The following is a 139,541-nucleotide window of genomic DNA, read 5'->3' as shown; positions in this document are numbered from 1 at the left end:
GGAGGAGGAGGAGGAGGAGGAGGAGGAGGAGATTTTATGTTTAAAAGAAGCTTCAAAACTTCAAAACCATTCTCACAATTGTCCACTAGTAAACAGTCACAAACTAAACCACTACTACTGGTTCCCAGTCCACAGGGAATAAAGCAACCTCTGGTCTCTACACTAAACTACTGTAATACAGGATAATACTCACTTGTCCAGTCTTCTTCAAGGCAGAAAACAAAATGGAAGGCCACCAAGATTAACGCGTGGAAGGATATTAGTGCAATATACATCTGGAAACAAACAAACAACAAAATCATTAATTAGAAAAGACAGTCTTGAGTGTGATTTAACTTAAATGGCTTGTGCAGCTGTATTATTGATCTGCAAACGTTTCTTACATCCACTTAAACATGTAAAATAAATGATTTTTTTCATTTTGTAAATCAATAGGCGCAAAAAAAAAAAAAAAAACTGCTTACAGCTCGTAAATGCACTGGAAAGCAGTGTTGCCAAACTAGCCATTAGCCACCGCTCTAAAGAGTCTTTGTTGAGTTCTTGACTCAGATGAGGACAACAACGATGACCCAGAGGAACTGAACACCAACCAAAGAATCAGACAAAACTTTGTGTAATAGAGCAAAATACTGACGCTGCTCTCTCGCCGATCTTTTCTGTTGAGATGCTCATAGTAAATGGACCTATTGGTCCTCAAAGTGCTTTACAGTCAGAGACACATCTACCCATTCGCTCACACAAGCACTCACAGATTCACACACCAGTGCCACGCACTGGGAGCAACTGGGGGTTCAGTGTCTTGCTCAAGGACACTTCGGCATGTGGCACATTCCGGGGATCGAACCGCTAACCCTCTCTACCCGCTCTACCTTCTGAGCCACAGCCGCCTCATGCATTGTGTGTGCTGCTGTGGTGGGTTGCTTGAGTGTTCAACTCAGTGGGTCTATATTTAAAGAATTCCCACACCCTTAAACTTGTTACCTACTCAGTGAGAAGCAAGAAAAAAGTTAGCTCTGGCCAGGTCATTTATACTTCATGAGATACTCAAGTGCCAAACTCTGGGGAAGTCCTCATAGGGCCCGCCCACTCCGGTATACCTCACACGTGCTAAGCATTGTGGGAGATGCGGGAGATGGACGACTAGAGGCACTTATCTTATTATTTTCGGATTTCGGCCCTTGTCCGTCGGATCACGCCGTTTTATTCAACATGCACCCACACACAGTATGCCCATCTCTACCCAGGAGAGATTAGCGGTCACACAGCGAATATTAACATCTGGGAGCTCACAGAATTGGCTGCTAGCATTTCCGCTTTTCCACATTAACCACGCCCACTTCAAGTTGCCGGATACCACACGAGAAAAAAGTTCTGCCTGGTCGATGTGTCAAGAACAAGCTGCGAGAACTCCCAAAACGAAGGCTGAGAACAAACTTCTCGCTTCTTGTGGAGTATGTAATCAGCACCCACATGTGTTGACGCCTCATTGCAGCCCTTATTATATATTGAAGTTAAGAGCCAAGTGTAGATATGATCATGAGACTGACAGATGGTCTCACTGTGATCTTTTTAAGGTGGACTCACTGTGAAGAGCACAAAGTACTTCTGGTTGTTCTCTCCGACACAGTTGTTCACCCAGGGACAGTGGTGGTCCATCTTTTTGATGCAGCGTTTGCAGACACTGTGAGGAAACAGACACATAATGAAGATTACAGGAAAAGTGTAAAGGCAGCTAAGCAATGCACACCAATATAACAGAGCGTATATTGTATATTCAACCACTGCCAGAGTAAATCGCAACACACAGTGGTAAAATGATGCACACCAGCTCCTAGCAGCATGATTCATTGAGCTCTGACAGATGTGAAAGACTGCTCTCAGTCATAGCAGCGGCAGGTGGAAGTTATTTATCTGACAGACACCTCGTAATTTATCAAATGACAAAGCATGGAGTCACAATCCACCCCTGTGCTTTTCTTCTGAGGGAAATCTATTTTGAAAAAAGAAAAAAGCAGCCACTCTGTTTGTAAAACATTGATCTTACGAGTCACTGGAGATAGCCGTGTCACTGCGTTGTATTATCTGAATGAGTCATGATATTCAGCAAAAAGAAAAAAAAATAAATCATCTGTTTCATTCGAGCTGACACCCATCGGTGCCTGTGAGACAAAGTGAGTCACTTGCTTGACAATTCAATTACTCTGGTGTGTTTTTGCACTTTTCACGTCTGGAGATCCCAGTGAAACCACCGAGCAGCCACAGAGGGAACTCCTTATTATCAAGCTGCAGAGTCTGCAGGGAAATGCTGTTTTTAAAAAAAGCACAAAAAACACACACCAGGGGAGGCAGGAGAGCCGGTGCAAGAACAAACACAGGAGTTCCCAGCGGGAGAGTCGCTTCAGGACTCTCCTCTGTAAGGAGCAGACTGCAGCGTATTAAAATGTGTGGAGTCTGCACTCTCACTTTCCTACATTATGCACTTTCACAGAGTGCTGTACCTGCAGTGGTGAGCTCTGTCGGGCTTGATGCTGCAGCACTTGGGACATTTGTACACCACCTGTCCCGGTTTGAGCTGCAGACTCTCGATGAATTCTTTGGTTGCGTTCCCTTTCGGCACGGCTCCCTGGGAGAGATAGGGGAAAAAAAAGAAGAAAAAAGCTGATGAGGAATTAAGCTGCACCTTCTGTCACTGCAGATGCTTTACACTGTTTTCTTTTTCATTCATTTGGCTGTGGGAGACGTTATAAACAAAAATACCTTGCTGCAATGCATCATTGGGCTTGATCAGACAAAAAAAAGCATAATAAAACCTAAACTAAACTAATAACAGAGTCAGGATTAATGTGCTGCCATCAAAAATGTATGATACTGGAATGGCTCCAATGGATTTTGCTTAATGTCCCACAGTATTTCAATGGAGTGTGAGACAACTAAGCCAATTACTGAAAGTATTAAAGGGGAACTACTGTTTTTTTTACAACATGGACCTTATTTCTAGCATAAAATGCGATCGTTTACTCACCAATATAACTTTTGGGTAATTTACACTTGTTCAGGAGATAATTAGATCTGCGTATATCCATATAGTGGGAGTGACTGGGGCACCGAAACGCAGTCTCTAAATAACGCATTATCTGCCGCGAAATTCGTTAATTTCAGCAATATTTTGTTATGATACGCTAGTGCTATTCCCCATTGAGTCCGGAGTTACCCGGAGTTACCTCTTCTGACCTGCATTATGTCATCTCTGAGCGGCACCAGCCATGTTGCAAAAAGCCAGCAGTAGCAAATTACAGGTAAACAAGCCGACCGTCGCGGGTGCGTGCGGCTCTCAGAGATGAAATCATCCAGGTCAGAAGACATCATGTCTGTAGATTGACCTACAGACCCCAGATGATGATAACAGCTAACTCCGGACTCAACAGGGAATAGCACTAGCGTACGATAACAAAATATTGGTGAAATGAACGGGTTTCGCAGGAGATAATGTGTTATTTTGACGCTGCGTTTCGGTGCCCCAGTCACTCCCACTATATGGATATACGCTGATCTAAATATCTCCCGAACGACTGCAAATTACACAAAAGTTTTATGGGTGAGTAAACGATCGTATTTTATGGCAGAAAAAAGGTCCAGGTTGTAAAAAAAACAGTAGTTCCCCTTTAAACTAATTACTTCATTGCAATCAAACGCACCAACACATTCATGTAAAAACCACTCTACTTACACCAAGCTTTACAAGCTAAATGTTTCTGAAGTACTATGACTGACAATATTACCAAATTGTATATTAATGTTAACTCCTAGTGGTCTGGTCATCTCCAAGGTGAATCTAAAGCTTTGTTTACACGTGTGCATCGATTCTAAGCAGGGCTATGTTTAGTGTGGAGCATAGTGTTATTAGTAGGCGACTGAGTCAAGCTCAGCTCACAAGCCCGGGTACATCAGTTGATAATTAATCTGTAAACCAACACACATCAGCTGACAGCTAAGATGAAGCATCCATCAGCAAATCTCATTCCAGGCACCTGATTAAAGTTTATTTAGCCAGTGTACAAGGCAGCTCCGCCCCAGCTCCTCCCTTTATGCTTTGTCTGTATTAATCAGTGTCATTTATGTGTCACCGGAGTCCACTTCGTTTTTTATCTTTGTGTTGACAGGTTCTGAGCCAGGGAGGTTCAAAAACAATGTTTCTTTAACTAATTATACTGGTGAGTTACCATCGGTCCCTAATTAAAAATGGCAGACGGTGGAGGTGTGAATTCTTTGTTGGGTTTACTTCTTATTTTGAGAAAATGGGGACTGAAACTGGGCGTCTAATGTTGGAGTTGGAGCTGATAAATGCTGAACAACAGTTACTTTTTACTGAAACTGCTGCAAAAAGAGAAAGGATGAGTCGACGGTGCAGTGGAGGTTTTTCTGTGTTTGTCCTGCCGCTTGGAGCGTGAACAAGAAAATGCTTTTAGGACCAAGAAGCAGCCGTTACCGTCGGCGCTGTCTCAACATGTAGTTCGTCTCCAGGGGGAAGTGCACAGGAGGCTACGGCGTTGATTTGATGCAGAAGTGTAAATTAAGCTTAATGGGTCATTGTTTTAATTTTTAACAATGTGTTGTAGCTTATAAGAACTTCATGCAATGGTCTGGAACTACACTCGTCAAAGAAATGCATTTAAGTCAAAAGTAATGAGACCATACAAGAGAATACCTACAGGAACACAAATAAGTTCTCAGAAATCTGTGCAACAAACAGTTTGTGCAAAGATGTGTCACAGCCTATGCACCATTACTATAAAGTCTGACTGACCGGGTCTGTGCACATCGCCTTGGCGTGAGAGGCGAGGGCGAGGAAGGCAAGGCCGTTGAAGATCACGCCGTTGAAGAGGCTGTAGAACACGTTCCTGGCGGGCAGCAGCATGACAAACACCACCACGAACTCGGCGTAGAAGACCAGGAACCAGGTGATGATGCCGCACACGATGCCGCAGCTGTCGCGGATGAACCACATGGTGTCGGAGCCGGTGCGGGGCGGAGGAGGGGCGCAGTGCTCGGGCCTCAGGTAGCCAGCTTGCCGCTCGATGTCCCTGGTGCGGTTCGCCGGGCTCTTCATCCTACAGCGGCCGTGGCTCCAACCGCATACTGCGAGGGGAGACGAGGGGCAGATGGAGACAGTGGCGGGGGGCAGAGAGATGGGAAGGAAATGAAAGAGGGAAAGGAATTAGAGAATTAGGCGAAGGATCTGAAGCATGTGTCAGTTATTTTCACCTTGCGGCTCACTTCCCCCATTCGTTGTCAAGTCCATAAAATGTGAAAATAGTGAAAGAATCCTCAAAAATTTCTTGATTGACTGATTTATTTCGTCTCTGTCTGCTTTGACAGAGTGCAGTCCCACAACAATTAAGAGTAGGTGTAAACACACCATCAGAAGTAACTACATGATCCTCAAGGAATATAAAGAAAGACAGAAGCTAATAAGACACAATGAATCAGCAAATAAGGTTCGGATGAATACTCAGGAGGAAGCATTAACTGGAGGAGGAACGAACACTGACTGGTTGGATCCCATAAGACCAAACAACCCATCCAGATTCCTCTCGCAGCAAAGAGAAGAAGAGACATTAATTCACTATGTAGCTTCAAAAAGGTGAAACAAAATTCAACAAAGCAGCCCACACAATTGTCCCGAACTGCACTGGGATTGAGCGTTTCCACCTCTGTCTGGAGACGAGGCTCATGAATAAGCAATCGAGCAGATCTGAGTGTGTGTAGATAAAATGATGATGTGACTTCAAAGGGGCCAAAATGTCAGAAACCCCCCCAAAAAAAAGGGGTCTGAGTATTATGTGCAGATAAAACAGACTGGAATAAAATCAGCTCATTCCTGGAGGATGGCTAGACCTGGGCACCCTTCTCTTGACTGAAACCTAAAACACAGTCATGAGGGCTCGTCTGAGCGGCAGCCGGATCTGACTTTTACTTTACTGTATGTCTGTATTAATTAGGGCTTGGCCATGCGACGTTATAAAACTAATCGGCGCCGTAAACTTATGTCATCGGATGCATCAGACTACACACCCAGCCAGCGTGCTAAGTATGCTGCATTCACTGGGAACTCCGAATCTCTGACTATGAAAGAAATCAAAGAAATGTTAACACAACTGGGAGACATAAGCCGTTATAGCCCTTATAAAAAATGAATTAAAGTACAGTGTGAACGTGAACCCTGCCGCGCAGCTTCTTGGCCTTTTTCTTGTCATCATCAACACAGCGGGAGTTGGGAGCAGTGGGAGGCCATGTTGGAGATCGGCTGAGTCCACCTTCACTGGACATCAGGGATTACTGCAGGATTTGTCTTTTTCTCTCGTCCGTACAGTGTTCAGGTGCTCTTTATGTCCCCATTTGTACTTCTGTTTACATATATTCTTATATATTTCTGTTATTTTTTTTATATTAGTGTTTGATGTATGCAAGAAAAGGTGATTTTAAGACCAATTAAAGGTGCCTACAAATAAATAAATACGGACTTTCAAATTAGCTCCTCCTCCATTAGTCACAATAGTACATTAAAATGATGCTTATGCATAAATAAGACAAAATAAGACGATCCTTAATTTATCCAACTGTGGGATAAATGACATGTAAATAATTAAATGCTTAGAGTGGATCTTAATCTATTTTTTTCATGTAGAAAAAGACACATGAATATAAAACATAACATTTTCCATATGTTTTCATGTAGTTTTTGATGTTTTATATCACATATTTGTTTCCTGTTTGATATATTTCTCCCCTGGACTGCTGTACTTTTAATTGTGATCACATTATTATTTTCCACTTTAAATGTTTCTCACTAAAGGCTGTTGGGATGGTTATTTGCACAGACAGAGGTTGTGTTTGCTGTGCAGCCTTACTCTGCAGTTTGTATGACGAGTGAAGGAGGGTACCGACTTTACCCACATGACTGTCTACCAGTACATAACTGAGTCATCAGGTGGGAGTTCAAGTCAAACTAGTTTTGGAGAGGATGAGGGTGGAGGTGGAGGGGGGGGATTGCTTGGTAAAATACTGGTATTGTGAATCTAAACTGTTCACTCCATTAGCAACAACAGCCCTGAAACCAGCGTTTACTGATAAATGCAGATAAAAACCCCAGACAATAAAAAAGACAAGAAAGGCCTGGAGTGAAACTAACTGCTGCACCACACTTCATTAAGTCAATGGCTTCTTTTTAGAGCGACTCTTTCGATTTTTCTCAGTGAATGGCTGTCTTTTTTTTCCCTTTTTTCTACAATGAAACCCACTATCTGACTTGATTGTACTAGAGACACAGAACGCCTTCTCTAACCGAGTCGACCAAATGAAAAAGCGATCACGGTGAAGAGTTTCTAGCTTCGCAGCGTTGTAAGATTACAGCCGTGAGCTCAGTCTAAATGCATGCAGCACGTTCAATCAATGATTTATGGGTATGTTCAATACCCTGCTGCTAGAACCCATTTGAGAAGTGAGTGAGCGATGGCGGCAACGGATGGCATGCTGCATGAGCGCTGGACAGATCGGATCTGACCTCCTGTTGAGATAAACGGTTAGGAAAATGCTGTGGTCTCACCATAGCGCTTATCTCATCTGATAACTCGGAAAGCAAAGGGTTGTGGGTTCAAAGCTGAACTCGTCAGTTCGTGTAATCCTCTTCTACAGGATATTCAAGAAATGACTGTGTCACTTGAGCGCCGAGGGGAAAACATGACTGACATGGTTTGGAGGCCTACCAGATAGTTTAAAATGAGAGTGAAACTTCTAAACAGGTAGAAGAGTGTACTGTGTAACCAGACCACCGGGGAGTTAAACCAACAACCTGTGTCCAAACCTCCAGCATGGAAACTTGGCATTCACTGTTTTTACGGCCTGATGATTTGATCTAGTGGTAGATGAAGGAAATATATGAGCTGAATCAGTTTAATTAGCTGAATTATGACTGAATATTAGTAATATCAGTTAACCTAATAATGATTTTCTCTATAAAGAATTCAGTCGATTAAACTTTTAACTATTTAATATCTAAGATAGGTTCAGGCTACATGGGGCATCCCATTCGAAACAACCTCACAAAAAGTGCTATGTGGGTCTTTACCTTGCTATATGCCTTTCTTTCTAATCATTTCATTTCTAAGGTGATACAATTGCACAAAACATTTAATAAAAATAAGGTGAAAGCGGATTTTTTGCTATTCTGGGGTTCAATTTGAGCTCAAAATGGCAATGAAACTAAAGTAGAGACTGGTTTTAATGTTTATTTCATGCTATTTAGAGGCAAATCCTGTATATTCAGATTTTTTTATACAGATATCCTGAAGTGAATTCATATATCTTGAATTACATATGCATTAAGTAGGGTTCAGATGTAAAATATCAGTTTTATTAAAGATATATAGGTTCCCACTACTTCTAAGTTTGATTTATCAGCAACTAACAACCATTTTTATTGTTTTAACAGTTTAAACTGTAAAAAATACTTGTACAATTCTCCAAAGCCTATGTTTATATCCTAAAAAAGTCTTGATATCTCCAGTCTAATATCTAAAATCAGAGGTTAATGAACTTTGGGATCACAAAAGACAAAGTAAACTGGAAAATATAGACATATGAGAAGACTAGAATGGCTCAAATTGATTTATTATTATATCAAGACAGCAGCTAATTCATTTTATGTCCAGGTTATTAATCGATTACTTGTTACAGCTCTAGTTGATTCAGTTTAGAGCCAGAATAACTTGATCTGTGTCTGTGCACAAGTATCCAGGACTCAGTTTTAAGGAGCCTGGTTTGCAGCAACCCTTCTTAAAGATGTGTCAGTGTGATGACCAGCAGTTATTATGACAATAAGTGGCTGTAATGCATTAACTTTAGTAAAGTGTTGAAGCCATGGAGCCGACCAGGAAGTTGACTCAGGCAGCTGGAGCAGAGCAGGATGTTTGTAGCCGACAGCTGGAAACACTTTAAATGTTCATAACCACTTATAAATTAAATAAGAGTCAACCGTCCACTGGTTTAGACAACCTACCTCGCCCTCTCTCGTCCTTGTCAAGCAAAGTTTCTTGAAGTCCTCTTGTAGTTTTGAGCCTAGGGGAGTTCAAACACAGGGAACTGGGAGCTCCTGTATCGCCCCGCCGCTGGCTCGGTTAGCTCAATCCCGGCTACACGGCACTGATATCCGGATAGCCGCTCTCGAAGGCTCCGCTTTCACTTCGGTTCCGACGAGGTGTTAATTCGCTTAATAAGAGGCTAGCTAGAGCCGGAGGGTGGGGGGCCGAGTCTTGACACGGGCCGCTGTCTAACTGGTACGGTGGCTGCTACTCAGTCAGATCCAGAAAGGTCTGCAGGCAGCGGGACAACACAACGCAGATCCAACCAGGAAGTAGGATACCACACTATGTCTGGTGGAGTGTGAAGCCCTGAGTCTGGTCTGTCAGGAACACTGACGCTCAGGCAGATCACTTAAACTGAAGAAAGAGACAAGATACTCTAATATTTTGAGAAAATTGTCTTACTATAGTATTTTTTTTGCTTTCTTTCTAAATCATCTCTTAAGTTTTTTTGTAGTTTTGCTATGAGGTAAAAGCCCTACTAAATATGTTCATGTTTTCATCGCTTGAATAAGGAAATCATATCAAAACTTGTGATTTATTTATTAATTTTTAATTGTACAGTTGTCTTTTTGTTATTCTGGTTGTTAAAAGAGGTATTGGGTATTCTGGTAAGGCTTTTAAAAAAAACTTTTTGGTTATCAGAGAAATAGCTGTCGGAAACACAGTGTGACCTCTACAGTCTGTGGGTGTGACCAGTGTTATTTATTGAATCTCTGATGGCATAACTCATTTATTTTTGCCACTGTCTGTGGTTGTATGTCAAAACAGTTGATTAACTTGTGACCAAGTGGTGTTCAATCATGAGACCAGTGCTTCCTTTCTGTGTGGAGTTTGCATGTTCTTCCTTGTGTCTGCGTGGGTTATCTAAGACAGGGGTTCTTAACCTTTTTGACCGCGGGGCCCAATTTTCCCGGTACAAAGTGGTCCGGGGCCCATTCAAATATTAACACTTTCATTTTTAATTGATCCGTGTCTTGGTTTCATTTGTAACCAATAACTAAATCAAGATAGTGATAGTTTAACAAGCTAAAACCTTGTGAAATAAATGATATGATACACTGTGACCACCTCAAAGACATTTATTTATATCTTGTGTGTAAACCTGCACATACAACAACACTGAACAGTATGGCAATTATGACATATCAAGCTGCTACAAGAACAAATATAAAGGCTCAAGGCTCAATATTTAGATTTAGATGGACTCTAAAATAAAAAACTATGAGAAATTCTGATAAATAAAATTCTGTGGTAATAAATACATTTAAAATAATAAAAGTTTCAAATTAAATAAAATATAAATAAAGTGCAAATTAAAATACTGCCTTATAACCTACTGATGAATTTGACAATTTAGCAGTCTTCATTTTTGCATGCCAGAACTAGTAGTTACTCTTCAAATCTGTGACAAATGAACAATAACAACAGTCACAACTAGGGTTGCCAACCGTCCGGTGAAAAACAGAAACATCCCGTATTTAGAAACTAAAGTACGCGTCCCATTACCGTGAGAATCAAAAATAGTGTGTAAAATGTCAATGGAATGAATGAACAACAGGACGCTTTATATGAACATTTACGGTAAACTTATCCCAGGCCGTCTCCTGCTCTGTGACCAATGAGCTGACAGCAGGAGTCCCTCTCATCTCATTGGTCGAGGTAGCCTACTGTCGCTTACTAAGAATTTACTGAAAAAGATGATTTGTTTTCCGTGTGTTCACTCAAATATATGCATTTAATTCAATTCAGGTTCGAGTCAAATAGTTAAAAAAAAAAAAATCGTTTCACACACTAAAAAAAAAATTACCACACCTGGAAGGGTGAAGGATTTGCCGGCCCTGCCAATGAGGTGTCCCTTATTTATTATTCAGGAAGTTGGCAACACTAGTCACAACAGTCCATCCTTCGCTATGGTGAACGCTTTCTTACCCGCTACCTCCATTCACAAAGCCGAACTTAATGAAGTCAGGGTTGCGCACAAAGTTAGCCTTTTAGGAGGGGTTGGCATCACTTTCATCTTCATTTTTTCGTTTAAAACTTCTCCAACACTTAAGGGAAAAGACCGCAGCTGGCTTCTTCTGCTGCTGCTCATTGGAGCGAGTTAAACAACTGGCTGACGCATCACTGCCACCAACAAATGGGAAGCTGCATTGCGGTCCCGCGGCCCAACAATGGGCCGCGGCCCAGTGGTTAAGAATCACTGATCTAAGATGTCTTAGATTGTTTGGTGTGAGTGTGAATGATTGTCTGTCTCTCTGTGTTAGCCCTGCGATAGACTGGAGACCTGTCCAGGGTGTACCCCGCCTCTTGCTCGATGACAGCTGGAATAGGCTCCAGCCCCACCGCAACCCTTCACAGGACAAGCAGTTACAGAAGATGAATTAAATTAATGAAATGGTCACAACTTCCTGAAAATCCAAACTCAGGGCTAATCCCAATATTCTTAATACAATTCAATGCACAGCTGTCGCACCGCTGCAGCATCACACTTAAAGCCAACATACAAAGGACAGAGAATTAGTATAAGATCTGTTAAAAATGAAAGTGAAAAGAACAATATTAACATCAAACAAACCTCCTTTTATACATCAGTATAAGAAACATGCAGATAAAATTGTCGGAAAGTCTTAAAGGCATAAAATGTAGAGGTTTTTTTTTAGAGTTATATGCCGGAAAAAGTTATATTCAGTAAAAATAAAAATATATATAAGTGTGTATTTTTTTGCGGTTTTAGTGTCGTCTCTTGATGACGTAGAATGAGAGCGACGGACGCATGCGAAAAAACGGTACCTTAACATGGCAACAGTCCAGGTTAGCGAGGCAGAGAAAGTCTACATCTTACATGGCATAAGGGTAAGTTTTTAACAGATACTCCATCCAGTGTTTGTTATTCAATTTTGTCTATAAATGTCACGGGAGTCTTTGAGCTTTGAGGCTAAGGTGGCAAGCTAGCTGCGTTCGCACTAGCATCCTGTGTTGACATGTTTTTCCTGGTCATCAGGATGACCTACGAGTGGATGGTAGGGGCTGTGAGGACTACAGACACATGGAGATAGAGACAGACGTGGTGTCCAACACAGACGGATCAGCCAAAGTCACTCTGGTAACTCTGTGCACCTCAGTCGCATCCTGTCAAACACCTCCAGCTGCACCCACACACACTGAATTATTACTTACATCTGAGCCTGCTTAATGTCTACTGGGTCCTTTGTTGTTAAATAATTAGGAGTGACAGACTAACTTTTGCTTTCTGTGCTGTCTGTCCTTAAGGGGCACACAGCAGTTCTAGTTGGGATTAAGGCTGAGATTGGAAAACCGAGGCCCATGGTGCCAAATGAAGGCTACTTGGAGTTCTTTGTTGACTGGTACGTATGGTGTTTATTTACTTATGTGTCAAATAAGGCTTAGCAGGTTTAAGAAAGGAGACTAACTTTATAGGTGTGGCCATAAATGTTATCAAAACAACTTATACGCTTATTGATTGTCTTACTCTTTGTAAGCCTTCACTTTTTCACAGATCTAAACCAAGTGTTTATAATATTTTAATGTGCAAAACATGACATGGTGTTGTATAATCACATCAACTATAGTGATTGTGTTGTTGTAGCTTTTGTTTTTCTATTGGATACCCTGCCACTGGGAGGCGCTGTTGTATTTTCTCCTCTGTATTAGTCTCAAACCATCCCACTAAGTGTGGACTGCATTGGAGTAAATGTTATGATACTACCATACCTCTCACCTCTGTCCCATGAAAGCAAAAAGAAACACATTTCTCTCACCTCACGGGTTTCTCGTATTGCTTTCTCGTTCTGTCCCTAGTTCGGCCAATGCAACCCCGGAGTTTGAAGGCAGAGGAGGCGAGGAGCTGGGGACGGCGCTGAGTAACACCCTCTACAAAGTCTTCAACAACAAACACAGTGTGGATCTGAAGAGCCTCTGCATCAGCGCTGGAGAACACTGCTGGGTGCTCTACGTGGATGTGCTGGTGAGCGGTAGCACCCGATCCTGATTTTCACTCCGTCACTTATTGTTTATGCAAACACATGAATGAATCTGAGGAATTCCCGACCGCAAGTTATTTTCCATTTGAATCGTTTGTTTAACTTCACTTCCCTGTATGATGCAGGGCTTAGATCACCATTTGATTGTTTCCTTTAAGGAACAGTTTAGACAGATAATTAATCGGCAGCACTAAAACTAAATTGGGAACTGGGAATTAACGCAGTGCATTTGATAGACTAAACAACTTATTAATTAATGGATATCCTAATTGACAGATTAATCTACAGTAGTAGTAATTATTTGTGTCCCTATACAGTAAGCGATTGTCCATCTGTTTCACCTTTTTTGCTTTGAGACTGACATTTAGAATTCAGAATAAAATATATGCGTACAACACATTTCTGTTCTAGCTTGTATGATAACTTATCTCTGCGTAGAGCTGTTTAGTTCCTCCTTGTCAGAGCATTTCCACGTGTAATAAATCTCACATTACGGTGCTTCCCCAGCTCCTGCAGTGTGACGGAAACTTGTACGATGCCATTTCAGTCGCCATCAAGGCGGCTCTCTTCAACACAAAGTCAGTATTTGTTTGGCTGTAATGATTGCCTCTCTAAATCCTGGCAGTTCTTTCCTTTGATTGGCTTATTGTTCTCAAACACTGATTTATTCTGTAAAAACTGTGATCTGACAGAATCCCCAGAGTTCATATATCGACTGACGAGGAAGGAGCAAAGGAAATCGAGCTGTCCGACGACCCTTACGACTGTATGAGACTCAACGTAGAAAACGTTCCCTGTATCGTGACCTTGTGCAAGGTGAGCCCACTTGCTGTTGAAGTAAAGACTGTCATCACACAAACAGAGACACATTTAGGCTAACTGCTTTCGGCGCAGGTGGGTCACCGGCACGTGGTGGACGCGACTCTGCAGGAGAAAGCCTGCTCTGTGGCGAGCCTCATCATCTCTGTCACGCACAAGGGCACGGTCACCTGCACGAGGAAGGTGGGCGGCGGCAGCCTGGATCCAGAGAGCATCTTTGAAATGACAGAGGTGAGTCAGGCCCTCCTCCTCAGCCATCTGGCCTCCTCTCACCGCAGCTGAGGAATTAACATACCGTGATTTTATTATTTATTTAACTGTTGCCTTAACTGAAAAGCAGACACATTTGACTTTGACCTAGTTAAAAAAAATAAAAAAGGTTGTTATCTCACCTGGATGAAGCTGCAAACAGTATTTCTTTGTGTACAGGCAGGAAAACGAGTCGGGAAGGCCCTTCACGCTCCGCTTATGAAGCTGCTGCAGCAGGAAGAGAGTCTGGGAAAGAAGAGACAGAAAGTTGGCTTTCTTGGTTGAACTCCTGATTTTACAGTTAGTTTTTACATGTATGCATCATTTTCTAATAAATTGTTTAATTTGTACACTCTGATTGTTTTTGTATTTTTAACTGGGGAGAGTGGGGGGGGTGCTGTCAATACACTCTACAGTCTTCATACGCCGTTAAGTGAGTCAGGTGTAAATATCCTGTACAGAAAAAGTTTTCATCACAATGTAAGATGCTAGTTTAAGCTGCATCTCGATGATTTTAGACATATTTATTTGTATTTACACCCTATAAAAGTCATATAATATGAATTATTGTTAATAGAAATTATACATTTATGCCGAATGCCATATTTTAACTTATAATTTTGTAAAACCTTACATTCTCCTGCTGTTCCCTCACAATCTGTTTTATATTTTAGTAAAGAAACAAATTTAATACTCATATCTCTGTCGACACTTCAGACCCGAAATCAGTCCTCTACTGTCACTGCACTGCACAAATATGGTCAGTCTCTTGAGTTTTGTTTGCCACGTGTCAGCCGAGACAATTGTGTAAAGTGCAAGTCTTAAAGAAAGACCAGATGTGACTCTGGATCGTGTCCACTCTTTCCCTGGTCTGTAGCAGGGTGTGTGCAGAGACGGGGAGAAGGCCGGTCCAAAACAAACTCCTATTTATGGCAGAGGCTCCGAGCGCAGAGTTTCAAACTGAAAAATCTCTGCATGTGTTTTATGTATTTATAATAAATAATAGTGGTGAGATTTTTAATTCAGTGCCTCGTGTTCGCCAAAAAAAAAAAACTGGAAATGTTTTAATTTTTCCAAAGCTAAAGACTTTCAAAACCTATTTTGGCCAACTTTTAGGAAAAATAGTCTAATTTCTTTTGAGCCAAAAAACAAACTGTGACCGCGTTATTTAAGCTTTTATGCAACAGAGGAGTCGGTGTCACCTGGATGAGCTGCAGAGGAGTTATGTCATAGCTGCTTCACACTGCCTCGCCCTGTCTGCTGGTCTCCACCTGTTGGACTGTTATTCCACACAAACAGCAGTTTTGGGAGTCTGTATTTTTCCCCTGTCCAGAGAGAGAAGATGAGAGGGAGGGTGTGAGAGGGAGAGAGAAAGAGAGAGAGAGGAAGCGTGGGAGTGTGAGGGATAAATCAGAACGTCCACGTTGGAGCAGCCTCATTCAACAGGTCTGACCATGGAGTTCAGAGGAGTGTGCGTGCTGCTGGGAGTGCTGCTGCTCGTGAGCTGCTCGCTTCAGCAGCAGACTACAACGAGGAGGAAGCCAGTGAAAAAAGGTAGATGGAGGAAAATATCTGAGTCATCACAACCTGTAGGAAGAAGAACAGATTATGTAAACATCATGGACTTACGTTTCCTTGGAAAAAATACATTGAATCACTTGCTAATTGTGCACTGGGGTTTAAATCACCTTCTTTAAATTGTATGATGTTTGTTTGTTTGGCATCAGATGCAGCAAAGGATTCCGCAATTGAGGATCTACAGAAGCAGATTAATGACATCGTCCAGGAGCTAAACCTTCTGAAAGAACAACAGGCCCTGCAAACAGGTAAACACAACAGGTGTTAAACACCTCAACTTGTCTGCATCTAAAAAGGAAAGGATTCCTCGAAAGATTTCATGAAAAGACCATCTTGTTAGCCGAATTATATCAGTGACTGCAAATGTTTTATTGGAATTTAACACCAAAAGTATCTTGTCAACCAAGGAAACATGATGTCCCTGTCTTAAAGCAGGGCGCTTTCTCAAAATCTACTTTAAGAGCTGTGTTGTATTCCTTCTTGCATGTTCTAAATGAACCCTACATGAACACCAATTCTTTAAAATATGCACAACTTATAGTTTAAAGGCATTGCCATACATTAAAACACAAAAATGCCATTATATGCATACTCAGTACCTGCTAAGGATCAGTATGTATTGGGACACTCGAGCATGTAAAGGAAGGAATCAATTAGGGCCCCAACATCAGCCTTCTGTCCCCTTGTTTAGATCTAATCAACGTCGACTCACTGGATTACAATTCAGGGAACAAAATCTGTATTCAAGAGTCAATACTCAAAATAAGGACAGATGGGATACATGTGTACTCTTTGAAACTGCATGTTTTAATCTGGATCCCACATGGCAAACCCACGTTTGACCTGTAGTCCAGAACACTAAATGCTATCCAGTTGTTCCTGGCAAACAAGAATCCTCTCTACAAACGCAAAGCCTCCTATTTATCATGTTAGTCACGATGAGTGAAGAGCTTGTTTTACAGTTTCCTATCTAACCATGTGCTCCTCCTTCTTTGTCTTCAGTCTGTTTAAAAGGCATAAAGATCCATGGCAAGTGTTTCCTGGCCGAGCCTTTGAGGAAACGTTACCACACTGCCAGCGAGGACTGTAACTCGCTGGGTGGCGTCCTCGGTTCTCCCTCAAGCAGCGACGAGAACGACAAGCTCAGAGACTACATCCGCCAGATAATCGGCCCGGACGCACAGGTCTGGATGGGCATCAACGACATGATGACCGAAGGCAGCTGGGTGGACCAGACCGGCTCCGTCATCACGTACAAAAACTGGGACACGTCCAACTCCCGGTCCCCCCAGCCGGATGGCGGCATGTCCCAGAATTGTGCCGTCATGTCCGGGTCCTCCCGTGGGAAGTGGTTTGATGAGAACTGTCGTGAGGAGAAGCCGTCCGTCTGCCAGTTCAACATCGTCTGATCACATTTATCTCATCACAGACTCTGCGATTGATTATAGCTGCTTTGTGTGTGTGTACTCCTGCTGCAATGCCACTTTGCCTGCTATTCCAAAAGGAGTTTGAGCCAGAGGTTCTCAACTGGTTTTTGCCTAATCTGGAAATCACACTCAGTCCCATGGGAAGATTTTATGTTTTGACAAAAGTGACCTTCTGGTGTGTCATTTGCAGCATTCCTTGTGGTCACGATGCAACCAAGAGGAACAGTTTAGAGTAAATTAGAGTTTTGGAGACAATCAGTCTGCAGTCATTGCATAGGCTTTTCTTCCTGCCTGTATATTGGATAGATTGAAATGCCAACAATCCTGTAATAACGGTGTGTGCAGGTGCTGGCAACGTCCACAAATATAAAAACTTGGGAGTAATTTTCCATTACTTCCACGTCTCTATTACAGCAGCCCCATGACTCACAGGTTGAGAACCACTGGCATAAACTTCACAATTTATGTATCTCAACTACAAGGCTCACATGCAGCTACAATGATGTCTGGTACTCCCATTTGTTTTAAGAATATATCTTCAGTTTACTAACCTTATACTCTCTCATAATGTCTTGCTTGATATAACCTGTAACGTTATCGTCAATAAACTGATTACCCGTTCTTCCATTGTCATTTCTTTAAGGGAACATTGAGGGAAATTTGTTTTTTTTAACTGAAAGTTAGAAAAAAATTCATAACACTCTCTTAGCTCAGCTTAGCTTAGCTTAGCATAACAGAAACAGTGGAATAAAGCTAGCTAAAACCAATCTACTAACACCTCTAAAGCTCACTATTTGAGACATGACACATTATATTTTGTTTATTTAATCAATAAAAGTGTAAAAATATATATAAATATGTATATATAATTACGTAACAAATAATCTATGACCAATAAATTCCTTGAAGATGCTAACAAATAGTGATGCACATATAACTACATAAAATGAAAGTTTATCCTTGTGGTATGGATTTAACAACCACATTAAGTTAAAACATGTGCATTTGTGATCTTTAGAGGTGCCGGTGTGCACATTTTGTTTGGGAAACGCTAGCTGTGTTTCCGATTAAAGCTAAGCTAAGCTAAGCTAAGCTAAGCTAAGCTAAGCAGCTATACAAACACAAGAGAGGAGACAATACTCAAAGTAAGAAATCGACTGACAAGTGTTATCGACTGAAATGTTCAAAATAGTTAAAAGAAATGCAAATTTTATTTAAAAGTGGGACACAATTATGTAAACCTGGCCTCTACAACACACTTCTCCGCGGTAAACACTGGCTGCCGCTCTGAAGTCTGCAGTTCCTCCGCGCTGTTTTTCATGGCTTGAAATCCTGTGGTTGAAATAGTTTTCAGCGTCCAGACTGCAAAAGGCCACTGTTTAAGCGTAAGAGGGGAAATTGAATGTCACAGCTTTAGTGTGTTATGGCAGCCATTACCTCAAGGAGCAAACTGTTTCCTCACCAAAGCCATTTCCTAGGAAAAAAACAACTAAACTGTATATTTACAGGTACAGAAAAAAAGACTAGTAAATAATATAAAAACACTTTAAAATTAAGAACCTGAGGTGCTAGCTCATTTTCTCCATAGTCCCTCCCCTTGAAACTCAATAAAACAAACCAAACTGTTTCTATTTGTCACTTTCTTACTGAGAGTTAGAGGAGAAGATCGATACCTGCTAGCTGCAGCCAGCTAGCTTAACTTAGTTTAGCACAACATGATAAAGACTGAAGAAAATGGGAAAATCTAGCTAGCATGTACCTAACAGCAACTCTGCAGCTCATTAATTATCATGTTTGTTTAACAGATAATAAAATATAGCGCAGACATGATATTTTAAAGTTTCACAGGAGGTTGTGTACCAGACGATTTGACTTCCTGGGCACGACAAGGTTGCAGGAAGTCGAATTAAACACGTTGATTGGAGGTGCATTTAATTAGAGCCACGCTAGCTCATTTCATTTACAGTTTTTTTTATATAAAGCTCAATTGCATAATTAATTAGGTGTTAGCTATAGCTTCATATTTATCAGACGGACATGAGAGTGGTATCAATCTTCTCTTCTGTCCCTTATAAGCAAGAATCCAATTATAGCCTCAGATCCTTCAAGGAAATGGCTCATCACTTCTACTCTTGAAGCCCCGAGTTAGGACAACATACACGCATCACATTAAAAAGTATCACACCTCAGATTCCCTGAGTGTGATCGAGGCACAGAAAGTTCACATCGGTGACGTGGATTCAGTAACAGCAGTCCATCATGTAGACACATTTCTAACACGCTACAAGGACTCCTCTGTTATCGCCGGCTGTGGCTCCAAATCAATACCAGAGAGTCGGATGGTGTTTATGTCCCCCGTGCTCTTGAAAGTGTACAGCTCATTGTCGACCATCCGGCGGTCCTGGAAGCCAAGGCTGTCCTGCCTGTCGATGGGAGTGCGCGGGCGGGACGGGATGAATGTCTCCGAGGGGTCCAAGAACGTCTTGTACTGCTCCATCTCGGGTTCTGGGTCTGGTTCATTGATGACCGGCAGCGCTCCGTCAGTGGGGCCCGTGAAGGTCTGATAGGAGTCCACCTGCATCCCATTATAGAGGTCGTTGTTGCTGTAGGTGCCGGCGTCGTTCAGCAGGTGGCCGTAGACCATCGTCTCATCTATGGAGTCGTAGACGTGGGAGTCGTTGGCAGATCGGGTTTTGGTGAAGTGTCTGTCACCTGGTCGGAAGATATTCCCTTTGCCGATGTAGATGGACGACTCCTTGTTCATCTTATCCTTCTTCCTTTTCCTGTTTAAAAAGATGACAACAAACAATAAGAAAGAGTCGAGACAAGCATCTCCTTATCTTACCGAATCTCATCATGCTGTAATGCGACCATTAAACTTCTATGAAATACTTTTACAATCAATTAAGTGTGCAGATTCCAGCGAAAAACATTTATGAATCTAATCACATTAGATGGAGAAAAGCACCCGATAACAATGAGTCAGTAAACAATGATTCTAACGAAGCTTTTCTAAAAAGTCTCAACTACAACTCCATCCAATTTGAAGCACTACACTCCCACATCTATTTTAAATCACAGCACTGCTAAGACGGCTTCTCCACACTCAGCATCCTTCTCAGAGTGATTACAGCCGGGTCCCAGCACAGGGATCTCCAGGGTGAATTGAGATTTACTGCAGGTGTACTCACTTTGAAATAAAACAAACAGCTGCCAGAACTAGGAGCAAAAGCAAAAGAGCTCCCGCTATCCCAAGCACAATGGCCAAGATGTCTGTGGAGAGAACAGAGGAGTTAAATCTTAGTTTGTTTTTTTAAAGTGTTTCATCTACATGAATGGCTTAAAGAAACGGCTGCTTACTAGACTTCTTCTCGAGAGCAATTGTGGCCACTGCACCAAAGTGTCCTTTCTCTGGTAAGCAGTTGGACAGGTTCAGATAGAAACTGTGCGGCACCAATAAATCCTCCACCTCCTCGTCCTCCCTGCGGCTCATGAGCTCCTCCTCGTACCCCAGCATCCTCACCTTGACGCAGGTGTGTCTGTCTTTGCATTTGGGGTTGCTGACGTTGAACCTGAGGTGCGCCTGGTACTGGCTCGGCAGAGTGACGATCCAGGACACGGTGGAGAACGGCTTCATGCCCTCGGGCCAGTTGGGGCTGGCTAGGAGCGTTGGAGAGGTCGTCGTAGGAATGACTCTGTAAATGATGGTTTCTGAAAAAGGATGGAAACAACGCTGGCTTATAATTTAAAATTTATCCACGGCGCTATAGTGCCCCTGTGTGGAATTTAAAAGTAAAGTGTCAACATGATAACCTCATTCTTACCACTATAATATGCTTGTTATTTTTTTAACCAAATAATAATTATTCCAAACCGCAAAATACTGATTTTACACTCACATCTTCCTCCTGTCCTCTGCATTGTTTTTAGTTTCTGATTTACAACCTAGAATGACTGCAATGACCACAAACAGCCAGAACTGAGCAAGTCTGAACTTGTTGCATTCAGGTGTCAGTGAAGTGAATGAGAAGACTGTAAGAGTACTATAAGTGTTATTTATTTGTTACCTATATTGTATTATGGTCCGTTAAACACAGCGCTGGAGTACTGTCACGTTATAAAATGTGTTAGCAACATTAGCTTTAAGTTGGAGTCACAGACAAATTTGATATTTGCCTCTGAGCAGGTAGAGATCAACAGGTATATAATTTCTGCTTCATCAAAAATTATAGAGACGACAGATGTGAACCACATCAGTAAAGGTTAAGTTGTCGGCCAAAAAAAAAAAAAAACAATGAGCCGAGAGACACTAAAATGCTGTAGCGTTGAGAAGTTGTGCGATGACGTGGTAAATTACACAACATATTCTGATTCAATAAACATTATGCTGCCTCAAGGCTCCTTCAAAGATGGATTGTTGTTTACTGGTTAAGAAAACTGTTGCTGTTTCACTTCAACGGTCTAAAATGTTTCCTCCTCTCTTCTCACAATGGAAAATTTACACGTCCATCCGGATTTCCTGACTCATGAGAGCAGAACAACTCACGCGTTACAATTGACCTTAACGACGGCTCGGTTGCGGCAACTACTGCAAGTCGGGGCAGTTTTATCAGTCACGTCCGTGTTTGAAAGGTAAATGTGTGCAGTGGAAAAATTTGTCAATGTCAAGTGGTTAACATGGACTGCATTGAATACACTGTTGGAGGATTAGCGTGGTATGTTAGGTTATTTATTATTCTGTTGTGTACCCGTTTCATTTGTTACTTGCTGTGATCCCTACCACCAGATTGGGAAACCATTAAGATGTCTCAAATGGCAGTTTTTTTCTATATATGCGATGACATTCATAAATTTTAACCCATTTAATGCAACTGTACCCACACGTCCGCTAAAATTAATTAAAATCGTTGGAAACTGTCCATTAGAACACGTTACTATTCATTAAAACCGTAAAGAAAGAACAGCAGTTTAGAGATTTAATAATCTGTTGTTTAATCAAATTGTAAATTGACTAAATTCTATTATTTTAAGCCAAACCATTCTCTGGAGCCTTTCAATAGCCATTTTTATAAATGAATATTATGCGTCAAGCACTGCATAACTTAATATTACTGATTATTTCATAAACTGTGGTCTGGAGTCATATTAATGTTTTACCTGGGATCTCCTTGCTGACGTTGGTACTGAGGACAGTCCCCTTGATCTTGCTGAAGTCCCGGGCCGTGGCTGTGACAGAGACGTTGGCGTGCACTTGAAGCATCTGGATAGTACCGTTATAGCAGAAATCTCCGACAGAAAACCCATCGCCTTCGGCCACGTGCAGCGACACAGGCTGATTACACTCCTGGCCCGGCAGCGACTGCTGGAAACTCCCCGTGGGCGACATCAGATCCACCGTGGCGTCCTTAGGGATGTTGAGGTGCCAGGTGAAGCTGTGCAGTGGAATCGGCAGACAGGAATCCAGTTTGGGAACAGTGAGGATGTTCGCGGAGCAGGACGCCACATTTTGACACCCTGTTATTCAAAAGACACAAAATTACAGACATACAGTACATAGATATGATTGAAATGGGTTTATTTATCTATTCACTCTGATATTTGTATAGTAAATACTCTAAGTAGCTGAAGCTCATAGATTAGCTTAGCTTAGCGCCAAGAATAGATCCATACAAAAGTTATAAAAACCTTGAATTGTATTTTAACAATAGCATAAGCACTGGACTAATTCTTGGTTGTGCGTGGTGACAATAAGCCCAACTACTGTTGCAACTACTGCTCAAAAAAAGAGATGTAACATGTTATTTGGTGCTCTATTAGCCTTTATGCTAAGCTGTGCTAATTAAACACCCTTCGCAACAAAAAGGATTCCTTGTCTTTAACGAGTAAACTGCGATAGATGTCTGTTCAGTAGCAAGAAAACAAGCAAAACACGAGGCGGCTTACCAATAACTTGGCTGGCAGTCAGGCGGATCTCTTCATGTGGACAGTCAAGGAAGGAGAGACGGGCCGTGGTTCCTGCAGCCACGTTTATCTTCTGTTTAACCTCAGAGTTAATGCTGATCTCGCAGTACTCGTCAGAACCCACCTTCTCGATCTGCAGGGACACTCCTTTATGTTTGGTAAGATCCACATTACAGAGAACTGTGGGGGAAATACAACATGATCATATACCTCTTTCTGTCCAACTACATAATTATGCCACTACAACTTTGCATACTAACATATAGGGCTGAAAAACAGTAAAAACAAGCTGAGTTATGCAAGTTCGGACTCATTTAGCTGCTGTTTGTGCTTCACATGCTCTATACAATCAGGTCACACATATAAACACTGGATTAAAACAAACCTTTTTCAAATTACTATTTGTCAGAACCTTACCCGGATGACCGCTCCTCACTACAGAGATCGTGTAATTCACCGCGAGTCCCTGTAGGGTCTGGTTGGTTTCACAGTTCTTCAGCATCATATTGAAGTTTCCCTGCTGATGCTGCGGCTGAGGATCTGTCAGACTCAGTGCGGTCACTTTCTTGCCGTCTTTCTGGTACTCCACCACCACTTCGCCGTTGAGGCATTCTGGGGCCGTGTGATCATGAAAGTGCATGGTGTAGTTGTGCATGCTGGGCACAGTGAAGTTCCACTGCATCTCCTGCTTGTCAGGGAAATCCTTGGGGTAGTTGGTTGTGATGAAGTTTGTGTCTGATACACCTTTCGGTAGGTTGACTTTCACTATGGCCACCACTGAAGAAGAGAAACCAGGAGAAAATACTGTGGTTAGAAACAGGAAAACAGAGATTTTAATTATCAGTAACAGGGACTCAACAGATGCATGCTTGCTACAAAAACGTATTTTTGATCTACGACTTTCATTCAGACTAAAATGGGGGAAACAGAACTGGAGAACTACACTTCTTAAAGATACTATATTTCAGCTGAAGCCTTGAAGCACCACCATGAGGTTCACATCCCTAAACTTTTCACCTCGCTCAAACATCAAGTCCAATACATGTTTAATGACTTAAGACACAGTGAAAACTGGACTTGTTAGGGATTTTTTAGCATGCTAGCACCCTAAACCAAGTTTGTGAACATGGCAACTCTAAAGTACCTGGCAACCAGCCTGTTAGCATTGTGAGTATTAAAGGGGAATTACCGTTTTTTACAACCTGGACCACATATTTCTGCCATGAAATACGATCGTTTATTCACCTATATAACTTTGGTGTCGTTTGGAGTCGTTCGGAAGATATTTAGATCCAGCAGAGCGCCGCATATATCCATATAGTGGGAGTGACTGGGGCACCGAAACGCAGCTTTTAAATAACGCAATATCTGCCACAAAACTTTTTGTTATTTTGTTATAATACGCTAGTGCTATTCCCCGTTGAGTCCGGAGTTCTCTGAGTGCCGTGCACACCCGCGACTATCGGGTTGTTTACCTGTAAGTTGCTACTGCTAGTTTTTTGCAACATGGCTGAATATTTTTCCGATTCTAAGGTTGTGGACGACGACTTTCTTTATGATGGATGTCTTTACCGTTTTGAGCCAGATTATACGGATGAGGAGCTTGTTGAAAGCTGCACGTCCGCAAATAGATAACAGGTAACTCCTAACTCATTCATTCATTCATTGGTGAAATGAACGAGTTTCACGGCAGATAATGCGTCATTTAGAGGCTGCGTTTCGGTGCCCCAGTCACTCCCACTATATGGACATACGCGGCGTTCCACTGGATCTAAATATCTTCCGAACGACTCCAAATGACACCAAAGTTATATGGGTGAGTAAACGATCGTATTTTATGCCAGAAATAAGGTCCAGCTTGTAAAAAACGGTAATTCCCCTTTAAGCTAATGTTAGCATTTAGCTTAAAGTGGCATTGTTCCTAAGTTAAAGCTGCATGGTTGAGTATTTTCACATATATAAAATATTAAAGACCTAACAACTTTCTTCTTCTGCTTTTTGCTCACCAACCAACCTCTTTTACATAATCCAATGTTATCCGCAAATAAACTAATTATTTAATTTTTGTGGTTGTGTCATAAGATGACGTCTTGTTATACAATAAGTACAGAACAATGTTTGCTGGTGAATTCCAGTCCACTGTAGATGAGCCAAATGTTTGGTATGACATGGAAGTATATATATATATATATATATATAAAAAAAAATAACAACTTACTGCTTGTCTCAGGCCCAACTTTAAGTTTGTAGTCAACAGGGTCCAGCTTTCTGTCCCAAGGCACTTGAAGGGAAACACGGCCCTTGTAGCGAGCCAGGATTGTGGTCACAGTTCCACCTCTGCAAAAGGTACCAATGGTGGCTGGCCCGGTGCGTAAGTAGGTAATGAAAGAATATGTGTGTTCGTCTGAACAAGTCTCCTCGTTGGAAATTTGTCTCATTCCCGGTTCAGGGAAGTCCAGTTGAAAAGCTCGAGTGGAGACGACTTTCAGGTCCCAGGTGAAGGTCCGGTTGAAGTCCGGGAAAAGCGTGTACTCGCCCTGAACAATGTGGCCAGAACATTCGGTCTCCGTGCAGTCTGGAGAACACGTAAGAGATCTAAATAGGTAAAGAGATCCAACAACTACACAACTTTTGAGACATATATTTTAGATTTTCATACCAATTTCTCTGTTGATCTCCACACTGAAAACATCCTGAGGCCGAGGACAGGTAAACTCTAATGAGGTGTTTTTAGCATAAGTCAGCCGTAGCATTTGTGGGTTGCATTTCTGTTGGGGTGCCTTGTCGACACAAACACTGCAGTCTGGCTCTTTGTTCACTCTACTGATTATGATGATGGTGTCGGGGTCAGGGGTCACGGACATCATTCTGCCACCTAAAGAGAAAAGCCAACGAGCCAAAAGAGCAGAGAAAAGTCAGCAAATTTACCTACTTGTCAAATTAATCTAAGTTCATATTAGTGTGATGTAGCTTATGGTGGAGAAACTAAAGTTACGGTTCTATGAATTCAGCGTCTCTAGCAATAAATAGACTGAAATATAACCTAGTAGACGTCCAGATAAAGAAGAAACATTTGATTACAGTAAACACAGATCACTGGTTTCTGAGTCTCTGAAGGACTGTAGATTGTAAGTTATATACATGATCATAGCATATGGTCAAATCTATTACACACTTTTTAGCTAAACTAGCAAAACACTTTTTGAAATATACTTGTAAAACCCCAAATTTTCATCAATTACACCGGTACTTTAACAAATATTAGTAGGCCTACGACATAATTTACAGCTAAGCTAATGTATACACACCAAACATGTTAGCATGCTAAAGTTAGCCTAGCTTAAAACACGAAACTAGTGTGTCTTGTTCTCAAACTACTATTACTTAACCAGAAAGTTAGCTTTTATGCTAACTCTAGAGTATTTAAATGAGTTTTTCTCGCTTCAGTCAATGACAAATTAAGCTAAAAGCTAATACTAAGCAAGCAATTAAATAAAAGTTTTAGTAATATAGCTGTGACTGAAGTAGTGAGGAATATTTGTCAGCACAGTGCTAGTTAAACCTTTCTCCTCTAAAATAACTTGCTATATATCTTTATATGTGGTTTAAATAAATAGTTAAAACAGATGCGTGCCTCTTGGTGCTGCTTTGACACTGAACGCAGTCTGGTCCAGCTTTCCTCCTTTTGGCACTTCTGCAGACACAGTCGTCGCTCCATACAGGTCCAGCTGAGACACCTTCCCGCCTTTGCAGTAGCTGTTAGTTTTGACACTTTTATCACTTCTAGTCGTACTCACTGAGTACTGATAGCCATCCTGACAGTTTTCTGCTGCAGAAAGTTCCTTCAGTCCTTCACCGGGAAAGTCTAAAGTCAATACAGTCCTTTCTGGGATACTGATGTCCCACGTTAGGGATCTTTTGAAGTCGCCGAAGAGGTTGGGATCAACTTCTGCTGCAGTGGGAGTGCAGGAATTCTTTGTACAATCTGAGTAAAAATAAATAAAAAATGTTTGCATTGTGTGTTAGCAAAATTAAGTTGCGAAATCTAAAAAACTAACACATAAAATAAATGTAATTTCATAAATACAACAATAATTAACAAAAAACTAAGATTATTAAACATAAGTAAGTGGGTATTTAACTTCTAAATTTCTATTTTTATTTAGTCCTGTATAAACCAATACAAGCAGATATTTAGAAACATGAATAAATAACTAAGCTGTAGGAATGTAGTGCAACAATTCAATTTTCAATTAATTTTATGCCTCCTTATTCGTTTAATTATACATTTCTGTGGCTTTTTACATTTTAATGACATCAAATTCATTAATTTTATTTATTTAAATATTTTTGTATTGATTTGTATTTCAACCGTACCATATATGAGCATTTCATTTATAGAGAGTCTAAAGTGACTAAATACAGTTTTGTCATGTTGCAGCTCTCACCTATTTTCCTCTGTATCTTCACACTGTACACGTCCTCAGGTTTTTGGCAGCTGAACTCCACAGAGAGTTTCTCAGCATTGGTCAGTGTCTTCGCCTTTGAGCTACAGGAGGGAGTGGGGCCGTCAGTAGTGCACACTTCACACTCTGGTTCGTCCAGGTCCCGGTTAAGGACCACCGTCGTGCTGGAGTCAACCGTTACGACCATTGTTCGTCCCTCTACAATGAAATACAAAGTTGGTCGTAAGCCGGGGTTGCACCAGTTGTTGTGCGCAGATTTCAGTCTTTGTTACTACATTACACCATTAATAAAAGCACAGAGTGTGACTGTTCTTTAAATATGAAGCTATTGCTATCTCATTAGCTTAGCTTAGCGTCAAATTTGGAAACAGTGGCTAGCAGCTAATGGCTAGCTTGTATTTATCCTACTTCATCTAAACTCTCCAAAGCATATCGACAACTCATCTCTATTTAAAATCCAGTGTAAATCACTGTCATTAAGAGCTTTCTTAGTAAAGAAGAAGCTGTTGCTCTTACTCAGCGGTCCGGCGGAGGCCTGAAACAACACAGGATCCACGGTAACCTTTGGGTCAACCCGCAAAGACACGACAGCCTGACTGGGTAGGTCGAACTGAGTCACAGAACCACCTCGACAGTACAGAGTCGGTGCCTTGCTGTCGGTTTTGGATGTGGCCACCGAATACTGCAAGCCTTCAGGGCACGGCTGAGACGACTCCATCAGGCCATCCCCGAGGATGTTCAGACTCACAACGATCTTCTCCGGTGCCTTCAGCTCCCAGGTGAAGGTTCTGCTGAACTCTGTCAGGATGGATGGCTGGGTTTCCACTGTTGCAGGGTTGCAGGCATCTTTAGTGCATTCTGGATTACGAACAAAGATAGAAAAGACGCAGAGATTAGTTTAAAACCCTGCACATATGTTAATCATGAAATGACAGCAATTACATACACAGTTTAATTTTGATTTGACTTTGTGATTAGGATGTCATTGTCGAGTTTTTAGGTGTTTTTAGGTAAAAGTAGGTGGAAAGAAGAATTATAACACAATTAAATTGTCACAATTAAGTTTAAAGTTGTGAATGCAACATTTAATTCACTCATTTCGAAATTTATTTATGGTAAATCCAATATCCGCTCTCGTTTAGTTCTGTTTTTAGCCAACACCAACTCTTTAGTTTGCATATCCAGTTGCTAAATGCTCCACTACGTTCTCCACTTAGTCTCCAACTGTGTCTGCCTGCTGTTTGCCACCGAGTTAGCTTGTGTACATTTTTCTTTCAGACCTTGACTGCTGCTGCAAATACAATATAAGTCATGTTGAAAATTGATGGGCTATAAAGATCCATTAAGCAGAGGGGGCGCCGCAAATTGAGGTAATAATTATGTGAGGGTCCATCACTGAGAGCTTATGAATATTGATTTTAACAGCTTTAAATAAACTCCAAAGTAATCAAGAGGACTCTGCCTCGCGAAGCTTGGTTTCTACTTCTGCAGCGGATCTACCCAAAGTTGCAGCCTACACAGGTGGATATGGAAGTGGTACACATTTATACTTGTTTAACATGTATTGGCTCCAAAAAAACAGTTCACGACAGTTAATTTTACTGAAATCCCTGCAATGCAGAAAAGAGAAGATGCTGGAGTGGATGGTGTGCAGGAGGCAGAAGGAGGGTCGCTGAGAGATGTGGACGAAAAACTGGATTTCAGACCAATCGCAGCGGTTATTGGTCTGCATCGCTGCAATGTGAAGTTGCATTTTTGGGGCTGTGCGCGTCAGACTACAGCATAAGATCAGAGCTGTGGCATACCTCCTTAGCTCCAAGTCCCCTTCCCTATCCGTCTCTTCTCCTTCCTTCCTCCTCCCTCTTTTATTACAGGAACCAAGGGAACAAGGATTCAAAGATTTCCGAGTCTAACTCTCTCCGTTTGTTTGCGTCTGGGGGACCATCTTCTAAGTCTGCACTCCACCTCAACTCATCTCATCCCTCCATCCATTTCCCTCAGGTCTCCCAGCAAACCTCCTTGCATTAATCAATCAAGGTGTGGTCTTTGTAAGTGAATGCTCACTTTCTAATTACAAAACAAAACCTTTAACACTAGAAGTCCCAGAGAGCAGCCATTTGGCTTTTCTACCTATAAAACCCACAGGGCAGCCGATCGGCTGGAAGGCTTTTAGCTAATATCCTAAATCACCTGTGAACCCTATTTTTGTTATGTAAACGAGGCAATCACTGGGGCACCACAGGAGGGGACATGCTGAGCCACTTCAAGGAAACTTGTGGGGAGGGGAGGGGGAGTGGGCCCAGAGAGCTTATGGGGGACGGGGTAAGCACACAGAGCAGTGTTCACTTCTAACCTGGCAACACCTTGAGACAGAAACTGGTTCATCCCAAAGACAAAACACCTTGACATATAATGGGGGAGGGGGGAATCAGAGAGGAGCAGGATTGCTGGGGGTTTGGAGGCCAGAGTGTGTGGGGGAGGGAGGCACACCTGAGGGCTGTGAACTCATTTGCTCTGTCCGGGCTGCTAACTGACTGTCTGTCTTTCACCAGTTTCACCAGGTGGCAGCCTGGGCAGAACAAATGAGCTGAATCAAAATGTAATATATGTAGAAGGATGTAGAAGTTATCAGGACCCTACAACACTGGGCTTCCAACATCCCCACCAGACACATAGGAAAAGTAAAAGAACAGAACCACATCAAAAAAGCACTCAAAATCTGTGGTTATCCCAACTGGGCCTTCATGATATTTACACATATTTACAAATAATAATAAAAAAAAATGCATTATCAGGATACAGTGTTAGAGAGTGGAAGTGAGTGAGACTTAGACTTAGAACTTAGACTTAAAACTTTATTGATCCCTTTGGGGTGACTCCCTCAGGGAAATTTGAGTTTTCCGCAGCAGCAAGCACACATAGCAGTTTGCAGACAAACAACAGCAGTGGTTTGCAAATAGTTATAGAAAAAGTGATTGAATAATAAAATGGTGAACATTAAATAATGAACGGTGAACTTCCTTTGAGTGGGATTAAAATAAGATGTAGTAAAACTCTAGTAGGGAAAAATAAACAGTAAAACAGTAAGTAACAGTGAGTGAGGTGAGTACATTTCAATAATCACGCACAATGCTGGCACTGCCAAGCCATCTCCTTTCTGCATTTGCCACATGTGTATTTGTAGCAGTCAATACATTGCAGTCACATGAGTCATTATGGCCACATTGGTCATTAGCATGGCAGTGCCAGGATTGTGAGTGATTATTGAAATGTACTCACCTCACTCACTGTTACTTACTGTTTATTTTTCCCTACTAGAGTTTTACTACATCTTATTTTAATCCCACTCAAAGGAAGTTCACCGTTCATTATTTAATGTTCACCATTTTATTATTCAATCACTTTTTCTATAACTATTTGCAAACCACTGCTGTTGTTTGTCTGCAAACTGCTCTGTGTGCTTGCTGCTGCGGAAAACTCAAATTTCCCTGAGGGAGTCACCCCAAAGGGATCAATAAAGTTTTAAGTCTAAGTTCTAAGTCTCACTCACTTCCACTCTCTAACACTGTATCCTGATAATGCATTTTTTTTATTATTATTTGTAAATATGTGTAAATATCATGAAGGCCCAGTTGGGATAACCACAGATTTTGAGTGCTTTTTTGATGTGGTTCTGTTCTTTTACTTTTCCTATGTGTCTGGTGGGGATGTTGGAAGCCCAGTGTTGTAGGGTCCTGATAACTTCTACATCCTTCTACATATATTACATTTTGATTCAGCTCATTTGTTCTGCCCAGGCTGCCACCTGGTGAAACTGGTGAAAGACAGACAGACAGTTAGGCTGCGTTCAGACTGCCAGCCAAAATCCGATTTTTAGCCCATTCAGATTTGAATCGGATCTCGATTTTGAAGTCTGAACAGTGACAGATCACATGAAATCCGATTTTTGCCTAACGGTTGCAAACCACATCCAGAGGTAGTTTCATATCGGATTCGTATCGGATATGGACAGATGCGTCTCAGTCTGAACAGCTCCCAACACTCAGATGGGTTTTGACTGTCCGTGACGTCACTTACGCGACGCCAGGCCAGAACCAATGCGCCAGGCCGCGTGCCTATTTCCGTTGTGGAGGAGCCACGTTACGGCCACGGACAGTGATATTACAGCTATCACAATGGAGGAGGACTTTGAAAACAATTCGCCTTGGTCAGAGGAAGAAACTGCATGCCTTATAAATCTTTACACTGACGTGACGTACATCCATCGTGTTGTTTGTTGTTGTTTTGCTTGTCGCTGTCGCAATTATATGACGTCTGACAAATACACGTGCTGAATGACGCTTCCGCTCGTTGCTACAGCAACCTATCAGACCGGTGAAGAATGTGGCCCAGTCTGAACAGAACCATATCCGATTTGGACACTTGCTAAAGGCAGTGTGAACAGTCAGCCCTAAAAATATGAGAAGGAATCAGATTTGAATCAGATCCGTCTGCAGTCTGAACGCAGCCTTAGCAGCCCGGACAGAGCAAATGAGTTCACAGCCCTCAGGTGTGCCTCCCTCCCCCACACACTCTGGCCTCCAAACCCCCAGCAATCCTGCTCCTCTCCGATTCCCCCCCTCCCCCATTTTATGTCAAGGTGTTTTGTCTTTGGGATGAACCAGTTTCTGTCTCAAGGTGTTGCCAGGTTAGAAGTGAACAGCCACCCTCTCCCCCATAAACTCTCTGGGCCCACTCCCTCTCCCCTCCCCACAGGTTTCCTTGAAGTGGCTCAGCATGTCCCCTCCTGTGGTGCCCCAGTGACTGCCTCGTTTACATAACAAAAGGAGGGTTCACAGGTGATTAGGATATTAGCTAAAACCCTTCCAGCCGATCGGCTGCCCTCTGGGTTTTATAGGTAGAGCAAAAAATGCTGGGACTTCTAGTGTTAATAAATAAAAGAGCTTGCAGCGCTAGAACTGGAAAATGCTCAAATAATCTGTAAAGTGTTTAATGAATGCATCATCACAGCGTCTGTAAACTCACCGATGAGACGAGAAACCGTCACGGCGAAAGACTTCTCAAGGGGCTCGGAGCAGTTGAACAGCAGCTTGACTTCCTCTTCAGGTGCCAGGGAAAGAGAGGGGTGGCAGGTCGTCTCCGTGTCATTCGGCCCGCTGACCGTGCACACGGCACACTGAGCCGAAGGCCCCACTGTGGACACCGTCACCGTTGAGCCTTTGTCTGGTCGGACAACCGTCTGCAGGCATTCTGAGGAAAACAGATCGAAGAGTCTGAATACGCTGTAAACTAATCTCAGCATGATTTTATATATACACTGCACAGTCATGCTCACTGGAAGGTGAAAGTCAAAACCAATGTGTCCGGGATTTATAACAGTAAATGACCAGATATATGCAGACCTAATGTCAAACTCAAATGATCAGACAGATTGTTGTTGACACTTGGAACAGCGGCTCCAGACACACCTTTTTCCCCACAGGCAGATCAAAACAAATTAACCTGATTAATCCGAGTCAACGACTGAGGAAAGAGGAACTGAACTAGACGTGAATGATTTCTGGCTCGCCTGAGATTAACGCAACTTCTCCAGCTGAGATAACCGTACCTTTTTTACAACCACAGATATAAATGTTATCAGCGCTTCCTCTGTAACTTTACATATTGGCAGCTGGAAATCTACGTTACATCTTTCGGCTTCACATTTGTGTTCCTGTTTTCTATCCCGCTAAGATGTCGAATATAAACTGTACCTCAGCACATGTAGATACGCACAGATTTCTTTTATATTATTCCACACATTTTGTTTCTATTATCCTGATTTATTCTGCTCTGTACACTACTTTTGATATAAGTCTTTTTAATATTATCTCCCTGTCCTGCTGCTGTTGCTGCTGCTGTGTGTCAATTTGCATTTCCCCCATACAGGGAACCAACAGTTACACAAATTTTCTGTCTTATCTCAGCCAGAATCCACAGTTCTTCACAGTTCCTACAATGTGCTTTGGAAAATTTCACGTCGACGCAATTGCAACACACACATGCTCTACAGATCTGTCACCTGCGGAGGCTGGGGGAGAATAGTGAAGGACGCCGTCGCGTTCGTGAAACCAGTTTTAGACAACTTATTTTGTGGCTGTGAAGCATCACGGTGCTGAAAGTAGATATTAGAAGATGATAAGCCTCAGCAGCATGGATTCTTGACACCGAGGATTCATGCTGCTGATGGTAGCTCAACCATCTGCAGCCTTAGCAGGAACAGAGACTCATTAACCCGATCGACATTCATCCAGTCTTCACCGGTTATCCGGTCTTGATGACCAAACAGCCACAAAGAGAGGAATCCGATGCGGCCTTCTAACGATGGAGCCCCATCCATCTTAAGTTTATTAACTCCTGTGATGCTTTTCTGCTCTCTACAATTATAAAACATGCGCACTTAAGCTTGAACTAGTCTCCTCTCAACATGGCATTACAGTTTGAGTAAACTCCGGAGATGTAAAAGTCCCTGGGGATTAGTAGTTTCACAAACACTCAAACCCAGCTCACGTGGCCCTGCTGTCACATTTTCCGTTTATTTGGGATTTTTTAATATCAACTGAAGCACCTGACCTGCACTTCAACGCAGGCACATGATTGGCCAATTAGATGAATGAGCAGAAAACAAACAAATGACATACAGAGATAAGAAGTGTCCACCTGCCCCCACACACACACTGTATACTGTATACATGCACACCCGCATGCACGCGGATGCAAACAACAGACACCTGCACACCGACGTAGGCAAATGTTTACTGCCCTGCTAACCACACTAATGCATCTGTTGTTCTTTCTTTCTTTCTTTAATTTACTTTCAGTCTCATCTCATGAAGTCTCACGCGTCCCATTTCCACTTGCAGAAGCGGCTCAATTCATCCGAGGAGTCAACAATCTCCAGATCTGAATCAGCCCCTATACAACACCTGTATCTTATCCAGTGACGTAAAGAAAATTGGCTCAAACTGAAATCAAAAATAAAACCATAAAATACATTTGTGTTTACTTTCTTCCAATAAATCTGAAATAAAGCAATAATCATGACGTCTGCTGTCAAAACACAACTGGGATGTCTTGCGGTCTTGGATGAAAAAGCCTTTTTTAAAGCTGCAAACACTCTCACAAACAGAAAGGGGGAATTCTCAACCTAAACTTGCAAGAACTTGAAAGCGGCACAGAGGAGCAGTGCAGCAGATAAAATGCAGGCTAGAGGGCTTCTTGTGACAGCAAACAACTGGGGTGTGGAGGATGTCACAAGGTTCAAAGATTACTCAATCCAAAAGACGTTTTTAGATGTTTATTTTCACAAACACTGCACAAAAAAAGCAGTTTGAGTCCACAGTTAAGCTGCTGGTTCTCTCTCCCCCCAGAAGGTTGAGATAAAAATGAGCGGCTTAAATGCGGCATAAAGAATGATAAAACAGCCCGTCAGTTTCATAGTTCAGCAGCAGATTGCATGGTCAATCATTAATGAAGTCGTGATGATGAATTCATGCCTCCAGGAAGCTCCATAAATGCCTCATAAACCTTTTGAAAATGGAGGTCTAGTAGTCAGGCTTGAGACTTGTTCCACTCCGGATGAGAACGCACTCCAGTCTCCATCTGTCGGCCCAATCAATCACGCGTAATGTTGCCTTCATGTCCTCAATTATCCCCTAATTTATTGACGCGGAGCTCCGAGAACAGCTCGTTTTACCCAAAGTGCATCTTTGAATTAGCTTTCGAGTGAGCTCAACATGCACTCATCCCAAAGCCACAGAGAAATAAAGCTACGCATCAATGAGAGGACGCCTTGTGGTGTTTTAGGACACTGTAAATGGCAGCCTACTTGAACACAGCAAAGAAATCAGATAACAACAAACAGTGAATGGAAACCTATGCTTCTTGCTGAGAGGTTATTTTCTCACCTGATGAGTCCAAGAAAGCCCAAAACAAAAATCCGAGGAGCGCGCAGAGCCGCATCTTCACTCAAAAAAACAAACAAACAAACAAAAAAACGATATCCCTGCTTTTAATGGAAAAAAGTAAAACTCTTCGGGTTTCTGTCAAAACCCCGGCTGCATTTTCACTCCGCTTACAACAATAGCAACGACGCTTGACAGCCACTTCCTGCTCTACTTTCCTTGCGCGCAGCGGAGGAGGGTGTGGACCGCAGGTGTGACGGTTACCTGTCCAAACTTGACGGGAGGAACCGGACTCTGCCGCTGTACCTTTGAGCCGAAGCGTCGCTGAGCTGCTGCTGCTGCTGTTGCTGTTGCCGCCGCTGCTGAGTACAGTACAGTGCACTACAGTACAGTTGCCACTTTTAATGAGACGCGAGTCCTTGTGTGACTCCCCTTGCTGCGTGGCACAATGGGTGCCCTATTTATAAGCAGCCAAACATGCCAAGGATTGTTGGCACCGTGCTGAGGATCCCCAAAACGAAGCAGATGAAGGGTGTGGAAAGAAAAGATTTTAATACTCTAAACTCACAGCTTCAACTGCATGAAAAATACAAATAAATATAAAAATTTGTCCTTTAATATAATGAAAATGAGTCATTTTACACCAATAAGGAGGCTGAAATTCAGTCTGAACATTATTGACAGCTGAAACAATCAAATGAGGGGGGAAATATGTTTATATTTAAAAAATCTGGTTGTTCCAGGTCACTTCGGCATATTCTTTTCTTCTCCACACAGTATGATAAACTGTGTGCATCTATCACGGCTTTGCAGAGGTTCTCTCCTGCCTCCACATGCCTCATTGCACAAACATTCCTGCACAGAAACATACCTGAGGGCTGCAACACTCACAAACACTCGGTGGTGAAACACCCTTCTTCACAAAGCTTCGAATGTTAACTCTTATTTACACCCAAAAGGCCTTAAGTTAATCTTAAACCAGCGGCTTGAGACGTTTTTCACCCTACATGTTCTTAAATCAGAACTTCAGTGCTACTTCACTTGACCTAATTCCTCTGCTTTTGTAAGTGCATGTCAGCTCCCACATGATTAACACGCACACACCTTTACCACCAAACACACACAAGCAACACTCTTTTTCTTTTCTTTTTTTGTTGAACCAGTCTGACAGCATGCGGAGTGGGGCGGTGAGGTGGAATCAGACAGCCTCAGTGTGCCTTATGAACAAGGGACCTCGGTGGAGAACCAGCAGCTGTCAGAGCTCCCCTCCCCTGCAGTGTAACTGTAGATCCAGAGCAGACAAACATGTGCCGCGGAGAGTTTCACGGCTGACGTTTTTCTTTCACGAATATGGGAGTCAGTAGAGACAGACAGGCACCTTAAACTCTAAACACTTCACGTGGTTAAATTGTGGGCATTACAGACAGTCAGCTGGAAAGTTTACAGACTGGTAAAGACTTAGAAACTAGTTTTTCTTCTTCTTCTTTTGTGTGCGAAGCCACAACCAGAGATTAAAATGTTAACTTCAGTCCTTTTGTATTTGATCATTATCCGGGTGGGTCTGATTTTACTAAAAGAGAGGTTGAAGGGTCTGAACGGTCCACGTGGTGGCAGCAACTCAAGACAGACGGCCAGAGCAAAGGTCTCGTGGCTCCTGTCCAGAATTTCAAACATGAACAAAGAATAAACAAATGATCACCAGCCACAGTTTTAAACATACACACCTCAGAGTCAGACTGGTCTGAAGGCAGATGTTGCTGTTCCTTTAACTCTTAGCTGTGCGCCTACGTTGTGGACATTGAGGTAAAACAATAAAGTGTCACATTCAAATGTTCAAATGTGTTTTTATTCACTGAATCTACTTTTTGTCTGTATGATTCATTTAAAATGTTCTTTTGTCCACAATAGCTGAAATAGGTTTTTCGGGATCCTTTAATTAAATAAAAGAAGCCAATCCAAAGATTAGAAACTGTCGTCTTTCCTTGAAATCTTGCTCCAAAGCGCCAAAGTATTATAAAGAGATGTGAAAATGTAACGTAAAAAGTGTCCCTGTGTATGTTAAATCAGGGGTCTTCAACATTTTCCAGGTCAATGACCCCGAAACTGATGGAGAGATGGAGCGGGGACCCCCTACTTTTGTGTACGTGTATTTAAAGACATGTAAATTTGTGGAAAAAGTTGCAGGGGGAATATAAAAAAAATTTAGTACCCCCCCCCCGTAGTACCTCCGAGGACCCCCTAGGGGTCGCGGACCCCCTGTTGAAGACCTCTGCGTGATTAAAATTAAAATGAATGGATCGTTAATCCTGGCGTTTTCCTTGCAGGTGGTTTCTATAGAACTACTTTTGCACCAGTTTCTTTATTGTGTACTTTCTTCATCTGTAGCCGTTTATAATTTGCATTTTTATGATTTGCAGCTAAAATCCTAATCTGCAAAGTGGCCGCCAGATAAATGTAGTGGACAAACAAGTTGAAACAATCCTCCTCAAAACATAAAGACTCAAAACTGAACTTAAATACATCAGCTTTTAGTAAATGCACTCTCCGCCATGTTAACACCTCTTTAGACGGCTTCTTCAGCTGCTGGGAAACATCACACATCTTGAATATCAAATAAAAATCTAAAACTTTTAAGAGTGTGCCCTAATTTTTATTGATTCATTTGAAATAAAGGCTTTTGTGGGAACCAAAATGACATTTAAATTCTCAGAGTAAATTGACACAGACACTTACTCAAATATTATATTTACTTAGATAAGCAGCACTATTTAAAGTGTCTAACATCAGAAAAATTACAGCAATAATAATACTCTTTATCAACGTGTTTCTTCCGAATAAAACATTTAAATTCTTATGTTTTGTGTACAGCTTAGGACTTCTACTTGTGTTTTAGCATATTTTTAGGTTTACTTTAATTATAACTGATTCTTAACCGCTAACATTTCGATTGGAAACTTGATAATTATAATACAGACTAATACAGTTGTCCTCGTCTGTTGCCACCCACTCTGCAGCCACCTCGAAGGAGACGGGGGGTCTGAAAACGCCCATAAACCCAGACAGCGGCTCCCCTTACAGCTGTCTGCTCTGCACACAAAATTAGACCCCAGCCAGTCGTAGTGTACACTCCAGACAAGTAGGGGAAAGTGTTTCAGATGGAGATGGAGCCCAGTTACAGTACCAGTCTTTATTTTGGTAAGGATGGAAACACTCAGTACCTTTAATCACAGATCATTATCCGGCCTGCGTCAGTCCTTGAGCTGTGTTTCCAGTGAACGCAGAGTGAGTCAGGTTCTTCAGTTTTTTGTCTTGTGTGTCTGCAGGAAGTTGTACAAGATGCAGCAAAGCGGTGTACGGTGCAGGAAGAGCCTGTCGGGCGATGGGACGTTTATTCCACAACACGTGCTTCACCTGCAGCGTTTGCAGTGAGTCCTTTGAGTTTGGAGGTGGATGCTTGTGCCAAACGTCTAATATGTTCTACTTGTACCTTGACTTTATCTTCATGGTGTTCAATTATGGTGTTTCTTTTACTATTATAATACCATGATCAATATAGGATTTTTGAAAGTGTAAATTATACTGTCATGAAGCAAGATGAATAATTTGGGATTTATCAGACGCCTACTTGACTTTCTGGTTTGATGGATAAGAAACTAAACAACTATAATATCTAAAATATTAACACATTTTCAAAAGACACATTATAAAAAGGCCTCTCCACATTACATCCCCTTGATTTGTGGTTTGTAATTTGCTTTGTGTCAGATAAAAATCTCAGTGTAAAGACGTTTTACACGTTGTCTGGACTAATCTACTGTGAAGAAGACTTTCTGGTGAGTATGCCATGTTTAAATGAGGTGATATAAATATTATTATTTTAGCTGCTTACCAAAATATGATAAAGATGGGCTTTGATTTTAAGGTATTCATACCAGATTGGAAGAAAGCTGTAGGAATTACAGACCTTTAAATGTGTAGCTCTGCGTCTATATTCATTATATGATATGGAGTTTTTACCCACTGATAAACAGATAAATAAAATGGCCTATCTGTAGCTTGACAGGAACATGTAATACTCTAATTGTTTTTGTTATTTCCTTTCAGTTCTGTAGAGCTCATCCTTCCCCTGAAGTGTGTGACAGCTGCGGGTTTTTAATCACAGACTTGGTACGTGTTCATTTGTGTATTGTATGTTGTGTGTGTTGTGACATTGTGTGAGCTCATTGTGTGTGTGTGTGTCTTCAGGTCCTGCAGGCTCGTGGGAAGTCTTACCACCCGTCCTGCTTTCGTTGTGTCGTCTGCAGACAGAGTCTGGAGGGTCAGCCCTTCGCTGTAGACTCAGACTCCAGGGTTTACTGTGTCAGCGACTATCACAGGTGAGCGTCTCATGCGGGACCTGGTGAAATCACAATGAGCCCATGGTCTTTAGTTCTCACTCGTGAGAAAAGAGGGAATCCCTGCCAAACAGGCTACACAAGTCACACCCACACCCAAGTCATGTTTCAGTTTCTGTCTCCTTTCAATGAGACGTCTGCATGGTTTCAGGGTCCAGGCCCACCGCTGTGCTGCCTGCAGGATGCCCATCCTGCCGACTGAAGTGAGCTTCAAATATATTTAACAACATAAATCATGTGAGAAACATTTTGTCACATTCTTCCTCCCTTTGTTGTTGTTTCAGGGGTCTACAGAAGCTATTCGAGTGGTGTCACTGAACAAAAATTATCACGTAGAGTGCTACAGCGGGGAGGTCGACCTCACTTAAAGACGGCTGGTTAAAGACACATAACCGTTGTAACATTTTTTGCACAATTTCTTGTCTTAATAAAGTCATTTGAATAAGTCTTAAATGCTGCTGTGTGCTTTCTCTCTCATACAAATAGTGTCATTTCTATAACTACGACTTCGTGTTAGATGCAAGGCCTTTATTTAGACACAAGTGAAGCCACGGCTTGGTGCAAAATTTGGACCTGAATATTTATTAGCTTTAGGAAATCCTGATTTACCCTTGTGAGCCGTCTACAAATTACACACAATCTGAGTCTTTGCAGGATTCAAGAAAAACTGACTGAACTGGACTCGACGAGCTGGCACTCACTCACTCAGACATGAGCATCAGTCTGAGTGAATTTTGCAAAACAAATCCACTGAAAAACATACATCAATACATTTGAGATGTTTATTGTGCTTTGTGTGTTAAGAGTCAAAAGTCAGAGAGTCAAAGAATTTCATTTAAAAAATGTTATACTTGGTGCAGATGCAAAATTGCATGGGTAGATACTTATGTAACTGTATACTTATATATAGCTTTTAAACGCAAATACGTAATAATGATCCAGAAAGCTGATTCAGATTTTTGACTACTTTAAAATGAGTAAACTGAATTTATTTGCATTTTTTTGCCATCTTGCATTTGTACTTTATTACGTTGTAATGTACTGCAGCCCCAGCCTAACGTTTTTTTTTTTCACCATCCCACTGGTTTCTACTTCTACCGTGTTTTTGTTACTGTTCTGGTGCATCTGTTGCTTTTATGTTTTGAGTTCAACCTCATATATATTTTCTATTCCGTTGGATAGGAATTTTAAACACATTTTTCATATAATGCGTGAAAAACACAAACCTTATCTTCAGAGATGGTAATGATTTCTGCGGTAGGACTATACCCTGCAGCACCGAAACTTGTTCTCTTCCTCCAGCTGCAGTTGCAGCGCACAGCAGCGCCTCCAAGTGTCACTTCCCGGTACTACAACCACCTCCTCTCCCGGAACTGTGGTTTCAAATGAAGATAAACGGTGATTGAAATGGCGTCACTTACGGTGCGTGGCTGTGCTCTCTGTACCGTGTCGCTGCTAAACTTTGCGTTTGTTTTCATATCCGGTGCAGACTTCGTCCGGTTTCTGTCGTTTCGAGCCATTTACCATAACATAACCGGGGAGACGACACTGTGTGAAGGTAAGCTCCCGTAACTGGTGCTGGCAGGCGGCCAGGAGAAGTTAGCTAACTTTGGTGGAGGAGTCACCAATAAAGCCAATAAACGCACAGTACTAATAGTACACTGTACTATTAACGTATAAATATGTAAATATATTTAATAGTTGGTATAAGAAAAACATGAGTAACAATTTAGTTAGTCCCCTTTTCCCTAGTGTAACATGATAGGACATGCTGACATTCACGCGTTCTATCGCCCGGCTAGCTCAGTCGGTAGAGCATGAGACTCTTAATCTCAGGGTCGTGGGTTCGAGCCCCACGTTGGGCGGTTAAGTTTTTCCTTTTTCTTTCAGGGTGTAATTTTTTTTTTTAACTTGTTCAAACATATATCTGCAACCAACAAGGCAGCGAGCGCTCAAAGTATCATTCAGTCGTCTGTGTTGCAACGGATATAACAAGTGCTCTCTTTGATGACAGTAATATATATATATATATATATATATATATATATATATATATATATATATATATATTGTCTTAACGGCAACCAGTTCGACGATGGTAGCCGAATGCGTCCTCGCAGTGTTCGAAAGCCGTTACATCAGTTCCACTACACATACGCTTCAGAATCCTTCGAATTCGAAAATAGTTCGGCTTCTTTTCTGTCTGGACCGAACACGTCGAATTCGATTTCGCTTAGGCGGGACCCGGGTTCGATTCCCAGACACAGGAAACTCAGATTCTTCGTTATTTTACTTTAATAAATGCAGTTGCGTGCATTCAGGTCTATTCTAAGGACTATTTTGCATTGTATTCTATTTATAGTGCATGTTTAACGCTTGAGTGCTTGTGAACACTACTTGTGTGTTCTCAGTGGCTCCATTCATAACATCACTGTCGTCAAACTAGTTTTCTCACTTGATACAATGCATAAATACACTGCTTTCTAAAATGTAATGTGTATCTTCATATTGGTATTTCTAATTCAACTGAAAAACTGAATTAAAGCTCATTAAAAGCACAATAAACACCAGATTCAAAGTAGCCTTTCTCTGCTTTATTTGCCCACTCCTAAGACTCCGTACCATGGTCCGTGGCCCTGCGGGACAGCTCCGTCCTCAGCTCTCTTGCTGTGGATCTGGTCTTGCTGGCTCTCTTCACCACGCAGCACAGTCTACTCGCCTGGTCGCCCGTCAAGCGGGCCCTCCAGTCAGTGCTGGGGCCCCTGAACAGGACGGCATACTGCTTCACTACAGCATTAGCCCTCCAGGTACAGCAGCAACACTCCCTCTCAAAGTACATGCAACGTTTAGCGCCACCGGTTGTTTCACCACTCGGTTCTTGTGTTAGGTCTTGATGCGTTACTGGCAGCCGGTGACTGGCGCCCCCTGCCTGTGGTCGGTGCGTCATGTGCCCTGGAGTGTCTGGTTCCCTCTGCTCTGCTTCACGATGCACTTCCTCTGCTGGGCCATCATCTTCAGCATCCTCATGATCTTCGATTACCCTGAACTACTGGGCATCAAGCAGGTAAGAGGCACAGATAGAGGGCGTAGTTTTTATTTAAAATAAAGAGAACGTTTAGAGTCATTTTTTTTATTTTGAGTGGTTGTAGTGGGATCTAAACTTTGTGCCCCATTCGTACTCTCCACTCTCAGGTGTATTACGAGTGTCTCGGTTTAGGGGACCCCTTGTCCCACAAGTCTCCCCACGCCCAGCGGCTCCTGTCTCACCTCCGCCACCCAGTGTGCCTGGAGCTGGGCGTCGTGCTGTGGCTCCTGCCGGCCTTATCCCTGGACAGGCTCCTGCTGGCGGGGACTCTGTCGACCTACCTGGCGCTGGCACACTCTCTGGACAAACAGGATTTAGCCTACCTCTGTGTGCAGCTTAACAGCAAGGTGCAGCTCCTGGCCGAGCCACACCGAGGCAGCGGAGACGCCGCGGCCGACTGGGGCGGCGACAACCATAAGGAGAAGTGACATCCTGGTCTCTGGACTGGTTTTTGAATGTGGTTATAAAAGGGAGAGTTTATTTCATTTGTTCAAAACTGATTTTATACGCTAGATTTTACAGTAACACTCTCCAGATGGTCCTTTTTTTTATACATCAACGCTGAACTGTTTCATATCATTTACTGTAATCATTTTATAGACTGTTACATTCCATGTGCCAAGTTCATTTACACTGTATTCCTCTGTGGCAATTTCAGACTTGATTGCCTTTGAACTGAGATTTCACACTGACAACAGCTTTGAATGTATTTCCTCAGTTATTTTTCCTCCTCTGTGAGCGTCATTAGTGATGTCGGACTTGAACATGTGAACTAACCAGGTCGGTATTTCATGCCTGGCTTATGTTCATATAGCTTGATAATTCTCGTTGTAGCTCATTAGCATGGCAGGCAATATTTTTCCAAGATACATATTCCGTTTTCAACATAAAGTACTGTAAATCTTTCATTTCAGGTTTACATTGTGTAAATACCACACAACGTTAAGTATTTTATTTTTTTTTTATTTCTTCTTGTTATTCATGTGTTTGTTTACTTCAAAATTACAGCTAAAATTTCACAAGAGAATATTCAAAACGTGCTGTTAATTTGAGATGTTGAACTTATTAAAATAGTGACAGTTGCATAAACGCTTTCAGTTGTCATATTTGTTGGGCACGCTTAAAATATAAGACATATACAAAGATTACAAGAGAAATATTATATTTTTTAACACAAATTAGACAATTTATGTAAAATATCCTGACATCTTTGCTAAAAATAATCTGAAGAGACTAACTTATTACATTATCTATAACGAGATATATTTTTTATCACTTTCAGTTTTTGTTTTCTATGTTTATGTTAGAGTAAGATCCCCCAAAAAACTCCTCCACAGTGGTGGAAAGTACATTTACTGGAGCTCTGGACAACTTTGAGGTACTTTTTTCTCAGGTATTTCAGTTTCATTCCAGTCAGAGGGAAAAAAATAAAAAACTTTGAAATTTTATCTGACTGCTATTAATTCTGTTTGCACCACAAATTTCAAAATGAAAAACAGACCAGTTTTTTACAAATTATGACCAGGAACCAGATGAATCACTTAAATCCGACAAATGATGATCTGGTGCAACATTAAATGTAGTCTAATAGTCTCAAATCTGAATAAGAAATATCATATTTAATATTTAGGAGTCATTCTGTTGTCATTTTCTTGTAAAACTTGTAGTTAGATGTGTTTTTTTTCCCCACTTCCACAGCTTCAAATTTGTGCTTCCTCTACTGTTTCCTCTTCTGTGCAGAATATCTGCATACAAATATACAAATACAAATGATTACCACTGAAAATAGTTTTAAGAACATGCCACATGAGTCGAGCTGATCACTCCTGCTCCTGGTAAACTCTTGCTCCGGCTCTGTGCGTTGCCCTGCTGACACCACAGCCCGTTTCAGAGCCGCACCCCCTCCTCCTCCACCTCCACCTATTTTCCAATTACTGGACGGAGGGATGAGACGAGCGGGGGGGGGGGGGGATGGCCGGGCAGACGGCTATGTGCTTTAAACGCCTTTTCTTAGGTCCGACAATATGGTGTGTGCCACTAAACTCTCCTGACGGAATTGAATGTAATTATCGGATTACAGCGCTGCGGCTCTGAAGCTGGAAATATTTACTACCACACCGAGGACGGTGGCGATTCCGTGCTCTCATGCACACAGTCTGGGGGGATATAAAAGCCTTTTTTTAAACCCTCCGTTTAGACAACACATATTAATCAGTAAATTTCAGGGAGTTTTTCGGTCGTGGAGTGGACTTTACGCACAGGTGGCGATGTAAAGACGAGGTGGAAGCTGTTAAATTGCGCAAGGACTGGGGTAAGTTTGGATTTACGTTTTCATAAATATTGAACTGAAGCAGAAAGAGGTATTGCATAAAGTGGTACATATTAATTTGATGACCTTTGTAAAACAATTGAATTAAATAGATGAAAATCTCATCAGACAGCCGCTGAACTAAACTGCAGGACTGCATATAGAAGTGTCTGTTCTGTTGCTTTCATCAAACAATGAAAATATATATTAACTTTTTTTAAATGATTTTGAACAGAGAGAGACGCCTGATTTAATATATTAATTTCCTCTTTTTGCAGACGATTCCCAGACATCTCTGAAGAGGAAGGCTACACATTTTGTCCAAAAACGAGCACCCTTTCTGTTATGTCTGTCTCCTCTCTGCCGGAATGGAAGCAACTCCTTCTGGAGAAAAAGAGGAGAGAGGAGGAGGAGCGAGAGAGGAGAGAAAAAGAGGAAGAGGAGAAGTTAGCCAGCATGCCGGCCTGGAAGCGAGGGATCATCCAGCGGAGGAAGGCGAAGCAGGAAGGCATGGGTGACAGGGAGAAGGATAGAGATGTGTGTCTGCTGCAGGTGGATGCCAGATCTCCCTCTGATTGTCTAAGTGACACAGACAGCTCTGTAACTGTTAATCTGGGGAGCGAGCCGTCGCTCAGTCCAGATCCAGGGCAATGGGTGGATGCTGAGCCCAAATTAGTTAGTCAGGTGTCTGTAGAAACGATTGTTCCGGTACACGAGAACCCATTTATTCGCACACAGAGTGCATGGAGGAAGGGCAGGGATGCAGAAGTGGGGAACGAACCAGAGGTTAAGGAAAGGGAGAAGGACAAATCGATCTCCAGGGGTCAAGATGGGGAGTCAGGGAGAGGACGAGATATAGAGCTGAAAATTGAGAAGTTTAGGGATTTGAGTCAAGGAAGAGAAAGAGAGAATAGCAGGGAGAGCACTGAAAAAGATAAAAGTCAATGGAAAGAGTTGGCTAAGGATGCAGCCAGGGAGCAGGACTTTGTTAAAGTGAGAAAAGACGCAGAGGAAAAAGAAACCCAGCCAGCACCTGGTTCATTTTCGCCCGCCGGTCCTTGTCTTCGGACCATCCGAGCTGATAACATCATCATCATCGAGCAGGACAGGAAAGGCAGCGACGAGAGAAGGGCTAGATGGAGTCAGGCAGAGAGGGAGAGGCCTGAGGAGGACAGCCAGGCAAAGAGAGGGATGAAGATGGACCTGAGGGAGATCCTGGCCGGAGGTGGGAGCGTCACCGAGATCCGGGCCTCTGAAGTTCTCATCATAAAGCCCTCGACTGACCCCGAAGAGAGGAGTGCAGCGGGGAAAGGGCGAGAGGACGGAGAGGGGAAGAGCAGCATGGACGTAAAGAGGGAGCTGAGAACAGACATGTCCTGGCTGAGGGAAAAAGAGACTGCTAAGGAGAAAGAGAGACCGTGGGGGCAGGCGACGGTTATTAATAAAGACGAGAGGAAGGACAGCTTGGATGACAATGTGTTTGTCGACAGAGGAGGGAGGGTCAGTAAGCTGCTGAGTAAATTCGGAGAGCATTGCAAGGCTCCCTCCCGATCTAAAAGCTCTGATAATTTCCTCCAGCCGGGGAGGAGAAAATACTCAGGAGATGAAGATGAGCAACAGTCCGAGGAGAGGAAGGCCGACGGAAAGTACATGCTGCTGAAAGGTGCACCGAAGCGCTCGTTTAGCTTCTCCGATAGAGTCATCTGTGCTAAGGAGAATGGGTTAGAGGATCATGGGTATTATGAGAGGAAAATGCGAGAGAGGATACATTCAGACAAGAATTTGGCGCCATGGGAGGACATGGCAAGCCTAGGGAGGGACACCCCGGTGAAGATCAAACTGGGGTGCGCACGGCTTTTGGATAAAGATCGTTTTGCAAGGCACAGAGACGCACACATAAAATCCGAGGACGATAAGGGAGGGTTCGTGCAGCGGAGAAATGAGGCGGAAATCCAACACAGGAGTGAAGTCAAGAAAGTCGAGCCCGTTGACAAGAGAGCTGCAGAGAAGGTGGGCGATGCAGATGGAGACAAGGGGTTCACAGTGGCCTCGGTCAAAAACACAGAGGGAATATCGTTTGCTAGAAGAGTCCCGATCAGGCAAGATGGGAGAGCAAGAGCTGACAAAGAGGTGAAGACGCTGACGGGTGAGAGGAGTTTGGAAAGGGAGCAGAGCGTGGAGAAGGATTCAGAGCTAGGAGGACAGACTGAGGCGCAAGTTTGTGACAATAGAGAAGAAGAATTCGAAAGCACAGTCCCACCAGAAGCAAGTTATGTTGTCGCTGCCTCAGCAGAGCTTGCCAGCTCTTCTCATGTTGATGAGAGTTTCTACAGACATGATTCAGCTTTCACCGAGTGCTCCAGTCTGCTCTGTACAGTCACAGACAGGGCCGCACATAGAGCACCGGAGTGGGGTGGCACAGGCCCACGAGATCCTTACATGGCACTCTCGGGTTTGTCCCAAAACACAGAGGATCTCATAAGCAAAATACAGAAAGTTGGAGATACAACTGTCTACAGCAACGAGAGAGGAGAGAGGGTTTACGAGGTTGCTCAGGAATTGACCAAAGACAGCAAACCGGAGGTGCAAACACACAGCGATGGTGGCCATGATATAACTCCAAGATCTCCAAGAAGGATCCCACCCATTGGGATCCCTTCAGGCCCGCTGGAGATTCAGATCCCCAGATCTGTGTTTTATGTTGCTGAAGAAGTGGAGGAGAGAAAAACGACTGAAGGTCAAGACTGGGAAGGAGGTCAAGGGGTCGAGAGGAGGGATAGCTGGAGGATCGGGAAACCCTTGAGCCGCGTCGAGTCCCTGCGAGAGAAAATCAGACAGAGAGAGCTGGAGAGGCTCAGACAGAGAGAGGCACAGGACGGAGATGGGAGTGAGGCTGCAGAGATCGGTGACACTCAGGCGGCTCGGGACAGGTACGAGGAGAGGGGAAATGAAATAGAGGAAGAGTGGGAAGCTGCAGCTCACATGCGGAAGAGGCTGGCCGAAACAGAGAGGAGACAGGAAGACGCAGCAGCGCAGACATCCGTGGCTGCCTTTGACGTCACGCAGGAAGTCGATGTGTTGAAAACCTGCCCTCAGCTTCCTGTTTCTGATCCACAGTCACCAGTCGAGAGCAGGGGAGAGGAAGTGATAAGTGGGTATGCCACTGCTGCCTCCGAAGTTATCTCCGATAGCTTCCAGATATCCGAGGATGAAGACGACCCCCTGAAAGATGAAGAACAGCTGAGGTGCCACAAGAGTCGACACGAGAGCTCAGAAGAAGAACAGGAGGAGGAGGAGGAGGAAGAGAAGGAGCTCTCTGCGGAGGAGGTAGAGGAATCTGCACTGCCTCTCGAGTCTGGACAATCTCTCTCCTCTTCGCCGCCTCATCCCAACTCCCTCGCAGCCATGAGCCGGATCTACAACCTGGAAGCGGTGGGTTCGAGAACGGGCTTGTGTTTGAGAGACAGGACAGTCGACATCTCGTCATCCGTGCACCTCGTGAAGGTGAAGCCGCTCATATCAAACTCACAGCAGGGTGACAGCAAAGCATTCGCAGGTGACGACGTTCGTGGAGTTCAGACGATACAGCAGCAGATACAGCAGTTTCAGCTGAAAGAGCAGGAAGCGCTGAAGTCAAGTACTTCATCAGACGCTTCTCAGAAGGACAGCGAGACAAAGGAGAAGCAAAGTCCCAGGCGAGTGTTCAAGCACCAGGTAAAGCAGGATGTCAAGACCCAGGAGAAAGAGCAAGGAACGCCAGAGCAGAGCCCTAAAGCGTCTCCTCATCGGGTTTGTTCTCCAGCGTCTAAAAAACAAACTATCACCGTTGCCCCCTCAATTCTCAGGAACCAGTCCCCGGACAGTTCTCTGAAACCCACAAACTGCGCCCCGACCCCGGCCTCCTCCCCGTGCTCACCATCTCCCGCCCCCTCTCCAAGCATCTCTCCATCTTCCACCCCATCTCCCACACTCTTCTCCATCAGGAGCGCCTCTGGAGGCCAAGTGAAGAGAGGCGCCACCATCACCATCACCCCAAGAAGGCCAGCCGCTACAGGAGTAACTGTGGGGTCCACGGCTGTGTCCACGACTGTGTCCACGGCTGTGTCCACGGCTGTGTCCACGGTGCGGACTACGGCAGCAGCGCCGACCCAGGCGACCCCTGCTGTGGCCGAGCCAGTGAAGAAGAAGTACCCAACAGTGGAGGAAATTGAGGTGATTGGTGGATATCAGAATCTGGAAAAGTCCTGTCTGGTCAAGAATAGAGGGACACCAAAAAAGGTGAGTAGCTTTTTTTGTTGCTTTCATTTCAGTATATCACTGAGCCAGATTTCAGGGGGGGTCGGTCGCTCTCCAGCTTTCTAAAATTCACCAGAGGTAGTCGGGAGTTTATCACCTGGTGTCGCCTTCCCTGATGGGCCCTCGTCGTCAAGCAGAATCCCCTTTCAGTGGGAGAACATCCCTTTTGACTGAGAAGTGCGATCGCAGAGAGCGACTTAAGCCGGTTAAAGCCTTATCAAGCACGACATCTTGATTCTTAGCCATAAAATCCTGCTGTGATCTCCTTTGCCATTTGCTTCTGCGGCCTCGTGCTGTGCAAACTTTTGACTTTTACATCTTGATAATGACCTGTCGCACTTGGGATCTTTAGAGGCCACCTGTGTATGTTTATACTCTTGTAAAGATGCACAAAACCTGCTCCTTGATTTGCGTTAATAGATGTAAATCAGCATCCTTCTTTGGGCTGTTTGTGCTTCTGCAGAACGAGACAGTTAACTGTACACTGCAGGCTTCAGCAGAGACAGAAAATGTGTGTAGGAAACCACAATGACAAGCAGTCAACTCCTTCCTCCCTGTTTTTTTTTTTATTTTCTATCTTGTCTGCTTGCCTAACATCACATGTCTGTCTTTGTGAACACACGCAAAACCACACTGGTATTTACAGTTATTCAACGAGTAAAACTGCTAATGAATCTCACGTTAATTCATGTTTCCTCTTTTTTTTTTTTTGTAACTGAATCCAGTCCTTGCTTGAGAAAGAGTGGGAGATAAATTTTTACGTAATAGAGAGAAGAGTTGCTCATCGTTGCCCTTTCCCACACCGTGCTCTAAAGATAAATCTGACTCTATTTATGATTTTCACAGTGTACTATAAGTATTGTTTGAAAGCTGTTCAGCTGCTGGTGATTTCCCCCTCAGTCCCGCTTCCTTGTTCCCTCGTACAGAATTCGTCAAATTTCTGTTGAGTCAGCCCGCACCGCCTCTCAGACAAATCTCTCTTTGTGTCTTCTTGGCCGTTTCCTAGCAGGGGTTTGGGTTGCTGGACTGGAGTCTTGGCAGACAGTTTTAGACCAGGCTGACCTTCCACTGTATGTCTGAGCGATGCCGACGGGCGGCAGGCCGCACGCTCTTAGTTTGACGTGGGTGAGGTGGAAAAAAAGGTGTTAGAGAAAGAGCAGAGGGCGAAGAAAAAGCGACTGACAGTTTGACAGTCATACTGAGAGGATTAAAGATTTTTTATTCGAACTGTTCACGCTGCATGTTTTTTTTTGCTCACTTCCTCTTTCAAACTTAGACACTTCCTCCAAACAAGAGGCAGAGGCAGGCACAGGGGAGTGATGTGGTGTCCGTTTTTAAATCACCAAATGCGACTCAGACGCTAAACGGTTGTACTAAAGGACCATCTGTTTCACAGAGTGAAAGAGAAACCTCTAAATGAATTTCTCCAGAACTTAAGAGTCCAGTGCTGTAATGTTTCCTTAAATGAACAATGGTTTCTTTGAATTCATCTCCCTGAGCAACACTTTCGTTTCGTATAACTTCCATCTTTCGTAAGCACACTTTATCTGCAGTGAGTGATGACCACTGAGTGATTCTCTGACCACCTGTCGCTCTCACGTTGATGCCCTTCAGACTTGACGTCAGACGTCCATCCCTACCCCCTCTGAACCACGCCATCATTTCACGGGGGGGGGGGCTGACCTGCTTGTTTCTCGGCATCCTCCACGTTCCTCTTCATTTTCGCTTCATCCGCTCATTAAATACTCTCGATTCAGACTCTTGAAGCTAAAACTTGCTGCAGATTTTCTTAAATTTGATCTGTTTTTCATAGTTTTTGTTTTCAAGCAACCACACTTATCCTTTGAAAGTTTATCTAAGATGTGACCTCTCAGTTTTACTTCTAGTGTTACCAAATTAAGCATTGAAGATGTAAGGAATTATTACTTCATGAACTTCCCCCTTTTTCTCGTACTCTTCCTGTCCCTGTGCCTCACCGGGTGGCTCTGCTGCCCTGCTGGGTTAATCAGGTTCAGGGAGGGAGGATTAACCTCCTGTGCCTTAGCATGGTTAGGGCCAGCCTCTCTAATGCACCGCTATTATCTGCACTCCTCTGCAGACGGCCATAGTCAGGGCGAAGCAGCTCCACGCAGATAGCGTCTGCACCTACGGTTCTGTTTACTACAGGCCTCAGAGCTGAGCTGCTGTTATTATAAGACACAGTGTGGACGTGCTGCCGTTTCCCGTCGGATTTAGTCAGGCTGTTTACACCACGCTGACCGCTGAGTAAACAAACTGAAACATCCCTCAGTCCAGGCGAAACTTGAACATTCAATCTCCTTTCCAGTAATTCAGGAGAAGTTGTAAAGCAGAAGTCATGTCCAGTTCCTGCTGCAGCCGCTAATCAATAAGTGCACGTAGTGTCCAGTCAGTAAGTACTCCTGCAGGGAGTATTTGCGCCGTGTTAAGCCTCATGCTGTCAGTTAACATTACACTGACAGCGTACAAACACCTCGCAGACACTCTGCAGTGCCTCCAGCCTATGTTTACACGTCGACCATGTAAGCACACGTCAGAGGAAACATGCAGCTCTGCGTCCCCATTATAACTTTGGCGTTTTGGACATTGCTTTGCAGCATGTATGCAGGCTTTGTTTTGCATTCCGAAATAATTCCCTACATAAGAATTGCACATTGCTTGAAATAGCTTAGTACCTTGGCAGACATGTTTTGCTTATGTAAATTTGTTTTTTAACTCAGATCTTTAAGATATCTCAAACCAAATACGTTTAAATGTTGCCGTATGTAAATCCAGAATAAAAATAGGGTAAGTTACTGGCTAGTTTTCACATTATTTCATGTTTTTATTGTTTCAGTCAAAAGATGATAATGCAGCATCACGCAAAATATGAGAATAAAGTATATCAAGTATATCAAGCTACGTGTGTTCCACATTAATGCAGTTTCCCGTATTAGAGAGAAAGTTGCAAAAGTTGCAAATCAAAGTAAATGTAATTGACATTTATGCCTTTCTGTCGTCACATTTGCAGACGAAGGTGTGTTTCGACGAGGAGCAGCTGGAGCAGGTGTGCGAGTACCCGTCAGAGAACTCTATGCTGGCGTTCAACCCCTACACTCATGACCTGGGGAGGATGGAGAAGCTGCAGGGAGAGGAGGCGGCGGAGGAGGGGGAGGTAGCAAAGAGAAGCGTCCTGCACAAGGGCGTAATAGCCACGGAGACTGCAAAGGGGCCACGTGTAAAAGTGGGTCAGTGTCACCCCCTTCTCAGAAAACACAAAGTGTAGTAAAACTGTTTTCACCATGTCTTACAGACATCTGTGGATTTCATTCTGGATGAGAAGTTGAATTTCATTTCAGCACAGAATAGGGGGAAAAAAAAAAATTATGTTCTATATTTTTGTTATAGTCAACAAATCCCACAAAAAGAGCTAAAGTGACATTCAGCTGAGTATTGGTGTAAACAAAACCTGATATCAAAGTTCACTGTGACATAGGCCTTCTTTACTGTATTACATTAGGCTACTGCAAGAAGAAAAAATATTACAAATCATTATTCACTCCAGCCTTGTCGCTTTTGTCAGTTTTATATCAATTATATAATTTCCGTCACTTAAAGTTATTAAGACAATTAAAAATAAACCTGGGCAAGTTTGGTAGCTAGCTATTTGCAACTAAGATGACGTGCATACTAACTGACTGCTAGCTCATTATTACTACAAGTTAGCAAGCTAGCTGCCAGTTAACAAACTAGCTGTTTGTATGATATTGAGCTAGCTGGCAGTTAGCACACCTTTGATTATCCTGTTGCCACCTGTAACCAAGATAATAGTTGCACTAACTGACAGCTAGCTAGCTAAACAGCAGATATAGCAAACTATGCTATATCTGCTGTTTAGCTAGCTAACTGTCAGTTACTGTTTGTAACCAAGATAGCGGGTGTGCTAACTGACAGGTAGCTTCCTATTATCTGCTGTTTAGTGAGCTAGCTGTCAGTTAGCATGCCAGTTACTGTCTTGCTCCTTCTCTGTGCTAACTGACAGTTAGCTCAGTGTCTTACAGTGAGCAAGCTAGCTGTCAGTTAGCTGTTGGTTTGGTTGGTTGCAATCAGGACAGCAAGTTTAATCAAAATGAGTCTCATACTTGCCACCACAATATTATTCCATGACATAAACAGCTTTAACGCGGAGTGTATGTTGAAACAGTTTATACTGAAGAAGAAGTTTAATAATGGTTAATGGCGCAATACGGCTAACAAGCTAGGATACTAGGCTCATTTCGGACATTTAGGTCAGCTACTAGACAAAACAACAACAAAAGGTTTGGTTAATTTCATTTAGTTTATTGACAATAAGAAAAATATAGAATAACAGCCTTTAATTAGAAAAACTGACTTATTTTCTTTCCTTTTTTTTTGTAAATAGCAGTGTGGGCAAGCTCAGTAAAGAAAGACTAAAAATCACAGGAAAAAAATGTAAATTAGCCACGCTGGTGATTTCTGGAAAGCAAATGGGAAGTTATGGTTGCATTTATAGGCCTCACATAGCCATAAATGTCACTGTTGGTGAATGGGTTCCCCAGACGCACGAAATAAAATATCTTCGTCTGTCTGTCTTCCAGGTGAGTCTTGCCCTCGATAGAAGCCAGTCACCTTCGCCAAAATTGCCCATGTGATGAGGTCACCAGCATATTACTGAACAATTTTGTGCTTTTTATTTTGTTTGGATTGATATGCGTTTGTAATACCTGTTGTGTTTTGTTTTTATCTAGCGGCGAAATGAATGAAATGTACAGGTCAGTTTGGGTCATGCAGTTGATTAAAGGGACATAACTGTGTTTACTGGGAGAAGATATCACCTAGTTTACTTTCAGAGAAGATGAGGGACAGTTGTGAATGTATAAATATGGTACTATGTTAATAATCAACCCTCAGGTGTAAACTACAGGGTGATAAAGGATCACTTGACTATGCAATATAATGAAAGGGATATTATTTTGTAGTTAATATGTTTGATAGTTTCTCCTATGTTGATATCTTAATTAATCTGAGTGAGCACAGAAAAAATGATGTTTGTATCATCTGGTCTCATGTGCCTGCTGGATTTGCCCACACAGATGATGTGACGATTAGCTAGTGTAGATACACTATATTACCAAAAGTATTCGCTCACCTGCCTTTACTCATTCTATGAACTGAAGTGCCATCCCATTCCTAACTCATAGAATTCAATATGATGTCGGTCCACCTTTTGCAGCTATTACAGCTTCAACTCTTCTGGGAAGACTGTCCACAAGGTTGAGGAGAGTGTTTATAGGAATTTTTGACCATTCTTCCAAAAGCGCATTGGTGAGGTCACACACTGATGTTGGTCGAGAAGGCCTGGCTCTCAGTCTCCGCTCTAATTCATCCCAAAGGTGTTCTATCGGGTTCAGGTCAGGACTCTGTGCAGGCCAGTCAAGTTCATCCACACCAGACTCTGTCATCCACGTCTTTATGGACCTTGCTTTGTGCACTGGTGCACAGTCATGTTGGAAGAGGAAGGGGCCCGCTCCAAACTGTTCCCACAAGGTTGGGAGCATGGAATTGTCCAAAATGTTTTGGTATCCTGAAGCATTCAATGTTCCTTTCACTGGAACTAAGGGGCCAAGCCCAGCTCCTGAAAAACAACCCCATACCATAATTCCTCCTCCACCAAATTTCACAGTTGGCACAATGCAATCTGAAATGTACCGTTCTCCTGGCAACCTCCAAACCCAGACTCGTCCATCAGATTGCCAGATGGAAAAGCGTGATTCATCACTCCAGAGAACGCGTCTCCACTGCTCTAGAGGCCAGTGGCGGCGTGCTTTACACCATTGCATCCGACGCCTTGCATTGCACTTGGTGATGTGTGGCTTGGCTGCAGCTGCTCGGCCATGGAAACCCATTCCATGAAGCTCTCTGCGTACTGTACTTGGGCTAATCTGAAGGTCACATGAAGTTTGTAGCTCTGTAGCAATTGACTGTGCAGAAAGTCGGCGACCTCTTTGCACTATGCGCTTCAGCATCCGCTGACCCCTCTCCGTCACTTTACGCGGCCTACCACTTCGTGGCTGAGTTGCTGTTTTTCCCAAACGCTTCCATTTTGTTATAATAGAGCTGACAGTTGACTGTGGAATATTTAGGAGCGAGGAAATTTCACGACTGGATTTGTTGCACAAGTGGCATCCTATGACAGTTCCACGCTGGAATTCACTGAGCTCCTGAGAGCGGCCCATTCTTTCACAAATGTCTTGTTTCACAGTCTGCATGCCTGAGTGCTTGAATTTATACACCTGGGGCCAGGCCAAGTGATTAGAACACCTGATTCTGATCATTTGAATGGGTGAGCGAATACTTTTGGTAATATAGTGTACTTCAGACAAACCTCCACTCAGCAGGTGTTGTGTTACATGACTCGGGTTTTGGTGCAATGTGTAAGTTGATGCAGATTTTTTTTTTTTTTTACTAAATCAGGTTAAATGAAGCCTTACTGTTCACAAAACAACTCCGGTAACAGTTCAGCAAAATGTGCATGGGTTTAAATAAAGGTTGTATTTTGTGATTTTTTTGTCATGTGGAAGTGGAGAGTGAGTGAAAGTCCCTGAGAAGAAGATTTTATGACATAAATCATTCAATTAACAGATTAACTTCATCATAATACAGCTTTATATCCGACTTTTGGCTGTGCTACATTTATAATAACAGAGTGTTTCTTGTTTATAAATTAAAGTTTTAATTGGTAAAATATGTGCAAACTCTGTGCAGATATTTTTTTTTCTATGACAATGAAAGAAGCTGGCTTCAAGAGAAAAAAAAACTAATAAATATTTCTGAAAACTGTTTTGTCTCCACTTTTATTTGTTCATACAGAAACTGGGGGTGGTTTTTTCTCAGAATTTATTCGCAAGTACCTAACAGTTTGCAGAAAACTAAAAACACAAGTGCACCATTAGACGATCTTCCCCCGCAGATTTGACAATGTAGAAATTACTTTTGTCTATGATACAGTGTAACGGGTTTTATATACTGTATATGTATACTATATAACTTTGTAGACCTTATTTTGCTTATTTTACTATTCAAAAACAAATGGTTTTTATAATATCTTCTTGAAATGACATTAATGAAAGTTTGTACTTGGATGGCAACCTTAAATAATTTTAATACCCTTCATGCTTCATCTTTTAATTCCTAATCAACAACAAAATCCCATTATCAGTACTTTTTCAGTATACATTGCTTGAATTCACATATCCCAGTTAATTTTTTTACGTATTTTATTTTTTATTTTATTTTATTTTATTTTATTTTATTTTATCATCTCGGTCCCCTTAATATTGTTTATAGTGTGCGCACGTCACTAGTTGCAACAGCGACACTCTGCGGACAGACGCGGTACTGCACTAAATCTCAGCGCCCCAGGTTAAGGTCTTGTGTCAGAATCCGTTTCCCCGTCTGGATATGTTCCCCCTGGCCCGCCCCAGGAAAACAATAGCAGAAAGTTTTAGCTTGTACCACGTAGGTAGTAAGGAAAGACACGAAGCCCAATATTGCAATCTGTTGTTTTGTGTTTAAACCATAGACTGTATATTAAAGATATTTTGAGTAGAGTAAAAGGGTAGAAGTGGTGGCTTAATGTGCATATTGACATTTCGTGAATAATGACAAACTCCAATAGGAGTAATGGGAATATTGCACTGTCATGACATGAGTATGGAAACAGCACGAAAGCACAGATATGAGAGTTTTTCATCCCCATGCCATCCGTCTGCTCAACTCTGAGTCTTAACTGGACTTTTAAGCATCACCGCATTATTGTACCTTGCACTTTATTGACACAGCTGCAGTATTGTAAATGTGTGTATATACAAGAGCTACCCCCTTTTTAAATTTACATTTTAAGGTTACAGTTTATATTTTATTTTATTTCTCTATACATTTATATTTTAACCTGGTGTGCTGTGTGGAATTATTACCGTTTTTGTTTTTTTGTTATTGTTTTTTTTATAAAATAAAACCTAAAACCTCGTCCCCAAAGCCATCCTCCTCCTCAACTCCTCCCCACACACACACACTCTCTCTCTCTCTCTGACTCTTCTCCAGCTCACACACAGCCATAGTACAGTCCCCCACCCCACATACCAGAGACTCTTGGTTGTTTTTGGCTGTTTTTATTTATTACCCATTCTACCTCGGCTATAACTTGTAAATACATATTCCCTGTAACTACTTGTGACAAAGTGGGTGAGAACCACACCATTTGTCTCATTTACCGTTTCTGCATAATCATGTTTATTTAATATTTGTTTGTCAAATTTCACCTTTTTCTGAATATGCCTACACTTACTATCCCGGGTTTGTTTGTGTTTGCATTGTATTTGGTTACAAATCATACTCCAACATTTCCATAGAAAATCAGACTCAGACAAGTGTTAAGTTAAAATTAGTTTATTTCAAATGTGCATTATTTAAGTTAATTGTGGATTTACTTACCATACCCACCATGTGTTCCAGAGACAAAAGGAGGGAGATTTGGATTTCTTCCTGCTTTTAAGGTCTCTGTGACCTCATCACCGAGGATCACAGACGGGTCCATCAATGGGGGTATTTTGCGAGGAGGTTATAGTTTATTTGTTTGTTTAAGATTAGGTAGAGAGGATAAAGAGCCATGGCAGTTAAAGGCCAATAGAAAGGTGCTGGTCTGTTTGAGTAAAGAAAGTATATTTACAACTTGTCACTTACCTTTTCCATTCTGGAAAAGGTGAACGTACCTGTTTAATGGTATGCACCAATATGATGTCGGTGAAGTGCTAATGAGTAGCACTATAAAAGGAGTTGCTTGTCAGCCCTCAGAGAGAGAACAACCATGTCTGTGTAGCTGGGTGCACGTTACATTATGTTAAGTTTATCTAAGTTGCTATACGTTTAGTTTTATTCAGTTTAGCTTTGTTAACTGTTTAATTTTTGTAAATTTTGTAGATATTCCTTTTTCTATTATATGTATGTTTTGGTGACACCTTGGCTTGGAGAAATAAACACCTTTTTTTTGGACTGGAACAATGTTTGAGTCTGTCTCCTACCGATTCCTACCGCTCTGGCCAGGCTTCCCCACATTTGGTGGCAGTTTGTGGGTCCCAAGCCAGTAGGAGACAGTGAAGAAATGTCTAGACAAAAGAAAGTTCAAGTAACTGAGTGTCCACCAGACACATCCCAAGATGTTCCTGACCAGCTGGGGGCAGCAGGTGGTCAACTTTTGGAACAAGAAAGCACGGCTTCATTGGCCAGTCTTTTGCAAGCCCTGCTACAACAACAAGCCGAGCGTGACGCCTGTGCAGAACAGGAGCGCAAGCGACAAGAGGATAGGTGGAAGCGAATACAGCACCAGTTTTTCCAGCTACAACAAGAAATACAGCAAGACCGTCAGGATCGTCATCAGCTAAGGGATGAATCGGCAGCCACAACCACCACAGCCATCCCCTTTATAGAGCCAGCAGGTGATTCTTCCCACAGTCCCGCAGCCCAAAGTAGCCATGAGGCTGCTCCATTGCAAACGGGTAATGCAGGACAACTTTCCAGTATGGTGAGGTTTCCTGGCTGGAAAAGCCCCAAGATGCAACCATACAATGAAGGTGAGGATATTGAACACTATCTAATCACCTTTGAAAGAATTGCTCATGCGTGCCAGTGGCCTCAAGATGAGTGGGCTTTCCACCTAGCCCTTCTGCTAACCGGTAAAGCCCGGTCAGCATATGTAGCAATGGACATTGACGATACCATGATGTATGAGAAAGTAAAGTGTGCTGTCTTGCAGAAGTTTGAAATCAGTGCAGAGACCTATCGTGTAAGATTTCGATCCAGCGTGCCAGGACAAGAGGAGACACCCAAAGAGCTACAGGTACGCCTCAAGGACCTTTATGATAAGTGGATGACTCCAAAAACTAAAACGAAAGAGCAAATTGGAGACACAATCATCATGGAGCAGTTTTACAAAGGTCTCAATCCTGAACTTCGCACCTGGATTAAGGAGCGTAATCCAAAAACCTCCAAAGAAGCGGCAGAATTGGCTGAGGTTTTCCTGGCGGCTCGCCGCCCCTCAAATGAGTACCTCCCAGCCAAGCCCCGCCCATCTCCACCATCAAGTAAGCCTGCTGATGGAAATAAGTTCAGAACCCATATTATACGAGCTAATCACTCTCCCTCCATGTCAGTTAAGTTTGATCCAAGAAATAAAGCATCCTTTTCCTGTCATTCATGTGGTCAGAAAGGGCATTTTAAGAAAGAGTGTCCTAAGATAAACATTAGCAAAAACTACATGTGTTTTACCCCCCAGTTTACTAGTGGTGATTTAGAGAGTGGAAATGTTCCAGAAGGTCAGCGGGAGGAGCTCACAATAGGTGTGCTTATTGAGGATAGACCATGTGTGGCTCTACTAGATTCTGGAAGTAACCGTACTTTAATCAGACAGGATAGTCTCCCTAAGGATGTCATTTTCTGTGGAGGAACTGTGGATGTTTTCTGTATTCATGGTGATAAGGTAGGATACCCCATAGCCGAAGTACCCATGCAGGTGGATGGTCAACACTATGTGTTATCAGTAGGGGTATTTCAACACCTACCCTATCAAGTGGTGTTAGGCTGTGATATTCCTATCCTTCCCGAGTTGATAGCTAAGCAGTCCCGTGAGGCCAGGGCCAGTGGCACAAGTGAAAATTTGCTAGCTGTCACCCGAGCCAAAAGCAGGCAGGAACAAGCTAGCCCAACAGGGGGATGGGAAGAGTTGCCATTTGCAAATGACGAAATACCCGACACGCAGAAGTCAAAACACGTAAAGGAAAGGAAAAGCAGGAGACGGAGGCGACAGGACAGAGTACAGGGGACTATGATAGCTGAATGTGTGTCTGAGCCTTTAGACTCTGATGTTTTTCCCATTCCAAGTGACATTGTGAAGCTACAGAGGGAAGACACCACACTTAAACCTGTGTTTGCTAAATGTGTACATGAGTCAACCCAAGTCACAGAAAGAGGAAAGGAAATATTTGTGGTCAAGGAAGACAGGCTCTATCGCCGTAGTAAGCTTGGTGACCAGCTAGTCATTCCTCAGAGTTTGAGATCCACTATCCTTAACCTTAGCCATTCTATCCCTTGGGCAGGACATCTGGGTCAGACAAAAACGTTCCTAAGAATGATTCGCCGTTTCTATTGGCCCCAGCAGTATTCGGATACGGTAAAATATTGTCAGTCGTGTCCACAGTGTCAGCTTACAGCTCCTGGCAGGAAGGGAGATAGGGCACCTCTCATTAATATGCCAATTATTGACATACCCTTTTCCCGTATTGCCATGGACATTGTAGGGCCACTAGAAAGGAGTAGCGCAGGTCACAAGTATATACTGGTAGTCTGTGACTATGCCACCAGATATCCTGAAGCGTTTCCCTTGAGAAAGATCAAGGCCCGCCAAATTGTGAACTGCCTCATCCAGCTCTTCTCCAGAGTCGGAATCCCGAAGGAAATCATCACAGACCAAGGTACCAACTTTTCTTCAACCTTGCTGAAAGAGGTGTATACCCTGCTGGGAACCAAAGGTGTGAAGACAAGTCCCTACCACCCACAAACTGATGGCCTTGTTGAACGCTTTAATAAAACCCTCAAATCCATGCTGAGGAAGTTTGTGGATGATTCGGGGTCAGACTGGGATCAGTGGCTTCCTTTTCTGTTATTTGCCTATAGAGAAGTTCCACAAACATCTACTGGGTTTTCACCTTTCCAGCTGCTGTATGGATATCCAGTGAGGGGTCCCATGGATGTCTTGAAGGAGGCCTGGGAGGGTCCCATTCCGCAACAACAGTGCAGTGAGCTTGCATATGTACTAAAAATGAGAGACAAACTGGACCAGTTTCAAGAACTCGCCAGTAATCATCTGGCTCAAGCACAGCAGAAGCAGAAGCAGGGTTATGACAAGGCATCTAGGAGGAGAGTTTTCCAGGAGGGCCAGAAAGTTCTCCTATTGTTGCCAACCACTGACAGCAGTCTCCTTGCTAAGTGGCAGGGGCCATACATTGTGAAAAGAAAGACAGGCCCAGTCACATATGAGCTATTTTTGCCAGACCGTCGGAAAAAACATCAAGTCTTCCATGTAAACCTTTTGAAGGAATGGGTGGAGCATCCAGACCAGACTACAACCCTGTGGGCGCGCACGGTGACCGATGAGGAAGAACTGCAGGAGCAGTATTTTCCAGCTTCAGCTGAGACAGCAGTGTTTCCTGATCTCAATCATCTTGCACCAGATAAACGCCAGCAACTGGAAGCCCACATGACAAAAGAGCTCTTCAGTCTGAAGCCAGGTCGTACGCATCTCGTTGAACATCAGATCCGTCTGCATTCATCTGACCAGAAGCCAATTCGGGACACCACCTGTCGCATTCCTGCTAGACTTGTTCCTGAATTAAAGCAGGAAGTGGAGGAGATGCTGGCTACAGGTATCATAGAACCCTCTCACAGTGAGTGGTGTAGCCCTGTGGTGTTGGTCCCAAAGAAGGATGACCCTAAACTGAGATTCTGTGTCAATTTTTCAAAGTTAAATGCTGTGTCTGCTTTTGATCCCTATCCAATGCCAAGGGTTGATGACCTTATTGAACGCTTGGGGAATGCCAACTTCTTGACGACCCTTGACCTCTGTAAAGGGTATTGGCAAGTGCCCTTAACAGACTCTTCGATGGACTTGACAACATTCAGAGTTCCGAGTGGTCTCTACAGATTCAGAGTGATGCCCTTTGGTTTGCATGGAGCACCAGCAACATTCCAGAGGTTAGTTGATGAAGTTTTGAGAGGAGCAGAGGACTATGCAGCAGCTTACATTGATGACATTGTGATCTTTAGCCGGACCTGGGAGGAGCATGTGCAACATCTTTCTGATGTATTCCAGCGTATCCAGAGTGCCGGTCTGGTTATAAATGCAAAAAAGTGTCACATTGGCAAACCTGAGGTCCAGTACCTGGGCTATGTGATAGGAGGTGGAGGCATCCGTCCCCAGGTAGGAAAGGTAGAAGCAATAATTGCTTCCCCACTACCTAACACAAAGCGGAGGCTGCGGTCATTTTTGGGGCTCATGGGTTGGTATCGCCGACTCATCCCCAACTTCTCTACAAGATCTGCAGTGTTGACGGACATGACTCGCAAATCTAGCCCGGTAAAGGTAAAATGGACTCAAGAAAGTGAAAATGTGTTCAAAGACTTGAAAAACTGTCTATGTCAAGAACCTGTTTTGCAGTGTCCAGACTTCACTCTTCCCTTTACAGTACAGACTGATGCTTCTAATGTAGGTCTTGGAGCTGTGTTACTACAAGGAGAGGAAGGAAACCAATTGCCTGTGCTGTACATCAGTCGGAAACTCTTTCCAAGGGAAATGAGGTATTCAACAGTTGAAAAAGAAGCTTTGGCCATTAAGTGGGCCTTAGACACCTTAAAATACTACCTCATTGGAAAAGAGTTTGTTCTTGAGACTGATCATCGGGCATTGCAGTGGATTAACAAAATGAAAGACACTAATGCTAGAATTACCAGATGGTATATATCTCTCCAGCCTTATCGTTTTCAGGTCCAGTATCGACCAGGACGTATGAATGTCATTGCTGACTTCCTGTCCCGTGACTCTGACGAGTAACGGTCTTAAGGGGGGGGATGTGTGACAAAGTGGGTGAGAACCACACCATTTGTCTCATTTACCGTTTCTGCATAATCATGTTTATTTAATATTTGTTTGTCAAATTTCACCTTTTTCTGAATATGCCTACACTTACTATCCCGGGTTTGTTTGTGTTTGCATTGTATTTGGTTACAAATCATACTCCAACATTTCCATAGAAAATCAGACTCAGACAAGTGTTAAGTTAAAATTAGTTTATTTCAAATGTGCATTATTTAAGTTAATTGTGGATTTACTTACCATACCCACCATGTGTTCCAGAGACAAAAGGAGGGAGATTTGGATTTCTTCCTGCTTTTAAGGTCTCTGTGACCTCATCACCGAGGATCACAGACGGGTCCATCAATGGGGGTATTTTGCGAGGAGGTTATAGTTTATTTGTTTGTTTAAGATTAGGTAGAGAGGATAAAGAGCCATGGCAGTTAAAGGCCAATAGGAAGGTGCTGGTCTGTTTGAGTAAAGAAAGTATATTTACAACTTGTCACTTACCTTTTCCATTCTGGAAAAGGTGAACGTACCTGTTTAATGGTATGCACCAATATGATGTCGGTGAAGTGCTAATGAGTAGCACTATAAAAGGAGTTGCTTGTCAGCCCTCAGAGAGAGAACAACCATGTCTGTGTAGCTGGGTGCACGTTACATTATGTTAAGTTTATCTAAGTTGCTATACGTTTAGTTTTATTCAGTTTAGCTTTGTTAACTGTTTAATTTTTGTAAATTTTGTAGATATTCCTTTTTCTATTATATGTATGTTTTGGTGACACCTTGGCTTGGAGAAATAAACACCTTTTTTTTGGACTGGAACAATGTTTGAGTCTGTCTCCTACCGATTCCTACCGCTCTGGCCAGGCTTCCCCACACTACTGTTTACTGTTTACATTTGCACTTTAGTCACTTTACTTATACAGTCTGTTTACATTCTCCATGGATATTTTGGATAGTCATAACATTTATGGCATGGTATCTTGTTCTGTTTCTGTTTTTTTTTTGCACCTTAAAATGTCTGTACTTGCACGTTAAGCTGCTCACTTGAGCCTTAAATTGCCCCCTGGAGATTAATTAAGTTTTCTGAATCTGAATCTGAATCTTAAAATTGTATCTATGAGTATTGCATTTGGGAAAAGACCAGGATTACAGATAAAATAAGATTTTAAGGTTTTATATGTCACATGCACAGTTATACATAGTACAATGCACAGTGCAATGTGTTTTAGCACCTGCAGCCAGTAGTAAATACAGTAAAAACAGTAATAATTTCACATAGCACACAAGGTAAACAATATAAGTATAAATGTGTAACTAGGGAAAAAAAATAAACAATGTGCAATTCAATAAAATACACTTTTGTCCATTACAGACGTCGTACATTGAATTAAAATACAATAACAGCTAAATAATGATGTGTACGGCTGCTCCAAAAAACAAATCTGCGACCATTTTGGGCTTCGCGGCTCCCGTTTACTACCTCGTGAGCGAGCTTTTGCTCAGAGCGCGCGTCCACGCGGCCCACGTATCCCGAAGAGGAAACTAAATCTGACACAAGACCGGAAACATATTTACGTCAGCACGTGTGCAGACTCCTTGCCTGAGTCCAGTACGTGAGTGTTTGCATGTTGTCAGCCCCGGAGAAGCAGAAACTCTGGGGGGGTTGCGTTTTGTTGTTGTGATTGTGAAGTAGTTGTCTGTCGAGCGATGAGGTCTCTCATCTACAGGCAGCTCGGAGAAGAAGAAGAAGAAGTAGGAGGCGGTCTGGGCTTCACTTTGGCGATCTGACCCTGTGCAGGACTGTGTGGAAAGAAAAAAAAAACTTCTCGGGAAATAAAGACGAAGCTGCTTCTTATTTTTATATCACACATGCAACACGGAGCTGAGTTCTGACCCGAGGAAACATGATTTTGAGGATAATTCACCCAGGAAGCTGCAGAGCATGGCTGTGTCGGGTGAGTTTGTTGACAAATTGTCACACTATTTATTGCGGATCACATTTCAACTGCCATATCTTCCACACTTCCTATTTTGATACGCCCTACAGTCGCGCCCTTCTTTATCTTGGCATTTGGTCAAGCTTTATTTGAAGCCTCTGCACTGTGCTGACATGCAGCTCAACTATAACCATACTTGGATAAACATTTAATTTTATTTCATTGCTTAACTTTTTTTCTCCCCCCCATCCTCCTCCTCCTCCTCCTCCTCCTGCAGGTTTCACTGAGGCAGGATCAGTGTTTCTTCTCCTCGGTGCCCCAGCAGCCGGTGCCGCCTCTGGCCCAGACCCTGCAGGGCTACCTGAGGGCCCTGGAGCCCCTGCTGCCCCCCGAGGAGCTCAGCCACACCCGCAGGATGGTGCAGGAGTTCGGACGGCCCGGTGGTCTGGGTGCACACCTGCAGGAGGGGCTGGAGAGGAGAGCCAGACTCACCAAGAACTGGGTGTGTATGTGTGTGTGTGTGCATCAGTGTGGGAAATAAGACACATGTTGGAGCCCCAAAACAAAAATAATCCTTTTGTTGGGACAGAAATTGAATTATTTGTGTGTAGTTGAGCTTGTTTTAATAAGTTTTAAACATTTATCTAGCAAAAAAAGAGACACAGCAGCTTGAAAATGTACCTTAAAATTACAAATAAGTCTGATTAAATTAATAAATCAGTAGATATTTGTAAAAATAACATGTCAGAAACTTAAATATTTGCTTTTTTTTGTTATTCTGGTGTATTAAATGTAATATTTAGTCTTTTTTGGGTCCAGAAAAAACATGGCATTTAAAGACCTTGGGTTCAAAACTAATTATTTACTACATGTCGCTGTAATAGGTTTATACTTCAACCACATTTAGAGATTTGACATCCAGCCAAGAAATAGTTTTAACTAAATGTAGCACGAAAAATAAAGATTTACTTGTGCAGGATTTTTCAAAACCAATACTGCAGTGTTAATAAAATATAAGTCTTTATGCCTGATTTCGGCATCTTTGCGCGTCTGTCCCTGCAGATCTCGGAGTGGTGGGTGCAGTGGGCGTACTTGGAGAGCAGGCAGCCCCTTCCCGTGCACTCGAACCCGGCTATTTCTCTGCCCAGGAGAGACTACAACGACTGGAGGAGCCAGCTGGTGTGAGTCCACGTGTGCTGATATGGCGATGCAGCACAGGAGTCGCTGTTGACTTGTTTAACGTTAGTCCTGGGAAAAGATATTTAGACTCACTCACTCATTTTAAGTACAACAGCGACAACAGGATCTTTTTTTTTTTTTTTTTGCAGATCAAAATGGTCCGTTTTGTGTTGCTTCTTTAATCACTCTGTTCTTCACACTGCATTCGTTTTAAGAGCCGAATGCTTCCAGGAAGGCCCGACCAACAAAGTGTATATTTTAGTGTCTTTGTGTCATCGCTCACTTATGATCTGTGTGTGAATCAGTGCGGTCATTTAAACCCTGCAACATAACGACCTTCCTGCTGCTCAGCTGTTGTAATCATTAAAAACAAAGTGATAAAGCACAAAACGTATTGTTTAGTTATTCCCCGTCTTTAATAATCTCTAATATTTGGCGCCTCTTGACTTTTTAGATGAATATGAACTGTATTTATAGTAAAGTTGAGGTTTAAAAATCTGGGTCTGCAGCATAATAACAACAACGTGTTTGTTTCCACTCAGGTTTGCTTCCAAGCTGATAGCAGCTGTTCTGGACTTCAAGGCCAAGATCAAAACGTAAGTCTTAATTCACAGCAAACTTCAGACAACGTTGTTGTACTCATGAAAAAGTTTTGTGTTCAGAGACTTCAGTAAAAGTATTGCGGTGGCCATTCAGCTGAATTTAACAGTCTATTTCTTTGAAAATCTGTCCTGTAGAGACATTTCTGACTCTAGCGGAGTCCAAGAAACGTTAATTTGTTCTTCAATAAGATTTTTTTATTTTTAAATAGTTCCAGGAGTCAGTGTCTGTGCCTTGAAACAAAAATCAATAAGACCGTTGCCACGTTGGCAGACATGTATTTGAACTTTTTACATGAAACTAAAACCTTAATTTTGCAGCAAAATCACTTGATAAAAGAAAAATATGTCACATTTAAGACGCACATCAACAACTATAAACTGTATAATACGGAAAATAAACAGTAACTAGCATCAGCATAGCTTCAGTAATGCCTATATTTAATGGTACATTGTGACCATTCTCTTGTTGCTCCAATACATCTCATTACAGACTAATTAAACCAGTCTCTAATGATTAATTGTAGCAGTAATAGGAGCTGGTTATTCTCCACATTAATCCTCTGCTGGCTTTCACCAGCTTCTATTTCTGTGCCGTAACCTTTAACCTGAATGGCGTCGCCTTGTGTGTCTTCGCTGTATGAAGTTAATCTGCGTCTAAATTTAGTTTCCTGCGCCGACTGTAACAGAATCTGAGCTACCAAAACATCTCTGCGGCTGCTTTTAAATATCAGATGTAAACAGACTGTTTGTTATGGGCCGTTTATGATATTTAGATCCTGTTTCTTTACTTTCTTTACACATAAAACACATATCAGTTCATCAAATATAATAATTTGTTTTGCTTGTAACCACTTAATAAAATATTATTTGAGTTGTTAGCTCTGACGTTACAGTACATTTTCTTTTTAGAATAATTTAAATGTCAAGACCCAGAGAAATGGAAAGCAAACATTAGACACAAGTACAGAAAATGACATTTTGGGCTTATAATAGAAAATATTTGCAGATTTTACACATCTTTAGGGATATATCTTTATGTATATCAACCACAAAGAACATTATGGTTTTAAAGACTGCATAACAGAACACATTTAAAACCTCTTGAGGAATTAGTTCCTCTAACTTAAAGCGGTTGCAACTCATTACAGTAGGACAGTGTCGTCCCCTGTCCAGCGCTGGTTTGTGCTGTTCCTTATCAGCTCTGAACTAACAGTAGCTTGGAAAACTGTATAGTACACACACACAGATAAGCTGATGCCTTCTAGATGTGAAGTGAAGTGTGAAAGCTGTCTGCAGTAGTGAATGAAAACAGCAGCATGAAAACATAGATGAGCACTGCCAAACAGGCGACCTGTTTGCTTCAGAGGGCAACAGAAGCCTGGCATACAGCGTGATATCAGCACGAAATGACCTTTACATTGCAGAGTAAATAACAGTGGGCCTAGTACGGATCCCTGAGGGACGCCTTTCTCAACCGAATGAGACTCTGTTTCAGCTTAAACGCTTTTAAATCCATCAGGGAGATAAGATATGAACCGGCTGTGAGAGGAAACATCCAAACTAGCACTTATTTCACAAGATGTCGTGATCGTCACTCTTCGACTGTCTCGGATAGATCTGCGAATTTTGAATTTTTGAATGTTAGCAGGACTGTTCGGTATCAGGTGCAAAAGAGTGTCAAGAGATTTTGTGTGTGGTTGGAAATTTTTACTTTTAGACATTTATTAGAAGTTTACTGACCTGATACGTGGATCAGTGTTAGCCCTGACGTAACTGGTCCACATTAAATTCTGTTAATTTCTCAGTGTCAGTATAAACTAGAGTTATATTCATTCAGTCGTGTCGTAGACATCAGATCTCAATATGACATATATAGATTTTAAACTCTAGCCATTGTGATGCTAATAAAGTTTGTTTTCTCTGTGTCTCTGTCAGCGGGCAGCTGCCGGTTGAGTACATGCGAGGGAAGCCTCTGTGCATGGATCTCTACCCGCTCCTCTTCTCCTCCTGCAGGATCCCGGGCACCAAACACGACCACATCGCCCACTATGGACGCTCCCGGCGCTCGCCAACGCACATCACGGTCGTCAGGAACTACCAGGTGGGTCCTGCCGACAGAAATCACACTTTTCTGTTGTGCTCTTCTTGTTACCTCAGTATATGACACAGGTGCAGTCTTACCTGCAGTTTTATTTAACTTTGCCAACTCTTTATTAAGTTTCTTAAGGAGTAAACCGATTAGAGGTCACATGAGTGCAAAGGAAGCTTCGTCATTGGACTTTTTGGCTGCAGGTCATCCTGTGAGATTAGAGATAAACCTTCGAGATTCTTTAATGTGAGAGCACTGCCTTGTGGACATTTCAGCAGATGTTCTCACTGTTAACCTTGATTTAAAGTATATTTAGCATGAAATGTGCGCCAGGAGCATTGGAGGACTTAAAAACCTGAATGGGTCACGTGTTCACTGTTTTTGTAAACAAGTGATCTTTAAATTAAGGTATTATGTGCTCAGGCATTGAACATAGAAGCAAAACCCAAGAATGTCTGCAGCTAATAATTATTTTAACTATGATTAATGTACTTTCTTAAATTAAGTAATCAATTGGTCTATAAAATGTTAGTGATTTGAAATAGTTGGCATAAAGTCACAGGACCTCACACTTTAAGAGTTTTCACACAAAAAGCTTTGACCTCTCTAACATCTTTGGGCCTCCTGCTATCTTCCCTCCTGCTTCTAGTTCTTCCAGCTGGAGGTTTACAACAGCGACGGCTCGCGGATGACGGAGAGTCAGATCCACTCGCAGCTCCTGAGGATCCGGTCTCAGTCCTGGAAGACGGACAAGGAGCCGATGGGCATCCTGACCAGCGAGCACCGCCACACCTGGGGACAGGCCTACGACCGCCTGCTGAGAGGTAGATCACATGCCCACTTGGATACCAAAATACTGGCATGTTTTAACCCATTATTTACAAGACCGTGGTTAACACCAACCCATGACATTCTCTTAGTTGGAGCTCAGGCTACAAGGATTTTATTTTTCAGAAACATTTTAGCTCTAAGACAAAAACTCATAAAAGAAAAGTCACTAAATATGATTTTAAAAGTTTGTCTCCTTCTCTCTGACTCAGATAAACTGAACCAGGAGTCGGTGCGGCTGATCGAAACAGGACTTTTCTCCCTGTGTCTGGATTCTCCAGTCATGAGGATATCAGATGAGAAGTATGCACAAACGCACACGTGTTTGTATGGCTTTCTTTGCAAGGACGATTCATTGACATAGTGCATTCCTAGCGCCTTACCCTAACCATCTCAACTAAATGCCCAACCCTTACCCTAATCCTAACTAATCCTAATCGTAACCTTTACCCTAAAACCGAGTCTTAACCCCTTAAAGAGTCTTGTAAAGAAGTGAGGACCCGGGCAAAATGTCCTCACTTTGCACAAATGTCCTCACTCCGATGGTGTAAAACTCAAAACTGGTCCTCAGAAAGAAAGCTGTACAAGACCACACACACACTCAGGTATTTCTGTGTTTGCTCACATTGAGTAACCCTCTGTCTGTTCAGATACCATTGTGTCACTTCCGTTAGAGCTGTTGTTACCTGTTGGCACATTTATTTCTTAAGATTGTGACATGCTTGTGTTGTTGTGTCTGTGATTGTTTACTAGTTCTGATGGTCTTGTTTCGTTCCCACTGCGATTGACAGGTACGCCAGTCGTAAAGCAGCGCAGGTTCTCCACGGTGGCGGGACGTTCTCCAACAGCGGGAACCGCTGGTTTGACAAAACGCTGCAGGTAGGAGTAAACACGTGTGATAAGAAAGGGGTTAGTTAAGACCAGCTGATCAGAGTAGAGTGACTATTGTCTTTGTTTGTTTGAACAGTTTGTCGTAGGAGAGGACGGCTCATGGGGTCTTCTGTATGAGCCGGCCACAGCTGAGGGTCCGCCCATAGCCACGCTGCTGGATCACATCCTAGAGTACTGGTGAGATAAAGAGTTAATGATGGTTTGACACATGTCAGCGGGATTTATCTTTAGTTTTTTTCGCTGTCTGCAAAACCAGCATCAAAAAAAAAAGAAGAAGATCAAGCTGAAGTGACTAACAGGAAGCAGAGTCCAACTTAACTTTTTACATGGACACTAAATAAAATGATTTGATAAGATATATGTTTAGAAACATCGGTGACAATAGAAGTATTTTAGACATGCGCAAAGAAGTCCTGTCGAGCCTGCCAGAAATATAACAGCAGAAGAAGAAGAAGTGTGTTTCCCCATTTTATTAATGGTGATTCATTGTTTCAATCCCTTGTGCCAAGATCCCAGGCAAAACACATTTAGAGGCCCTGTCCGACTGAGAAACCCTAACAAACCTACGGTCATGTGATATGACGATTAACCTACAATCTAAATGATCTAAAGTAAATGCTGCCGGCTTGTAGGCCCACATAGCAGCAGAGGATAATTCAAACCTTGTGGAATATAAGCTAACCAAATGCTGCTGGCTTGTGTGGCCCGCTCAGCAGCTAACCAAACAAAGAAATATCGCTACCAACCAACATGAAGACATCAGATACCTGGCCTAGTCACCAGCAGTATGCAGCATGTCATTGGGGTTTTCAAGTGGGCACCTCCCTTCACCGATGTTTCGTTAAGTTAGGCCCACAACACCTCGAGAAGGCTTGACAGTGAATTCCAGCGTCCTGGAGTCACCCCCCTCCACATGTTCTCCACATTGATTCCAGATTCATTGAACTGGATGTTTTGCTACGCTATGTTTCTGTCCCTCCAAGAAACTTGTGGGGCAAATGGTGCATGAATGAAAACCTGATCTTTTATCAGAACGTATAAGAAACTGGATATAAACACGAGCTACATTATGCAAAAATACACGTCCTGTATCTGTAAAGGATTACCGATCAGCAACACAGAGTAGCTGACAAACAGACTCTGCGCACATCTGTTTGCAGGCCTACCAGCCGTCACCAGTTCTCAGACTGAAACTTCAAACACGCGTCAAACACAGAGCCTGATAAAAGCTTTATGTAAACATCCACGAACGCTCCTGCTTCTGTTTTTTGTTGCAGCACTTTTAAAGTTCACGAAATCCAAAGCTCTGACCGGGTCGCTGCATCTGGAGTGCACTCAAGGAACTATTTTCCGCTCATAACTATTTCAGTTTCTGCAGATTTGGCCACAAACCCAACTTTTCTTGTTGATCTTCTTCCTAATACTTCTGCTTTCTCCCCCTTTTTGCTGAAATTTAGGAACAAACGTTAGACCTGAGTATTATATAATGTAGTTATCATGTTAAAATCAATTGTCTTTTTGTCTTTAAGTGTTAAATACATCCTGTTAGAACAAGTCTCAGTGGAGGAGGTCTTAAAGCTACTACTACTATGTCTCATTACAGAACAGTTTAAACATTTAGTCAAAAATGAAGTCAATGTGAAAGTTGCTGCCTTTCTATTCTGTTTTCATATATTTTGTGTTTTCTTGTCTGCAGTGAGAAGCCAGACCCAAAGAGGGCGCCGCTGGTCCCTCTACCGATGCCCAAGAAGCTCTATTTTCACATTGACAGAGAAATCAAGAGGGACATAGAGCATGCCAAGCAGAACCTTGACATGTAAGCCTTCTGCGTTCTCATTATTGTTTCATGAACAGTGAGTGTTGGAGTCGGCTGGGCGTTTGCTTCAAAATCTAACAAAGCTGGAACGAACTCGCTCTGACGGAGAGCTGCGGGAGAGTAAACACATTTATCTTCTCTATGTTTATGTAACCTTGACGAAAATAAATCACCCTTTGACTTGGCTGCCGTTCTGGATCGCTCGAAAGTCGTTCTTTTCCGTCCGTTCGGAGCACTTCTAAATCACACGGCAGCCAGAATCTAAATGTTTTCTTACGATCATTGTCGGTTTGAACGGGACAGATGTCACCTCAGCTCAAAAACAGAATTGGAGTGTGTTGATACAAACGTATAATTGGAAGCATTTTGATCCAACTCTTGGGAATTCAGATAACTCCTGTTGCACAATTTCTCATAGCTGCAGCTGTTGTCAGGTGCTGCACTTTAGTAGACACTTAACATGTCCTCATGTCACCTTGCAGCTGTATTTGTTTGCTTTTAAGTGTTAAAATGCAAATATCAGTACTACAATGGTGACCTAACATGTCACTGTAAGTAAAAGGTTTAAAATCTATTATATTGAAATCAGTGAAACCAGTGTTTCCCACAAAATTTCATGTTTTTTGTTTGTTCCTTTGTTTAGGAGTGGTTCTACTGTCTTAATAAAAGCCCCTAATTATGATGCTTTCCCAACTATTTATACAGTATATGACACATAAAATAAGATCATGCGTTTTGTATCAGTCCGTCTTTAAATTACCATAATAACGCGGCTATTGGATTTAGTGACAAATAGCAGGAGCATGTAGATATACAGGAATAATACACATAATGCTGTTGAGACGTGGTATTCTATGGACAAATGTATGAAAGATTAACGTATCCACGAATATATTTTATGTAAACAGTTGACTTTCAGCTGATCTGCCTTTGCTAGGTAGCGCTTGTAACGTTAAGCTAGTTCACGTTATGTCTGGAATCGGAGCAATACGTTGTTTGAAACGTGCAAAAATAGTTCCGATTCGTTATGAGACCATGGTGAATTAAATTAGACCTTGGCGGGCCGCCGTAGTACTAACATTGTATAGGAAACCCTGATGAATCAACGATCAAAGTCATTCAGATGTCTGTCATATTTCCTGATCTTCCTCAGCTAACTTGTTATCATCACAATGAAAATGTATGATTCCCACCTTTTCTCAAATACTCATTCATGTTTGAAATCAACAGACTTATCAACGACCTCGACGTCAACGTGTTCAACTTCAAGAGGTTTGGCAAGGAGCTTCCCAAGCAGCACAAGCTGAGTCCAAACTCCTTCATCCAGGTCGCCCTGCAGCTCGCCTACTACCGGTCAGTGAACGCTGATGCTACGTTTCTGTTAAAAAAATAATCCACCATTAGAAAACTTCAGTTGAACTCCTTCAAGGTGGAGGGTTTAGTCCATAACTTACATAGATGCAGAAATAATGCACACAAAAATAAATGTTTGCTTCATGTTAAGAAACTTTTCATTTGCCGCTTGCAGGCTGCATTTTCATCTTTCTCAAGCAGTGTAGTTGACAGAATATACTGCACGATATTTTTATGATCAGCTAAAAGAGAGGGTTACCTAGGTGACCAGAGAGCAACACTTCCACTGGTGAATGATTGCCGATTGCAAAACGCCGGGAGACGAGCAAATCGTTTTTTGTACGTTGACTGGTCTTAAGGGTGAAACCAGACGCCCGACAGAGAAAACTGATTGCGGCTGTTGGCGTTTGAATTTTCATTCTTTCGATCTCTAACTCAGAACCCATGACCGGTGACAGGTGAGGTTTTGGATCGTTTTGCCTTCAGGCCCTGATGCCTCTTGCCTTACAGTGATTGCCTTACAATCACTGCTTTTTACCCTCACTGTGCACAAATCCCTGAAATACTTGAACTGTGTCTGTGATTCCTGCAGACACATTTACTCTTTAGATAAAAGTATTTTTCTGTTAAACTGTGCAAAAGAAGCAGGATGTGCGTCAAGGTGGATTCATGATGTCATATGCAAAGGAAAAACAGCAGTTTAGACCAACAAGGTGCAAGAGAAACCTGTTAACTATTAAAAGCTAAAAACCCGGATCATCTGTGTTTGAACGCATCTCTTAAAATGTTTTCTTTCCTTTCCTCCAGAGTCCACAGCGAGGTCTGTCCTGCCTGTGACATCGCCACTCAGAGGATGTTCCGAGGAGGAAGGACGGAGTACATCCGCTCGCCCACAAATCAGACGCTCAAATTCATTCTTGCCTTTGATGATCCGTCCGTATCGGTGAGAGTTATTATTTATTTATTTGTTTATCTGCAAGTCATTAAAGAGCTGCGAAACGTTTAGTAATTTGTATTTGTCGTGTTGCAGAGGGAAGCAAAGCTGGAGCTGTTCAGAGAAGCTGTTGATGCCTATGCAGCTCTGACAACGCAGGTTAATACCAAATATATTATATTTTTCTAGCGCTTTTTATTATTGTATTTTTAACGAGGTAAACTCATCTTTTTGCTATTTCTCTCTCCTGCTCAGGCACTGAAAGGACACGGTATTGATAACCACCTGCTGGGGCTCAAGCTGCAGGCCATCGAGGAGGGACTGAGCATTCCCAAAATCTTCATGGACACGGCCTACGGCCTGGCAACGCACTGGAAGCTGCGCACAGGACAGGTTTGTGTTTGTCGCTCAACAGGAAGTGGGAATTTTGTTGGTCGTTTTATGAATATTTAAGAGGAAGCTTTCTATCAGATGATAACCCGTTGTTCTTGCGAGGTTACTGCCAGCACATACTGTGTATTGAGGGAATTTCCAGCGGTCACGCTCTTCTCTTCTCTTCTCCTAAGTTACGACCTTCAGCATTGATGTTTACTTGACTTGACTTCATCCTGTGATTTTTAATGACCTGCTGTAATCCCCCTGTTTTTTTACGAGTCAGATTTTATGTCAGAACACTTTTATAATGTAGTCGCCTCTTAAAGCTGGCGACTCGCCCTTGATCAAAGTGAAAAGCTTTTCTTTCACTTCCCCTTTTTGCACTTCAACTCAGCGTAGCTTTAAACATTTACATATAGATGTTTTCACATCAAGAACAACCAAATAGGTATGTTTTCTGATCTAAAATGATTCAATCTTTTTTCATCCTTAAAACTAGTAAAAGAGGGTTTTCCCAATAGATTTTAATTGTTATAACTCTGTGTAAAGACCGGTGGAGAGAGACGTTTCTGAACAAAGTAGTCACCTCTGTGTGCTTTTTACAACAATTTGCTAGAGTTGTTCTGAATTGTGAATTTGTCTGATGTATTGTTTTTTTAAAATGTTGGATTTTTATAAAATTTGTGTCAGAAAGAAATTATTTTATCCACTAGCAATTTTCCTGCTTATTTTTTATTTATTTAATTTAATTGTACTGTATGAATCAAAATTGACAGCACGATATTGGCTGATAACAATGATCAACTCTTAACGTAATCAGGATTACGTGATCATATTGTGTAGTATTTTAAATAATACTGCTGTCTGACGTTTTTCAATAAACACTATTCAGCAATAGACTGAATTAATTGATCAATTATTTGACTTTAATTCCATCTGATTAAAGTCAAATATTCAGCAAACTCCAGTTAGAAGCAGCTCTGGATCTTTTCTGGAGTGCTGCCTGATCGTTAACGGCATGTGGAGTTTTCCCGGTTGTCATCAAAGTTTTATGAGCAATTAAAATTGTTTAGAGGCAACTAGATGGATCATGTGATTTCCAGAACAACTGCTAAATGCTTCGCAGTAATTGGTTTTCAGGTTAAGTTCAGATTTTAGTTTTAGCTGCTTGTATTAAAGTTGTCTTTACACTTCTCCGTTCATTCATGTTCCCCTCTCTTTTCCCTTCAGGTGCCTGCCAACACGGACAGCGTGATGTGTTTCGGGCCTCTCGTCCCCGACGGTTACGCCGTGTGTTACAACCCCCAGTCGGACCACGTCCACTTTTCCATCACCGCCTTCAACTGCTGCGAGGAGACGAACGCGGAAACGCTAGCTCGCACTGTGAAGGACACCTTGTGTCATCTGCAGGAGCTGCTGCAGCCTACCGTGTAGAGCTGCTGCCACAGCGTCCCACGGGATGAACCCACTCACATAGTGAAATCAAAACAGTGTGTTTTCTGAAAACATTTTGTACCAGTCTTGATGAGGCTTTTGTCATACATGCCACTCGTTACCAGAGCAGTTAATTCTGGGAGACTGATGCGGTTTTGATGCTTTTAAAGCTTTCGGGAAGCAATACATTATTCTGTTTTTGCTCAGTCAAGCTGCTTTAGAGTTACTATGGATTCATTTGGAGGAATTTGATGCTACTGAGTCTCTGAGTGGAAGAAAGTTGAAGCCAACCTGACACTCCAGCATTAATCTGAACAAGCCAAAGCGTGAACTGACTGCACTCCTTTTACATGAGTCATGAGATGACCAGTAGCTTTCTAGTATCTTAATTTTTCCCTCATCAGAGTTGATTGACAAATGTGTTGGATCCCTTAGATTCTGTCATAGAAATGGACCAAAGGACAGAAAGCTGGTTATTAATGGAGACAGAACAAAGAAACAGCAGCTGTTTTGTGTCTGTCTGAGCTCGAACCGCCTGATTTTCAAGACATGTTTTGAATGTGCAGAGGCGTGGCCCCTCAGCGGGGTGTGTATGTCTGGTGTCAACTTGCAGGGCTGGATAATAAAGTCCGTGTTCACATGACTCTTGTGTAAATGTTTAAGTGTTTTGAGGGAGTGTGACAGTGATGAAGAAAGGTGAGGAGGATGGTGTTTGTTTTGTATTGATCCGATTGCTTTTGTTACTGACAGAAATCACTGAGCTACTGCAGATATGCAGTGAATCACAAGACGTCAGGCTCACAGTGAAGCACTACCACAAACCTTTAAGGACTCCTGAACGGATTTGTTTTTACCCAAATGTCTGCTTTCAGGAGGTCGATGGAGGCCCATGGATGCATTTTACATCAGGGCAGCCCCGGTGTTTTAATCTGGCCATGATCAGACTTTATCAACATTTTAAAAAGACCTAATTGTACTAGATGTTTTTGTTTATTTGTGCTTCACCATTAGTAAAACCGTCATGCTGCCATCGCAACTAAACACATTTTACAGATTAACATTTGCTGCAGATGTGACATAAACTTCATTAATTAATATTTCCATAAAAGAAGCAAAAATTAAAACTATTAATTATTTTAAATTTGTTTGCAATGACTGCCAATCTAACAGATACCTATCTCAATAACATAACACAACAAATTAAATAAGAATTTATATAATATATATATATATAAATGACACAACTTAAGTTAAAGTTTCACATATAAATAATAAGTAAAACGTAAATAATATAAAAACGCGTTGCCATGAAACGGCCTGTAACTGAAAACCCCACGTGAGTTTGTGGAGCAGCTCCCTGCGTCGCTCTGATTGGTCGACTGGACGCAGGAAGTGACGTCACCAGCGTCCGCTTCACCTTTAATTAAAAACCGGAACAAACAAAAACAGCAGAGCAGCTGTGGAGCGTTTTACCAGGAGTAAAAATTAATAAGTAAACACACAGGGAGCTCAGAGGGGGCGTCAAACGGGATTATTCAAAGGGTCGTGGACGATTTTCTCATCTGTGCCGCAGCTGGGGGAGGAAAAAAAGAAAAAAGAAAATGGAGTTGAGGATGATTTGAGCACAACATTAGTGTTTTTATTTTATTTTACGTTGTGTTTTTTTCTTTGTAAAACCTTTCTCGGTTTTTAAAAAATAACTTTGAGTTATAATGAAGGGCTCCCATGTTGCAAGCCGGACGAGTAGAAGGAGCGGGGCGGCCGGGCTGCTGTGTCCGCTGCTCTGTGCGTGTCTCTGGGCTGCGGTGGTCGGGTACAAGCCGGTGATCATAGTGCACGGTTTGTTCGACAGCTCAGGGGATTTTATAAACTTACAGCGGTTCATCAACGAGGTGAGTGCAAGTGATTTAACAGAAACTGGTCCACTGTTAATGTTTTACGGGATATTTTCGGGTGCAGAAAGATATTTGAAAGTATGTTCTGCAGGCCTTGCAACTTGTGTTATCAGAAAAACGTGGATCTGTATCGTGCCGTGTACTGTCAGATTAGTCATCTTAGTAGTAGAGTCAGCAAATAATCTTGTATTGTGACAGGAAATAGGCCCTTTTCCTGCAGAAACACCGCCATAACGTGAATTTATATCCACAAAACGTGCATTTATATAGTTAGAAATGTGTTGTTTTTCATTTAAATGCTCTTCATAATTAAAAACAAACTTTATTAGGAGACAGTTGGGACGGTTTGGATGGTGAGAAACAGGTTTTATGTAGGAGGACTTTTTCAATAAAGCTGTCAGTACTTGTTAATGCAGCGTTAACACTTGAGCACATGGAATTTCAAAGAAATGTGCCCCTTCCTGCTCCTGCTCGTCTTCTTGAATTACCCAAACCTTCTCACACACCTGTAGCTCACAACACTCATGTGGTGCTGTTACGAGAAGGAAGTTTTTCTGTGTGGACTCAGACGGGGTCGATGGGGTCAAACCACCACCTAGTTCCCCTTTTATTCTGTATTAGAAAGCAGTAGATTGCTAGAAGACTAGATATTTCTGGAGGGGTAAGAACCGAAAGCGGAAATTCAAACCTCGCCGTTTCTGCTTCACTTAGTCTGTGCTCCCACCATCCTTAATGAATCATCAATATTTAAGCTGATCAATCACAAGCCAAACATCCACCTTTGATAACTCAGTCTTGCTGAGGTTAGCGTGCTGATTCTTGTCGCTGTTAATCAGTTACCGAGGTGCAAAAACCAACTCCCTGTCTTTGCTGCAGTCTCATCCTGGAACAAACGTGACCATCATCGACTTGTTCGACAGAAGCGCCAGCCTGCAGCCCATGTGGAAACAGGTGGAGGGATTCAAGGCAGCTATCTACCCGATAATTCAAAACGCAGAAGAAGGAGTTCACTTTATCTGCTACTCTCAAGGTCAGAGCGCGAGTGGAGTAATGGAGACATAAATGTGGTGTTTGCTTGAGATCTTGAAAGCAGTCTTGGCGTGCGCCTTTAGTTGCGTCTGACTTTCATCAGAGTGGAGCTGTTTACTGTAAACTGTAAATGTTTCACTTCTCGAAGACGCTTCGATTTCAGTATCTGGAAATTCCAGCTCCTCCTGCTTCTCGCTGTAAAATCTCCCGTGATTTTCTTCACCCAACAGTTTCTGAAACTTGTTTCCCTGGGGAGCTTCAGATTAATTTCTAATTGTTCTTTATTGGTTTTCACAGATTTAAGATCAAGCCCCTGTGAAATCAAATCATAATGCACATGAATGTGAAAAATAATGATGCTGATCTGTAGTAATTGTATTGGCAGCAGTATTTCCAGACATATTTAAGCTAAGAACGCCAAATATTTTCACGTTCCACCTTCTGAACCGTTTTAATTAATGGTTTATTAAATATCTACAGATTTTTGATTCATTGTCAACAAAAAAAAACATATTTGATGTTATCTTTAGCTTAACTACGAGTCATGGTATGAGTTAGGACACATTAGTTGTAGTTAGAAATTGAAAAGCAGGTCAGTTGCATTTTATTGGTTATAAACATATTTTATAGACAGCCAGTTGACTGTTTTCCTGTCTGTCTTTGTTCTGTGACACATGAGAGATATTAAATAAGGACTCTGGGAACTCTTTATCCCCAAAAAGCCACAAGTATGTAAGAAAGACATTTTGTTTTGTTATTACAGGTGGCCTGGTTTGCAGAGGAATCCTCTCCACTCTGTCCAACCACAACGTACACTCCTTCATCTCTCTGTCTTCCCCTCAGGCCGGCCAGTATGGAGGTTAGTCCAACTTCAAAATAAGGTTAACACATGACTGTGTTTGAACCTTCAGAGAATAATAACCTCAATCTGCAGCTGTCCTTTCGCTTGATGGGGCTTTACAGTGAGTTTGAGCTCAGCGTGTAGCCGTCTGGTTACAACTTTACTCTTCTGTGTCACATTCATCGTTGTCAGGGTCGTTTTCAGCCCCAGCAGGCAGCTATTTTAAGCACAAAACAGCAGACTGGCACAGTTAGCAGCTAGCTGGTGAACACAGCTGAGCATTTTGCAGCTACAAATCCAGACATTAGGCTAAAACAGGGCAGTATATGACTTATGTTCATCGCGTTTCTGGCTTGTTCTTTATTCTCTTTGTCTCCTTTTCTTCTCAGACACAGACTACTTAAAGTACCTCTTCCCTCAGTTTGTGAAGTCAAACCTCTACCACATCTGTTACACTGCAATAGGTCAGAGGATATCCATCTGCAACTACTGGAACGGTGAGAGTCCACAGGAAATGACTAGAAAATTTGATATTGTGTCATTTTCAAAGACGGTTATAGTTCAGATCGTAAAACTACAAAGATTTTATTTGAGTGTTTTGACATCCTTGTTCCTCGTCCTCTCCTTTCCTCCAGACCCCCACCACAGAGACCTGTACGTGAACAGCAGTGATTATTTGGCTTTGCTCAACAGCGAGAGACCAAATCCAAATGCAACAGGTCAGCACATTTCTTAAGAGAATGCTTCGTCCATACGTTTAGTGTACGCACCAATCAGTACGTGTTTATCTCTATGACGTAACACTGACCACAGCTGATCTCGTGACCCAGTAATCGAGGAATTCTGTCTGTAACTATATACGAAACACTTCATCTTTAAGATTAACAATACAATAAAGTTTTATTTGCACAGGACTTGAAGTCAGGGTTAGCCTTCAAACATGCTACCTGAAACACTTCTGGTGTTCGTGTAATCACCTTAACCGTGTTTTATTTTCCAACCACAGAGTGGAAGACGAACTTCCTTAAAATCAAAAAGCTGGTATTGGTCGGAGGACCAGACGACGGAGTCATCACTCCCTGGCAGTCGAGGTGAGTTCATCCTATGACTCGTTCAGTTTCTTTTGATCAGATTTGAGCTCAAATCCATTTTATTGAAATTTCAGACATGATTTTATTTGAACAAAAGAAGGCTTTAGTTGTTGACATTAGAGTCAGCTGAAGGATTTTTATCGTGACTTCCACAACGCCTGTTTTTGTTTCCCAGAGTTAAAAAAAACAAACTCAGTTCACACGTCACACCAGATGTTCTTTTTTCAGACTGTGGATGATCCGATGACTCTCATGTGATGCTCACACGTTTTATCCCTCTGTCTCGTTCATGTTTCACAGCCAGTTTGGGTTTTTCGACGACAACGAGACCGTCGTTGAGATGCAGCACCAGGATGTGAGTGAAAATCAAACACGAACCGCTTCTGGGTTTAGTTCAAGAAATATTTCACCCTCTGTGATTCATTTTTCTGCATCTGTGTGTAGTTTATTATTTATTGTGTCAAGAACCCAACATCAAACGCAAGTTAGAATATTATAAATGTTGGGTGGATGTATTTTAGCCCAGTCTGACAAATAAAATCTGCCTCCAGATGTGTCCTACTTAAATCACTGCTCATCGAGTCAACAAGAACTTCAGACATATTTGTTTTCAGACTAAAAAATCACATTAAAGTCAAAGACTTTTCTCTTCAGCGAGAGCACTAACACTGCCTCTTTCTGCTAGTGATGGTAATCAGCGTAGCCTCTGCTTTTCATAGGGCTCTACATTATTTAAAAAAATATAATTTAGGTTTGTTCTAAACACCAGCAATTCACTCGTAATTCATATTTATGTCAGGTGTTGTATCGCCTCCCCATCCAATACATGATAAGTCTGTTATTTCTTCTATAACAAATATACACGTATATACACATATTTTTTAGATTCAGTCTGGTATCATTTCGATGTCTGATTGCTGTTAAATAAATAGACAAATAGATGTCCTTGAATCTGCTTAAAAATCCTGCAGACTTTTCTTTTCTTCTAACTGCAGAACTTGGCTGAAAATTGTCAGGTTTTTAAGTTTGCTTCAGTATCCAAGTCACCCAGTGTCAGTTGTCTGTTCATGGAAACTGCATTTAAGATCAGATATGGCGTTTTTAGTGTGTCTCTGATAACTCCTACAGTTGATTAACTAAAAACTCCTTTTTCTTTTTCCAGTTCTATTTGAGAGATGTTTTCGGCCTGAAGACGCTGGCGGCTCGTGGAGATGTGATCATCTGCACCTTTCCCGGCGTCGAACACATCCGGTGGCACTCGAATGAAACCGTGTTCCACACGTGTATGGAGAAGTGGCTGGTGTAGAGAGAAGCTCCTCCTCACAGCAAACACAGACACACTTTACAGTTTTTATATGCTGGTAACTTCAAGCCCACCTCTTCTACAACAGTGCAATTGGACAATATTGTGAGAAAAGAATGGGGAAATAACCTAATTTCAGTTAAACAGACACACAAGGATTTATTTTCCTGGTGTTTTCTGTTGATGAGGTTACTGATTTTCTAGATGTTTTTTTGTTACACTCATCCAAGTAACAGTTAATTTTTAAAAGGGATAGTTTGGCATTTTGGGAAATATGCTCTTTGCTCTCTTGCTGAGAGTTATTGGGAAGGTTGATACCACTCTCATATATCATACAATAAATATGGAGCTACAGCCAGCGGTAGGTTAGCTTAGATTAGCCTAGCTTAAAGACTGGAAACAAGAGAAAACGGTTAGCCTGTTTGTTTGTCCGAAGCTGACAAAATCTACTTTGTTCAAAAACTTCAGTGTAAAATGACAAATTTTTTATTCGTCAGACTTTTTATTTGTTGACATTTGACAAAAAAAAGGATGTTTTCAGTTTATATGCTGAGCTAAGAATACAGAGCATGGACTGTATATAAAGATGGATGCCATCTTGACAGTGACTCCACCTACCTCCTGGCTATTCAGAAAATTATCATAGGGGTCGAGCTTGATTAGAGCTGAAATGGAGGGAACCTATGTGTCACTCATATAAAATATTCGCCTTCCGTACAGTCTTTATGAATGGAGAAGTTCGCTTTAGACGCCAAAATGTTTTTTTCTGTACCAGGCTGTGGACATTTTTACTCCAGCTGTAAAGTTAGACATTTTAAGATGGAGGTCTGTGGGGATTGACTTTCTTCTGGAGTCAGCCTCTAGTGGCTGTTTGAGGAACTGCAGCTTTGGGCATTGGTTTAATTTTTCTTCTCAAGAAGTTGCTGCTGCTAATAGAGACACGCGAGTGGTATCAGTCTTCTCAACTTCCCCTTGAAACAACTGAAAAAATTCATTACTTCTTTTACTGTTTATTTTAAACCAGTGTTGTTGCCGTCTGACAGGTTTTTACAAGGATGTCAGAACTTTAAAAAAAGTAAAGGTTCAGCCTCTTAACGATTTCTTGTATGCCGCACATAATCCTTCATTATGTGCACTCCTATTGCCAAGTAGGAAACGATTGCTAACTACTTTTAAAATATTGAAGCAGAAGTTTTCCCTCCTGTTCAGTCAGTGAATGTTAAAGGTTTATCTGTTTTTATGTTATTACAGTCTGCAAATCAGACTTTAAAGGAGCATTCCTGCATTTTAGTATTTCCAGGACACATTAAACGTTGTAAATCAAAAACATATGTAGCACAGGTTGAGAGTTTAAGATGTTCTGACTTTTTAGTTGTTTTTTTTTTCCATTGACTTTTTCATGATACCCTTCCTGCTTAGAATTTTTAACATTTTAAATGCGGGGCTCTGGTAAACCATACACCATCAGTATTGATGTATCAGACACTTAAGCATCTCTTCATGTGTCCTGGAATGCGTAATTTGTGGATTGCCCTTTTAATTATGTATTTAAACGGTTTAATTAATTGATACTGAACTCGCATACATACAGTTGTGTGTGTCAGTTTGGTCGCACATACCTCAAAAACGCCACACAACACGACGGTGCCTGAGCGACGTTCTGTCGTCCTGTCTACACGTGCAAACGTACTGCCCTGCTCATCCGATGAAGCAGTAATTTATAACTTTTTATTCTTCCATTTTTATCCAGTTTTTTTTTATTAGTGTGCACATCTGACCTGATAATCAGTGTAATGTTTGTTAACTCTTCCATGCTTTGGAGCTGTACTCCATCGCTTTAGTAGATCGAGCCTTAAACTTTCCCTCCCCCCCTTCATCTTTCATGTCCATTACCAAAGTGCTAAGACACACTGCCTTTAGCGACGGTGCTAAAAGTAACGAGAGGGTGACACCCCGCACAGAGTGATGAGAGAGCGGCAGTGCAGTGTTTACTGGTACACCAAACTCTTTACCTCCCATCGCATTTAGATATCTCAGGCGTTTTAGAAACCTTCATGTTTGTTTGTCTTTGTTAAAAAAAAAAAAAAAAAGGGATTAATTTGTCTAAACTGTTTGCATTTTATTGGCTCTTTATCTCAGCCTGTTGTACTTAAAAGAAACATAGAAATATTAATTGTATGTTAAAACAAGCAAGTATTGAAAGACTAAAGTACAAATTGCACAGTGTCACAAAAAAGGGGAAAAATGGGATAATTTTAACTGTGTTGAAAGTGTTAAATTCCAAGTGTTGTTTTACTATTGTTGCATCCCTTGCATGTCTTTATGCCTGCACAACTTACCTGCATAAATTATGGATTTAAGGGATGTCCTGCTCTGTTCAGTTCTCTTGTTATACAAATGGTAAATGCGGATATGGACTCCTTTTTTTTACACCTAAAACTATATAGTACTATTTTGACGGTGTCCTACAGTTTATACAGCGTTTGCCCTGCAAAAGAAAAGGTGTCAAATGTTCTCAGTTCCTCAATAAAAGACAGCTTTGAACATTGTGTTTTTGTGTGTTTGATTAAAAATTCTAATACTTTTACAAGAAAATTTGACTAATGTTGCATATTAAATTAGGTGATTAAGCATCCTAATTAGAAATGAGCCCTCATTAGTGGCAAAATGCTCGAGTCAGGTTAATATTCGCAGACAAATTTGACTTTCAAATAGTTACCACTATATCGCTAGAAGAAACAGATAGCATAACTTTACATTTTTATTAACATCATCCTTTTCAAGCTACATTTTTTCTATTAATTAATAGAATGGGAACATTAAAATATTTTGGAATAAGATTAGAAGTTAATAGTGTAAAGTTTCGTGTTGCAAAATAAAAAAAAGCCCAACTACACTTGAAAAATTCCATGATTTATGTCGCTGTTTTCCCAACAAACGCTTGAGAGCCTATCTACCAAAAAAGAATACATTTCCCATGGTGCTTTGCGCCCCGGAAGTAGCCAACCAACGGACCGGATATCTGGACGCGGCGCCCCGAAAAGGCCCTTTTCCGTCTCAGAGAAGTGTGGTACAGAACGGCAGACACAAGTGAGTGAAAAATTCACCTTTTACTTGCTTTATACATCACGAGAAACACAAATGTCGGATATGTGGAAGCAATTTAGACTCACCCTGCCCGATAAATTCAAGCAGAACATCTCACTTTTACCGAAAAGTGTTTTTTATTCCCTCTCAATGTTACCGAACGAGCGCAGCGTTAGCATGTGGCTAGCTCGCTAGCACATGTGGATGCTGCATGTCGGGTTAGCTGCCTCGGTAGATGTCACCGTCAGGACACGTTTTCACAAAATGTCGCGACCGTACTATTTTAAATGCTACTCCTTTAATCGCGAAAAAGCCGAAGCTGATTATAAATCACATCTATGATGGTTAAAAGAAGGTTTGTTAGCTCGTTAGCTACGTTTGCTAATGTTAACGTAAAGGAGGCTTCAGTTCCGGCCCGGCTGCTTAAGAGATCTTAACTAAGTACTGACTTGACATATGGTCATATATGATTTATTTACAGCTATGAGTAAATGTTTTATAACGAAATATTATGAAGTGATTGTTTTTTTTCTGCGTTTTGCTGTAAGTTTTAACATCGGCTAATTTTACAAAGGAAGCTTGTAAAGGTGGCATTAGCGCTCCAGCGTCTTACTTTGAGCCTTAAGAGCTTAAAAACATGTTAAATTATCAGATATGTGTCAAACTTAACATATCTTTAAAGAATAAAAGGTTTATTAACACTATACAGTCAACTTGACAACCTATTGTGATGTTAGGACCATGTCTAAACAGTGTTTTTCTTATGACAGTGCTAGTGAAATTAGCTTAAGCACGTTTAAATGTAGTTTTTCCTCATTTGTAAAGATCATGTCTTGTTGTTTTTTCTCCCAGTGACTGAGTGGGAGACTGCCCCAGCTGTGGCTGAGACCCCAGAGATCAAACTCTTTGGCAAGTGGAGCACTGACGATGTCCAGATCAATGACATCTCCCTGCAGGTATGGATGTGCTGTGATTTGTTTGTCATAAAAAAAAAAAAAAAAAAAGCGAGGCTAGAGTCACGCCTGGACACTGACCTGTTGTCCTGGTGTGCTAGAGTGCTCGCAGAGGAAAAAAACATCTTTGCTTATTCATTGGCTGTAGTCTGATGTGGCCCGGTCAATCACCAGCTCAGATACACCACCTGTACACCTGCCAGCATGTTGTTTTCAGATATGAATAAAATCCAACGCTGAAAAGGGACCGCTCTTGACTTCTACAGGATTACATTGCTGTGAAAGAGAAGTACGCCAAGTACCTGCCACACTCTGGTGGACGTTATGCCGCCAAGCGTTTCCGCAAGGCCCAGTGCCCCATCGTGGAGCGTCTGACCAACTCCATGATGATGCACGGCCGCAACAACGGCAAGAAGCTGATGACCGTGCGCATCGTCAAGCACGCCTTTGAGATCATCCACCTGCTGACTGGAGAGGTACGGCCACTCTATAGTTATGTGTTTCACGCTTATGATTAGGATTTCAAAAGTGATGGCTGTGGGACGGGGGTGGATTTTCATTTGGTCGCCACAGATTCTAAAAGATTAAATACATTACTACAGATTAAAGTTTATAGGAGAGACTGGTCCGCCCAGCTCAGACTTTTTAATTTACATGAACCGTAAAATATAAATACCTGTTCTATACATCAAACATGTGGTTTTGGAAGGCTGTTACTGCCAAGAGTAGGAGAATTCATTTATGAACCGAGCCAAGACTGCTCTCATTTCCTGAGACATAAGTGGCAAACAAGACTTCTAGTCATTTTGTGGTGTTGCTACTGGAAGAACACATTAAACATGAAAGGCTTTAATAGATGTCCAGTATTGTTAATGTCTTCCTTGATGTTGTTCATTGACTGGATACTTATAATTCTTCAATGTTCTTCCCAGAACCCCCTCCAGGTCTTGGTTAACGCCATCATCAACAGCGGACCCCGTGAGGACTCCACCCGTATCGGTCGTGCCGGTACCGTCAGGAGGCAGGCTGTGGACGTGTCCCCCCTCCGCAGAGTCAACCAGGTAACGCTGGCACGCTTGTTTTATCTTCATTCCCCGCTTTTGATTAGCAACGTGTAGTGAACTGACACCCAGCACAGTTGGTTTTTGTGCAGCTTTCTGTTAATTTAGATTAGAAACATGTTGGATCATAGTATGAGAAAATATTTTGATGTGGCTGTAGTGAATTATCTGAGTTACTAGAGGCTGCACTTCTCCTTCCAAACATCAGGTTCTGTTTACTAAATATTCCCATTTTCATCTTCAAGCCCTGAAACAAGTAACCGTGTATTTGATGTGCTAAGCGAGGCTAGAGTCACGCCTGGATATTACCCATTATCTTGGTGTGCTAGAGTGCTCGCAGAGGAAATGTCTTTGCTTATTCATTGGCTGTAGTCTGATGTGGCCCAGTCAATCACCAACTCAGACACAAGACACCACTTAACACCATGTTCGCTACAGTAAAACCAGAGTCTCTCTCTCACGTTGCTAATGTTCTGCTCTGTCTTTTCTCGTAGGCTATCTGGCTGCTGTGCACAGGAGCAAGAGAAGCTGCTTTCAGGAACATCAAGACCATCGCTGAGTGCCTGGCTGATGAGCTGATCAATGCAGCTAAGGTAACGCTTAATACGGTTACTACTGCCTTTTTGTGTGACCTTGGAGACGACACCCAGATGTGTATTAAACTTAAATTTCCTGCTCTTTCAGGGTTCATCTAACTCTTACGCCATCAAGAAGAAGGACGAGTTGGAGAGAGTTGCCAAGTCCAACCGTTAAACATGTTCGCTTTCTGACAAAACAAATAAATCTGAAGAAATTTCTGTTGAGTCTGGAGTGTTTTAATGTACACGTGTTTGATGGAGGCTGGTTTTTGAACAAGGTTAACACACACGAAGCTAAAGTAAGGTTAATGTAACAGTCCTGCAGTGGAGATTACCCTCAAAAGATTATAATATCTAGTTGGTCAGGTTTCCACTCTCACAGATAACACAGATTTCAACCAAATCTGAGAAATACAAGTTATGAAGCTACAAAATTCTGCAGGATTATTGTACTTCACTGCATTAGTTGTAGCCTGGTGTACCTAATATGTGATAAATTACACAGGAGCAATGCAAGATCTGTAAAAAGTTGGATCAGCTGGATCTGATTATCTCTACTACAGCTACACATTCACACATTTGAAAGCTAAAACAAATCACCGTTTAGCAGCTAAGTGTTCTATAAATGTCACTAGAACAACAAAATAATAGAATAACACCAACCTGTTGCATTATACACTGAAATAAATGTACGTACCACGGGGTATCTGCAAGTCTGAATTCAGCATCAAAGACCTCTGTAAGACTCAAATCTAAATGGATTTGATGGGTTTTAGTTTTTCCAATTTCTGGGTCCAGGTTGCACTAATTTGAATTATATCAGACGTTAAATGTAACCGACTGCTGCCAATACAAAGGAAGGTCATTTGTACATTTATAATTGAAGGCTACAACATTCCTACAGGTATTTCTTTGCATTTAGGCTCAAACAAGGCTGCAGAAAGTTGAAGGTTAGTGGGGAAAAAAATAGTAAATTAAAACTGAGGCTACAGCTGAACTTAGTGGTTTTATGAATAGACTGCGTTGTGCGTTCAGCAGGGGGCGCAGATGTATCGTAATCCTGTCTCCTTACAAATACTGCACGTCAGTGTTTCCTCCCAACAATAAATACACTATCTTACTCAGTGGAAAGTGGTTCAGAGGCGCCACCACAAAACGTGCAGTTAAAAGCCGTGTAACCTGCGATGGCTTTCAGAAATACGTGTGCTTTCTGTTGATGAGGAGGCAGAGGGAGGACAGAGACGCTCCCAGTTTGGAGGCCTCGCTGCAGGCCGTCGGGAGGAGGGTGTAGTCCTGCAGCTTCTGGAAGGCCTGCGGAGAGGGGAGAGGAAATAGTTCACTCTTCCAGACACATACTCATCAACACTGGTTATAAAAGGAGGGAAAACTGCCTCACTGGCTAGAAATCAGCTGAATGAGTGCTTCTCAAATGACTCACTGTTGCTCCTGTTCAAATAATGGTTAGACGTGCTAGTGCTGCACAATTACAACTTATTGGATTCACATTTCAAAACAAGAAGGCTTACTTTACTGAATACACAGGCAATTGTTTTACTTATGATTTACATAAATCCTGATATATAGTGCAGAAACTATACTTTTTAATACTGTGACACAGCCCACTCACTACAGTGAACAATACAGAACGATTCCAGATATCTCAACATTTGTTCTGCCTCCTACTTGCATTTTTAACAGGTCAAAGATGGAGGACAGCGCTGTGTGCAAGACGAGACACCTCAAGGAGCCAGACATACACAAACAGCTGGTGTTGTGGCATTTAATTAAATAGTTCTGCGCTCAGATTTGCTTCAGTTTTAGAAAACGATGTGGCCTGCAAATCCAGAGCTTTGTCACGGTCTTTCTATTTCTGCTCATGAGAAACGAGGAAGTTCACAAATAGCTGCGAAGAATAAGACATACCAGCTTTTTAAATGTTGTTTTCTAAAAGAAAAAAAAATACACGGCTTTGACTTCAAGGAGGAGAGTTAGAGTAGAACAAGACCGCAGACTTAACATGAGTAGATTAAGATTCTATTTGTGCATCAAAGAGAGATTCCACTGATTATACACTCGTTTACAATAATCTTCTGTTTATATTTGGGTGAAACTGATAAAGTGTGTTTGCAAACAGACACATGATGTCTTCCACATACTTACTATGGGCTGGAGTCTAAAGGTACGCTCACATCGAACTGATATAAAAGAACTAACCTCAAGTCGCCTATGCCTGGATCAAAAAGTTACACTTGAACACACCGCAAAGACTTCAGCCAACGGAAATACCTCTACGTGGCAGTAGTTTGAATTTGTTATTTAAAAAAGGGGAAAACCTGGAAGAGCTACTATTAGCTGGGAAGAACTACAAAGCATCGTGTTGTAAAAATATTTGAATGTTCAGATTAGATGAAGGCGTAAAACGAGACAAGGGTCTGACTGGTGCCAATGGTGCGGGACCCACAGAGAAAACTAGGATCACAAACCGTCGGGTTGGTTTGTCTGTCATACTTAAGATTTTAATTCTCATAATGAATGTTAAATGTGTACATGTAGAGTTTTAAAAAGTTTACAAAAAGCTGTAGCTTTTGTAGTCGGCATTTTTGAAGCTTAACCTACAACAAGGAAGTTAAAGTCCATGTTTGAGTCCTGTAATTTTAGCCAAACGTCCTAAATCTGTCTCCAAAGGCAATGAAACTGGAAACTCCCAACAGTATTTTTTTTTCCTCGCATTAACACAAAGTAAAACACAGCGATGGTCCTAAAATCCTTCAACCAAGTCTCTTTTTGAAACTAAATCTTCACTGGTACTCACAGAGACGCTGTCGGGACATTCCTCCGCAGTCCGGTGCAGCAGGAAGTCCCGCTTGGACGGACCTTTGATGTAAATGCAGTTTGCTGCCGACTCCTCTGGGACAGTGAGCACTTCGTAATGGTGATCAGTCAGCTGTTCCATCATCTGGAGCACGAACACACACACACACACCCAGCCAGCATTACATATTAGCCTCAGAGGCAATCAATAACATGACATCAGCTGTTAAGAGATGGGTTCACCTTAGGGCAAAGGAGAGAGATAATTTACTGCATTTGTAACTGGTAAGAAGTGCTGGGGAATTACATTATTTCCAATAATGTGCAGAAGTGTTCAGTAGTTTTTGTATTTATGTTTGGGTAAAACTAATAAAATATATGACGACACATGGAGACAGTCTGTTCAAATTTGAGGGTGTGGCTTTTCAAAACAATGATTGTTTAAGAGGCAGTTCTGCATGTTTTCTATTAGTGTTACCACTCTGCCGCTATACATCTTCACTGTAGAGATTTGAATCATACAAAACTGTATTTTTTAACTGTATCTCCCTGCTAAATACAGAAATTAGCCACTTTGAATGATTATTTTGCTAACTGTGTTAAGGCTCTCCTCCTTCCAGCGATACTTCGGTCAGACCCTATCCCGTTTGCTACAGCCTCTCTAGCAGAAGACGCACTAAATCGGAAGTTGCCCCACTCCCTTGTTTTCATTTCATCTCTACAACACGGTAAACTTAGCACGACGTTTAGAGCCGCAGCAGCCAGAACATCAAGAAACATTCCAGATTATAAGAAAGTAGAATTATCCTTTAAAAAGATTTACTTTGGCAAACTCTGGGGAAAAACACATCTGCACACACACACTCTTTCTTACCCGCAGCGTCTTCTTGGCTCCGTCACTGTTGCTGATGACGATTGTGTCTGGACCTCCCATGGAGCAGATGTTTTTGAGTCGGGCTCCGCCGCAGACGGGGACGGTGGACACAGCAAAGTCCTGAACAGAGGGGAGGTTGAAAGGTTTAATTTAGACACAGTCTCTTGTTAGGGACCGGACATTTTATCTTAGCGGGAGGAGCACAGGTGTAACTAATATGTCTTTTTTTAAATGACAGAGTAGCAGGAGTATTTGATCAATTTAAACAATTCGTAACAGCATCAATCTACAAATACTGCATACGCAAATGTTAAAATCTTCTTCTCTGAAATAATACTGGGCGAGTCTGGTGTCCACTGGTCTTCCTCTTTCGTTTCCGTTCTGACCACACGAAGCCTCCACACCCCACACTAATTCAAACGCAACACCCGCAAAGCAACAACCCAACCAGCACGCAATGCTGAGTATGTGTTAAAACAGAAGTGTGTAAAATGCACTTAAGAGAAACAGGGGGAATCAATACTAATGGGTGTGTCGCGTGGAGCCCGAGGGAGTCCGCTCTGTGTGGTCTCCATTATTTGGATGGGACAACCTCATTCATCAGTGTTTACAGACGAGAAATCCCCAAATGCAATACAGCAAAAGGCCACCTGCTCACTCTGGCAGCTGAGTTTGTTTTTCTAACGAGGGCACTGGCGCTAAGCGCTTTGTTGCACTGGCTAAAAACTTAAACTTTGCTGATTAGTTTATGGTTTAATGACATTGACTTTTAAGGAGCTTATCTGTAGAGAAACACTCTAGAAGTTCACAACATGACCAGTAAATATAAGTAATATACCAACACATTCTTGTAGTTTGATTTTGCTTATTAACTCCACATGTTAATATCCAGAATCGCAGTTGAAGACAAGACGACACCAGTAAATGTATTAGCAATTAAATTTAACACAATTTTATTTAATTAATACTTCTATCTGCATATATTCAGGGTGAAACGTGACTAACAGCTTATTTTAGATACCTTTAAGTGGTATTAACTGTACACAAGCTGCCTTCTGTTGTAATAAATATGGTTTAAACTTTTTAAGCACAGACATCCACACACCAGGGGGCGCTACAGTAAGGGGTTAAGCCATCGGAAGAATATCACATGTATTACATACATATATATATATATATTTTTATGACTTAAACCCATTCCTCTTACCCTGAACGTGTCTGCCAGCACCTCGGCTCCTCTGCGGTTGGTGTGAGAGGAGATCCCGACAAAGAACTCCCTCCCCGTGAAGAGGACGTCGCTGCCCTCCAGCGTGGCCCCTCCGGAGCCCCCGTCCTCGCACCCCATCTCCACCACAGTCAGGTTGAGCTCCGACATCACCCTCCTCACTGCCTCCGCCTAAGGGAGGAGGACATAGATAGTCAAGTTGAAAACGTCTGTTTGGAAATTTGCATCGTTGGTTCATTGTTGATCAAATCTGACGTTCTAGTAAAAAAAAACAGCAGTGAAGACATGTTTACCTTGGGTTTTAATCAAGCTGTTCTTTCAAGAAATTTCTATTTCTTCTATGATTATGACCAGATAACACATTTCACTCCATGGAACTTGATACGTAATGTAAAATACATTAAAAACCGTGTTTGACCGGTCTCAAAACGAGTCCATGAGTTTCCCTAAAGTTCTTTCCAGGGAACACCCATGAACCAGCTGCCAAAAACATTACATAGCATTGAAAGAAATCTAAACACCACGAGAAAACATGGAGACTGCATAAAGTCAGCTGCTGTCTGTTTAGAAGCCGATCATTGCACCAAAAAAAGTAACAACAAGGATCTTTTGGAGCGTGCGACAACAGTCTAATGATTGAGGGTAAAGATTTTTACCTCGCTGCGTCTCTGTTGTTTGAAGGGCCTGGTGATGAGCGCCGTGTCCCCCTGGATGACCGCCACGTCCTCTATCCTCCAGCTTTCTGGCAGCTCGGGGTCAGGGGGGATCTCGATCAGCTGCAGGCCCACCTTCTGCCTCAACGCTCCCGTCAGGCAACCGAACTGACGCTGAGCTTTGGCCAGGTCCACCGAGACCTCCCCGTTCTCTCGGCTGTCTCCCGCCGTCTTCCCGAAGGTCTCCGGGATGCCCCGCACCACGGCGTGGGTGAAACGACCATAAGGGCACATGTTTGCCATGACTTCAATAAACTTTTTAAATAAAAAAGCAAATATCAGGTACTTTCAGGTGACGAGCGAGGGGCAATAAAGAGATGTGAATGTGTTTGCAAGTTTCTCACAAAAAACACCAATTGAAAAAATCTCTAAACGACTCTAATGGTGAGTTAGGAGATGTACGAGGTGAACGAAGACCATCTTCATCCCCGTTTCTCTTCCTCTTCTTTTACTAGAGCGCTCCACCATCTATTTTTCCATCTGCCAGGAAGTGGAAGCAGATGATCCCAGCCTAAAATAGGAGAAGATGGAAAAATCAAGGCCAGAGCAAACTCACAAAATATTCATTCAGACGTTTATTGCATGAGAAACAGAAACAGTTCAGGGTTGGAGCAATACATGCTTTACAATACAGTATTCTGCATGACACAAAGGAAGTGTAACTCGGTATTTGTTAGTATGAAAAACAAATTCAGCCCACATAAAAACTTTCAAGGGCACCTGAAATAACAAGAGGGAGAGATAGCACAGCTGAAAGCAGACAAAGGAGCATTGTTCAAGGTTAGATTATGGGGGAATATTCAGAAGTAACACTGCAACACACTGAAAAAGCCTTTCCATATCTGGACACTGGGTTAGATTTAGGACAATTGCTCTTTTATCATCTTCCCTGACCCTCACAGCAGTCGCCCACTGTGAGGCTGCAGAAAGGGACTTGGTTTCCCTCCACACAGGATGTCTCCTAAATCTGCTTCTTAACTTATGCAACAACTTCCAGGCTTTGATTTTCACTTATATTACTCCAGGAAGCATATAAAGCATATTCTCAGTAATTATTTGCAACTTCAGGCACAGTTAATAGAGTCTATATTGAGTATTTTAGTTCACTTGGGATCAATAATACCTCAAAAACAGCAGTAATGTCTCCAGATATATTTTAAAGCAAATTACTTTGATTGAGTCCAGCTGCATTAATCAGTATCAGCCGGAACAAAACATATTGACTGCAGGAGTGCACCGCCCAGCAGTTCAACGCTCTTCCCAAATACTTCTGATGATGTTCCACATCTTTCTAACGGGGAAATTATCACCAACACGCCCACAAGTCTCAAAAACAACACGTACAGGGGGGACATTTAGGCACGCTTACCCGTTTAAAATGCTGCGCGTCCACGTTCGGCGGCGTTTTCTTCAGTTTAATTTAATTTCCAAAGCAAAGCCCAGTTCCCGTTACTCTCTTGCTCCCTTTTTCCTCTGCCGAACAATAGTCAAGATGGCGTGTGTGCGCACAAACGTGTTTCCGGTTGTGTATTTCAAAATAAGACCTAAGACCTTCATTGACCGCTTGATTTGTGGTCACAAACAGCATACTTCCCGTTTTTAATTTAGTAAAGTAAAACAGTATAGCCGTTTAAGATGTTAGGTGAGACATAAACAACAAACTAGCAATACACAGTCTTAGAAATGTTAAAATTGGATAACCGTTGAACTCTTAGTTTTTAAAGCCGTTGCACCAAACTTCCGGTCTTCTTCGTGTATCTATGTTCAGTTTGACACGGTTCGCTCTCCCACCATTTCATCCCAACACCCCCCATCCCCCACACGTCCTGCCCGGATTCAATCAAGTCTGATTGAAGTTATCACAGCCACCTTTGTTTTAGCCTTCAGTACTGTTGAATAAGACTTTAAACAAGTAATGGCGAATACAAATTCTAATTTTAGTATCTTTAATTTCACTTACAAAGAGGACATAAATAATCAAAAGTCATGCATACAGAATGTCCATAATTTATTTAGTTTAACTATTTATGTTTTAACAAACAATCAAATGTTAATGTTAGCTTGCTAGTGAACTTAGCAACTGCCCCCGAGACTGGAATAAACTGCCGGCTGTTAAGCTAATACTTATGCTAGCAGTTTGTCAATGCTAACTAGTGTCGATAACTGATAAGAAACAGAAACGGCTTTATTTTAACATTAGTAGCTATATCGTTGGAAAATGTTTAAATAAACTTCACCCATATTCTGTTAAGTAACAAGTTTAGTTAATTTGTTATTTTATTGAACAAAACTAATATTGTTAGCTTGGTTTTGAATGTAACCCTAGCATTACCTTCATGACTGAAGATTAACTGTTAATTGTTAGAGCTAATGCTAACTCTAGTAGTTAGCCAAAATTTGGCAGTTGCTAATTTGCTTGTCAAGGCTAACTAGCGCTGATAACATTAGCAAGCTACATTATGGGAAATGTATGCATTTTTTATTTATATTTTATTTATTCTCTGTATTTTGGCCAGTATTACATTAAGTTAATTAGGTCACATTGTTAGTTTATTGAACGAATAAATAAACAATAGCCTGTTATGACTTTAGTGCTAACATACACCTGGTTACTCAAGCTAATGCTAGAAGTTATAGTTTGAATTTTATAACTAGTATTGATTACTGAGTAAAGTAATACTCAGACAATTATTGGAAAAGCAGGAATAGACTAGCTATATTTTTATTGAACTGACAAACATTCTTTGTATTGAGACACTGAATATAGCAGATTTGTCTGTTTTTCTAGGATTAAGGACTCTTCTTTCACATCCCCCCCTTGTAATCCTGTTGAATTGTTTATGAAGGGTCAGAAGCATTCCTGCCTGTGCTTTACATATAAATGTATGTGGACTGTCTGCAATGAAGTAATATGTTTTAGGTCATCATAGATTAAGGAACATATGATGAATTACTGAGCCGTCCCTGTTGTTTCTGTTTGCGTAACACGGCAAAAAAATAAAAAAAATTAATCTGGCTTTTCCTGGAAAGTGGGTCAAACGATGGTGGATAAACTGGTTGCCTCTGCAGACACCGGAGAAAACATGAATTGTGTTTATAAGTGCTATTTAAAAATGTAAACACGCACAAGCTTGTTTTGACTCATGAGGCTGCACAATATTTCCTTCTAGTGACTAGATGGAGTTACTGCAGCAGCAGGGAGTCAGAGATGACGGTGACAAAACAACAGAAAAATGTTCAATGATGTGAAAAAGAGGCAGAAAATGTGAGGAGGATGCAACAGTGGAAGGAAATGTGGAGGGATTCGGGATGGGAGGTACTTTAGAGGGCACAGACAGGATTAAAGTACACCATCTGTCCACTAAAATCCTTCAGCCAGCACACATCCTCGTCAAACACAGCATCAGCGCACGTCTGTAAAAAAAATAAATAAATAAAAATAAAAATAAGATCCTTCAGTTTAAACAGTAATAGCAACAGTATGCTTAAGTTAGAATAAATGATGTAGACTAATGATCAGATCTTGTCTTAGGGCAGTTTTGAAGCTGGTAAATCTAGTTCAATTGTCATTTTAGCTTTGTATATTTAAATGCTAAAAGATGCAACTTGCATGCAAATTTAAAATGCGTATTTCTGAAAGCAAAAATAGGCAATACCTCCTAGTTTTAGTCTTACTTATCACAATATGTGCGCATTTTTGAATAAAAAACTCAAAAACAACATTTAAAGAAGAGCAGCTACCCCTCACACCAAACTCCATTCAAAAAACTCCTGCTTTAACAAGAAACACATCCAACTACAAAGAGCATGACAAGTCATAATTTCTTTATGACATTTATGACATTATAGAAGTCTGTTGAACATTTCTGCATAAACCATTTAACGCAGAGAAATGAAAGAAAACCTGTAATTATTCCCAGGGATTTTTTTTTTTTTTCAGAGGGGGTTCGTGGATGTGCAATTAATCAACCGGTAAACAGCTTATTCAGTCTGAGCTCGGTTGGCTCACTCCATCACAAGACTGCTGTCAGCAGACCGTCCTGCATGCTGCCCTCACGTCTCCTATTACGCCCTGAAGGATAATTCAGTTAAACTGGCTCGCTCTCCAGCTCACTGCCTTTCTGTTTCTGACACGCTGACTTTCTCCCTCTGTTCATCTGCTGAGTCTTTCTGCACGGTGCTGACTGTATCAGTGTCCATCTTTCTCTCTCAACATCACTGCAAATACATCGTTTTATTTTGACTCGCCCGCCGCTAACCAAACTCTGTGAAGTTTTCTGAGCATATAAGAAAGAAAATCCTAATATTTCCCTATTACACAATCAGCCATATCATTATGACCACTGAAAGGTAAAGTGAATAACACTGATTATCTAGGTTATTGTGGCGACTGTTAGCGGGTGGGATATATGAAGCAGCAAGAGAAACATTTTTGTCCTCATAGTTGATGTTAGCAGCAGGAAAAATGAAGTGGAAGCAATTGAGTGACTTTGACATCGGCTAAATTATGTCTCCAAAAACTGGAGCTCTTGTGGGGTGTATAAAGTCTGCAGTGGTCAGTACCAATGTAAAGTGGTCCAATGAATGAAAAGCAGTGATCCAGTAGCAGGGTAATGGGAGGCCAAAACTCACAGGTCCCTCGAAGAGCAAATGCTGGTCCATGTGGTCCGATCCAACAGAAACTACTGCAGCTCAGGCTGCTGAAAAAGTTCATGCTCGTCCTGATCGAAATTGTTTTTTTTTTACATGTGTGAGGCTATGGATAGCTTTCCGTTTAGCATATTTTCTGCAGCTTTGATGAAAATGCTGATGCAGGTTCCAGTAGAAAAGTTTCAGGCTGACCTCTGTCCACTCCCGAAAGCACCTACAATGGTCATGTAAGTTTCAAAACTCAACCACAGAGCAATGGAAGAATGTGATCTGGTCTGATGAATGCCATTTTCTTTTACATCACAAGGATGGCCAGGTGCGTGTGAGTTGCTTACCTAGGAAACACATGGCACCTGGATGGGAAGAAGGCAAGACGGTGTAGGCAGTCTGATGCCTAAGCATTGAAGCACATTGCAGCCTCATGTATGTAATCATAAAATTGTAAACCTTTCATGTCATTAAATGCTTAAATTTACAGAGATATCACTGACTTTGATCTGGACTCTCACTTCAACCTGAACTGTACCTTGTTATCTGTTCAATTACTCTATAAACCCACGGGTAAAGTTTTTAGTCCAGGCTCACCGAGCTTCATATCAACATGAACATAAGCCTTCATTTAGTCCGCTCGTAACCATGTCAGCCGTTCACAATTACCTTAAATTAAATTAGATATTTCAGGGAGGAGACTGTCCAAAGAGACGACGAGTAAGAAAAACTCAGGTGACCCGCGTATACTGCCGATATATATCACACTGAAGGAGACACCTTTTATCAGATCAATGAAAATACAGAGGGAGGTCAGCAAGACATAAAGAGGAATTTAATTTGGGAATGAGTTGTGGGACGCTTCAGATTAAGCATTTAGAAGATCCTGGGAAGGGATTTCTTTAGTACAACCCAGCTTGGAAAGTTGCTTGACGGACTTTTAGGGACTTTTAAGGACTTTTAAGGAAGCATCATGCCTCGTCCTCAAATTTTAGTTCTATTCCTGTGTTGTCTCCCTTTGGCAGGTATGTAAAAAAGTTTTAGTTTAATCAGATTTTAGAAAATGTTTTCCTTTTATTTAAGTATAGCTTCACATTTTCAAGCATAACCACCAATACTGCTTTAAATTATTTGCTTTAATGTTCCTTTCTGTTCATACTGGGCATTAAACAATGAGCTTCAACTATGAAGTGTGGCGAGAAAAATCCACAGAGGCTGATCTGTGCAGAAATGTCTAACAAAGCTCAACCAAAGTTAACGGGACACTTCAATATAGTCTATCTCCCACAGCTAGTTTAAAATATCCTGTTTATACTGTATAATCAGGCTAAAATCAGGAAACACAAAGAGGGAATTCTGTACTAAAAAGACAGTGAATGGGGATGGGTTGATTTGATTAACTCAACTATTTGTTATATAAGACTAATGTGAATTACTACACATGTATTCACATTATTTAAAGATAGTTTACAATTTTACAATTGAATTATGTGGTTAAGTCTTTCTTTTACAAATAAGGTCAGAATCATGTGAATCTACAACAGGCTTGTATTTTGACAAGGAGAACGTGAACAGCTATGGCCTTTTCTTTTTCTTACCTCCATCAATAAACAATGTTACCTTCTCATAGAAAAAACAGTCAGTGTCAGTGTTTATGTTGGCTGAACGCAGCTCCAGCACAGAAAACAATCTGACGTCATTTAGAAAGAATCTATATTCCAAGAAGCAGTTTATTTTCCAACACATCTTCTTTAAGAGCTAAATGATCAGTTCTGCTACAGTAACATATAATGTCAGATATTTAAACTGTTTTTGTTCGTATCAGTGTCATAATTTCAACATTAACGGTACTCTATTGACACTACGTTATTTAATATTATGCCATTGTGTCCCTCAGCCTCTTTGACCTGTTACACCTGCTTTTTTCCGGCCATCTCTCCTATGGACTGCCTCAAGTATCGTCAGGAGTGTCCAGCCGGCCAGCGCTGCCTCTCAAGTATAGCGACAGGAACACGAGGTAAGATCCAGATCCAGATCTGTGTGTCCGTGTGACAGGGTTTATTAAATTATTGAACTGGCAAACAAAGCCTCATTGTCTGGGAACAGTGTGTATGTATTTGTGCTTTAATCTGTTATTTATAGATCATAACTTTAGAATCATTAATATATTTTAAGTCCTACGCCCTTAGACAGATACCTTCTTTCAGAGCTAACCACTAAATATAATGGTGTTATATATGCAGACTGCTCCGTCTGATGTCTGCTACAGGCAATAAAATAAAAGGCCCTGATCTTTTCTCTTTGTAAAAGCAAACAAAAGAATGAGTCAACGGATCAGACCTCACCACCATATCTCATCAGGCCGGTTCTCAGTACATTGCTGCCTGCTTTGCCATCAAATTATGATCTAAAAATAATTCTCTGGGCCCCATGGGTGGGGCAAAAACATTCGGTGTGTCTCACCACATCAGAGGATAAAATCCTCAGGAATATTGTTGTCAGTGCGAGCAGCATGCATCATCTGTCATGGAAATTACTGGACCCTGACGTCAGGTGTGCAATGTGGTAACTGAAAAAAAATCAAGCAGAGATTTGCTCTTCAGTGGAAAAATATTTTCCATATTTGAGGTTTCATCTTTATGCCCTGATATAAGTAAAAATGGATGGATGGAAAGGAAGGTTTGAGGGAAGGGAGTTCACAGGGCTGTAATCTGCAACCTCACCACAAGATGGCACTAAACCTAAACCCACAATCCAGTCCTTTAAATAATATATAAAAACTAATAATAAATGAAAATAATTAATCTGATTTTATGTTGCTGGAACTGATGTAAAGAGTCAAGTCAATTCTTAAGTAAAATAAACAAAGGAATATGATTAACTTGGACTGGTGGAAAGAAGACAGTTGACAGTTGTGATTATGCTGCTAAGGCAAATATGAGAACTATTGAAGGCACTGTAGTGTCAAATAAAGTGTATTTTAATGTGTATTTAATATCAAAGTGACAATATAGCCTACATATTTACTGTTCCATTCATGAGTTTTGTGTTTTTTCAGCCTAAAATTAAGCACAAAAGTGTTTTATAACCGACAGATAAAGCAATATTTTCCATTATATGTTCATCCTTGCACGCTACCTCTGCCCTCAAAGGTGCACTACAACTGACAATGTACGAGAAGAGCTGTGCCATCACCTCCCAGTGTGGCCTGAGCGGACAGAAGTACACAACGGGCATATTCTTCAACTACACCAACATCTGCTGCGACACAGACCTGTGTAACGGGGCCGTGCCGGTTGCTGCCCTCAGCTGGGGAGGAATGGCGCTCTGCTTCCTGCCTGCAATCACCCTCCTGCTGGCCTGAGCAGCAGAGGCCAAATCAAGAGAGAGAGAGACTGTCTGGGGGGAAAAAACAACGCATAGAAAGTACAATCACTGCAACACGAGGGTCTCAATGTTTAGAGAATTTCTGTTTTTAGAGGGAATTAACCGGGAACATGTCCAAAAGGCCACTTACCACATAACACTGCTTTTTGTTCTAATCAAAATAATTACTTTTTGAGCTTCATTTTGGGTTGTGGATCTTTATGGCTTAAAAAGATGCAAAATTCAAGTAAAATATAGTCAGAAAAAATATTATTTTTAACAGTGTCCGTACTAATAAAATTATGGAAAGGCCTTCTCAGTATTATGCTCGCCAGTGGTGCTCTAGTTTATATACACATGTTGATGTTAATGTTTAACTGCTTCTATTAGAGTAGAAATTGTTTGCCGTTTTGTACGCCGTCTTCGTGAACACATCAACACGGAAACACTCGATGAAAAGGTTTAAAGAATAAAAACACATCTGTCAAAGACTGATTTATTGTCAAGATATTTTATTAGACCATTTATAAATGTGTCATTTAAGTACAAAATACATTTCAGCAGTGCCATTAGTTTGTCTTCGATGTCGATTTACTGGTTTATTGTCCACAACACTGTTTCGATCCTGTGGACTTTGAAGTGCAACTGCTTGTTTTCTTTTACTACATGATAGATAAAATAAAGGCTAAAATATTTTGTAGGGAAATGCAAAGGGCTAAGAAACAAAGATCAAAGCTCAATATGAGTAAGAGATTTTTAAAAAACAGTGAAGTGAAAATGTGTTTAATATGTTAAATGGTCCCTGAAACTGGATCAAGTCCTACAGTTAAAAAGTGAACAAAACTTTCCCATTTACTTGGAGAAAAGAAATACTACAACACATTATCACTGAAATTATTCAGACTCCTTCCCTTTGAAACATATTGGTCCACTTCCAAAAACAGATAAAATCCACAACAATTCAGTCAAGTAAAAATATATCATCTTTGATCAACACCGAGCAGTTCATCCAGGATTCAACTGATTTCCGTAGAAAAACACAATTTGCTCACACACGATTTTTCTCCCATATAATCTAACTCTTGTGTACAAGATTGTCTTTTTTTTTAAAAATCCTTTTAAATTGCACTTAGGTTTTTTTTTTCCTTCACACTGATCTGAGAGACACAACAAGAAGTCCTCAATAAATGTTAACTTGCATAGTGCCTTGCAATTAATAAGATATTCCACACAAGCTGATACTACAGTATAACGAGTTATTATGATAATTAGTTCTAGTTTCAAGTGATAGAAAGTTCAGACTAAGACTTCCAGGCGTGGACAGTGAAGTGTCAGTCTTACATCTCTAAGGGCCTTTAAAGGATAAGACTGGTAATAATATATTTTTAATGTCAACAAGTCCCATGAAAACACCAACAAGTATCAGGAATGTGACGAGGACTGATTTCAGAGCCAAGCCAATGCAAAGTTTTTGTAGCGTAAAAGTCATGGCAACTGAAAATCATGTCAATAAAAAGGTGTAGAAACAGTTTTATAGTCACAACGTGGCATAAAATTGTTTGGATCCTTTGCGTTACCATTTTATAACGGCAACAAACAGTAGAAATGTTTTTACAAATCCTTTTTAGTTTATGCTAGCGCTAGCTTCTGGCGCTAGCTCGCTAGTTTCATTACGATTCAGTCGTTCAAAACATAACATTTATGACTGACTTCTTTTACCGGTTTAAAAGAAGTGTTATTGGTATGAAAGGTATCCCTAACAGACTTCCCGCCACGCTAATGAGTCTGTACTTGAGCTAAATGCTAACATCGACCGGCTAACATGTAGCAGGTGTAACATTAGCCCTATTCCTTAGCATATTAACATTTGCTAATTGACATTAAAAGACATTTTTCTAGACTCAACTCTAAATGTGTATTAATCCACAGCTAAACATAGAACTAAATGCACTGTTTACACCTGTTTTGAGTTTACTGACTTCCCAGTTGCTTTTGGAAATATTAAGCCTTTACTTTAAATTAATTCCTTCACTTAAACCTAAAATGGCTTTGTGTTTTGGGTTGTTTTGGGCGCAGACGGGTTAAAGTCTCCCTGTTTTCATGGGATTTATTGACAATAAGTAAAATATAAAAGGATCCCGGCCTTATTCTTTAATGAACTATCAACAAACTATAAGAGAACCCGTGTAAGCTATTTTCAGTTTAAACATTGCTGATGTTTACACTAAACTTCCTGCTTTTTTTTCCTCCCCCCAATCATGAATGTGACATAGTGGGCCTTGGATGGGCTGCAGGAGGAGGCAGATGTAGAGCTTTATCTCTTCATGCATAGTCGCTTCAACAATGCACTCACAGCCTCCTTTCTATACATGATGAACAGAACTAAATAAATTGTTGGCAAGCGGCCCTCACAGCGGATCACGTACAAGCTTGGTAATCTCGAATAATCCTTCACGCCTGCTGTGGGAGCACAGAAAGAGGAAGCCCGTGTCTATTGAAACAGTTTCCTGTCTGTAACTGTTCTCAGCTTTGCCTCCCTACAATGAGACTCAGCCTGCACCCCCTTCCTCTCTGAGGTGCACTACAGACAATAATGGAAAAAAAAACGTTGGCTTTAAAAAAAATAATAATTGTATTATTTACTGTAAAAGGCCTTGTTCCATCAGAAATGAAAGAAAAGTCAATGTGAAACCTCTGTAATAACAGACAAACCACAAAAGACTCTTTGGCAGGTGAGCCGGCGCTGTTATGCAAATACCATTTCCTTAACCAGAAGAAATAAGAGTTGAATCAGCCCCGTGTGAGGCTCGCAGGGTACAAGTGAAAACTCAATCTGGTAGGCAGCTTTGTGTCTTGTTAAAAATTACCTCCCAAACCGTCAGGACGTCACGAAGTATAGTGGAACAAAAAGCTTCCGTGTGTCTACCGATGGTGAAACTGTACACCAGCAAGGCTGTCGTTAAAAAAGATGTGTGAAAAACGTTCCTGCAAGCAACATGATCGACGAGTCAACAGACGTTCATTCATCTCTTCTTCGTCGGGAAAATAAATTTAAACACGGATTAATGTTTTCTTTTGTGCATGTGTTTGTTTTCGCATCAGCTTATCTGACTCCTAAGCTTCCTGGTTCTCCTACTGGCGGAAACCAATCCAGTTTCAGGTGAGGAAAACTACAAACCTCTTGTTGTGTAGTCTGGCAATGAACTAAATCAACCCTATAACATAGGTTTGCAAAAAAACATCAGAGAAACAGATCGGCCGTGTTGCTTGCAGATAAAACGTTCAAAGGTATTTTTTTTTTATCTGTTTTTGTGCTTTTGTTTGTCGTTCTGCTCATATATTGATGATATATAGCCCCCCTCCCCATCCCACCCCACCATTCTCCTCCTACTTGAGAGCTTTAGCTACAGAGGAGTAGGCGATGTGGATCTCCTCATCGATCGGGCAGGTGGAGGAGAACTCCTCCCTGTCGTACGCTGCGTTCAGGTACCTCCAGAGGTTCGTCAGAGACTGAGGGATGATGAAGTTTCTGTATTTCAAACACACCACCTGGAAAAAATGAAAAAATAGTTTGAGAGACATGATCAAGAAGTCATAACCTCATCATGCTGCGCTACTTTAAAACACAGGATACCTTCACAATGTGGAGCTTAGGCAGCAAGTTGCAGTCAGCCAGAGTCAGGTCTTGGCCGTCCAGGAAGGGGCGGGAAGAGGAAGTGACCTCATCGGCGCTATTCTCGTCAATCTCGTCAGGAAGTGGGGAGCCGAGGTAGTCGTCCAGCTTCTTCAGAGCCTTCAGCAGGCCCTTCTCCAGATCTGAGCACGTGTGCGAGAACAATGTGTGATTAAAGCTGAAGGGGCAGATGCACTATTGTCAATTAGCAGCGCAGCAACGAGATCAGAGGGCACAGAGCAGCAGGTGGCCTCTTAACACTCAGACCATAATGTTATTAACAGACGCTCCCTGCTGGAACAGACAGAAGTAGCAGACAAGAGTAATCCTGCTGCATCTGATAGGAGAAAAAACACCAAAAAAATAAGTCTGACTGGAACAATGACTTATACTTAATTGTTTAAGACTCCTTACTTTCATTGGTCTGAGGGTTCGAGTTCTTGACGTAAGCGGAGAACTTGGAGAAGACGTCCATGCCGGCCGTGTTGGACTCTGGGTTACGAGCAGCCAGACGGGGATATCTAAACAACGCAGACGTCAATGATGAAAAAAAAAACTCATATGAATGTACTTCACAAACCAAGTATGGATTAAAAACTGCAAGACGTCTAAACAGGAGGAAGTAAGGACAAGCATAGCTGCAACTGACGTTCATGATCAGTCTATTTATGTCTGTTCTTCAAAATGTGTCAGGGTGTAACTTAGACGCACATTACATCACCAGTGGAAGGATATTTTAATACGTGGTCAGGGTGACGTCCGCTAAAGTCAAATTTGAGGTCGTTTATTCATATCTGACGAGGACGACACTAAATTTTGCACCTTGAAGACAGCGTGCAGCTAAAACTACTGCTATGGTCGTCATCAGGCTACAAAACAGCAAACAAGGCTCGCTAAATGGATCCAAAGTCCACAGAGGCAGACTATTATAGTCAAACAAACATATTTTTTTAGCATAAACGGGGAGAAAAAGCAGCACATCCTAACATTTAACAAGCTGAAGCTCAAATTCAACTCTAACAGACAACGTTATTAAAATAATTAAGTGGTTACTTTGGAGGGCTGAGATTTTCCTCCAGGAACTCCTCGATCTTGTTGGTGTCGGTTTTCACCTCGCTCCCGTACAACAGGAAGGGAGGCTGAGCCCCCGGTGCCAGATCCTTCAAGATTTCTGGCTTCCTGTAGGTGGAAGGAAAAAGTCAGAAAAGACGGATGGAGGAACGAATGAGTCAGAAAGCAGGATGCGGACGGAAGAAAATGGAGAAAAACTGTGTGGAAAGCATATCAAATCACAGGAAATGACTAATTAAATCAAACCTTATATCTTCTAACATCTAATATCTGAATGAAAAGCCTCAGCGCATTAAAAGAGGCGGATACTCTTTAAAGTGGGCGACAGAAAGCACAAACGTTTAAAGATCAGGGTTTTCACCTCTTCATGTCCACGGTGGTGACGTCGAAGGTGACCCCTTTGAGCCACAACACCATGAAGAGACGCTGGGAGAAAGGACAGTTGCCGATGCTCTGACCGTCGCTTCCTGCCTGGGAAACAGCAACAGAGTCAAACTAGTAAAATATTTTGTCCGTAAACTTTCAGAAGATCCCACTTCCCCGCAAACAAACGTGTTCAAACCAGTCTAAACTGCAATGATACCGAGTTTATCATAATACGTGAGGAATAAAAGCATCTACTTCGAGGAGTTTATCATGTGTATAGGGTTCATCTTTCTGAACACAGCAGCACAGTGAGATTGCAGTGGATTGTGAATGTTTCTGCAGATTTTAGCTGGATTTCCTTTTTTTTTAGGAAGTGAAAATAAATACGTGATAAACTTAAACTCTCTGTAACCTCCGGCAGAGCTCTGGAGGAAGGAAGGCAACAAATAAAAAATGAAAATGAGCTTTAAAGTGAGTAATAAAAACCAACTCTTCTCAGCTTTAACGCAGTTCCCTTCCTGTCATTCTCTAAAAAAAAAAAAATGCAGTGAGCTGAAGAAATTAGTTGATCAAAGGATGCAATGAACAATTATTCTCGTTATTATTCCCCTTGGATTATTCATTCATTCATTCATCTTCTGTTACCGCGTGTCCTGTGAAGGTCACGGCAGGGGGGCTTGGATTATTACTGAGCAAAAAATCTATTTCTAGACATTTCTAAATGGTTTATTGAGCAAATGTTTAATTAAATGAGCGCCCTCGGATGCAGCACTTTCATTTCAACCTCTCAGTAGAGCTTGTAGCCTGCTCAGGAAATGATCTCACACATCATATTTCATGTAAATTACACCAGGATTTCCTTTAGGATCAGTCCATTTGAAGCTACAGACACACAGAGCGTTAGTTAAACGTATATAATGGAAGAGGCTGACAAGAAACCAGGATTTAGTGAAGTTACAACAGCATCTTTCACCCCTGAAGAGGGGGGGAAAAAAAGAAAAAGTGGAGGGTTGGCGCACATGTTCATACAGAGGAATCATTATGTGTGGGGGGAACTCATACTGGTTAATATTAGAGCATGTTTTTGGCTCAAAGAAAATGGGATTAGCCAGCCGGGTCAACATACTAAATGCAGATTATCTTAATGTGCATTTAATTAGATTACTGTAGGTTATAAGCCCGGTGAGTCAGCAGAGGCGGTGGTCCGGCTGACATGAATATTATGACCTAAAAGGTGACTTTGAGTCCCGTTTAAAAAACAAAAAAAGGTGATAAGATATCAGATGGTAAACACGCCGAGAATAAGGGAGAGATGAGATTAGAAAAAGTTAAATAAACTCCTGCCACATAATGTCGCCGCGCCAGCGTCACTTTCTGGGCGTGATGCTTTTCTTTTCTCTTCTTCTTCTTTTTTTTTTTTTCCTCCTCATTCAGCCGCTTACCTTCACAAAAAGCTCAACTCGGGGCTGATTTGCGTCGCTCATCTTCACTTGATGCTGCACAAAACCCTCTGTAGAAGAAATGAGAACACGTTTTAGGGAAAAAGAACAAATGGCGCACTGTTACGCACAAACTTTTCTGAACGAGAAAGGAGGCGAGTGTGCGCGTCGCTTGCAGCCAAGCCCATCTTCCGCTATAAATCCCACAAACTAAAGTGACAAATGACACACTGTAGCCGCTACCCGAGCGCCGGAAACGACACGCAACGCGAAGCTTTACGCGCTGGGAGCTCCAAAAGTTGAATTTGATGGTGATTTTAAACGTGCAAAGCCACAAACCTCACAGTGCTGAAAGTTGTCGCTGCCTGTTGGTGCTTTCTCCTCCCTGTTCTGCTGTCCGCCTGCCTCCTACACGCTCATCCTCATCATCATCATCATCGTCGTCGTCGTCGTCTCAGCTCGTCCATTTCCTGGTGGTGCGTAACGGCCTGAGCGCTCAGCGAATCAAAGTGGCGTTCAGGGCCGAGAGGCGCGTAGGAAAGAAGAGGAAGGAAAAGAAGTGAGAGCAGGAGGGAAAGCACATTAAACCTGGTTTATTTATTTAAGAAACATAACCACACTGAGTATCTAAGGAAAGCTTCGTTGTTGTCAGTAAACAGGGGGCACCTGTAGCTTAAATTAGACCTACAGTGGGGATTTTAGTTTGTTTCCACCTCCTGTACTTAAACTGCTGCTGTCTCTAGTGTCCTCTGTTTTATAGGACAGCAAGCAATAAAGACATCTAAAGTATAAAAGTAAAAATAGAGGCCACTGCTTTGCCTTGACTGACCCTTTCCAAGCGTATTAAAAGGACACATGCTGAGCACTTGTCGGCTCATGCCATTGTGGAGAACTTGTCGACTGAAGCATTTCTCTTCTTGCTCAGAGCCTGGAGGTCTTTCACTCATCCTGCTGAAAATAAAATAATTACCCCACCAAAATCAAACCACATGGGATATTGTATTCCACTGTATGATGTTGGAGGAGCGGTGTCTCCATCACCGCTCCTCCTTCTATGAGTCAGAGCGCAAACAGATGCCACCGCTTCACCTTTTGTCACCTCCCTCAAAACGTCTTTGCAGCAGTTGCATCAGCAGCTGATGGTGAGATGTCTTCCGCTTGAACTCTGGGAGGCAGTGATGAGGCGCCGTCAGATGAGCACTGATTTGTAATAAAGCCTCTGTTCTCATATGGAAATTACAATCAGCACACGGATGTGGTTTGAATCTCTTTGCATACTTTTGCTTTTTGGTTATTTTTCCATTTATTGGACTAGTCATGTTGTCTCTAAAGTGACAGAAAAATTCTACTTTTCTTCAGACACATGTTCAGATGTCTTGTTTGGTCTTAAATATTCAGTTTATTGTCATGTTAAGAGCATGGATTTCTCACATTTTAGCCACACATATGTAAAGTTTATAGGGTTGTTTCTCTGTAAATGTCATAATTATTGCTGTTACTTTGCAGTTTTGCCAGTTTTGCACATTCTTTTGTCTCTTTTTCTGGTTCTTTGGTCAGTTTGCATCCTCTCTGGTCAATTACAATTTTGGTGCATGCCCCAGTGAAGCTTTTGTGTCTCACTGAAGCTGATTTGCATCTCATTTTAAACCATTCAGTCCTTCTGAGGTAATTTTTCCTGACATAGGGTCAGTTTTGGTTGGTTTGCATATTGCTGGTGTTGTTCTTCATGTTTTAATCTTACATTGATGCTTTGTTGTCTATTTGCTGTCAGATGCATCAGTTCTAGTTCAACAAAATCTCTTTGTGGATGCTTTTTGTGTCATAATGGCTCTTTCTTTTGTACATTTATGGTCTTTTTGCAGGTTTCCAACAAACGTATAAGAGTATGTTCTGTTGACGGCAAAATGTGCTGTTGTAGTGATAATAAATCGCCAGTAGAGGGAGACATTGAGCTTTGTTTAGTTGCTGTCAAAGGTTTAAAAATAAAACTCGTGATGAACTGGTTTTAACTTGAAACTGTAATTGAAAGTCCACCACGGGAAGTCTGGCTGGTTTTGTCGTGTAATGATCACGTAACACTGTAAGTCAAAGCTTTAATCCAGAGACAGTGTGTTTCCTGTCATGGAGGCCCAAACTGGGATCTGGTTACCTCCTGGAGTCCTTGGACAACTTCCAGCGGATGGTTGCAGCATTGTTTAATCTGTTTAACCCAGCAAGAGGTTTAATGTCCCCCCGTGACCTGCCTTCAATCGCAGATAGAAACAACAAAAATGTATTATAAATCCTTTTTTTTTTTTTTTTTTTGCTAGCAGCTAATAAAGAAGAAATAAAAAAGGTTAGACTAATCTGGTTGTGGCCTGTCTGCTGTGCTCCTACTGCCCAGGCACCAGAGGGCATCCTTGATTTTTTTAAATGACTTGCAGGCAGATCATAAACAGTATTCTCTCTGTAGCAGTGTTGCAAGCTCAACATGTGCGACTGAATCAGAACAGATCGTCCTTACAAAACACACCTGCGTGTTGCAACAAGCTCACCTGCTGTCCCTGGCAAGACATCATTCACACATACCTGACTGTCAACGTGATAGATGTTTTTTTAGCCAACTAATTATAGTGCAAGGCCTCAGTTTTTCTGTGTGACACAAGATTAAATTAACTGTTGACCCCAATTACATGGCGACTTTTTTATTTCCTAAGGCTGCCTTGAAACCAACCAGCTCTCTGTAAGCTGTAAATATCAGGTGTTTCTGTCAATAAGCAGTAACTGGCTAAACAATACTTCAGTTTTATATTAGAGTAACCTCGAAATGTGTTGTTTTTTTTTAAACTTTAGTCGTACAAGTGAAAATCAACCTTGTTGTTGTTTTACTAATACCAGATTTTTCTTCAGCAATTGTCGCAGGAAAAACCTCCAGTTTCACACAGATCTGTTTTGAATCTCTCTTATGCCACCAGGAATTAAAATATTTGCTAAAATGCTAAAATCTCTGCTTTCATGTTTATTTTGTTGGCCTAAGATCAGTCCTGGATAAATGTACACGTGGTCTAAAGTACTGGATTGACCGTAAATATACCCGCTTCACATAAAATCGATCAAGTCTGACTGAATTCCCATAAATTTAAAATAAATTCTGAGTGCGGTTGTTAATCTGTTTTATTTATTTTAAGATGACAGAAGGTAGGAACCCAGGTAACAGCGATACTGTTTGTTTAAATTATCACTTAATTTCAACAAAAGTAAGAAGAATCACAAAAAGATGTTTAAATGTTGATTAATTTAAGAAGCAGCGCAGACAGTCGTCTTAAAATCCTCTCGGGGGAAAATGAGGCCAATCATGTGGAGCTAAAACTCCCAGAAGCCCCACAGGGAGGACAAGAGGGCGGCGCAGAGGGCCACGGTCAGAGGGAGCTGGATGGAAGTTGCCCCGTTACACAGGTTTGTGGTGCAACACGTGAAAGAGGTGGTGTAGCCAGCGCCCAGGAGGCTGCCAGTCAGCGTCCTCCCACACAGGTCATTGTCCAGGCAGCCACGGATGTGCAGGGTGAACGAGCTCGTAGCGTTGAACTCTAAAACAGATAATAAAGAAAATGTTTTTGTTCAATTAGTGAATGGCACAGAGGACAGGACCATTCATTTCTGATAGTGAACACCTCAATGGGAATAATTGAACCTATACTATGGTCAATTCCCAGTTGTTGTTGTTTTTCAATAAGTATAAGTATTTATAAGTATTTAGTGTATTATATAAAGCTTAATGACTGATGCGGTGTCCATTATCAGAAATTAATGAACAATAGCCTACTAAGGCGAGGACCATTAATTTCTGGTAATGGACACCTTAAAGGGCGTTATTCTGTTTATAACCACAGAAAAAGATAAGAAACAAACCTTTTACATTTATTTGTTCTCTTATAGTAAACATTAACCCAAGAGGTGTCCATTATCAGGAATTAATGAACAGTGCGGTGGGTATTACCCTGCTCATGCCATAGTCACTAGCTAAAGAAAGAGAGAAGTTAAATCCACCGTTTAGTTTAAACATTACTGTAAGTATACTGCTGCCTTCAAATGGAAACCGTGAGCCTGTGATTACGACATGAGAGGTGCACAAAACGTTTGACGTTCAAGTGACGACGTCGGCCCTAAATTGTGAGAACATCGCTGCTAGGCAACGGTTGCCGTCTAGAAGCCACGGAGCCTTAGCAACACTTAGCAAGCTAACGGCCTGGTAATTTAATGCACGAAAAGCAGTTAGAAAAATCAACAAACCCTTCATGACGATACATGAACTTACCATTTTTGAAAAGAAAACTATCTAACACATAAAAAATGTCCTCTTAGCCGTTCATTCACTCAGTAAACATGACTGCATTTGAAGGCAGCATAAAATAAACATGTCCCTCGTCCTGCCTTTGGTGATATATCTGTACTCCCACAACTTGACTGATTGATTGACTGATTATGTTTGATTTGCTAATTAGTTTATTGTAATTAGTCAATGTAATTGAGCTAGCATTGTGCTAGCTAATGCCATGCTAATTTTAAACTTAGCATATGAAATTAGCTTGTAATGTTGGCCAAGTCTTGTACATGCGTTATATATTTGTCAGAGATAAATTATAAGAATTATTTTGTACAATTGTCAATGAAAAAAATCAATGTGCTTAAGTAAAATGGTGATGTTTAATGATGTAAAATCCTTACTACTGGCACAGTTTCATGAGATAAGATTCTAATCAAGTGTTTGCTCGTACCAACATGACGTACCTATTTTTGAACAGTGTGTACAATAGCTACTGGCATATCTTTTGTGTCTCATTGTTAACAAAGAGGCCTTGTGCAGATCTGGAGAATTTCATCATGGGACGATGTTTTTTAGCATAACTGGATCAACCTGCTAGTTGGCTCATGGCTAAAAAAGCCGCTGCTGGGTAGCTATTAATCACACATTTCATTGGTTAGTAACATTTAACACAGAGACCAATACTGTGACAGCATTAAATCCATCAGTCACTGAATTTAACCTCTGTGTTTCCTCTCACAGTATAAATGAGACAGCCTAACGACACACTGGTTGTTCTCTGTAGGGAAAACTTGGAATAAACTGAATTAATATTTGTCTGTGCTTACTGGCTGTGACTCTCCTTTTTTAGTTTCACCATTCACTACAAACCTTACACATTAAATATTTTCTATTTCGCAAAACTTTGGTCATTCTGAAGCATCTTTCCTCTATATTTACATATTCCCTAAGTTTCATTCTTCATTGGTGACATTTCTCTTCATCTTTATATTTTGACAATGTTAAAGTGGTGGTTTTCTTACGGGCTTCTCCGGAGTAGCAGCTCTCTGTTGCATTGTTGCAAGTGACATCACTTCCAAACAGGCATGTCCCAAATATACCAATAGGACACTGGCGGCAGGTCAGGCTTTGTGCTGTTCAGTGAAAAGAAATAAAAGACAGGTCAGGTGGCAGAACACTTGATCGGTTCAGACTGGTATACTTGGAATACATACAAATATGTGTGTGTGGATAGATAGATAGATAGATAGATACTTTCTTCACAATAATAACAACAATGGTATAATAATATTTCCGTGGAATCACCATGGCGTTAAAATCTATAACGACTCATCGCTTTTATAAGCTGCACATATGTTAAGTCTGCAAAATGATTTTAAACGTTACCGTGTCTGTAACATTTAAGAGAACAAAAAGTAGTGAAGTGTTTCTGAAATGCAGCGCAGACATAGCATTTAGTGGCATCAAATACAAACGTTCAAGTGCAAATATACGACTGCTGTACATAAAAATTCCCACACAACTTTAAAGTCAAGTGCAAATATATATATATATAGGTAGATATATACTACGTGCGTATTATACCTTAATTTTCCTTCATTTTCTCTTCTTTACTGCGTTCTTAAGCTGGATTTAGTACTTCACACGTATTATACTGTAGACTCATTTGAATAAGTTTAAATAATAAGTTTGGAAAACACAGATTGTGATAAATATTAGTGATGGCTAATAGAATGACTGAACGTAATTAAGCGTCATTGCAGTAAGAGACTTGGTCATAAGCCATTATATAGATTATTCATTCATTCATTCATTCATTTTCTATACCCGGTTATTCCTGTTAAGGGTCGCGGGACTGCTGGAGCCTATCCCAGCTGTCATCGGGTGAGAGGCAGGAGTACACCCTGGACAGGTCGCCAGTCCATCGCAGGGCTAACAACCATTCACACTCACATTCAAACCTATGGCCAATTTAGAATCACCAATTAACCTAATGAGCATGTCTTTGGATGGTGGGAGGAAGCCAGAGTACCCGGAGAGAACCCACGCAGACACAGGGAGAACATGCAAACTCCACACAGAAAGGATGGATTTGAACCGGTGACCTTCTTGCTGTGAGGCATCAGTGCTAACCACCTCTCCACTGTGCCGCCCATTATGTAGATTACTCTAGTTTTTATCTTTGTTTGTCCCAAGTAATGAGCAGCAGCATTAGGTATAATCACACTAACCATTGTTCTCCAATGTGAGACAAACACAAGAAAAAGGACCCAGATATCAAATGATAACTAAAAACACATGTTTAAATATGAAAGATTTGAGCATTAAAGACCTTATTTGGTTAATAATCTCTGCATTAACTTTTTTGGTTGGTCAACTGATGAGTTTTATGAAATTGGCATTGTATTTGTTTTTTTTCTCTCACTCACCTGCTGCGATGGCGGCACTCAGGACAATCACTGCTTTCCATAAGTTGTTCATTGTTCTTGCGGCTATTATTAAAAGGTCAGTTGAACCGTGTAACAACAGATTACTTAAAGGTCTTTATACGTCTCTCATTCAAGTGAGACTGCCAAGAAACAATGAGAAGATTTCAACTTAGAGAAGCAACGTGCAAGAATGAGGTTCGTCCAGTTTTTGTGTTTCCTCAGTGTGACGTGGAAGCCAAAAAAAAAACACTCAACTCAGACATTGACAGCCTAAAGGAAAGTCAGACTCTCAGTCATTCAGTCTCAACAACTTTTTACTGTTGCTCAACAGATTTCACACGGTTAAAGATACCCCCGAGCATTAAACGATTATTGTGTATATTGTGTCTGATTTACATAGTATATGACATCACTGCTGAATGTGATTCTTTCACTACAGAATACGAAGCTGATTAAGACATTTCTTTGTTGTTTTTCTTTCAAAGGGCCCACGGGCTCCAAGACGCTATTACGGCGGCTCCCAACGCAGCTGTGAGAGGGAGCTGGACAGATGTGGCTCCGTTGCAGAGGTCGGTGGGGCAGCAGGTCCTGGTGACGGTGTATCCGGCGGTCAGGAGGGTTCCCGTTTGCGTCTTGTTGCAGAGAGACGAATCCAGGCAGCCGCGAGTCTTCAGGGTCATCGATCTGCTGACGTTGAAAGCTGAGAGGAAACAAGAGAAAAAACACATTTATTATCAACAAAATACGCTCAAAGTATCAAAAAGAAAGAAGAAGAATGTTATATATTAATAGATAAATCTGGAGTTTAGCAGTGTCTGAGCTTTTATGATGTGATTATTTGAAAAGGAAAAACCAAAACCTTGAAATCATTATGTATATATATTATTATAATAAAACAATAATTGACTTTGAACAATAAGGAAGTATTAAGATCTGTGGGTGGAAAAACGTTCCCTTACACATGATCCAGGAAACAAATGCACGACTGAGGGCCCATGTGAGTTCAGGCGCGCACATTTACAAAAACAATCCGACACAAGCGTAAAAGAAAATGTTACATACATTTGTAAATCTTATGAACCATGAGTAAATATTAGCCATATTATAGAAGTACTTATGTACCTCAATATTGCACTTGAATAAACCTTCCACCTTTGATTATTGCTCATGCAGTTATCTGTGAGAATTTCAAAGTCACTCTTGCTGTTGACATAGAAGGCTTTGTGCTGAATTAAAGCAAATATTAAAGCAACAATACCTAAAAGTACAATGAGAGTTAAGGCGCAGCAGACTCTCTGACTAACAGAGTGACGCAAACGGAAACAGTGAACCTGTTTGTTGCGTAAGTAACTCACTGGCTTGCTGTGTTTAGCTTGCTTCCTTTTTCCTTCTATCCTTCTTTTGTGGTAAGATAAGCTAATAGTTAGTTTGATAGAAATGCACGTAGTCCACAGATATGAGAGTAGTATCAATCCGGTTATCAGGAAAAAAACAAAAGAGTTGATGTTCACATGTCTGGAGTGATACTAAACCGCTCCCTCTCCGATATGACCCTAAATTTCACAGTAAGCTTGAATCTAGTTCTACATTGCTATTGACACAAGAATTCATATTCATTCGCATAAATTAATAGAATATTTTTAACTTTAATTTTGTTCTGAAAGTCTATTTGTCTGTTAGTCTATTGTTATACGTTGTGCCGTTACAAGCACCTTGTTGTTTAATTCGATTGTTCGTAGCCTGAGGGAACCAAATTCGCATTATGGTTTTGAAACTTGCATTGCGTTGACAAGGAGTCATATAATCAGCTGATCGCAGTGACTCAGCATTGTGGTTTCGGAGCCTCTCGTCTATTCATGAATTCACCAATGAATCACTTGCACTGTATTTTTTGTCAACAGATCACCTGCATATTACATTAAAGAAATACATATAAAATAAAGCTTTTCATGATAAAAGCTTTTATTCTGAAAAAAAAGTAGTAGGTGGTATAGAACTTAAACCTTGTTATGGTTCTATTATCACCATATAATGTATATACTGTGTTTAAATTTCTTGTATAGAGATAACAAATACCACAGATGTCGCACATGTATAATACATATAAAATATATGCAGCTGTAAATATATCACAGACTCTGCACCAGTACATTTGTGGCAGTATATAGACATAAATTTTAGACAGATTTTGTGCTTTTTAATTGTTTTACATTTAAAATCCACTTTTGTATGATTTATTTAAAGACTTGTGGTACTTTCTCCCTGTTCTTCTTTGTCACCTTTGAGTTTCTCCTATGAGGGATCAGTAAACATACACTTTATCTCATGATCGGCCTATAGGGTAGAAACTCATTGAGCTAGGTGTGTCTGACGTCCGGTTACGCCTCAGTATGATCTTTCAGGGCAGGTTTTTCATGTTCAGCAGCCTGAAGTAGTCAGAGATCTGGGCAGAAGTTTATAGTTTCCAAAACCAAAAACATGTTTCCTCACTCCTTTCTCCATTTTTATTGACTCAAGAGGAGAGATTAAGAGTTACTCACCCAGTTTCCCCCAGTAGCAGCTGGGCTGATTGTCGCTGCATACCTCATTCGAGCTGAAGAAGCATTTACCTGCGATATCCACTTTGCAGGTGTTACAGGTCAAGGACTCACCTGTGAACCACGTTTAGAGAAAACAAGAAAATGAAGTTACTACCAAAAGTGAACATTTTTATCTTCTCACAGTCAATTTTGGATAACGGTGAAATAAAAATAGCTTCTGTCTTAGACATTTCCTGGTGCAATATCAGTGAACAGAAAGTATTTGTCTTTGAAGTGTACTCCAAGAACAACACTTAACCACAAAAAAAAATAAAAATAATAATAATTTGTTTCTAAATCTCAATTTTTCCAGAAACTAGCTGAAATAATATAAAAGTAGTCCATTGTAGGATTACTGGGATTGTTTTTGGGGTGCAAAAAAGTATTGATTTCCATCATTTTTTGGGCGGAGAATAAAGTTGGGTAAATGTACAAACATTACTCCACAGAGTTATTAAATGGAAATACTTAAGTTAAAGTAGCTCAAAATTAAAATTGACCCCCCGCCCTTTATTACATGAGATGTTTAAAGATAGTCACCACATTTGAAAGTTATTGTATTAATTTTGTTGCTAGGAGCATCTTACCTGTAGCAAACGCCATTGCCATCAACACTGCGCAGATCAATGGAATATTTTTCATCTTGGTTTTACACTGATGCGTGTTTTAATCGAGAAATGTCAAATGAGAAGATCCCAAAGAGGCGTTCAGTGATCCGACCGTCCAGATGAGGCTGTGCAGAGGGTTTCAAATGAGCTTCATTAACTGTCCAGCTGCTTTTATATCAGAGGAAGGCCATCATTGTCTTTTGCTGGTCAGTAAATACAGCCAACACAATAATGATGACAGTGTGTGTTTAATGCTGAAGCTATAAAACTGAGGTTTTTGTGACAAGACTGAAGTCTAAAGAGAGAAAGAGGGGATGAATGATGTCTCTTTTGAATCTTTGTGAATTTGTGATTTGTTAAAACCAGGACCATAATAGTTTTCAAAGGCATTTGTTTGCATTAGATAACAAAGCTAATGAGAGTGTGACTAGGATTTCTTTATTAAAGGAATAAGGGGATACTCCCTTCATTCTTATGGCATGGAAAATAAAATGAGTTTCTGCTTTTCCTTGGAGACACAACTTACAAGAAATTTTAACTAAAAAGGTAAAAATTAATAAAATAGACTAAATTAAGATACGCTAAGTTAACAAGCAGTCAAGTGCTAGCAGAGAAGTGAGGTCTTTTCCACTACCACGTGGCAGGTAATGATAATGGTTTATAGTTTCCAGAAGTGTATTTGTATTTGAGTCCACGGTTGTATACAGCATTGGGAGTTTAGGGAATAGTTTTAATAGTTTTGGGAAATATTTCTTACTGACAGCTACATGAGAAGATTGTTCCCATACAGCTAAGACAGGTAACTAAATCTGTTGGTCAATTAAATACAAAGTAAATAACAATTTCAACGTTACTAGCTTAATATTTGAAATGTTAACTTTTATTTCAACTTTGAGCTTTTAGTCTGAAGATTCTCAGTCATCCAGGTCAGGTGTATCCAAAAAAGGTTTAGAAAAAGGCAACTGGACTTGCAGAGTTTTTTGAGAAGACGTTCATCCAAGTAGCCTCTGCTGTTCTGGGGCACTAGTAGGAAGTTTGAGGTCTTCTCAAAAAACTAAAAAAAGCAAACTTTTTCAACTGTCAACATTTAGCTAACCTTTCCAACGGTTAGCATTTAGCTAACTTTTTCAACTGTTAACATTTTGACAATTTTTTCAACTGTCAACATTTAGCTAACCTTTCCAACTGTTAGCATTTAGCTAATTTTTTAAACTCTCAGCATTTAGCTAACTTTTTAAACTGTCAACACTTTGCTAGCACCTTCAGTTGTGTGCTTTTCAGCTTAATATAAGACATGCTCACCGTTTCCACATTTCTACTCTGTATGCTAAGCTAACTGTTAGCTGTAGCCTCGTATTTACTACGAAAGAAAATATCCCATTATATGTGTCACTTATTTCAAATAACACACAAAGACATAAAAATGTATTGTTGTCATATTTAATAGTCGTTTTAGGTTCAGTTAAATCAATGTTAAAAAATTAGCCAATACAGTTTCATATGTGGGGCTTTGATGTATACATTATAAAAAACGTAATTTACTCACATGATCTTACGTATGACATAGTCTTACTATAGTATATACAGCTAATGTAACTGTAACCTTACATGATTTTTCACACTGAGTCATATGAAGCAGCCAGTGTCCCTCCATTATGTTAATATCACAGGGAAACTGACTGCATATGATTCTTACATTGTATTTAAGAAACTAAAGGATTCATCGTCAAATGGAATTAAAACACAAACCACCATTTGTTCTTTTTAATTATCTTTAAAGGCTCCACTGGCTCCAAACTGCCACCAGTGCGGCACACAGAGCTGCAGTCAGGGACATCTGAATGGGGGCGGCTCCGTTGCACAGGTCAGTGCTGCAGCAGGTCCTGGTGATGGTGAAGTTAACAGTCAGGATCTGCCCTTCCTCATTTCTGCACTCAGATTCTTCAATGCAACCTTCAGCGTGGATATCCAACAGTTCGCTGGTAAACTCTGGAGGAAAGGAGGAAATAATCTTCATGTGATTTTTTTTATCACTGCAGTCATGAGATAATTTTTTAAAGGCTTGGTTTATATACAGTATAATTATCTGTTGTATGGTTTTGTGAAATACAATTTACCATATTTAAAAATTAGTGATTGTCCTTGAATATGTTTATACCTATTATACCTGTTCTATGTCTGTATGTGCAATGTGTTCGTGTGAGGCCATTGTTTCTAAAATCCCGGCCCCATTTCCTTTCTGTTATCATTTTGTATACAAATACAAAAGGTGAATTCAGAGAGTTAAAACAAATGTTTGTTTGTTTTTAAGCAGAAACTAAGTAGCAGGAGTATGAGTTTTTTTTGTGTTATCCTGCAAATATCATTACTGTGTTCATCTTACTGGCAACTCCGGTGTAGCATCTGTTCTGAGCTGCTGTGCATTCTATAGGAGCCTTTCTGATGCAGTAGCCAAGAATCCCAAAATCACAGGTGTTACAGGTGAGACACTGAACTGTGGGAAGAAGCAAAAAAAGGGATATTGTGAAGAAAAATGTGTTCACTACAGATGGAATAATCAAGATAAACGAACAGAATCTAGTATCTGACTCCATGTGGTTACACCTTTATCAAACACGACCTCACAAAGTACACAGATAGAGCTTGTTTGGTAACCTCTCAAGGTGAGTAGGCTGCTAATGTATGACTTTGAGCCAACCTTTACAAAATGGCACACTTTTTTTAAACAAAGGAAGTTATGCTTTTATTTGCTCAGGTTTAAGATATTTCTGTGTCTAATTTTGGGAGTAAAAATAATCTTATATGGGAAATAAAACAAACATGTAACCAGTAACTTATAGATATGGTGTATGAGTTATGATAAAAAAAAAAGAATAAAAACCAAAGCTATTATTTGAAGCCACATGTTCTGCACTGAATTACCAAATTACATTGTACATTATAAATCTGTGCACAAAGAACATAAACAGGGATGTTACAGTAAAGCTTTTCGAAATTTCTCATAAGTCATGTCACAGGTTTATGAAATTAGCCTAAAACAAGCTATTGATTACATGCTTTCTGCAGAATATAGTAAAAAAAAAAATCGTCCTACCTGTAACAAAAAGAGCCAGTAGTGCTCCACACCTCCACAGTAATTGGTTCATCGTGCTGGTCTTAAATATACCTATAAATTAAAACACCACCAAGGTACTCAAACCCTTCAAGATCCTACTGTTACAGTGGCTTATTCAGAAATAATCTTTGGGGAGAGGTGACTGCAGTCCGTTTCTTATAAATGCAGGAGTTATCAGTAATACACGTCACCTGTAATGATAAGAAAGTTCGGTGGCAGTGATGTATTCTTGTAACATGACTGAAACAATTACATACAGAAAATACAGAAATTCAGAGAAAAATGGTGCAGAAATTTTTTTTTATTTTTATTTTTTTTTGGTTTTGTCTGATGTGACTCACAGCCCCTGTTTCAATCATGTTCGTTGTTTGACACTTAATACATAGGTCAGTATTATTACCCTTTTTGTACAGTCAGACTGTCAGTGTTTAGTTTGCTTGGGTCAAGCTTGCATTAAATTTGTCATTGTCATCGCTTAAAGCTAACTGTTTCCAGTTATCTGGTACTTTATGGTATAGCTATTTCAACTGTTTACGTTTGGATTACTACTTCAATTGTTTAGTTTTAGCTAATATATTTCAACTGTCAACTTCTTATAGTTGTAACTGTTTACTATTACCGTATTATTTAAAGTCTTAGCTTTTAGCTAACTACTTTTAGCTAACAATTTCTAATGTTTACTTTTGGAGAACTATTTCAACAGTCTACCTTTAGATAAAAACTTTATTTACAGCAAAATATTTCAACTATCAACTTACTATTAACAAGTTGAACGTTACTAGCTTAATATTTCAAATGTTAACTTTTATTTCTATGAGGATTTAGCTAACTATTTCAAATGTCAATATTTAGCTAACTATTAGCTAACTAAAACAGTTTACTTTTAGCTAGCAACTTGTCGTTTACTTTCAGCTTACTTTTCGACTATCTTTAACAATTTCGGTTGCTTCTATGTTACGACTTGGCTCGAGAGGCACAACATAAAGTGGAGACACATGACGGAGTTGGAAAAACAAAAAGAACACAGGTCAGACATAGCGAGCCTCGGCAGCTGAAAAGTGATCCTCCTAGGCTTCTTCAACAAGGCCCTTTATTCGGTCTTCTCAGGTGTGACTGGTTAAGGCTATTAAGCACAAGCCAAAAACCCTTGTACAGCCAGTGGAGGAGCAGAGGGGCGTAACACCTCCACCCTCAAAAAAGATCCTCCAGGAGCCCTGAAAATGAACAAAGCCCCTATGTGATCATGCCCCATCTTCCAAGATGTGCAAAAATTGATGCCTTTACACATGACACAACATTGACACCAGATACAAAACATGTTGTGTGACCCACACAACGTAGAGAACAGCCACAAACCAAATGCTTACACCAAGTTACTACCTTGGACAAAGGTTAGCAACAAGTAATCTCAACACAGTGAACTGTCCTCACCACAGCACAGTGGTCACACATGCAAATTACAAAGTCAAGGAAGCCAAGTGACTGAACACATGGAAAAGTCACACCCACAACGAATATTATTTTTTCAAATGATAGCTTTGATTTCAACTGTGAACCCTTAGTTCACTGTTTTACTAATATGTCCGTTCTTAATCCAATTTTAGCAGTTTCCACCAGTGATTTGACCCTTTCGCAAACAGACTAACATCTTTTCCATGACCACAGGATCCATCTTTCGACATGGTTGTTTAAGAAATGAGAAGCTACTCATTGCATCAGTTGGGGTTAAATAACTTTTTGCCTGCTGAATGATAATCACCCATTCAGTAAATATCCAACAGGAGACTCGTACCGATTTGCTTAGTTAAATCCAGGTGGCCAGTGTATATTAAGGTTTCTTTAAGATGTTTCAATAGTTTGTCCGTTGTTTTTAGAAGCATATGGTGAAGCACATTGTCTGTGTTACATTTAGCTCACTATTTAGCCACTATATTTAGCAAAATATTTTCTATGTAGGTTTCTGAATAATGTGATTTGAACTACACATGCTTGAGGAGCTAAGTTTGTACACAGTGTTGGTTGATTATAGAAGCACTCACAGAGGCAAACATGTTTTTTTCGGAAATTTATTTATTTTCACATTAATATTTTGTCCAGAATGACATGAAGTAGTTAAAAGGATAAATAATTGTTGTCAAACAACAACAGTACAAAATAACAACATGGAAGATTTACGAACTCAATGTTTCCCTGAAACATCCCATTGTTCAACTTCCATAATGTGGATACCTGAGTTTTGAATTTTTATAAAACTAAACCCTGACACAACAATATCTGAGTAGTAGTAATAGTGCTTTTGATCTCATAAAGGCTTGGTACGACCGATCATAGAACAAATGGATTTCAGGTGGAGCAAGTAGCACTGATTATTTCTGTGATTTGATTACAGCATGCTTCCCCACACGGACGCCAGGACGGCTGCACCAACAGTGGCGGTAAACGTCATCTTGGTGGAAGGGGCACCGCTGAGTGTGACAGGGTTGCATCTGTCTGTTGAGCAGCATGAGATTTCGGTCGTGGCGGTGACACCCAGCAGAGTTGAGTTGGTGCTCTGGTTGCAGAGTGTGTCATTAACCCTGCAGCCTTGTGAGTTGAAGCCACTGAAGGATGAGATTGACGGGAAAGCTGGGGAGAAATGGTTGTGTTAGAATGGTAATACTCACATATAATGACATACAGTTATAGTTACTCATAGATGAGTGCGTTTACTCTTTTAAAAATGCTCTTTGTGCACCTGTTTCATATCTAATTCGCAGAAACACAAGATTAAGTCATTACTGTACTATTGGTATTAAAATAAAACATTAACATCTAGTCACATGTGACACTGGTATAGCAAGTGGGTGTGTTTGCTAATCTGTATGTGACTGGGTGTCACATTATTGGGAATGGTCCAAATGATTCGTTCTTGTGCTGTTGTGTAATTGTTTGAATGAAAAGGGTGTGAGCCCCTAGGCCCCTAGGATCACGAGGGGACTTACTCGCTTTTCCAGTAAAGCAGACGGTGTCGTTTCTTGTGCAGGTCACGTCTTGCGAGTTCAAGCAGAAGCCAAACACACCAACACTGCATTTGTTGCAGACCAGGGAATCCACTGAAACACATGAAAGCAAGAGTTAAAATCCAAAACCACTTTATGTTGATTAAGTTACAGGGAAAAGATCATTAGCTGTAGCAGGCTGATTCAATCATGATAGAAACTCTTGAGAACAACATGAATATATAATACTCAAACACTTCAGTTTTCAGTTTTGCAATTAGAAATTATGTCTTTTCGTTGTCTTTTCTGATTTGATCGCGCTTTTGCCAGATCATTAAAGCTCAGTGGACATGGTATAGAAAAGTGGGTTGGTCCACCACATCCTTCATTCTGGTGCATGCAGGAGTCGTTAAACCCTGCACAAACAATTGTAACTAACACAAAGTCTGACAGGATGCAAATGAGTAGGGTGTTACTACTGAATGGGAACATTGCTATGGTTTCATTAGCAAAGTCACCTTGGAAAGTTGTGGTTTCGCTCTATAGATGTTTGCTGCAGACCCAATTCAACCAAATGGAGGTAATGAGAATTTAATTAGTTTTATCCACAAGGGAACAATGTCTTCATTACACTGGAAAGCCCTCAGACCAGCTGTTTACAATATTTACCACAACTAATTTCATCTGAAAAAGCGGTACCAATGAAAACAGTGAAGATTATAATTAATTATCCTGAGTTAGTTTCTTGTAAGACACGCTGGATCCATGGAGCTCGATTCCCCTCTGTGTTGTTTGGCTGGCGACAGATATTTGACTCCCACTCAGAGAACCCCAAATATATTTTTTAAAGAACAGTAAACGCATTAGCCAACTAACAAGCCAAATTTTGCATCGATATTTGTCTTTAATCAACTAAACAGATAATTTTATTTAATTTTTCTTGCATTTTTTTAAAAGGCGCTCCACACAATTCAGCCATTTTTCCCCTAAAACGTCTCATCGGTTTATCTACAAATAATCTGTCACAAATTTTTCTTTTGTAATCCTTAACCTTCAATTGATACAGAAATGTGATGCGTATTAGTTCATCTTACCCAGCATAAATGATGCAACAACTGCAAGGACTCCAAACAGAACTTTGCCCATCTTAGTGTGTTGATTCGGTTCTTGGTTTAGGAGAAAAAAATAATTTCAAATCCGTCCGCTTCTTCTTATCACCGAGATGATCGGATGCTGGGTGCTGTTAATATTGAGTAGAGTGTCAGGTGAGGACTGAGATTTATATTGTGAGGCAGGTGGAGGGAGGGGACAGAACGGCGTTTTTCTTTTGTCTTTGTCACCGGGTGTGAAAGAGTCACTGATCAGGAATGTCAAATATGATTAAGGAATGAACGGAAACGAAATTATCAGAGAAAGTAAGATTTACGTTTAGTCTCGGTTATTAAAATTTTAGAGTTAGTTTTTTTTCTTAAAATTGGCCTTTTTCCACATTAATAAATAGAGTCTATCCTGCACCAAAATCCAAAATCAGGACATTCATGTGACTTCACAGAAGACCCAAAGACTAAAACCTGCGTAACAAGTCGGTCTTGTAAAGTGAAACAAGAAACCAAGTCACACCACACATACGCAACCATTCCTGATTTATTGATCTTTTATTTACTCGTGCGTCAGTCTAGGTAACCAATTGAAAAAACCAACAACATACAGACAAGTTGTTTTAAAAACAACGCCAGTCTTTCACTTTGAGATATATAACATTAACAAATTTCAAATCACTGTAATTTTTATCACAAACAGGAGTGGATAAAGCTTTTGGGGGGCAAACTAAAATAAAAAAACAAAAGGGAAATGTTTTTAAATGTGAATTTACATTATGTTAGCTAAATAATGTGAACACAAATTGCCTTATGAAATGAATAAAAGAAGAAATGTGAACACTGTGAAAGACAAAGGCAATAAATTAAAAGAACAAGGCGCTACAGCAAGAAGGTGGTTAGCTTAGCTTAGCATAAAGGTGAAAAACCTAGCCTGGCTGCATTTTAAAACTCACAATATACAAAATATAATGTGTTATTTATCAGATTTACCACTGCTGGTGGTGCACCTCAATAAACTGAGGTAGGCAAGCTGTCTAACCATCTGCTGGCTGTAGTTGAACTATTCCTCCAAGTAGCAATAAAACTAGCCTACCTATAAAATGGTTTAATTATACAGGCAAATATGCAAACATGTGATGCAGCCAATCGCACCAACAGAGATGAACTGAGACCATTTTAAGTGTTATACAGCAATTCTGGGGCTTATATGTCAATACGTTTACTGACAGGGAAATCGGGGCAGATGCACATATAAAAATACAAAAGCATGTTTTAACAGATATGAACACTTGTGTGAAACAGAAAATACAATACACCTTGAAGGACAGTAATCACAAGGCCCATGTGGAAAAAAAAAAAAAAACTCCCATGCATGAGGAGAATATATTCAATATAACCCTTGTAGCGCTCGTATGTGTGTGTACAATGTGTAGAGTGTGAGTTTAGGCACTTTGGACATATGCATTGTCTTCTTTTACACTACGTTTGTGGCCACAAACAAAGCAAAGATGGAGGCCAAGGCAAGGCTTAGGCCGGAGGACCCGGGAAGGCCTGGGGCGGCATTGCACAGGTCGGTGTTGCAGCAGGTTTTTGTCACGGTGTAGAGGGTGGCGTTGTTTCCGGCGACAGTGAAGCTTGTGTCTTCAGTCTTGTTGCACTCGGACTCTTTTAAACAGCCCTTCATTTTGATGTCCACGAAGCCAGCTGTTGAGCAACACAACACACAAACATTATTATTATTATTATTAATAATCAAGTATTTCTTCAAAAACTATAAAAACAGTATCACCTCCATATTTTGGTTAACATGATTTCACATTTGTAGGAGAGTCAAGAGTCTTCCTCCTTTATTGTTGTGGCAGACTGACAATTTTTTTTTTTTTTTAAAGAATGTGTGTGGTGGTGTTTGTGTGCAAGAGGTGACGACATGCTTTAGGAAAATGTTGCCTGGTGAGATGTTTAGCTACTGAGCTCCTTACCTGCTTTCCCGCTACCGCTGAAGCAATGTTGTCCGCTTCCACATGTGACTTTAGAGGTCGCACACAGGTCCCCGATGCCAAAGTCACACTTGTAACAGGTGAGAGCTTGACCTGATATCAACAGATAGTTTGATAGGAAGTGAAGAAAGAGATGCAGGGGAATGATGGAAAAGGGGAAACACAGGAGAGAACAGTTGAATTATTGTAAAAAGGGTTTGCAACACAGTATAATTATTAGGTTTAATGACTGGGTTAATGAATGCATCTGCTTTCTTAGTAAACATCCTCTAATGTTTGTCTGAAAAGGAGGCTGAGCTCAGTGATTGTTTCAGTGTTTGCCATGCACTCAAGCAATGCAGCTTGGGAAAAAAAATAAGACTTGCCTGACTGACCGTAAGACAATTACAGTCACTGATAATGAATGAGACAATATGGAGACCTTTGACTTGCAGCACAGAGAAGAGTTTGGGGCCTGGTGGCATCCTTTGCATTAGATAACAGATAACGTTACCACTCTGTGAAACTTCAACCCACTGCTTTGCACAATGGGAACTATAAAGTCACTTTTTAGGCATGTTGACAAAAGCAGATAAGAGGTCTAAAAAGTCAGGCTCTGTGCCAGCTAAGGAATTTCTGCTTCTCAACAGGAGCTCATGTGAAAGAAGCAGGAACAAACATGGGACAGAAGCTAGATCAACATGTCAGTGACAGCCAAGAGACGCATCTGGAACTGTACTGAGGAAGAAGGAAATAGAATTAGAAAATTAAACCCACAAAATTGCAGCTGGTGCTTAGCCTTACCTGTAAAACCAGTAGGATTATTGAAATAATTGGCCAGATGAGGATTCATAATCATTTTAATAAGTAGACGCCATTGGGTTTCATATTATCCACTGTTCGCTCCAATGTTTTTAAAAAATCTGCTATTAAAAATATTAGATCAGCTGTGCCTTTATGTCAAACTACATGAGCAAAAGCGGGATTGGAAAAGAATATAGTATTACATACTGTATGAGTAAATAAAACCAATTCACGACTGTTGTGAGGAAGTAGGGAGATAAAATGGGTGACACTGTAAATGCTAAGTTATAATCACGAGTCAATGCACTCAGTGGAGCAGCCCAATCCAACTGGCCTAAATTACAGTACACGTCTATCAATAGAAGTTAAAGCAGCAAGCTAAGGTGACCTAATAAAGCACCTCTTAATATAGTTTATCGTTTTTAAACACCATCATTGTAGAGTTACGCCAAACAATGATCAGGACACAAAGAATAATCAAACAATGATCTCCGCAGCGACATTAATGTGAATGCTTTTATTCAGAAAGGGTTTTTACAGCCCTTACCGTCACTTAACATATAATAAAAAAACAAAAAAAAACAAGCAAATTTGGGCTTCACCATGACGACAGACGCCCAAGCCCAAGTGGTCATTGTGACGCAGCCGAGCATTTGACTGGAAAGTCTCAGAAACCTGTCCCTCCAGTTTAAATGTCGCATGACTGGAGTTGCTAAGGAAAGTACATACTGATCCTACAGCTGTCATTATGACAAGAAAGTGTCTGGTAACTTCTGTGAATGATCATATATTTAGTGTGGATGTTTTCAGCGATGTACTGATGTGACTGTGGTGGCAAAACAGGTCAGGCGTGCAAGTGCGCCTTAAAGCAGGAGGAGGGTGCAGTCTATAAATTGATTTGACAAGTAATTCCTGCTACTAAATTAAGTTCCCACATGCTACTACTAAAGGTCATGGACAGCTTTTCTCCTTAAGTTAAATAACTGTAAGGCTGTGAAGCAGTGTAGTCTCAGGGTTTCTCAACCTGGGTGTCAGGGATCCAAAAAAGGTCACAAGCTAAATCTAAGGGGATCGTTAATTCCTTCTTACTGAGGATCCCAGTCAGAGGTTATAAACTATTTCCTGTGTGACAATTGAGGAAGAAAATTAACTCTGCAGGACAAAATCCTTATTTTTCTAACTTTATTTTATTTTAATTTGAGACGACTAATAAACACAATGTAGGACTTGTTCCATATTAACTCTTTTACAGTTTAATTTCCTGTGATGATAATTTCCAAAAGCAACACGCCATCTATAAACATAGCGATAAAGCTTTTATAACACAGAGAAACGTCAAATTCACTTAAAAGGCTGTAAGATAATTAATCAAGTAAAGTTCTATTAAAAAAGTAATAATAAACTTAAAGGATTCAAAATTTCAGGTTTGATAAAATGTCTAGAATAAAGATTTTACAGCGAATAGCAAACCCAGACGCCTCTTGTCAAAGTGTGATTACAGAGAAGAACAGAGGTGAAAAGCGATCACTCAAGAAGAATTACGGCAGATAAGTATTTAATGCCGCCCTTTGAATTCTAAGAAAAGACACTTGGTTCCAAAGATGTACTGTTGTGTTATTGAAATGTTTGCAGAGATGAATCATCTACATTTTTTCCAGATGAATAGCTCATCTGATTCAAGTGTGCAATGCATAAAGAGACACATAGTTGGTCAAGTATGCCCCGGTCACTTTCCCAGTTACTATAGTCTATGGAGTTGGTGAACACATCAAATCTAAAAAACTAAACTGGAGAATTTCATTTCATTTAATTTAATTGTATCTTATTTAATTTAAGTAAGTGTTGGTGTGGTGAATATATTTCAATTACAATGTGCTAGGGTAATCCCAATGTGTTTTTACAAAAGCTAAAAACACGCCCCACACCTTTGTACACAACAACAACCACACCCTGTCCTGCTGGTTTCGGTTACACCCGAGTTCAAGTGAGCAAACAATCTGGAGGCTTCTGAGAATCCCTAAATGTGTCGCTTTTATTCATATATGTATATAAAATCTCACCTCATACACTTTAAAATACATTCTGCATCAAGACAAAACATCTTTATCAGAGAAACGACAAAGAAAATGGGTCAAATGTTCACCTCAAACGATCCGACTCACTTTTATTTTACAACCCTTATGACCACACAACTGCTGGCATTTTTCCAGATGTCCACAAGTGTGGCACAGTCACAGAAGAAGAATTCTTAGACCAGGTTTTGTAACTTGCTGTTTCACTATGAGATCTGATCAAGTGGAGGTAAAAATATTTTGAAAGTAAAGAAGTTTTTCAGATTTTTGTCGAGGCTGGCGTTTCCAAACACTCTGGAGGTTCTCTCGTACGCCGCGCCTATAGAATACATCAGCGCTCTGCAATGCTGTCCGACGTGTTGCAAGCTTCCAATTACCATGCAACTGTTTTAAATCCGGTCAGACCGGATCCTAAGCTCACTGTCCCGCCAACAAAAAAAAGAAAAAAACACAGAAGGCACATCTAAGCAAAACAAATCTGTGTTGCCTAAGACGGTGCAACCACAGTGCAACTATTAATTGTTGTAAGGAGTGGCGACTCTAAAGCGGGGTGCAGGTGAAGCTTAATGGAGATCAGTTAACAGCAACAGAAAATGTCTCAACATGTAACTGGTCTCCTCCCTTAAATGCCGATTGAAACTCAGCTACAAGTGTCACTGAAGAACAGCGTCTTGTGCAAAATGTAGATATTTACATATAAGTAGATGTAATACAGATTATAGAGAGAAGATCTACATATTTAGGGCTGAGTTTATCAAGATAGCTCAATCTGTCTGCGTTTTTTTCGTGCCCTGCTTCTCACAGTCTGACGACTGCATCGCATGAGAGACTATCTTTTTCTTTACTAGATGAACTGCTGCGTCACCCGAGTCACACCACCATAATTATATGTGCATGAAGAAAGGACATCTGTGAAAACATCTTGAAATCGTAAAAAACTACGCGACTACAACAATAATTGTTTTATTCTGAAATAATATTTGGTCCTTCTGACATTTTTATGGCGGAAAACCAAAGCTAGCTCACTTAAGAAGTGTGATTTGTGTTCATTTTTATGTATATATACACTAATATTGTAAATAGTTAATACAATAGACTGTATTATTGAGTTAATTTTCCATTTTTTGCAATTTGCACTTCTGGTTAAATGCCAAACTGCTTTATGTACTTATACTATACCCAATGGTAAATAAAGGTGAATCTTCTCAAAGAATCAGACTTTGTGGACAAGTAAGGTGACAAAAAACACCTGAACAATTTAGTGGAGTGGATGGAAAATATGACGTTTGAATGTATTTTGAACATTAACATTATCTCTCTTTATCCTATTAGTCATTTGTGTGAAATGTCATCACCATCGGCACATGATCACAGTGACCTCAGACCAAACCTCTGAGTCATTTGCGGAAAATCTGAAAAGAAATTCCCTGAACTTGCTCCTTGGATACTGCCTTCATTAAGTCTCTTGAGTCGCTGTTTACTATAAATATATAGAAAAATTCTTAAATGGCTCATTCAGAGGGATTTAAAGTTAAATACGTTCAAGCATTTCTGTGTTTTAGATATAAAATAAATTCAACATTTTCATTAATGATTGAAGGAACTGTAGGTCTTGTTGAGTTTGTAAAGCGATGAGCCACAACATTATCATACAGGAGAAGTGAATAACATTGACCGTCTTGTGACAATGCAATGTTCTGCTGGGAAACTTTTGAAACCTGGCATTCATGTGGATGTTACTTAGACATGTAGCACCCACCTAGACCAAACCAGGCACTCCCACCCCATAGCAATGACACTCCTTGATGGCAGCAGCCATCCCCAGCAGGATGCAGCCTGACACAGGCACACACACAAAAACACTTTAAGAACAACTCAAAAAAATTTGAAGAACAGCTCAAGGTGTTGACCTGGCCTCCAAATTCACTAGATCCTAAACTGATCAAGTGTTTGTGGGATGATCCACAGAGACCCCTCCTCTCAACCCATAGGACCCTAAGGCCTGTACTAACATTCTGTTGCCAAACACCACAGGACACCCTCAGAAGGCCCATGTCCATTCTCTGGTGAGTCACAACTCTTTCGGAGGCATAAGGGAGATCTACACAATAATAGGAAGGTGGTCATAATGTTATGGCTGATCGGTGTATATACTATACTGTCTGCTTTGGTGTTCAATTCTGAACCTATCTGAACTTCACTCAAGAAACAGTCTACATCGCCCCCTACTGCTCTTTCACTAAAACTGCAGTCTTCAGACCTAAAATTTCCACTGCAGGGATGAACTGAGGAGCAAATAACACTGACTGAAACGCAAACAAAACCAGTGGCTGAATGAAATAATACTATAATAATAATGATATAATAATGTTAAGTAACAAGAGGACAACAGCTATACTACAAACTACAACTGTTAAACTACACTTTACTAATTAACTAGTTTAAGAGAAAGGGTTGGTACTCAAGTTAGACCTGAAGGCGTGTTGTTGTTGTGAAAGATGTTAATTTTGTAATGGTTTGTTTACTGTGCTTAACAAGTGCTGTTTGAGTGTCAACATTTCCTCATATACTCACAACAAAAGCGTGGCCACCAGTGACGCACAAAAAAAAAAAAACAGATGACGGGGATTTTCCCTTTGGGCCAAAGCTACACCAACAAATTTTCAGCTCATTGTTGTAATTGGCTAAAACTATATATGTCACAATGAGACGCAAAGTCAAGACGAACATGCAAACAAGATTATAGAAGGGAGTGGGAGGGTAAACCCAGCAGACTGAGGATCCACCAAACAGGAGTAAATATCATTGTCACTTTGTAACGTCAACACATGTGAAGATAAATGTCACTGGGTGTGTCTGCCATGTTATTCAAATACACTTAGGTTTAGATTTGGATGCAAAGACAGCTCGCAATACGGACATCCTTGAATAGGAGTATATAGAAACGGTTAAGCGTGGTATTGTAAACCATTGTGCAGCTTTTCTTTTATTTGTATTTATCCCTTTTTTATTATACCATGTGGTTATTGAACAGATGATTCACCTTTTCTCGCAATGTTTTTCATTTCCTTTGTCATTATTTTTGTGATTCATGTGAAGTATGATGCTGCAACCCCTTGGTTTTCCTTTGGGATCAAAAAAGTACTCTATACATGCAGAAAACACCAAATAAACTTTCCTTACAGCCTCTGAAGAAACTTAACTCTAGAAATCTACTGACATCTGGATTTAAAAGCGGCTGGCAGCTACACAGAGGTAAGTATTTTTGTCTATTTTTCTGGTAGCTGCTGCTCCCAGAAGAACGAGGGAAACCTCTCAGCAGCCTGTAACATGTTGACTTGAAAAATGAACCAGACCGCTATCTGAAATCATCCACTTCTCCCCAGAGTACACACACACCCAGACATATTCATACCTCCTGGTCACTTCTAAAGCTTCTGTGTGCAGTTGTCTGCATTTGTGACTCATTCAGTCTCAAACAACTAGTTAAGAAAAACCATTAGCAGGGGCTAAAGGTCAGAGTTAATACCTTAACCTACAGAAAGCAGCAGTGTGAGAGTATAGTTCCCGCTATACAGGGTGCGGTTTGTAACGGGAGACTGAAACAACAACAATGAGGATACTTGGGATGAAAGTGCACTACAATACCTACATAACACAATAGAAGCAGAAACTAAATCACCCTAAAAATCAGCCTAGACTGGATGGCCTCTTTCGCAGTGAAATTTGAGACCTGGGCAAAGCCTCAACTGTCCAGAGGTGAGGAATTTCTCATGTAACGGATGACAGGTTAGGACATGATTCAGCCTTTAAATAGCGCCTGGGGGAAAAAAAGGATCAGCTGCGTCCCACAAACAGGGTGCCTCACCCCAACCTGTAATAACAGCATTAGGGTAAAGCCTGGGATCTGCCAACGCAAAACATGTTAAACTCTGGTCCTACTTTGTTTTCCCAGACTGTGACTCAGACTGTGAAATCTTATAAGGCACATATGCTGATGGGAGTGTCTAAAAATGATATATATATATTGGCAGCTAAATGATTGCTTTTATTGATAAATAATCCGCCCTTTGTTGTATAGTTTATTCAGCCAAGGTAGTGCCTTCAGGTCTTTTGGTCGAGTCCAAAACATTCAATTTATTTTGAAATATAATGTGAAAACCAATCAGTATTTGTATTTTTGCTTGAAAATGAACTGAAATTATGAATAATGATTAAAACTGTTACTTTAATTTTACCTAAATCAACAGCTTATTACTTTTAGCAAGCCAGATTTACTACTTTGAGACTATTGCAACAGTTGATTTCAACAATGAATCCATCGCTTCAGCTATATCACAGTTTTTTCATTATCCAATTAAATCCAATGTTTTATCAACTAATTCGGCTGTATATCCATAATTGTGGCCACTTTTAGCTAACCAATCTGACGTAATTCGCGCCAGATCGACTGTTTGATTAGGCTACTTTTAGCTAAAAGTCCACTTCAAGGTAACAAAGTTGAGCTGACTTCAACATTTATCAAAGCTCCAACAGCACAGTGATGTGTCAACCAGTTAAATGCATTAGTTTCACCAGTTAACTTTTAAATGGATGACGTCACCAACACTTGAGCACAATGTAGCTTTCACCGTTTTGCTACTTGTAGCATGACCACAGCATTAGACAACTAATTTGACTATTTATTATCCATTAGGTCACTTTTGTTAGGTCACAGCAGAATTAATTGACTCACCTAGCTATTTTAAACGTGTAGTCATAGATTTAGCTACTTTAGGTAATTTCAGATTAAAAATTTTAGGTAAATGAACCCATTCAGCTATGCTTTTAGCGAACCAATTTCATCATTTCATGAGGCTAATTATAGCTACATCAGCTGACATGACATTAGCTACTTCAGATGTTAATTTGCATACTCAACTATGTGACTACACATTTACCTGATAATTTCCACTATCCCAAATCTTTTGGGGAAACTGGTGGGTCCCTCAGAAGTAACTGTTTACTTTTTATTTACTGGAAAAAGGTAAATTGTATTTGTCGAGGTATGGTCCACATTTTTTCCTTTAGGTCCTGCGGTCCCTGAAATGAGGTAAACCTGAGTCCTCATAATGTCTCTGTTCAAACACAACATTTGAGTCGAGTGAACACACCCAGTTGGACAACGGCCCCAAGGTCTGCACCCTCCAAGATGAGCACACCCAACTGAAGAAAACATGACACATACTTCTCAAAAGATCCCAGAGAAAGTCAAAATATGTGAAAATATTCACTATATGTGTTACATATTAATGTTTTTTACCACAACAAACTGAAAATAATCCATGTTTCCAGGGGAAAAAACACGTTTACAAATAAAACTGATTAAGGAAAATCTAAAAGCTCAGTTTATAATTTAACATGATTTAATTACCTAAAACTAGAAAAGAGAAATATTAGACACAACAACTCTGCAATTATTTTTTTTACAAGAATCAAGAGTTCAAGAAAACAAGCAAACTCCATTTAAAAAAAAAAAAAAAAAAAAAAAGCAATACAGCCTAATATAGAAAAAGTTTAGTTAGCAAAAGTCCTGTCTGAACTGAATTACCGATTTTAATCATTTGTATTTTAAGAGAAAAGTAGTTTTTTGTTGCTGTTGTAGGGATCCGCCCTCTAGAGAATTCACACCAAACTCCATGTAAAAAATGCTGGATTTTGGAAAACACTACAAAACTAACACATTCACTCTGAAATAAGCTTTACTCTTCAATAACTTCTGTTTTAGTTAGAAGAGTTATCGTTAGTTAGAAGAGTTACTCTTTTAAAAAAAATAAAAAATAAAAAAAATAACGGGAAAACGTGCATTTCTAAATTAATAAATATTCATATTCTTACCGAGTGCAACGCAGAAACCGACTGCAAAGAGCTGGAGGATAAATCTGTTCATCTTGGGACGAAAATAAGGCAAAGAAGTGCGCTTTCAGAGGACTGCAAAGAACCAGACCGTTATAATCTCGATCAAACGATGAATTTATTTTCCGCCATGGCTGCATTTATGATGGTCCCCCCCTCCTCCTCCTCCTCCTCCCCCTCCCCTGCAGCCTGAAGGTCTCCGCTATCCAATCAGAGCAGCTCATCCGGGACATCCAACCAGATTGGTCTCCCCACCTCCCACCTGAGCAGGTGGAGAGGTATTACATGACAGCGGAGTAACTCCTTAAAGTATCACAGGAATATGTCACCACGTTTTTAGTGACTTAGATGTTGATTTATGACCTTCTTATGCCATTACTCATTTAAGTAAAGCAGATTTCTTAATATTGACCATTACTGCTTGAGACATTTAACTTGATTTAACTTCATTTTTTTCCTGATAATCTTGAGGGTTCAGATATTCCCTCAGCAGGCTGATAAAGGTTTTCTGTTTCCTTTGCTTAAAGTTAAGCCACCAAAAGCCACGGTATTATCTAAAAAAAAAAAAAGACACAAAGACATGTTTTCTCACGATAAGGTGGAATTTAGTTTATTTTCTGAGGCGGTGAGGTAATAAAAGGGACGGGAAAGAAATATTTGTCCATTTTTTGCTTTTTTTTCCTCGTCAGATTTTACACACTTACTCAGTCTGTCCATCAGATGAAACACCTGTAGAGTTAAAAATATCATCACATGAACATTTCTTCAGTTTTTCAGGCTCCTCTTCGTTGCAGTATCACAGCAAACTGCAGACACATTCGTTAATCGACAGCGTCCGCCTCATGTCATATGTTTTAAATGAGGATCACTTGATAGAAGGAAAAGTTTTAAAGACTTCTTCTATGTTCTTTGACCAATGATAAACTAAATAAGTGGACAACAGTGTGCTTCTGTTCCTCCTCAGCTGACTGACAAGTTTACGTCAGTGTATTTCACTTCCACCGTAATCCGCACATTTCTCTTTTTATTATTCAGTTCCTCATTAGAATTTACCCTAATCCTATTTCCGTAGCTTCCGCAACAATTTATCTGTGACTTACTTTAACAAGTTTAACTGTGCATGTTGTAAAACATTGTGAGAGGGTGTGGAACCACAACATTCACAGTTCAACGCTAGACTAAAGCGCTGATACCGTCTGGGTAATATAATACAATAATCGCCTCAGACTTCTCTGTAAATGAACAATAGCACAATAACAGCATCCTCCCTCCACTCGACCAACTTTTGTTAAATACAAATCAAACCATCGACACGCACCTGTATAACATTTGTAGAGGGTCAGTTAAGTGACACAGACAAACAAACAAATGTCTCAATCAATGACACTTTACAACTGAAAGAACTTAAAGGCTGTATTGACATATGCTACAAAGTATCCTTCAATAAAATGACTAATGCTGCTTTATGAAAAAGAAAATTAGTACAAAAACCTGCTTGAATTAAAGTACACTCCCTTGCAAGTACATCAGGTACGCTAGTAAAAAACTAATACAACAGCGCTGCACTAAAGCCTCCGTCATGACTGTCATAATGTTCTATTTATGTCGAAACGGCTTCAGAAAGGAGGTGATTAAACATGTACGATCATTTAGGAGGCTGTTGTGAAGGGTGTCTGTTATTCAGGTTCGCCCGCTGACTAAACAAGGGGTTGTCAAAATAACAGAAACGTGAGTCAGCACAACACAATGCAGTTCAATAATATTGCAAACCACAGGACTCCACAGTGAAAACGTGCTTATATCAACAGCTGTCTCAGTTACTTTAAAGAAATGTTGAATATCGTAACCTTCATGAAGCTAAGATTTAGGTTTAGGTGCAGGACTCCTTCTTTCATTCATTCATTCATTCATCTTCTGTAACCGCTTGTCCTGTGAAGGGTCGCCGGGGGCTGGAGCCTATCCCAGCTGTCATCAGGTGAGAGGTGGGGTACACCCTGGACAGGTCGCCAGTCCATCTCAGGGCTAACACAGAGAGACAGACAACCATTCACACTCACATTCACACCTACGACCAATTTAGAATCACCAATGAACCTAACCAGCATGTCTTTGGACGGTGGGAGGAAGATGGAGTACCCGGAGAGAACCCACGCAGACACAGGGAGAACATGCAAACTCCACACCACTGTGCCGCCCCCTCACTCACTTTATTTTTTTGTAAATTCTTGTCAAAAGTAAAGTTGCATGTAAGAGAGACACTACAGTGCAAGTTCCTCCTAGTGTACTTAAATACAGTGATGGAGAACGTGTGAGAATCTTGGCTTTTGCGGCCAGTTTGCAAAAGAAACATTATATATACATTATATTGTAGTTGTGGGAAAAGTCTTTGAACTAATGTTTTTGCGTGTGCCCACATCCAAAGACGGAGGCCGTGTGTGGGAAACGCAGCAAACAATGACCCAGCAGGGGAGACATAACAATAAAGACAAAGGACCAAACCGCACAAACAAAAAGGTTGCAGAGGGATGTGAAACCAGATCACAAATGTTGCCTAGAGTGCAATTAAATCGTTCTATTAAAAAAAAAAAAAGTAAAATAAAAATAAATAAATAGAACGAGCGTGGGGGCACTGCTGTGCCGAGAGCAGGAAGGAAATGGGTGAGGTTGCAAGCGGAGAGGCTGTGCAGACATCAGCAGCTGGACAGATGTACTAGGCTGTAAAAGAGAGCTCCGATTTAGTTTTAATGTGGGGAGTTCTCTTGTTTTTTTCCATATCTGTGTCTGTTTTCCAGTAAAACCAGATCTCATAAAACCGAGAAGCGAGGAAGGAGGAATCTCAAATGTAAAATATTTGAAAT

At 41.0% G+C, this 139,541-nt stretch overlaps 15 protein-coding genes across 17 annotated transcripts in view; 8 read left to right on the top strand and 7 right to left on the bottom strand.

Annotated features, from left to right (window-relative positions):
* Window positions 1-9,378, bottom strand: part of zdhhc3b (zDHHC palmitoyltransferase 3b) — a 14,429-nt gene extending 5,051 nt beyond the window's left edge. The window contains exons 1-5 of one of the 2 annotated variants that reach the window (XM_084563437.1): window positions 9,056-9,378; window positions 4,805-5,136; window positions 2,499-2,623; window positions 1,585-1,681; window positions 194-275 (exon numbers count right to left, since the gene is read on the bottom strand). In XM_084563437.1, the coding sequence (XP_084419563.1) occupies window positions 194-275; window positions 1,585-1,681; window positions 2,499-2,623; window positions 4,805-5,107 (607 nt within the window). In that variant the 5' untranslated portion in view covers window positions 5,108-5,136; window positions 9,056-9,378. The remainder of the gene's footprint in view (window positions 1-193; window positions 276-1,584; window positions 1,682-2,498; window positions 2,624-4,804; window positions 5,137-9,055) is intronic. The other variant, XM_084563436.1, reaches the window with a different exon arrangement.
* A 2,454-nt stretch (window positions 9,379-11,832) lies between these two features.
* exosc7 (exosome component 7) lies at window positions 11,833-14,567 on the top strand. Its single transcript, XM_084562988.1, has 8 exons — window positions 11,833-11,993; window positions 12,142-12,243; window positions 12,411-12,505; window positions 12,960-13,125; window positions 13,649-13,719; window positions 13,834-13,957; window positions 14,036-14,191; window positions 14,390-14,567. The coding sequence occupies exons 1-8, from the start codon at window positions 11,937-11,939 to the stop codon at window positions 14,492-14,494; spliced, it is 876 nt and encodes a 291-aa protein (XP_084419114.1). The 5' UTR covers window positions 11,833-11,936; the 3' UTR covers window positions 14,495-14,567.
* Window positions 14,568-15,572: 1,005 nt separating this feature from the next.
* LOC311501653 (tetranectin-like) lies at window positions 15,573-17,836 on the top strand. Its single transcript, XM_084563609.1, has 3 exons — window positions 15,573-15,763; window positions 15,937-16,035; window positions 16,790-17,836. Exons 1-3 carry the CDS (start codon window positions 15,664-15,666, stop codon window positions 17,194-17,196), a joined length of 606 nt encoding a protein of 201 aa, XP_084419735.1. The 5' UTR covers window positions 15,573-15,663; the 3' UTR covers window positions 17,197-17,836.
* Window positions 17,837-18,381: 545 nt separating this feature from the next.
* LOC311501652 (CUB domain-containing protein 1-like) lies at window positions 18,382-35,755 on the bottom strand. Its single transcript, XM_084563608.1, has 13 exons — window positions 35,588-35,755; window positions 32,667-32,891; window positions 28,158-28,499; window positions 27,624-27,839; window positions 26,810-27,160; window positions 25,835-26,050; window positions 25,394-25,750; window positions 23,593-23,952; window positions 23,158-23,355; window positions 22,372-22,728; window positions 20,575-20,925; window positions 20,406-20,487; window positions 18,382-19,997 (listed from the first exon to the last, which is right to left on the bottom strand). Exons 1-13 carry the CDS (start codon window positions 35,640-35,642, stop codon window positions 19,496-19,498), a joined length of 3,612 nt encoding a protein of 1,203 aa, XP_084419734.1. The 5' UTR covers window positions 35,643-35,755; the 3' UTR covers window positions 18,382-19,495.
* Window positions 35,756-41,207: 5,452 nt separating this feature from the next.
* nrm (nurim) lies at window positions 41,208-44,412 on the top strand. The gene is made up of 4 exons (XM_084562974.1): window positions 41,208-41,536; window positions 42,592-42,785; window positions 42,866-43,042; window positions 43,171-44,412. Exons 1-4 carry the CDS (start codon window positions 41,386-41,388, stop codon window positions 43,489-43,491), a joined length of 843 nt encoding a protein of 280 aa, XP_084419100.1. The 5' UTR covers window positions 41,208-41,385; the 3' UTR covers window positions 43,492-44,412.
* Window positions 44,413-45,716: 1,304 nt separating this feature from the next.
* Window positions 45,717-56,697, top strand: ppp1r18 (protein phosphatase 1, regulatory subunit 18; the record flags this gene model as incomplete). The annotated part of the gene is made up of 3 exons (XM_084562615.1): window positions 45,717-49,649; window positions 52,696-52,908; window positions 54,284-56,697. 3 exons carry the CDS (start codon window positions 45,717-45,719, stop codon window positions 54,335-54,337), a joined length of 4,200 nt encoding a protein of 1,399 aa, XP_084418741.1. The 3' UTR covers window positions 54,338-56,697.
* Window positions 56,698-64,960: 8,263 nt separating this feature from the next.
* Window positions 64,961-77,441, top strand: cratb (carnitine O-acetyltransferase b). The gene is made up of 15 exons (XM_084562907.1): window positions 64,961-65,327; window positions 65,587-65,811; window positions 66,372-66,490; window positions 67,031-67,084; window positions 69,026-69,191; window positions 69,829-70,003; window positions 70,220-70,310; window positions 70,799-70,886; window positions 70,975-71,075; window positions 72,595-72,714; window positions 73,945-74,067; window positions 74,875-75,010; window positions 75,098-75,160; window positions 75,257-75,394; window positions 76,607-77,441. Exons 1-15 carry the CDS (start codon window positions 65,277-65,279, stop codon window positions 76,808-76,810), a joined length of 1,854 nt encoding a protein of 617 aa, XP_084419033.1. The 5' UTR covers window positions 64,961-65,276; the 3' UTR covers window positions 76,811-77,441.
* Window positions 77,442-78,163: 722 nt separating this feature from the next.
* On the top strand, window positions 78,164-85,503 carry ppt2b (palmitoyl-protein thioesterase 2b). Its single transcript, XM_084562645.1, has 8 exons — window positions 78,164-78,702; window positions 79,582-79,735; window positions 80,498-80,593; window positions 80,965-81,072; window positions 81,211-81,294; window positions 81,582-81,666; window positions 81,967-82,021; window positions 82,829-85,503. The coding sequence occupies exons 1-8, from the start codon at window positions 78,523-78,525 to the stop codon at window positions 82,970-82,972; spliced, it is 906 nt and encodes a 301-aa protein (XP_084418771.1). The 5' UTR covers window positions 78,164-78,522; the 3' UTR covers window positions 82,973-85,503.
* Window positions 85,504-86,003: 500 nt separating this feature from the next.
* rps5 (ribosomal protein S5) lies at window positions 86,004-88,867 on the top strand. Its single transcript, XM_084563800.1, has 6 exons — window positions 86,004-86,059; window positions 86,909-87,012; window positions 87,276-87,485; window positions 87,942-88,070; window positions 88,565-88,663; window positions 88,755-88,867. Coding segments are annotated over exons 1-6 (612 nt in total). The 5' UTR covers window positions 86,004-86,058; the 3' UTR covers window positions 88,824-88,867.
* Window positions 88,868-89,010: 143 nt separating this feature from the next.
* Window positions 89,011-95,792, bottom strand: ddah2 (DDAH family member 2, ADMA-independent). Of its 2 annotated transcripts, XM_084563799.1 has the most exons (7): window positions 95,641-95,792; window positions 94,616-94,782; window positions 94,215-94,526; window positions 93,541-93,729; window positions 92,334-92,453; window positions 91,461-91,604; window positions 89,011-89,959 (listed from the first exon to the last, which is right to left on the bottom strand). In XM_084563799.1, the coding sequence occupies exons 3-7, from the start codon at window positions 94,512-94,514 to the stop codon at window positions 89,840-89,842; spliced, it is 873 nt and encodes a 290-aa protein (XP_084419925.1). In that variant the 5' UTR covers window positions 94,515-94,526; window positions 94,616-94,782; window positions 95,641-95,792; the 3' UTR covers window positions 89,011-89,839. The 2 variants fall into 2 exon arrangements, with proteins under 2 accessions (XP_084419925.1, XP_084419924.1); XM_084563798.1 differs by having other exon boundaries at window positions 94,215-94,782.
* Window positions 95,793-99,510: 3,718 nt separating this feature from the next.
* On the top strand, window positions 99,511-105,643 carry LOC311501421 (uncharacterized protein). Its single transcript, XM_084563228.1, has 3 exons — window positions 99,511-99,934; window positions 100,807-100,926; window positions 102,062-105,643. The coding sequence occupies exons 1-3, from the start codon at window positions 99,883-99,885 to the stop codon at window positions 102,271-102,273; spliced, it is 384 nt and encodes a 127-aa protein (XP_084419354.1). The 5' UTR covers window positions 99,511-99,882; the 3' UTR covers window positions 102,274-105,643.
* Window positions 105,644-105,662: 19 nt separating this feature from the next.
* clic1 (chloride intracellular channel 1) lies at window positions 105,663-110,325 on the bottom strand (the record flags this gene model as incomplete). The annotated part of the gene is made up of 7 exons (XM_084563227.1): window positions 109,164-110,325; window positions 108,828-108,895; window positions 107,381-107,490; window positions 107,002-107,127; window positions 106,363-106,469; window positions 105,910-106,091; window positions 105,663-105,824 (listed from the first exon to the last, which is right to left on the bottom strand). The coding sequence occupies exons 2-7, from the start codon at window positions 108,867-108,869 to the stop codon at window positions 105,663-105,665; spliced, it is 729 nt and encodes a 242-aa protein (XP_084419353.1). The 5' UTR covers window positions 108,870-108,895; window positions 109,164-110,325.
* A 1,634-nt stretch (window positions 110,326-111,959) lies between these two features.
* Window positions 111,960-115,712, bottom strand: LOC311501877 (uncharacterized protein). The gene is made up of 3 exons (XM_084563925.1): window positions 115,557-115,712; window positions 114,150-114,260; window positions 111,960-112,390 (listed from the first exon to the last, which is right to left on the bottom strand). Exons 1-3 carry the CDS (start codon window positions 115,606-115,608, stop codon window positions 112,167-112,169), a joined length of 387 nt encoding a protein of 128 aa, XP_084420051.1. The 5' UTR covers window positions 115,609-115,712; the 3' UTR covers window positions 111,960-112,166.
* Window positions 115,713-115,806: 94 nt separating this feature from the next.
* Window positions 115,807-119,246, bottom strand: LOC311501878 (uncharacterized protein). Its single transcript, XM_084563926.1, has 3 exons — window positions 118,723-119,246; window positions 118,097-118,207; window positions 115,807-116,256 (listed from the first exon to the last, which is right to left on the bottom strand). The coding sequence occupies exons 1-3, from the start codon at window positions 118,775-118,777 to the stop codon at window positions 116,036-116,038; spliced, it is 387 nt and encodes a 128-aa protein (XP_084420052.1). The 5' UTR covers window positions 118,778-119,246; the 3' UTR covers window positions 115,807-116,035.
* Window positions 119,247-126,462: 7,216 nt separating this feature from the next.
* On the bottom strand, window positions 126,463-136,800 carry LOC311501651 (sperm acrosome membrane-associated protein 4-like). Its single transcript, XM_084563607.1, has 3 exons — window positions 136,666-136,800; window positions 127,916-128,026; window positions 126,463-127,640 (listed from the first exon to the last, which is right to left on the bottom strand). The coding sequence occupies exons 1-3, from the start codon at window positions 136,715-136,717 to the stop codon at window positions 127,411-127,413; spliced, it is 393 nt and encodes a 130-aa protein (XP_084419733.1). The 5' UTR covers window positions 136,718-136,800; the 3' UTR covers window positions 126,463-127,410.
* Window positions 136,801-139,541: the final 2,741 nt, after the last annotated feature.

Source organism: Chelon labrosus (assembly GCF_963514085.1).
Source record: "Chelon labrosus genome assembly, chromosome: 16".
NCBI lineage: Eukaryota > Metazoa > Chordata > Actinopteri > Mugiliformes > Mugilidae > Chelon > Chelon labrosus.
This window is presented reverse-complemented; position numbering and strand designations above follow the sequence as displayed.

Bases quoted from the DNA above. Each gene is read 5' to 3' on its own strand.
- LOC311501651 (XM_084563607.1), bottom strand. From the start codon at position 136,717: ATGAACAGATTTATCCTCCAGCTCTTTGCAGTCGGTTTCTGCGTTGCA. The intron at 128,027-136,665 runs GTAAGAATATGA...TGTTGATATCAG, and splicing joins CGGTTTCTGCGTTGCACTCG to GTCAAGCTCTCACCTGTTAC. The intron at 127,641-127,915 runs GTAAGGAGCTCA...GTTGCTCAACAG, and splicing joins CAGCGGTAGCGGGAAAGCAG to CTGGCTTCGTGGACATCAAA.
- LOC311501653 (XM_084563609.1), top strand. From the start codon at position 15,664: ATGGAGTTCAGAGGAGTGTGCGTGCTGCTGGGAGTGCTGCTGCTCGTG. The intron at 15,764-15,936 runs GTAGATGGAGGA...GTTTGGCATCAG, and splicing joins GAGGAAGCCAGTGAAAAAAG to ATGCAGCAAAGGATTCCGCA. The intron at 16,036-16,789 runs GTAAACACAACA...CTTTGTCTTCAG, and splicing joins ACAACAGGCCCTGCAAACAG to TCTGTTTAAAAGGCATAAAG.
- LOC311501877 (XM_084563925.1), bottom strand. From the start codon at position 115,608: ATGAACAACTTATGGAAAGCAGTGATTGTCCTGAGTGCCGCCATCGCA. The intron at 114,261-115,556 runs GTGAGTGAGAGA...TTCACTGAACAG, and splicing joins GAGTGCCGCCATCGCAGCAG to CACAAAGCCTGACCTGCCGC. The intron at 112,391-114,149 runs GTAAGAAAACCA...TATCTGTTTTAG, and splicing joins CTGCTACTCCGGAGAAGCCC to AGTTCAACGCTACGAGCTCG.
- ddah2 (XM_084563798.1), bottom strand. From the start codon at position 94,514: ATGGCAAACATGTGCCCTTATGGTCGTTTCACCCACGCCGTGGTGCGG. The intron at 93,730-94,214 runs GTAAAAATCTTT...CTCCTCCCTTAG, and splicing joins AACAACAGAGACGCAGCGAG to GCGGAGGCAGTGAGGAGGGT. The intron at 92,454-93,540 runs GTAAGAGGAATG...CCCTCTGTTCAG, and splicing joins TGCTGGCAGACACGTTCAGG to GACTTTGCTGTGTCCACCGT.
- ppt2b (XM_084562645.1), top strand. From the start codon at position 78,523: ATGAAGGGCTCCCATGTTGCAAGCCGGACGAGTAGAAGGAGCGGGGCG. The intron at 81,073-81,210 runs GTGAGAGTCCAC...CCTTTCCTCCAG, and splicing joins CATCTGCAACTACTGGAACG to ACCCCCACCACAGAGACCTG. The intron at 82,022-82,828 runs GTGAGTGAAAAT...TTCTTTTTCCAG, and splicing joins TTGAGATGCAGCACCAGGAT to TTCTATTTGAGAGATGTTTT.
- rps5 (XM_084563800.1), top strand. The intron at 87,013-87,275 runs GTATGGATGTGC...TGACTTCTACAG, and splicing joins TCAATGACATCTCCCTGCAG to GATTACATTGCTGTGAAAGA. The intron at 87,486-87,941 runs GTACGGCCACTC...TGTTCTTCCCAG, and splicing joins TCCACCTGCTGACTGGAGAG to AACCCCCTCCAGGTCTTGGT.
- nrm (XM_084562974.1), top strand. From the start codon at position 41,386: ATGGCGTCACTTACGGTGCGTGGCTGTGCTCTCTGTACCGTGTCGCTG. The intron at 41,537-42,591 runs GTAAGCTCCCGT...CCCACTCCTAAG, and splicing joins GGAGACGACACTGTGTGAAG to ACTCCGTACCATGGTCCGTG. The intron at 43,043-43,170 runs GTAAGAGGCACA...CTCCACTCTCAG, and splicing joins AACTACTGGGCATCAAGCAG to GTGTATTACGAGTGTCTCGG.
- LOC311501421 (XM_084563228.1), top strand. From the start codon at position 99,883: ATGCCTCGTCCTCAAATTTTAGTTCTATTCCTGTGTTGTCTCCCTTTG. The intron at 99,935-100,806 runs GTATGTAAAAAA...TGTGTCCCTCAG, and splicing joins GTGTTGTCTCCCTTTGGCAG to CCTCTTTGACCTGTTACACC. The intron at 100,927-102,061 runs GTAAGATCCAGA...CTGCCCTCAAAG, and splicing joins TATAGCGACAGGAACACGAG to GTGCACTACAACTGACAATG.
- LOC311501878 (XM_084563926.1), bottom strand. From the start codon at position 118,777: ATGAAAAATATTCCATTGATCTGCGCAGTGTTGATGGCAATGGCGTTT. The intron at 118,208-118,722 runs GTAAGATGCTCC...CGTGGTTCACAG, and splicing joins GGCAATGGCGTTTGCTACAG to GTGAGTCCTTGACCTGTAAC. The intron at 116,257-118,096 runs GTGAGTAACTCT...GTTTCCTCTCAG, and splicing joins CTGCTACTGGGGGAAACTGG to CTTTCAACGTCAGCAGATCG.
- cratb (XM_084562907.1), top strand. From the start codon at position 65,277: ATGATTTTGAGGATAATTCACCCAGGAAGCTGCAGAGCATGGCTGTGT. The intron at 66,491-67,030 runs GTGAGTCCACGT...GTTTCCACTCAG, and splicing joins GACTGGAGGAGCCAGCTGGT to GTTTGCTTCCAAGCTGATAG. The intron at 71,076-72,594 runs GTGAGATAAAGA...TCTTGTCTGCAG, and splicing joins GATCACATCCTAGAGTACTG to TGAGAAGCCAGACCCAAAGA.
- exosc7 (XM_084562988.1), top strand. From the start codon at position 11,937: ATGGCAACAGTCCAGGTTAGCGAGGCAGAGAAAGTCTACATCTTACAT. The intron at 12,506-12,959 runs GTACGTATGGTG...TTCTGTCCCTAG, and splicing joins TTGGAGTTCTTTGTTGACTG to TTCGGCCAATGCAACCCCGG. The intron at 14,192-14,389 runs GTGAGTCAGGCC...CTTTGTGTACAG, and splicing joins GCATCTTTGAAATGACAGAG to GCAGGAAAACGAGTCGGGAA.
- LOC311501652 (XM_084563608.1), bottom strand. From the start codon at position 35,642: ATGCGGCTCTGCGCGCTCCTCGGATTTTTGTTTTGGGCTTTCTTGGAC. The intron at 27,840-28,157 runs GTAAGAGCAACA...ATTTCATTGTAG, and splicing joins GGCCTCCGCCGGACCGCTGA to AGGGACGAACAATGGTCGTA. The intron at 23,356-23,592 runs GTAAGGTTCTGA...TTTCCCCCACAG, and splicing joins AGTGAGGAGCGGTCATCCGG to TTCTCTGTAATGTGGATCTT.